The sequence below is a fragment of the Lactuca virosa genome, chromosome 5, assembly GCF_052849685.1.
Source record: "Lactuca virosa cultivar CGN04683 chromosome 5, Lactuca_virosa_CGN04683_v6, whole genome shotgun sequence".
Taxonomy (NCBI): domain Eukaryota; kingdom Viridiplantae; phylum Streptophyta; class Magnoliopsida; order Asterales; family Asteraceae; genus Lactuca; species Lactuca virosa.
Genome location: NC_136430.1, coordinates 195,458,236 through 195,602,414, shown reverse-complemented (window position 1 = coordinate 195,602,414; position 144,179 = coordinate 195,458,236).

The following is a 144,179-nucleotide window of genomic DNA, read 5'->3' as shown; positions in this document are numbered from 1 at the left end:
TCGCGTAGATATGATGGCTGGATTCCATCCCCACGACAACTTGTACTTCCCTAACCAAGGTAATGGAGGAGGGTTTGAAGCAGAGCCAGAAAATGATCACCCAATCCTTGTGGATGATCACCAGGCTGAAGGCTTTGCAGATGGTTCTGAATCCGAGCCTGAAGTTGAGAACCTACCCCCGATGGCTCCTGTCCCAAATTCTAACCCTCGTCCGGCTTTTCAAGGCCCGACACCTCCATGGGTAGAAAGCTTGGAAACATGGAGCCAAGAGCAGGACCAGCCCATGCCATTCAATGGAGACCAAAGCTTTTATGACCTGAGTGAAGGAGGCTTAGCAGACAGAGTCTTACCAATCCTGGTCCGTAGAGTGGCTCGAAACGAGATTCAGGGCAGAACAGCTCTCCATCGAATCACGAAAGTTGTCACCAATACGAGAATGCATACCATCCGCACCATTCATTTGGAAGATGCTCGTGAGAGGTCTAGAGGAGACCATGAGACCCTGCAGCAAGAGCTAGCTGAAACTCGAGCTGAAGTCATAGAGCTCCGAGTACGCCAGAGGGTGTACGAAAGGTACCTACTTGATATGGAGCGTCAGCTGGCTGAACTGAGGGTTCACCCAAGGGATAACCATCACTAATAGGAGATATTCTACCTTTCTTTCCTTGGTTGAAAGAATAGTCTTCCTAACTAGGCTCTAAGTACAACTTTTCTAGGTAACTAACTCTGTACTGTAAGTACTTTCTAGTTAGACTAATATGCCGTCAAAACTTTTACTACTTCGGATATGATGTAAGACCTACTTCAAGGTCATTTTTCCCAAATGTATTACATCTTAAATATCACTGATATTGACAGTCGGCTAAATTCTGTACCAATCCTTGTTCAAATACTTTCGTTTTGCTATCGTTAGGATCCTATATAAACACTCACTCCGTCAAATTATTGAGCTATGGTGAATTAGCTCAAGGATTCCTTCCAATTCTTGTCGAAGGTTGGATAACAATTGTTTTACAACCATTCTATGAACTTACTTCTACACTTTACTAGGACTGCATCATAGGGATGTAGGTCAAACCCTCGAGAACTTACTCCTACTCTTTGAATGAATGGTAGAAATACATCTAGTTTCAACCATAATCACCCACGAACACTTAAAGAACCGTTCACTGTAGAAATGGCTAATGGAAAGATGGAGAGCACTAGCAGTATATTCATAGGGTGTACCCTAACACTGGATAGCCATTCATTTTCGATCGACCTCATGCCGGTCTCAATAAAAATTTCGACATCATTATCGGTATGGATTGGTTGAGTCTTCATCGTGCCGACATCATGTGTTACGAAAAGGCAGTTCGCCTTAATCTGGCGTCTGGCGAAACTCTAGTAGTTTATGGCGACAAACCCGACACGAACCTTCGTATCATTTCGAGCATTCAAGCTCAGAAATTCTTGCGAAAGGAATGTCGCGCATTCCTTGCTCATGTGGTCGATGTGAGCCAAGAAACGAAAAAAATTCAGAACATTCCAGTAGTATGCGACTTTCCCGACATCTTTCCAGAAGAACTCCCAGGATTACCTCCGCAACGTCAAGTCGAGTTCAGAATCGACTTAGTTCCGGGGGCTACCCCCGTAGCCAAATCGCCCTATCGTCTAGCACCTGCAGAGATGCAAGAACTATCCTGTCAACTTAACGAACTGCTCAGCAAGGGCTTTATAAGACCAAGCTTCTCACCCTGGGGAGCTCCAGTCTTGTTTGTCAAGAAGAAAGACGGATCGTTTCGTATGTGCATCGACCACAGGGAACTCAACAAGCTTACCATTAAAAATCGTTATCCTCTACCCCGCATTGACGATTTATTTGATCAACTTCAAGGAGCCAACTACTTCTCGAAGATAGATCTACGATCCGGGTATCACCAACTACGAGTGTTAGAGGAGGATGTTCCCAAGACAGCCTTCCGAACTCGTTATGGACACTACGAGTTTGTAGTGATGCCATTCGGATTAACAAACGCGCCCGCAATATTCATGGATTTAATGAATAGGGTGTGTCGTCCTTACTTGGATCAGTTCGTCATTGTCTTCATCGATGACATACTCATCTACTCTCGAAGTAAGGAGGAACATAGTCAACACCTACGAAGAGTCTTAGAAACATTACGATCGGAGAAGCTCTATGCGAAGTTCTCTAAGTGCGACTTTTGGATTCGAAGAGTCGAATTCTTGGGCCACGTAGTTAGTGAAGAGGGAATTCACGTGGACCATTCCAAAATCAAGGCCATTGAGAACTGGTCAGCACCGAAGACACCTACAGAAATTCGTCAATTTCTAGGTATCGCTGGCTACTATCGCAGGTTCATTCAGGACTTCTCCCAAATTACGAAACCTCTTACCACTCTGACCCAGAAGGGTGTAGCCTTTGACTGGGAAGAGAAGCAGGAGAGAGCATGCCAAACGCTCAAGCGAGCCTTGTGCACCGCACCAATACTCTCCCTCCCCGAGGGGATAGAAGACTTCGTTGTCTATTGCGATGCTTCAAATCAAGGGCTCGGCTGTGTTTTGATGCAACGAGGTAAGGTCATCGCCTACGCCTCGAGACAGCTGAAGACACATGAAGTCAACTACACCACCCACGATCTTGAGCTAGGAGCAGTTGTGTTTGCTCTGAAGATCTGGAGACACTACCTGTATGGTACAAAAAGCACTATCTTTACAGACCACAAAAGCCTACAACATATATTCAAACAGAAGGAGCTCAACATGAGACAACGATGGTGGGTCGAGCTACTCAGTGGTTACGAATGTGAAATTCGTTATCATCCGTGTAAAGCCAACGTAGTAGCTGACCCCTAAGTCGGAAAGAATACTCTGGTCGTAGAGTCAAATCTTTGACTCTAACTATCAATTCACACCTGTCCACGCAAATTAAGGAGGCTTAGCTCGACGCTTTGAAACCTGAAAATGTGGCGAGTGAATCCCAGAGAGGGATGGATAAGAACTTGGAAGTCAAAGGTGGCGGAGCCTTGTATCTCATGGATCGGATCTGGACACCAAAACACGGTGGTTTCAGAGACTTGGTCATGACCGAGGCGCACAACACTCGTTATTCCGTCCACCCAGGTTCAGATAAGATGTATCTGTATCTTAAAAAGCTATACTGGTGGCCTAACATGAAAGCAGAGATTGCTACCTTCGTGAGTAAATGCCTTACTTGCACCAAGGTCAAGGTCGAATACCAGAAACCCTCCGGTCTACTATAGCAGTCGGAGATACCGGAATGGAAGTGGGAGCGGATCACTATGGACTTCATAACCAAGTTGCCCAAGACAACGGGTGGACTTGATACCATATGGGTCATCGTCGACAGATTGACCAAGTCCGCACACTTCCTGCCTATCAAAGAAACAGACAAGATGGAGAAGCTTACAAGAACTTACATACGGGAGATTGGACGACTGCACGGTGTTCCCATATCCATTATCTCGGACAGAGATAGTAGATTCACTTCGAGGTTCTAGCAGTCGCTACAAAGTTCCCTAGGAACTAGGCTGGACATGAGTACAGCCTACCATCCACAGACCGACGGACAAAGTGAGAGGACTATCCAAACCTTGGAAGATATGTTACGAGCCTGTGTGATCGACTTTGGGAAGGCATGGGATACTCATTTACCCCTTGTCAAATTTTCCTACAACAACAGTTATCACACGAGCATAAAGGCTGCTCCATTCGAGGCCCACTATGGCCGAAAGTGCAGATCCCCTCTGTGCTGGGCTGAGGTGGGTGATACCCAGTTAGCTAAAGGACAAGTTCCTGACAGCACTCTCACAGCTCCGGAGATCATTCGGGAAACGACAGAGAAGATCGTTCAGATTCGTGAACGATTAAAATCCTCTAGAGACCGACAGAAAAGCTACGCAGATAAACGAAGGAAACCATTGGAATTCCAGGTGGGCGACCGTGTTCTATTGAAGGTCTCACCCTGGAAAGGCTTGATACGCTTCGGAAAGCGTGGAAAGCTAAATCCAAGATACATAGGGCCCTTCGAGATTCTCACTAGAATCGGCCTACAAACTTAACTTACCTCGTGAACTCAGTAACGTACATTCTACTTTCCACATCTCGAACTTGAAAAAGTGTCAGTCCGACGAGACTCTTATAATCCCACTCGACGAGATCGAGATCAACGAGAGCCTCAACTTCATGGAAGAACCTGTAGAGATCATGGACCGAGAGGTCAAGCAAACAAAGCAAATCCGTATCCCGATAGTGAAGATTCGCTGGAACGCCAAGCGAGGATCAGAATTGACTTGGGAAAGAGAGGATCAGATGAAACTGAAATATCCTCTTCTTTTTACTTAGTTATTTGTAACTACTTATTTGCTTAAACTCTAATTTCGGGACGAAATTCCTTCTAACAGGGGGATGATGTGACAACCCGAAATTTCTATCTCGATCAATGGATCAATTTAATCAAAGATAGACTCGTTTCGCTAGCTTTTAGCATTGTTTGGGGTCTATTTGAGTGTTCTAAACCCAGTACAATTAAGGTAGGAACCTAGAAATGGGATAACATGATGCATATCAAGCAAAATCGGGCCAAACACTCCAACACATGGAGTGTGCGGCCGCACACTTGAGTGTACGGCCACACACAGGTGTGTGCGGCCGCACACCCATCCCAACCACACACTCCCACCTATATATTCAACACTTAGCCATTTTGAACACTTTTTTCCACTTCTTCAAAGCTAGAACTCGTTTTCTCTCAAGTATCATCCAAAGTTTCACTTCAATCTTCAATCAAGTGAGTGATTCGTCCTTTGAATAGCTAATATATGACCTTAACTAGCCTTTCTCCTTGATTTGATCCATGAAAACACCTATTTGGTGTTAGATCACCAAGAACACCAAGAACACACACTAGTTTTGGACCTTAATCACCCTTTCAAGCCTCTATAACGCGTATACACTTATCATAACTTGTTATATGCTAAGAACACTTGATGATATACTAGAAAAACTCGATTTTATCATCTTCATAAAGGGTGTGCGGCTGCACACACCATGTGTAGCCGCACACACCCTTTTTAGGTCCAAAAATGGCAATAAACTCCATATAAGGCTAAGGCATGAAGTAAGAAACCTTTCTAGATGAGTCCTAAAGCCTTAAAATATGTTTTGGCACATTTCATAGGGAGTGTGTGGCCGCACACACATACTGGCCGCCCACCCTGGCCGCACACACATAAATGTTGTGCATTTTGACCATACACTCCCTTGTATAGCCATATAACCCTTATATACAATCATATATGGTTGTAACACTTAATTCTAAGTGTTTTTATGTCCCTAAGGCGTGTCCCTAACACTTTTAGTGGTTATATACATGGAATGTATTCATGTATGTGTAATTATATGTTAAATAGGATTCGTTTATGCTCAAGACTCCAATTGACACCCAACAATCCTATATCGATCTTTCATTTGAGTTACTCACTACAGGTGAGTTCATACCTTTTAATCAATCCTTTTAAATGATTTTAAATGCTTTCATGGGGGGGGGGAATACAAGTAGAAAACAGGAAGTTATAGAATCAATCACATGTGATTTATAACGGTGTTTTCAACCAACTGATTTTCACATACTTCAAAATGTGTTAAATGCAATGGTTTTCAATTATTTTATACTTTGTTATCAAATAAACTACTTTTGAATCGTTTTATAAACCAACATCAAGTCATTATTATTTATTGTTCAAAACTCTTAAATGTATTACAAAACCTCTTTCAACTTATTGATAAAAACCATATCTATACACTTATGTTTCATGTATATATGTATTGATATGAGGGCTTTCATTCTTTCTTCAGTTCCAACACTCTTGAGTAGCAAGGGTGTATACTTGGACATTCAATCTACATTCCAGTAAACTATTATAGGTATAGTTTAGGAGATACAAATTACCATTCCTAGTACAAGGAATTACACAAGAGTCAGTTCATTCATGAGTCTATACCAATATACTAAATACTATATACTATACAGAGAGAGAAGGAGATACTCTATATACTATACGGGACTGACCATCCTACACCTGGCTGCTAGCTACAGCGGGACCTATTCATCGACGGATGTTCTCGGTTGTACTGTTCGGCGAGTTTCCACGCCGTGATTATCCTAAGGCAAAAGGATACGATTTTAATGATTATATAATTTTCCCTATTACTTTTCTTTTGTGACACATTCACATAAACGATGAGGTAGACTATATTTTTATAATAATAGTTGTACATGGGAAAAACCTTCATTGATACAGAAATGCAAACCTTCAAAGCATTCGGGTCTTGGTAGAAGACTACCTTTTATACTAGTAGGAAATATGGGATTTTCTAGGGTTTTCACACTTATACTAAATGTTTCATTAAACATTTACAAGTCTTTCATAACAGCTTTACAAATCAATGACACTAAAATACTTATGAATTCACCAGCTTTATGCTGATCTGCGCTTTCAAAATAACTTGTATTCTCAGGTCACCAGTAGACAGGTACGATGACCAGGTTTTGAGAAGACGGAGCACAGAAAAGACTCGTCTTTTATTTTGATTACATATTGTGGTGTCTTATTACTATGAAAGAACACTCATCTATTAAAACTTTACTTTTAATGCAATTGATGATGTTGTTGCTTGTTTACTACTTTGCAATGTTATGATACTTTACATGACGTCCTCCACCCCTGAACATTTCCGCCGTTCTTGGTTTTTTGGTGTGACAGAAAAGACAGAGTCCGTCTTTCAAATAAGCTTCTGTCCAGATGATTGTAAAGTACAATTTGCAGCATGTACTTTCGATGATGCAGCACTCACATGGTGGAACAACCATGTAAATACAATGGGAATTGATACTGCAAATTCCATGAAATGGGAGGAGCTAAAAATGATGCTAGTGGAGGAGTATTGTCCTAGGGAGGAGATACATAAACTGGAACAAGAACTATGGACCTTAACCATGAAGGGTTCAGAGATAAAAGCTTATACCGCTAGATTTAATGATCTTGCAGTAATGTGTCCAGCACTTGTAACCCCTGAATATAAGAAGATTGAGCGATATATTTGGGGTTTAGCATCGCAAATTAAAGGCATGGTGATCGCATCAAAGCCTACGACTTATGACAGCACCAAAAGAATAGCTCATCAGCTAACCCTCACAGAGATCCAAGGAACAGAAGTGCTCTCAAAGGCTGAGTCTCCCAAATTTGGGACAAACAAGCGCAAGTTTAATAGGAAGAATCCCAAACAATCATCTGAGAAAATACAAGAAGTGGAAACCAATTATGCACCCACAACAGCAGTACCTACGCAACCAAAATCTTCATGGTGCAATCAGTGCAACCGTCATCATCCATGTGACTGTTTTGTCTGCACGATGTGCAAGAAAAAGGGGCATACTGCTAGTTACTGTAGGAGCACAAGACCTGCAACAGTGACTCAGGGAACAAATACTGGAGCAGGCCATGGTGAAGGAAGAAAGTGCTATGAGTGTGGGGAGATTGGACACATCAAGAAAGAATGTCCAAAGTTAAGGAGTCAAGGAGGCATAGGACGTGGCAGGGCGTTTGTGATCGGAAGCAGAGAGGCTATCCAGGACCCTTCGGTCGTATCTGGTACGTTTCTTATAAATAATTTATATGCTACTATACTCTTCGACTCTGGAGCAGATCGAAGTTTTATAACTCCGACGTTTAGAAAATTGTTAATTCATAAGTCTAGCAGATTAAAAGAAATTTATGAAGTAGAAATCGCTGATGGTCAAACTGAGAAAACACATGAAATCCTAGAAAACTGTCTGTTAACTCTTAATAACTACCTTTTTCACGTCAACCTCATGCCAATGCCTATCGCTATTTTTGATGTCATAATTGGCATGGATTGGTTATCTTCATACCGTGCCGAAATTCTATGTCATGAGAAAGCCATATGACTACCCTTACCAAACGGCGAAGCCCTGATTATCTATGGTGATAAATCTGGGAAGAACCTCAAAGTCATCTCTTGTACTAAGACCTAGAAATATCTACATAAGAAATGTAGCGCATTCTTAGCCCACATTGTAGATAGGAAGAGAAAGACAAAAGAAATCAAGGACATACCTCATGTATGTGATTTCCCTGACGTGTTTCCTGAAGATCTACCTGGAATACCTCCCGTCCGACGAGTCGAGTTTCGAATCGACTTAATTCCAGGAGCAGCACCAGTAGCGAAATCTCCCTATCGGTTAGCTCCATCTGACATGCAAGAATTGTCTAGCCAACTACAAGAACTTCTTGACAAAGGCTTTATCCGACCAAGTTTTTCACCTTGGGGAGGACCAATCTTGTTTGTCAAGAAGAAGGATGGATCCTTTCGAATGTGTATTGATTATCGGGAGCTGAACAAGCTAACGATCAAGAATCGTTATCCGCTTCCGAGAATTGATGATCTATTCGATCATCTGCAAGGATCCAGCTACTACTCAAAGATAGATCTCAGATCAGGATACCATCAACTCAGAGTACAAGAAGACGACATTCCAAAAACAGCATTTAGAACTCGTTATGGTCATTATGAGTTCTTAGTTATGTCTTTTGGATTGACCAATGCCCCAGCAGTGTTTATGGATCTCATGAATCGTGTTTGCAAACCCTACTTGGATAAATTTGTGATCGTATTTATTGATGATATATTGATATATTCACGAACCAAGGAAGAACATGGTCAACACCTGCAAATAATCTTGGAACTACTAAGAAAAGAAAAGTTGTACGCTAAATTCTCCAAATGTGAGTTTTGGATTAGAGAAGTACAATTTTTAGGTCATGTAGTTAGCAACGAAGGAATTTATGTTGACCCATCCAAAGTTGAAGCAATCAGGAATTGGGAAGCACCAAAGACGCCAACAGAGGTGCGTCAATTCCTAGGACTTGCTGGCTATTACCGTAGATTCATAGAGAATTTCTCCAAAATAGCCAAGCCACTTACAAAACTAACCCAGAAGGATACGAAGTTCAACTGGGAAGACAAACAAGAAGCTGCTTTTCAGAAACTGAAGCAAATGTTGTGTAGTGCACCAATCCTATCCCTTCCAGATGGAACAGAAGATTTCGTTGTATACTGCGACGCATCAAATCAATGATTGGGATGTGTGTTGATGCAAAGAGGAAAAGCTATCGCCTATGCATCACGACAACTTAAGGTGCATGAGAATAACTACACTACCCATGATCTTGAATTGGGAGCTGTAATTTTTGCACTAAAATTTTGGAGACATTACTTATACGGTACTAAGTGTACTATTTTTACCGACCACAAGTCTCCAGCACATCTTCAACCAAAAAGATCTTAATATGAGACAACGAAGATGGGTCGAATTGTTGAATGATTACGAATGTGAGATTCGTTATCATCCCGGAAAAGCAAATGTGGTAGCAGATGCCTTGCGCCGGAAAGAATATATTAAAACCCGACGGGTACGAGCATTAACTATAACTATCCATTCTAACTTTACCGCACAAATAAGAGAAGCTCAACTTGAGGCTCTAAAAGAAGAAAACATCAAGAACGAAGCTTTGCGAGGAATGAAAAAGCAACTTATACAAAGAGATGATGGAACGCGACACTTTATGAAAAGAATTTGGTTGCCTAAGTTCGGTGGAGTCAGGGACTTGGTCTTAGAAGAAGCCCACAAGTCCAGATATTCCGTACATCCAGGCTCTGACAAAATGTACTTAGATTTAAAGGTACATTATTGGTGGTCAAACATGAAGGCAGAAATTGCTATTATGTGACCAAATGTTTGACTTGTTCTAGAGTAAAGGCAGAACATCAAAAGCCTTCAGGTTTACTTCAACAACCGGAAATACCTGAATGGAAATGGGAGCAGATATCAAAGGACTTCATCACTAAGTTACCTAAAACTCCTAGTGGGTTCGACACTATTTGGGTAATAGTCGATAGGTTGACTAAGTCCGCCCATTTCTTACCAATTAAGGAGAAAGACAAGATGGAGAAGCTGAATAGAGTTTATCTTAAGGAAATTGTCAGATTGCATGGAGTTCCAAATTCTATTATTTCTGACCAAGATAGTAGATTCACTTCATGATTTTGGCAATCTCTACAAAAATCCTTAGGAACACGTCTAGATATGAGTACATCTTACCATCCACAGACTGATGGTGAGAGTGAGAGAACCATTCAGACTTTAGAAGATATGCTCCGAACCTATGTAATAGACTTTGGAAATACGTGGGATACTCATTTACCGTTAATTGAGTTTTCCTACAACAATAGTCATCACACCAGCATCAAGGCTGCACCGTTTGAGGCTCTTTATTGATGAAAATGTCGTTCCCCAGTATGTTGGGCAGAAGTTGGAGATACACAGATGGCCAGAGAAGATACAGGCGATACCTTACGTACTGGACCAGAAATAATCCACGAGACAACTGAAAAGATCGTGCAAATTAAGGATCGATTAAAGGCTGCGCGTGATCGTCAAAAGAGTTATGCTGACGTAAGACGTAAGCCTTTAGAATTACAAGTTGGAGATAAAGTAATGTTGAAGGACTCTCCTTGGAAAGGCGTAATTCGATTCGGAAAACGAGGAAAACTAAACCCACGGTATATAGGACCTTTTGAAATTCTAGCAAGAATTGGTTCTGTCGCATACCAACTTAAGTTGCCTCAAGAGCTAAGTAATGTGCACGATGTTTTTCACGTATCAAATCCCAAAAGATGTCTTTCTGATGACACTCTTCTTATACCTCTCGAAGAGATACAAGTCAATACGAAACTCAACTTTGTAGAAGAACCTGTTGAGATCATGGATCGAGAAGTCAAACGATTAAAGCAAAGTTGTATTCCCATAGTGAAAGTTCGATGGAACTCTTTACGAGGACCTGAATTTACTTGGGAACGTGAAGATCAGATGAAAGAAAAATACCCCCAACTGTTTGACAAAACCCCATCCATAAGATAAATTTCGGGACGAAATTATTCTAACGGGGGGAGAATGTAACACTAGTCAAAATAGGTCAATAGACAATCACATGTGATTATACCAATCATGTAATGTGATTCTGTTAAACTAGTAATGTGATAAGAGTGCTATGTAGTTCATGATAAATTCTAATACAAATATGAACTTTCTTTACGATACAACTCAAAATATACGTCCATACGATTCCAAAAATATAGAGAATGCCTGAATCTGACTTCGCAAGAAGAAGTTATGATAAACCGAACACTATAAATCTCTATAATAATAGGAATTTAAAATAGACTTAGAATTTGCTATTGGAGTCTAAAAGAGAGTTGTAGTACTTGTAAATACCTACGCGTGCATATAAAGAACGTCAAAAACGGAGTTCGTATGTGAAAGTTACGACCTTCCGAAGATTCAGCTGTCATAAACCCTAATTTGACTGAGTTCACGACGTGAGCAAAAAACTCACGAAGTGAGGAGTCATTTATCCAATCTCGGAATATAGAAGGTGTGTGACGAGGCTGCGAGGGGATAAGATCCAAACTCACGACGTGAGCAAAGATATCCCACGACGTGATGAATCACATGGCCACCTTCCGAAGCTAAGGATGCAAATAGCAAGTCTACGGGGATAAGATCTTAAGTCACGACGTGGGCCTTATAAAACCCACGACGTGGGGGTCCAAAATTCATACTATAAATAGCAGGTCCGACTTCAGCCATTCTTACACCTAAACTTCTTTCTCCTGTCTCCTTTGCTGAAGCCATTTTGCATCCCGAGCCCCGACGACCTTGTATGCTGACCGTTTCTGCTTAGATTACATAAAATCACGCTACTAGGGTGAGTTTCACGGCCCCACTTTCTAATATTTCGGGTGAAAACGCATGGTAAATATTATATATACGTTATTATTATGTCTATATGATAGTATATAGTTATATTAGCCAGGTATAGTTGTTCTAAATATAATATTTTGAATATATACAACTATTATCAACCTGTCGGCATGTTATTTTACTAATGAAGATCTTGAGTTATACTTAGGATTCTATATATATGTTGTGTGCGATATAGTTCCGAAGTTATATTCGGAAGTTCTATATGTTAAGTTATAAAGTATGTTGCTATTATTGGTTTTATGTCAAGATAAAACTGGATATGTTATATGTTGTTATTGTTAGTTTTATGTTAAGATAAAACTTAGTATTGTTATTGATAGTTTTATGTCAAGATAAAACTAGGAACATTATATGTTGTTATTATTGGTTTTAGGTCAAGATAAAACCTGGTTTTACTTCAAGATATAGCTGTTATACTGCCTAAATGTTATGAAGTTAGGAGTAATGTTTAAAATCATAGTCTAGTGACTTAGGGGTTTAGACATGAAAATGCTTTTGTTGTTAGAGCTATAGGAATCCGTCGAAGTCTAGATGAGTAATTGTATTGATCAACTAAGATTGGGGATCTTAGCGGAAATCCTCTGAACTGTAACCGTTAATCTCGTGTGAGCGAGGAAGTCGTGTATAATTAGTATACGGGTTGATCACCCCACTTGTGACTGTTAGCTACAGTCAACCAAAAGCGAGTGATGAACTATCCTTTTACTTGTTATTGTTCCGGCGTCGATGAAGCGTACGGTGTTGTTCTCATGGTAAATCATGAGTGTGTTTGTTTCTCATGGTAAATCATGAGTGTATTTTATCAGAGGTATTATGTGACAGCTGCGGTTACAGGCTCATGGTAGCAAATTGTTAGAAACATTATACTTTGTCGTATATAAGTATTAATGTTAAGTATACGTTCCCCCTACTTATACCTTAGGTTTAAGGAATGTTTAGGTATAACACTTAATTGATAAGTAAATTATTATACCTAATATACATACTAAATGTTGGAGAGTCAAAATGATACTTTCAAAACTATACTTTTGAACGTGGAAAATGTATTATTTTATGGAGTCAAAACCTGTGGACTCACCAACTTTATGTTGACGTATTTTAAAATGTATGTGTTTTCAGGAACTTGAAAAGCAGGTATGTATTCAAATAGAAGAAGTTTTACTATTACCTTTTTGTTCATTAAGAAGAATGTCATAGTCGGATATTATGTAATAGGTTTTAGAAAAACAATTATGTAACTTTCAATTATCAATAAAGGTACGTATTTTCTTAGTACTGTTCAATGTATGTTATATAACTGTGATACGAAGAATGACGTTACACAGCCCGGTGTTTCCGCCGATGGCTGGGGGTGTGACATTTATGTTTGCTATTGTGCTAGGTTTCAGGCGAATCCTCGTGAACCCGACATGACTGCTGTAAAGAACATATTTAGATATCTTAAACGAACAACCTCACTCGGAATTTGGTAACCTTCAAGCTTAGGGTTCTTTGTGAAAGCGTTCTCTGATGCTGATCTCGGAGGTTGTCGTCTTGATCGAAAGAGTACAACTGGAGGATGTCAATTTCTTGATGGCAAACTCGTCTGTTGCAATCTAAGAAGCAAACATGTGTCTCTTTATCAATTGTTGAAGCTGAATATATTGCAGCTGCCTCTTGTACCTCGCAGGTGATTTGGATTCAAAGTTACTTAAGGGACTATGGGATTAACATGAAACGAATCCCCTTATACTGCGATTCTAAAAGTGCAATTCGCAATTGCCACAACCCAATGCAGCATTCCAAGACTAAACACATTGCATTGAGGTATCACTTCATTAAAGATCACGTGGAAGATGGCAATGTTGAGATTCACTTTTTTGAGATCTATTGATCAACTGGCCGACATCCTGATGAACGCCTTACCAGAACAAACCTTTAATAGAATACTTCAAGGTTTAGAAATGATTGAAGCAGAATCAGTTCCAAACCACCTTCGCACTCGTAATATATTGGTTAAACTTCAAATTGGTCCGAACGTTCAGAGTGATTCAGAGTATACTCTTCACACTACGAATTGGTTTGAACGCTCGGAGCGACTCGCAGTCCACTGTTCATTCGGAGGTTCGGAACGTCATGTATCCTATGTATATTATGTTTTCTTAGGCTTTTGTACTTGTTTTTCATTTTTATTATTTTTGGTTTTTATTTCTTTTTCAGAAAATCAAAAACTCAAAAATATTTTCTTTATTTTTGTTTTTTTATTTCTTTTTCAGAAAAATATTAAAATATCAAAAATATTAGATAATTGAGCAGGATTGAAGGATCATATCATAATACACTCAATTACGACTGATGGGGCAGGTATATAATATTCTGAATCTATGCACTAGTTAAGTGTCCCTAGAAGCATGTTGTTGCATGTTGTCCGAAGCCTCTGAGACTCTATGTTTGAAGCCTTAATGAATCGATAATACCAACCGTTTCTTCCCAATCAGACTGGCAATTCACATAAGTCATTGAGCTACCTTACTCTTCTCATATTGAGTTAAGAGTAGACTGCTTGGTCATTCTTTCGCAGCAGAGGTACTTTTCTCTTCGGATGACCTCCTAAATTTCTCCATCATTTTCGTTTCCATGAATGTAACTCTTGAGACTCTCAGATATTACCACTGAGGTTTACGGTTACACAACTTCTGTGTTTATGATATTATATTCGTTATCACCACAATTTGAGTGAAACCCACAATCTAACACCAATTCCAGAATTGACGGTGAACAAATAACATTGTTCTAGATTTATCACCATTGAATTGATGAATATTCACCTTCGTGGTTTGTACCTTGAAATCTCTTTTTATTTTTGCGAGATCTTAATGAAATGTTCTAGACCTACGACGTTTCTTCCCATAAGATCCATTTTTTATTTTTCTTAAGATTTCTATATTATCCAGCCACTCAGAAAATTCCAAAGCATACTTGTTCTTATAGCTACACTTGTTAGACACGTACTTCATTCGGACTTATGTTGAGTTTCGGAGTTTGGATGAAGATGAAGCCACCTTTAAGCCTTATTGAAATGAAGCCTTTCACTGTTTCTCCACAAAAAAAATGATCGTAATTCAATGGGATACCACAAAGACACTTCCGAGTCTCTCTTGAATCGAAGGAAGAGATCGTTTCCCGGGATCCAACCGTTTCATGTCTTTATTGACATCACTAGAATCCCTTAGTTAACTTGCTTTATTTTTTTATCTTTGTGTAACACCCTGTTCTGAAAGTATCCGTTTATGGATTTCAGAGGCCAAGGCTAGGGGCATTTTGGTCTTTTATGGGTCTTATTTTTTATTCGAGAGGTTTTGGGCCGGGGTGTGTCACTAGAAGCGTAGGGCTTCTCGCCACCTTTTCGTGGATATAAAGTTCGTCGGAAGCGGACTTGGAATGAAGGAGTTATGACACTTTGAAGTTATTGGTAAAAATGGCCCCTAATGGAAATAAATGGCAAGGAGGGACCATGCATGCAAGGTGGTAAGCACGTGAGTACGCCCAGCGTAAGGCTGGGTTATGCCCAGCGTATAAGGTCATAAGGTCGCGAGTGTTTTTGGCGTACGCCCGGCGTACAGGATGTACACCCAGCGTACGTCCAGTGTCCAGAAACCCTAATTTTTACGGTGACCCACTATATAAAGAACATAATGGCTCAAACCCTAGCCTACTTATCTGTCCCCCAACCTCAGAGAAACCCTAGAACGCCTCATTTCTTCATCCTTGGGCGATTTTGGCTTCAAGAAGCTCATTTTGGTGGTGTAAGCTTGGAAGAGGAAAAGAAGAACTTGGCAAAGAAGAACTTGGGAAGTTGGAGCTCACAGATCTGGTATAGCATCATCATGTGGGACTTCTTGGAGGTATAAAGTTCATAACTTTACTTAAGAATGCTTAGATCTAGTGTAGTGTGGTTTTGGAGTCATTTTGGTCCCAAGAATGGACCGTTATGATGAAATCTCGTTTGTGAGCTTAGGGTTGCCACCCTCAGAGCCAAAATGGCCCCATAAGCAGTAAAGTCTCTATCTTGAATGTCTTAATGGGTTCATGCATGAGATCTAGACCTCTTTATGGAAGTGGAACATCATTTTTGGAGTTTGGGCTTGTTTGGGTCAAGTGAAGTCACCAATTCAGTGACTTTATAGTTGAAGACGTGGAAAAGGACTTGGATCTATGTTTGTAGCTTCTCGAATAGAGTATTAAGCACTTAATGGGAAAGTGACTTAACATGGGAAGTACATTAAGCGTACATGCAGGTACGCCCAACGTACACACCATTTGGCTAGTACGCTTAGCGTACGTAGGAGTATGCCCCGCGTACTCTGTCAGTTTGGGCTTCGTATTATTGGGCCTCGGATTAGGCCATACTTTGGACTTTAGGCCTTAGTGGGCTAGCAGAAGTCAGATGATGTGGGCCAAGAAGATGTTTGGGTTTAGGGTAAGGCTCATTAGAGGGATTAGGCCATTAGTGGGCCACTAGTGGGTTTGGGAAGATTACCTAGTATTGGGCCTTAGTTTTGGGCCTTGGATACGGACCAAATTAGACTACGGGTAGAATGGTCATTTTACCCTAAGAAGGATTATTGTATTGGACTAAGTGGTGTTTGGTATTGGTAGTCCGGGAAGCCGAAGGGTCAGCAGTTCGGGAATTTCCAGTCAGCACCCAGAGGAGTATCAGCAGGGTTCAGCAGTGCGAGGTGAGTTTCCTTCCAGTAGGAATGGGTCTACGACCACAATGCCGGCCCGTTTAGATGATAGTAGTTCCGGACATCGGTCCGATGCCGGGGTGGTCCCGAGAAGTAGTTATGTATGCTTGATGTCTTCGTGATTCATCCATGTTTATGATATGTGTTATATGTTCCGGACTTCGGCCCGATACCGGGCAAGCCCGATGCAGTATATGTGATTATGTTATATGTTCATGTTTATGTTATATTCAGTTTATTCCGGACTTCGGTCCGATGTCGGGCGGGGCCTGATGCAGTGGGCGGGGCCCAAGTTATTCCGGACTTCGGTCTGATGTCGGGCGGGGCCCGATGCAGTGGGCGGGGCCCAATTTATGTCGGACTTCGTTCCAATGTCGGGCGGGGCCTGATGCAGTGTGCAAGGCCCAGTATGTGGTTATGTATGTGGTATGTGGTAGGTTGGGGAACTCACTAAGCTTCGTGCTTACGGTTTTCAGTTTTGGTTTCAGGTATTTCCGGTAGCGGAGGGAAGAGCTCGAGATGATCGCATGGCACACACCAAGAAGTATTTAGCCTGGGATGTTTACTCTGATAAAATAAATATGTTTGAAATGATACTTGATTTCATATAAGGATTAATGTATGACTTGATTATGGTTGATTAATGATTTTAAAACGAAATTTTTGGTCATGATTTTTGGGATGTTACACTTTGGCACACTCTCGCACGAAGATCCTTGTGATTTTCCATAAGTCTGGTTCATAGTTCTAATGGTTACTTTCAGATTCGGAGTACAGGAAATGGCAATTGATTACGAAAGTTCATAACTGAAACGGCAAAACTTAAGCGATAAGATTCCACTTTTGGCGCGTGTTGATTTCAAACTGACACTGACATCACGCTGTCAGTTACGCCGCCTGACACACGCCTTTTCAGGCACTTTTTCAGAGCTAATGGAGCGCCAACCGCCAGTTTTCTCTCACCACTAATGACGTATAAAAGACAATTCAACGCTTCATTCTCACTTACTGCTTTCAAAGAATTTCTGCTTCTGGCGCTCAAAACCCTTTTCTATCTTAAGCAATGTTCATCTTCTTCTCCACCGATTCCAATGGCCGCTTCTTCCTATATCGATGAAAAAATGGCTCAATCAACATTGCTGAACATCAAGGCCAACCAAAACCTAATTCTTGATCTTGATCCTTCGAAGTATGATGCGTTTCTTCAGCCACTGATCGAATGTCTTCGCCACTCTCCATTGGCACCGACACTTACCATGGCTGAGAAAATTCCCTTGGTTCATCTGTCTAAGGACTATTCCACTGCAAGCTATCAAGAAGGGAAGCCATGATCACTTTTGAGATCGATAACCAGAAGACCCACATCACCAAGTCTAGGTTCAGTCGCCTGCTATGGTTTCCTCAAGGTCGTGACTTGATTGATCCAGAATCCATCCCTAATTCTACTATTCAGGAGATATTCTACTAGATGGGTTATAGGGAGTATTTGTAACATCCCGTTATTTTCTACTTTGTAAAAGTCTACAAAAGTCAAGTCAAGTCAAGTATACAAGGTTACACTATTTTACTAAGGCAATGATACAATTCAAAGCTAAACACGTATGTACAAATTACTCTACATTTCAAGTATACAAAACAAGGAACATACTATCAGTCATTTATTTCAGAATGACTGGGATTTCATTATTATACACGTAAACGTCAATATGATTTTTTGTGAAACAATGTTCAGTTACTTATTCATTTAAGCAATACTATTAATGTCCTGATATTATAACCAGAATCTCACGATAGCGAGTGAGACAAATGTGTATAGATCTATACGGGATTGGCAATCCCGCACTCAAACTGTTCGCTACAGTTGGGTTGGTATGCCTATGAGTGACAAATGTCGTTAACAGTTTCGGCGCCTACAAAGCGTCATTTCAGGCCATCTAGTCATAGCATGGTTATAATAACTCACAAAAAGATATGAACAACTACGATTAGTGTATAAATAATTAAACCAAATATTACGAATACAAAGTACTAGTTTTACAATGATACAAAATACAGTATTACATTACAACTTACAATTACAACTGGTGGAGCCAGGCACACTCACATTTACCGGGTTTTCAAAGAGTACAATTACAGAATTTGGAAAACATAAACAATACAGTAAACAATTTTCTTATAGTTTTATTGTGAAATAAAACTATGTTACACTATTTCGTAGTACAACAATACTTACACATAATGGTTTTATGGTATTAAAACTACTTTTCAGTTACATCAGAAAATATTGGATTTTCTGGAACAATAAATATAATTCTCTATTTCAAGGATCAGATAGAAAACTTGTAAACATAAATACTTATGCACTCACTCAACTTAAATGTTGATACTCTCTTTTTAAAACACTTGTATTCTCATGGAATCAATAGACAGGTACATCCCCGGGATTTTTGAGAAGACGGAGCAGTTTAGAGTCAGGTCTTCTATCTTTTGCTTTATATAACTTTTGGTGTCAATATACAATGATTGAAAACATATGTAAAAACTTATACATTATTAATGCAATGGTTGTTGTACTTTGATTACTATGATGCATGTGTTGTGATACTTAACATGACGCCATCCACCCCCGGCCGTTTCCGCCGCTCCGGTTTAGGGGTGTGACACAAGGGTATAGGCAATTCGGTATTTTATGGGTCTCGGGTCTTATTCGGAAGGTTTTAGGTTTTAGCGTGTATCTAGGAGCATAGGGCTTCCTGCCACCTTTTCATGGATATAAAGCTCGTCGGAAACGGACTTAGAATGAAGAATTTATAGCACTTTGAAGTTATTTGCATTATTGGTCCTTAATGGAGAAAGATGGAAAGAAAGGACCATGCATGCAAGGTGGTAGGCGTGAAAGTACGCCCAACGTAAGATGGGGGTACGCCTAGTGTAGAGAAGTAAGTGGACGTGGGTGTGGCAGGAGTACGCCCAGCATACGCTCAAAGTTCCTAAACCCTAATTTTAGGGCTAAGAACTATATAAAGAACATAATGCCCTAGATATCAGCCTCCCTCATCCTTACATAGCCACCACGAAACCCTAATCTTTCCTTGAGTGTTATTAGAGCTTAGGAGGCCATTAGAGAGCATTTTGGTGTTGTGAAGCCATTTCCAAGAAAGTGAATAGCATAGTAAAGTGGTGGATTAAAGGAGAAATAGTAGATCCGAGATTGTTGTGCAATTTCAGATCACCTTGAGGTATAAAGCCTTGAACTTTCCTCAAGTATGCTTAGATCTAGTGTAGTGTGGTTTTGGAGTCTTTTTGGTCCCAAGAATAGAGCCTTATGGTTTAAATCTGATTCCTAGCCTAAGAGTTGCCACTCTTAGTGCTAAGTGAGTCCCTAAGGCAGAAAGTTGCCATCTTGGATGTCTTATTGGGTTTATGCATGAGTTAAGATCACTTTTATGAGAATAGAATGCCATTTTGGAGTTTGGGCTTATTATGGGTCATTTAAAGTCACCAAGTCAATGACTTTATTGATTAAGACGCTGAAGAGGACTTGGATCTGTGTTTATAGCCGTTGGAATAGAGTATTAAGTGCTTAATAAGAAAAGTGACTTAACAGAGAAGTACGATGAGCGTACATGCAGGTACGCGCAACATACACACCATGCAGCTTGTACGCTTAGCGTACAAAGGAGTACGCCCCGCGTACTCATCAGATATGGGCTTAACGTGTTTTGGGCCTCGGATTGGGCCATGCATTGGATTTTGGTTCTTTGGGCTTTAGTAGGCCATCAAAAGTCAGATAATTTAGACCAAGAATATGTTTGGGCTTAGATTAAGGCCTATTAGAGGGATTGGGCCCAAACTAGCAAATTGGGCCATTATCGGGCCACTAATGGGCTTGGGAAGCCTACCTAGTGTTGGGTTTTTTTATATATTATGGTTTTGGGCCTTAGATATTGACCAAGTTAGACTAGGGGTAAAATGGTCATTTTACCCTAAGGAAAATTATTTGTTTTTGACTAAGTATTATTGTGAAATTAATAGCTTGGGGAGTCGAGATATCAGCAGTTCGGGGATCTGCCAGCTAGTAGTGAGGGGTTATTCGCAGGATTCTACAGTCAGCTTGTGATGTGAGTTTTCTCCAGTAGGAACGCGTCGAAGGTACCAATGTCGGTCCGTTTATGCATGGTAGTTTATACCAGATTTAGATCTGATGTCGGGGTTAGCCCGATGTAGTTTATATGTTCTGGATTTCGGTCTGATGTCGGGCGAGGCCCGAGGAAGGTTTATATGTATGTTTCCAAACTGCGGTTCGATGTCGGGTGATACCTGAGGAAGGAATGCATGTTTAGTTATACTTGTTGTCTTTATGATACTTGTATGTGCCTGGTAAGGAGATGAGTGTGGGTGGGGTCCCGTATCCTATCACTAGCTGAGTGTGGACGGGGTTCCATATCTCATTAGTAGCAGAGTAGGGGTGGGGCCCAAGATAGGCGGGGCCATGAGACTAGCAGTTATAGTGTTGTGTTTGCTTGTTATGTAATATCTTGATTATGATTATATGTTTGTTTATGCATAGTGAGCGGGGCCCAGAGATAGGCAGGGCCTGGTAGAAACAGCCTGATGTCGGATTCATCCGACGCCGGGCGGGGCCCGCGGTAGCGGGCTAGGCCCATTGTTTGCAGTATGTGATTATGTGTATGGTATGTGGTAGTTTGGGGAGGCTCACTAAGCTTCGTGCTTACAGTTTTCAATTTTGGTTTCAGGTACTTCCACTAGCAAGGGAAGGGCTCGGGATGACTGCATGGCACACATCACAGTTTTCAACCTGGGATGTTTTAGACTTTGATATTTGACGCATAGTATTGATACAGTATTTTGATATGATGTTTGAGATACTTGACTTATGATTTTATTATGTTGTTTGATGAATTATGGTTTTTTCTTAAATGATTTAAAACGAACTTTTTGGACCGTATTTTGAGGACGTTACAAGAAGCCTCTTCCATGTGAACGGGTTAGCACCTTCTCAGGCCGAAGAAATGTTTGGCGATGCCCATGCAAGATCGAAGCAAAAGAAGCTCACTCTAGGGGTCATGTAACTGTGGTAGAAGGCGCATCAAATCAGCAGCCATGGCAGCCCTCTTCATGCCTAACCTGCTAATAAAACTCACATCTCTAGTAGCAGCTCCCACAAGAAGCTTCACCCCACTGACGGTCGCCCAACATCAGTAGGGAATAAACCTATATGAAGCTTCCTACCATCACAGGAAGGCCAATATAACTCAGTTTTCTTGATATTCAGCTCAAGCCCCAATCTTGGGCCTGCCACCCTAATGATGTCCAATATTGTGGCCACATCCTCTGAATCTCCAATGACGATCCCATCATCAAGGTACCAAGCATGAAGAAGAAGCTTGTAATTGTCTCTAATTTGATGTATAAGTGTGTGCAGTACAAGAGCAAAAAGAAGTGGTCCCAAAGGGTCGCCTTGCTGGACCCCAGTAGTGGTCCAAATATGCTTATCTCCCAAACACAACCTTGCTGCATGTCCATATAAGAATTCGACCCATAAGGAAATGGAAGGGCACCTCATCCTGACCTCATGAAGTAAGGCATATCTATCCACTAAATTGAAGGCATTCGAGAAATTCATAGTAAGCATTGCAAGAGATCCATCATCATGACGTGCACTCAACACCCTATTGATACTATGAAGTACAGCTTCAACGCCACCCGACACACCTACTCCAAATTGAAAGTCATCAAGGTATTGTGCCATTTATTTACCAACTCCTTTCATAGAAACCTTTGAGATAAAATGCCTCCATATAGTGCCCACAACAATAGGACGGATTCGATTGTCAGGTTTTAGGAGCAGATTAAGAGGTGCAAATGCTACAAATTCTGCCAGACATGATGTACATCTTCCCCCTAGCCATAGATTAACCACTACGGTGATGGCATGTAACAGACCTGTGGCTATAGCAGACCCCTCCCCACATAGAGCATCCAAAATGTGTTGAGCTCTGAAAGTCAAACATCAAAACTCAAAATTTGATATTCCAAGAGATTATATGTGTACTGGAGTCGAAGCTTTGAAGCTCTTTGTTAATGGTTCGATGTTGATTCAATTTTGAGAGAAGAGTGATAGATGACAAGGGTTGGAAGTTTTTGACATGGATTTGATATCAAGCTGTGAATAGTCAAAATGTTGTTTGAATAGTCAAAAATCCAAGTGCTTGGTAACGAAAGTAAGGCTGCGGAATCGAAAGCTGGAATTTTGAGTCGAAATCAAAGGATGGAGTTGTGGAGTCGAAATTCAATGGCTCTTGGTGTCTAAAGTGATTATGCTCGAGCCAAAATTGGTTAAGAAGAGGTCGAGTCGAAATTGGATTTTAGGGCGTGTTAACGAAAGTTAAGTTTCGAATCGAAAGCTGGAATTAGGCAAGTCGAAAGTGATGGTTTCGACTTATGTTGCCTGACTTTGCATACTGAATTGAAATTAGGGAAGATAACAAAAGTTTCAAATTTAGTCCTAGAATTTTGACACTTTTTACCCAAAAAGCAGAAATATTCATTTTGAAGATTTACTTTGGGATTTTCAAGAAGTGGTCATTTTTGCAAGTATTTTTTCGCAACATGAACAATTGTGTTCATTTTCGAGGCAAAGGCGGTGTGGGAAGTGAAGAATTTGAAAATTTGTGATATTTTTTGGATTTTCTCGGATTTGTGCAAAACATTTATGCCATGTGTCAAGGGAGAGGATTGTATTGCATTTTCCACATTGGGTGCTTTCTCATTCCCATATGGGTTTTGTAATCATATTTCGATTATAAAAAGGGTGAGAGATTTAAATATGAGATTTCGAATATTTTGGATTTTTCATATTAGGCGAATTTGAAGACCGATGTGACCTTGAAAAGAGAAAGTTATGAAGTAATTCGAATTGGAAATTATGAAGTGATTTGCGTTTTTCCCGGTTTCATGAAGGGTTTGGACATAATGAAGATTTTTGGGATGTATTTTTATGCTCAAAGTTGGGTAATTGATTTGTGGAGATTTAGATACTCTAAATTACCTTTTGATGCTCGGATTGTCATGTCTCACATTCTAGAACCCGAATTGGGAAATCATTGAAGACTTGATGATTTGATGCTCACTTCTACATGTGTCACGCTTGAGGATTCTTTTGTGAATTTCTCTTTTTGGAGATTGAAGCCAACTAATCAATTCCTAACTTTGAGGGAAGAATGTTAGGGTGCAAAGTTATACATGGATTGAATTTGTAATGGTTTGACTTGAGAATACCCACTTGCACATGTGTGATTGGAGCCTTGTGACATAAGATATATATATATATATATATATATATATATATATATATATATATATATATATATATATATATATATATATATATATATATAGAGAGAGAGAGAGAGAGACTTGTTAGCGCCTCTATATATAGTGGGTTGCATACCGGTAGTAGAGTGTGCTTGAGAAATGTAGTTCATTATGATTAGTAATTGGAATATTTATATAGAATGAGATCTAGATCCCTTTTTGTAACTCATTACTATGATCAAATACATCTTTTAACACCCAAATCACAATGTTCATTGTGTTCTTACAATTCCGCATGTCAAATCAATTGTTCATAACACTACAAACCCGATCACGTATAATATTCTTGTGATAAATAAGTTTATCAAATCTCGGGTAACAAGTATGACCAAGGTTGTAGAACTCGCTACTCGGTACTTGCCCGCCCGACTGCCGAGTAGCGAGTACTCGAGAGTACTCGAGGAGTACTCGGATTCAGTAATTCATGTAGAAATATTTTTAGTAAAATTATATATGTCAAAATTATAAGTTAAAATCATAATTTGATTGAAATATATAACAAAAGTAGATACATGTGAATACATAAAAACTAAAATACACATAATTGTCTCACTTCGTGAATAATTATTGAAAATCTAAGATATATATGTAGTAATAATCACACGTGTGTGTGTGTGTGTGTTAAATAATAAATCATTAAGTCTATTATACATATTAATCTTGAAATTCTTGATTTTTTTCTCTTTTTATGACAATTCCTTTTGACTGAGTTTGACCAAGTTGGCCGACTTTGACTTTGTTAACCGAGTAGGCCCGAATAAGATCGAGTAATACCGAGTAGGCCCGAGTTAGAGAGATGTTGACCGAGTTTGGGCAAGGTTGACCAATTTTTTACCGAGCTTGACTTAATTCGATTTTTTTTGCCGAGTTCACGTAACTCACCTCGGTGGAGGGCCGATTCCGCGTACTCGGCTGAGTAGGTCGAGTTTTGCAACACTGAGTATGATTAATAATAAATTAACTCAATTAAAACAAACAATAAAATTTTTAGGGTGGGGGAGTTGGTTTAATTATAACTTAAACTGCTAACTCGAACTCGACGAACATAATAAATAACTGGATGTGAGGAGAATGATTTTAAAATCAATTTCACTTAGGTTACAAATCCCTTTTTCCTACGGTGATTAGTTAATATAAAGAGATTACCGATAGATAAAACGATTAGCAATTATGTTCCGGTTACTAATACAAAAGGCTAGCATGTACTTATTTCTAATTTTACGACGTTTTAAAACAAGATATCGCATATTTCTCGACGATAACTTAATTTCTTGGGTGTTCGAACGACAACCTACAATTTCCTACTCTAATGTTAAAGTTATGTATATAAACATCACCAACATTGTGATGGAAACATGTTGGCCATGAAACCTTCTTCAATAACTCTAGTCCCCTCTTCAACAACCATCATCATTTATTTTAATCATGTATGGGTTGTTTGCTATCAAACGATATGGTTCAACATAAACGAAAAAAGTATAATGGGAAAAAGGTACATTTCGTTCAAGGCAAGTTTCTACCGGTCATATTTGAGTCCTTCACATGCCTTCATCTCTCTAATATCCATACATTTTTATAAGGGGCCACATTATTCAACTTTTCATGGGCTTTCGATTCAACTTGAGTATATAGTTTATCTACCTCATATTCAACTTATGGGACATATTAGTGTATCATATATGATATTATAATTAATCTATTATTCTTTTAACAATGTATGGAGACTAGTTTTACTAGTAGTGCACTATTGTTGGATCATTTTAGCATGTATTGTATTTATATTCCGACTAATGAGAATCACAAATCACAAAAAACAGCTACCCATGTAATCAGTTCCAAGATTAAAGTTGTTTACATAATATGTGGACATTTACTTTGAAAATTAGAATTGGTATAGATTTGGCAGCGACAATGAATATGAATTCCCGCTTTGTGTTGGAGGCGAAATTAATCCTACAATCGTTTTCTCAAACCCACCTTCGCTCTTTACTTGTTTAGATGAATTCAAATCACTTCCGAAATATGATATGATACACACTCATGAACCTTAAAATGGTTTTGAAAACTTTGAAATTTTCAGGGAATTATTTGGCCGGTTGTTTAATTTTTTTTTTAAATAATTACATTATTGATCTTTTTAGATTAATAGTTCAATTTAGCCTACAAATGCATATAAAATTTAAATGGGTCACAATTATTTTATACTAGGTTATAACCCATGAAACCACAGTTATAAAATTAATTAAACTTTCATAGTGAAAAATTTAAAATTATTATTTAATTGTTTTAAATAAATTATTAATTAAGAGATATTTTTTTAGTTAAAAAAATTAATTAAACATTCATAGTAAAAAACTAAAAATTATAAATTAATTGTTTTAAATAAATTATTAATTAAGAAATATTTTTTAGTTATATAAAGTTATAATCGTTGATTCAAATAAGTGAAATTATATCACCTTATAATCTGTATTAATTTTATTTTATTTTTATTTTAATGTTATTAATATAATGTAATTAGAGTGGGAAATTAAAATTTTGAAATTTGAAATGGAAAATCAATAAGTTGACAAGTGGCATGACATTAATTAGGATAACTAATAGGGTGACACATGGCAAAAGAACTATTCTTTTCTTAGTATAGGAAGATTATATATATAATGTAATGCCTAGACACAAATGGAAATAATATAATAATAATAATTTTTTAAAATACATGCAAGGTGGGTCATGGGTCGTACCCCAACATGCACACTACCAACAATATCAAAGAACCAACCCTTAGCCCTAGACCCAACCACAAATAACATATCTATCCGCTTGATCAATTGTGGTGGTACATACAAGTCGGGAAATGGGTAGTACCAAACATGCACCCTACCAACAAGATCAAAGAACCAACACACAACCATAGACCTAACTACATACAACATATCTATTCACTCGATCGATTGTGGTGTATGGAGTGCATGGATACATACAAGGTGGGACATGGGTCGTACCCAAGATACATCCTACCAACAAGATCAAAGGACCGACCTACAACCCTAGACCCAACCACATACAACATATCTAGCTACATGATCAGTTATGGTGGTACATGCAAGGTGGGTCATGGGTCGTACCCGACAAGCAACCTACGAACAAGATCAAAGAACCAAACCACAACCCTAGAATCAACCACATACAACAAATATGTCAACTCGATAGATTATAATGGACGGAGTGGATGCATGCAAGGTAGGTCGTGGGTCATACACAACATGCACCCTACCAATTATCAAAGAACTACACCACAATCCTAGACCCAACCACATACAACATATATATCCACTCGATCAATTGTGGTGTATGGAGTGGATACATGCTAGGTGGGTCATGGGTTGTACCCAACATGTACCCTACCAATTATGAAAGAACCATCCCAAAACCCTAGATGAAACCACATACAACATATCTATCCACTCGATCAATTGTGGTGTGTGGAGTGGACACATGCAAGGTGGGTCGTGGGTCGTACCCAACATGCACCCTACCAACAAGATTAAAGAACCAACCCACAACCCTAGATCCAACCACATGCAACATATATATCCACTCGATTAATTGTGGATATATATGTTGTAAGGAATTCGAAAAACTAGGTATAAACTGTCAATTTTTCAAATTCTGCAGGAACTCGTTGCGACAAATCAGCTTCAAATGCGAAACTTTACCCCAAATGCGAAACTGGGCATAAAATGTCAATTCGCATAAGCTTCAGGGACCAATTCGAAACTTCTCCTTACTTCACAGAAAAGTACCCTCAATTCGAAAGTGATTGAATTCTGCCGAAACACTGAAACTATAAGGACTCGAATGCAAAATGTTGTGTTCTTCCCTAAACTGTTTCCAATACACGAACAAACCGGTCGAAAGAAGAAACATCAGTCTCAACTCAAAACCAATATCAATCATACCATCGAAAGCAATTTCGACTCCAACCTAAATCGCGTTCGACTTTGAAATTTATCTCTCAAAGCTGCGTCGACTAGAACGACTTATATACACCAGTCATAGTCGAATTCAACTATAGCAAATGTGTTCGACTCCAAGAACACCAATCAAACTCAATTTCGATTCCTATCAACTGCATTCGACCACAAACCCCAAGATATGAAACTCGACTATGCGACTTTCAACCAACATCTTTCGAAATCCTCAATCTCGATTTGAACCAGGTACATCAACATCAGTCGAAGTGTATTCGACTATTAACCCAATTCGATTCCTGACCCATCTGATTTAGACTCCAAATACATTCGATCATTAACCACATTTCCAAAATTCGTTTGACTCTAAGCGATACCATCTAAATCAGTTTCAATTTTGACTCGGACTTAACAATGAACACTATCAAAATGGAGTTCGACTTTAAGCATTAGCGACTCAAACCAAGTTTGACTCCAATTGATGTATCACAATCGACTATCAAACAATCATTATTGAAGTTATGTTGACTCGATTCAAACTTCATTAACTATCATTGATCTCAAACCTGTAACTTTTCGTTCTTCTCTTGATAACAAACTCAAATTCCTTAATCAACTTTGAGCTTTCGTTACATATCGATTTCAAACAATCGCTTTCAATCGATTCCAAATCCAAAATCAAATATGTTCAGCTCCAAAATCATACGTTACACATTCGACTCCAAAATCATACAGATCGAACTTACGTTTCCACATCCAAATAGCTTTCGATTTCAAATCCAAAACACATTCGACTTAGTAATTGAAATCTTTCCCAAATGCTTACCTCGAATTGAAATCACAAAACACCAATATCAGTGGAAATTGATTTTGATTTCAAGCACATGTGTTCGAATCCAAACAATACCGTCAAAAACATATCAAAACTTTTGAAGTCAATCTTCTATTGGATTCACAGAAATTGAATTCAAACATATAAAAATCCAATTTCATTGACTGAAGCGAGAATGAGGATACGAGATAAAGGAATAGATGACAAATGGATTTTGAATTGGGCTCAACCTAATGAAAATTATTTAACAATCGAATGGATTTTTGGGCATACAATGAATGGATCATTGAACAGTAAATCGACTTGGTTTTGGGCTCTAGTTTCGGATCAATGAACAATAGTGCTCAAAACAAATGAATTTTAATGTTTGCTTTGGGCTTGATCAAAAACAAAGTATCAATCTTAACATGAATTTTTCGGAATCTATTTGAGAATTTGAGAAATCTTGTTGATAATCCTTTTTTTCATTTGCAATACTCGAATCAATCATGGAAGATCTTGGTTCTTTGGTTGGAACAAGAAAATATCCAAAATTCACATTGTACCACCCGTGATGCATGTTGTACAATCCGTGAAATTTCTTTTTATTTTTCCAAGATATAACTTCATCTTCATAACGAACTTGAGAATTTTCAACAATTTTGGGTTTGGAATTCGAATCCATAACCGAATTTGATAACTTTTGCTTTGGAACCCAAACTTTCTTCATTGATTTCGGTTTCAAGATGGCATTTGAATAATTTTGTTTAGAAACTCAAATGTTCTTGTTTTTGATATTCTTCTTCTTCTTCTTCTTCTTCTTCTTCTTCTTCTTCTTCATCTCTTATGATCTTGAAGTTTTGAATTCAAGAACAACCTCATTCTTGATAACTTCAACTTTGAAATTTTGAATCAAATCTTTTGGAGCTTGATACATTTGAACTTTTTGGATTGAAAGCTTCCTATATGGCACCATTCCATCAAACGAATCACAAGAACTCAAGCAATCACTGGTTTGAACTACAATTGAATGAAAAACTTTTACAACTTCATGAAAATCGCATTAAATTCCCTTTTTTTGAACTTCAAGAACATCGTGAACTTCTTCAAGAACTGTAACAACCGGTAAAACAGCTCAACAATTTGTCGGTCAACCGTCGTTCACATCAGGGGCGGAACACAAGCATGAGAACCAGTGGGGCCGGGCCGAAACTAAAAACTTCACATATAAACAAGTTTAATTTGAAATCGGTTCTCCATAGCATGATTAGTCGTAGCGGTAGTTGCATCCAAAACAACTGACGATGATTGTTCGGAATATTATGAAAAGCTTGCATATTTTTTTAGAAAACGGTCAATACATGGTTTTTTCTAATTGATATACACTAAATAACATAATTAACTAACAAGTAACCATTAACAAAGAACCAAATGATAGAATAATTAACAATTGTATATTTCAAATTGATTATTTTTAATTTATTGTAATTCTTTTACAATAATGATAATTATATTTTAATGAAAATATAAAATTAATTAATACTTAATAAATATAATAAAAGATAATATATACATCTTTAACAAACTAAATTATCCTAATTTCAAATTAATTTTTTGTAAGATTTATGCTATAATGTTTAGCAATATAATAATATATAAAATTACAAAACAATAAAAAAAAAGTTTTGTTGCAAGCTTTTAATACTGTAAACAAGTACCTACAGCCTAGCTTTATATGTCTTTCAACTTTTTAATATAATATATTACATGTAATAGAGAAAGAAAGACAAATAAATTAGAGATAGAAAGAAAGAAAAACTTACACATCTTCGGAGGATGAGGATTTTGGAGTGGGAAGACAAAATAAGAAAAAACAAAGGTCGGCAAAAGTCTGGTGTGTAGAGTGTAACATCCCATTTATTGATTAAATAAGTAGATAAAGATCTATAAATGGATTATACTTCTGAATTAAATAATATTGAACGGGGTGTTGGTGTTGGGGAGCAAATTGATTTAATTATGGATTTTGAGGGTTAAAGTGTAATTTCCGAGCCACCTTGTAAATATTACTAGAGGTGGGGGCTGGTTGGTAATTGTTTGGACTTGTATTGTTATGAATTAATAAAGATATGGGGTTGATTGGTAAATATGGCACCTAAGTTGAAAATGTTTTGAGGAGGAGGGACCAAATGTGGAGAATTGGCACAAAGTTTGAAATGAGATATGGGGCTAACCCGTATCCCTTCCCCACGTCATGTTCTATTGAAATAACCCTAAATCTAATAGCTGAAGTCGTCGCCACCATCACGTAAACTCTCTTCAGCCGCCACCGTGAGAAGCTCCAGGACCGCCGCTGCTGCCTCGCCGTTAAAGCGCCGATGAGCACCACCTCATTGCTGCTGCCGGAGACGTATGGAGCCCGAGGAGTCACCAAGACCGACAGCTACAGTCGTGTTCGTCCCTGCGCGGGTCCGGCGCGACCTGAAGGCTCTCGGTAAGACTGCCAAACACGCATCTTCTTTCTTCTTCTTCGTTTCTTCTGATTGGACGTAGTGGGACGCTACAGCCTGCCGCCGGTGACCTATTGGCCACCGTTTCTGCCCATTCCGGTTATGGCAGCCGCCTGTGAGGTGGCTGAGCAAGTGTATGATCAATTATTTTGGCTATTCTCGGTGTTTGAGGTGTTATTTGCGAAGTAATGGACCAGAAAATCCACCACCACCACCTCAAGGTGGTGGCTGCCACCCAATTCCATTTCTCTGTCGCCCTATGCCGCCACCACCCACCATGGGAGGTGGCTGTGTGCTCGTATATTTTATTTCTGAGGTTGTTAATGCACTTTTTGGACAGGAACCATCACCACCACCATTGTAAATGGTGGCTACCTCCGCCTGCCGCCATGGGCCACCGCCAATCACCACTACCCGAGGTGGCAGTAGGTGGTGTTGACCTAGTGGAACCCTAATTAGCCCAATTGCTTAATATTGGACTGGGTTGGTTCATGATTGGGCTAGAATCCTAATTAGGGTTTAGAAAACCCTAATTTTAGGTTTGTTGGTGTGGGCCTATTGGAACCCGCATTTGGACTAGTGGACTAAAGTTATGACTCATATCGATTCCGTTGTATGATGGCTTAGTGGAAAATGGACTTAGTGGGTTAAGTCCTTAATGGGTTAAGTGAGAAACACTTAACCCTAATCATCATTTTATGTGAAAACCCTAATTTTTTCTTGGGCCTTATGTTGGGCCTTCCTATTGGGCTTTTGTGTTTGGGCCATTGATGGGCCATCCAAGAGCAGTCATGTGGACTAGAATATTTAGATGGGCTTTAGGTTAAGGCCCATATGAGGGTTTGGGCCCAATTTGGAAACTTGGACCATGGTTGGGCCTTGGTGGGCCCAATGGACTTGAGTTATTTATGGACCAGATTGATGGACCATGTTTAGACATAATATATGAAGGTTGGTCTTAGATCCTAATGGGGTTATTTGTGGGTTTGGCTTAGTGATAGAAGCTGAAGGGTAGCAGCAACATTTATAGGATCTGTTCGCCATCTGAGGTGAGTCTTCTCACTATACTTTACCTAGAGTGGTAATTATGTGTGACCAGAGGGTTTTATGTGCTTGCCTGAGTTATGCATTTTATGTGTGATATGTGCTGTATTATATTGTGTGATATTTAGACCGGACCGGAGGGTCCAACGAACTGTGCTATATTATGACGGCACCGGAGGGTCCAACGAACTATAAGACCGGAAGGTCCTCACTTAGACCGGACCGGAGGGTCCAACGAGTAGTGTGACCGGAGGGTTCTTACCCAGACCGGACCAGAGGGTCCTACCGAGTTGTAGCCTCGAGTGGCTAATATGTGTATGTGGTATTTTGGGGAACTCACTAAGCATTCGTGCTTACCGTGTAATGTGTTATGTGTTTCAGGTACCTCAGAGGATCGCGGGAAGGCATCGGCATGATTGTACACATACTGTTGAGATGGAGTTTGGTCATGGATCCTGGATTTGATTCAATGTTTTGAAAACTTTGTTAAACTGATATTTGGTGTTTTGATAATATGACATGTGTTTTATGAGATTAATGAAAAATTTGGTTGAAAATTTTTGTTGTTACAAGTTGGTATCAGAGCCTTGGTTTGAGGGATTCAGATGCACCTTCGGGTATGTCTGGACTCAAATTGAGGATTTGAGAAAGATTTTCAAAAACAATGATTTTTTTAAAAACGAGCAAGACTTCTAAGAGAAAAAAAACGAGAAAGAGCAGTGTGTACAATCAGCCAGAGCCCGAACGGTGATTTCCCAAAATACCCTTGCTTAATTGTGTTATGAGCTAGTATTGTGATATTAGTGATGCATGCTAAAAGATAGGCTAGGTATTTCATATATTAGGGCTAGAGTTGCCTGGATTGTGGTGCCTTAACCTAGGAGTTGTTGTTATCTATGATATGCTTTGAGTATGCGCGGGATAAGAGTATCCAGCAGGAATATTTAGAGGGAGTTTTGAGTAGAGGAGTAATCTACGAAAGATACCTAGACGAGCATTAGAGGAGACTACTGAGAGAGTAGTTAGATATATGCGTGGGGTTGAGTTGCTTGAGTTCGGTGACACCTTTGAGGGTGTATAGAGCAAGTGGAGTTGTAACCTAGAGTGGTTTTACGTGTCAATGGAGATTATTCGATGCCCGAATGTTGCTTGTTATGTGCTATGTGGGACTCTTGATGATGGGAGCCAGCTACAAAGTGAATATGACGATATTCAGGAGGTAGATAGCTGGCATCATAAGGAGTTCTTCAGCAGATGATGGCAGAGAAGTGTGAGAACCTAGGAAGAGTCTAGGGAGTGACCTTTGTCAGAGGAGTATGTTGATAGAGGAAGAGTATTCGCAGGAGAGTGATCAGGTATGACGCGATTGGTGATTGTGGAGGTTGAGCAGCTACTTAGGAAATCTGGGATGATCCATGTGGAAAGTATGGGTAGATGTGGCAGGTAGTATGGGCCCATACTACTGAAAGCAGAGGACCCATACTCGATACAAGGAAAATTCCAGAGGTTCTAAGTAGCAGATTGAGGGGTGATCACATGGTTCGAGTACCATGGTTCGTGGTGGTTAGTGTTTCTGTTTTTACCAGTTATCCTGTTGTGTTTGAGTAGTCTGAGATCAGATATGGGAGGTTGCGGGGCCAGAGGGCCATGCTGGTTGACTTTAATGGAGTATGCTCTGGATGGGCAAATCTGAGTTTAGATCTCGAGGGTTTTGACTGGTGAGGTGCCAGTTGGAGTCGCAAGACTCAAATAAGGGTGGAGATTATGCATCGTGGAGGATTACAGCTTGAGTTGAGTGGTCGGGCGATATCCTGTGATGTCAAGTTCTATATTAAGGATTATATTCTTCCTGTTTCCCATTTTGGAAAGAATGGGTGAGTGAGTTTCTGATGTTAGAGATTAGAAGAAGACCCCGTGGGGCACTAAGTAGATGCAATATTGGCACCAAGAGTATTTTGTTGTATGAGAGCGTTGGGTTACATTCTTATGCCGGGAATGAGTTATCAGTGGGGAATGTGACAGCGAGGGCTCGAGTATGCCTTGTTTGAGTTTGGTACGTCGTATATCAACAACTGTTGCAGGGAAACGAGAGGAGTATATTGAGTTGTCGGCTTTCGTGGCTATGCAATAGATCGACAGTGGGAGTGACGTCTCCCGTGCTATGTCGAATCTTGCAGTGGGGTGATGATTGAGGATTCTGAGAATGAAGTATGTGATAGTCTAATATTCCAGGAAATGAGATAGTGTTATTCTAGGACCGTCGAATTAAGTGCATGTGCAGTCGAATGAGGTTCTGGGAGAATGGAGGCAGTCACATGGGGAGGATTCTGAGGTTTACATATGGGGTTCGGGGTACTTGGCGTTATTTGGTCATTTTCCGGAAAGTCAGCGAGTGCTGTGTGGTACGTCCCCTGAGTTGGGAATGATACATCTGGAGAACCAGTCTGTAGTGTGGTTGATCGGGTATGACATTAGGCGATGATTCGAACCCTAAGCGGGGGAGAACGTGGTATTTTGTTGGGAGGGTCATCACTCTGTTCAATTTGGGGTTAGAGGATTGGGTGTCAGGAACCTGCGGTACGGTTATATGAGACTTGGGTTTAGTGGTGGATGAGGCAAGGCGCAGAGCGAGATTATGCATATTGTACGTGTCCAGGAAAGAACGAGTGTATCCACGGTGAGTAGCCGTTGGTCAGGGATCTTATTGTGGTCAGGGACTCTTCAGGGTTGCAATGGTTGAGTTCGAGGCGGTTGGTTCGTCGAGGTCCAGTTTCGATTGTTGAGATTTGATAGTTTGATGTATAGATTGTATCTATACTCCGAGAGGAGCTGCAATTGATTTGTCAATTAGTTTCAGAGTCGATATGAGTAGTTTCCTATGGGTTTTGATCAGTAAGAGGATGGGGTTTCGGATGATCGTCAACGTGATCTCAGTCATTGATGATTTCTCCGTGTTTCAATTTGTGAGTGGAGTATTTTGAGGTTATGAGTCGTGCGAGAAGAAGATCGATGGTCGTAGCATGACATTATGAGATTCTGTGATGGTTTATCGCGGCATCCGAGTATGATGCCGTGAGTGGAAGGTCAGGGGTTGAGGCAAGCGAGCGTGAGATTCGGTGATGGTGTATCGGGGTATCCGAGTATGATGCCCTAAATTGTTGGGTTATTTTGAGACTCGAGTTTATGATATGATAAGTGGAGTATCGAATAGCTATTGTTCCAGTGGGAACCCATCAACTAATTGTCATCGGTCGGGGGTGGTTCAAGAATTTGAATTGTATCGAGAGAAAGTACGTTGTTGCGACAACTGTCGTCGGGAATGGGTGGGTGCACCTGTCCCCGATGGATCGCGGAGCATGAGTTCAATGAGCGCTATATGGTGATGGCTTAATAATAAGATTGTGGGGTGGTAAGAGAGTGGAAGGATCCAGGTGAGAGTAATCACTTTGTAATATCAGGGAAAAACCATGGGGAGAGCCCATGGCGAGTGAGAGAGTGATGTAAGTCTGCGGGGAGCCGTAGCATTCACGAGTGAATGAGTAAGTGATGTAAGCCTGCAGGGAGCCGTAGTATTCATGAGTGAATGAGTAAGTGATGTAAGTCTACAGGGAGTCGTAGCATTCACGGGTAAGTGAGTAAGTGATGTCAACCTGCGGGGAGCTGTAGTATTCACAAGCCAGTGTGAGAGTATCGTAAGACTACGGGAACCCGTAGTATTCCCTGGTTGGAGCAGGACATAGAGGAGTTGTTAGGCTTGGGTAGCCCTGCCAGCTGAGACTTTGGGAGCCTGGTGGTCAAACCAGGGGCGAGACTGGGGTCTCCATGATGGTTGGGATCCATTATACCTCGAGTTAGGAAGAGGTTGTCGTAATTCGGAAGGAATTGGAGAGTAATGTACGTGTAGATTCGCGGATCATGGGTAGTGAGTTGAGTATCTGATTGGATATGAGTGATTCCAATTCTGCAGTTGAACCAGACTCTCGAGTTTGAGTTTGGCCCTATCTGTGTAAAGGATAAATGAGTTGAGATTTCAGATTCCTGATGGATTTCTTTTGAGAGGTTAAGGTTCCCATATGATGTTCTAGACTTGGGAGGGCCAGTTCCTTTGGCTTAAGAAGGACCGCAACACATATAAGGTTAGTGAGTGTTATACGACAGAGGTCGGAATGATGTGTGACTACAAATCGGATGTAATATAGCTTGGATTAAAGCGAACTTAGTAGTTTCATGTACATATGGTTGGTTGAGATAACTTTGTTGGATTGAACGGCCGGAGTTATGCACGGGCTTGTGGCCATGCCGTTCAAGTCGGCAGGCATGTAAGAGAGGGTGAGGAATGATTTCGAGGACGAAATCTAATTTAAGTGGGGGAGAATTGTAACATCCCGTTTATTGATTAAATAAGTAGATAAAGATTTATAAATGGATTATAGTTCTGAATTAAATAATATTGAACAGGGTGTTGGTGTTGGGGAGCAAATTGATTTAATTATGGATTTTGAGGGTTAAAGTGTAATTTCCGGTCCACCTTGTAAATATTACTAGAGGTGGAGGCTGGTTGGTAATTGTTTGGACTTGTATTGTTATGAATTAATAAAGATAGGGGCTGATTGGTAAATATGGCACCTAAATTGAAAATGTTTTGAGGAGGAGGGACCAAATTTGGAGAATTGGCACAAAGTTTGAAATGAGATATGGGGCTAACCCGTATCCCTTCCCCACGTCATGTTCTATTGAAATAACCCTAAATCTAATAGCTGAAGTCGCCGCCACCATCACGTAAACTCTCTTCAGCCGCCACCATGAGAAGCTCCAGGACCGCCGCTGCTGCCTTACTGTTAAAGCGTTGTGGAGCACCACCTCCTTGCTACTGCCGGAGACGTAAGGGAGCCCGAGGAGTCACCAAGACCGGCGGCTACAGTCGCGTTCGTCGTTGCGCGGGTCCGGCGTGACCTGAAGGCTCTCGGTAAGACTGCCAACCACGCATCTTCTTTCTTCTTCTTCGTTTCTTCTGATTGGACGTAGTGGGACGCTACAGCCTGCCGCCGGTGACCTATTGGCCACCATTTCTGCCCATTCCGGTTATGGCAGCCGCCTGTGAGGTGGCTGAGCAAGTGTATGATCGATTATTTTGGCTATTCTCGGTGTTTGAGGTGTTATTTGCGAAGTAATGGACCAGAAAATCCACCACCACCACCTGAAGGTGGTGGCTGCCACCCAATTCCATTTCTCTGTCGCCCTATGCCGCCACCAGCCACCATGGGAGGTTGGTGTGTGCGCGTATATTTTATGTCTGAGGTTGTTAATGCACTTTTTGTACAGGAACCATCACCACCACCATTGGAAATGGTAGCTGCGGCCGCCTGCCGCCATGGGTCGCTGCCAATCACCACTACCCAAGGTGGCAGTGGGTGGTGTTGACCTAGTGGAACCCTAATTAGCCCAATTGCTTAATATTGTACTGGGTTGGTTCATGATTGGGCTAGAAATCCTAATTAGGGTTTAGAAAACCCTAATTTTGGGTTTGTTAGTGTGGGCCTATTGGGACCCACGTTTGGACTAGTGGACTAAAGTTATGACTCATGCCGATTCCATTGTATGATGGCTTAGTGGAAAATGGACTTAGTGGGTTAAGTCCTTAATGGGTTAAGTGAGAAACACTTAACCCTAATCATCATTTTATGTGAAAACCCTAATTTTTTCTTGGGCCTTGTGTTGGGCCTTCCTATTGGGCTTTTGTGTTTGGGCCATTGATGGGCCATCCAAGAGCAGTCATGTGGACTAGAATATTTAGATGGGCTTTAGGGTAAGGCCCATATGAGGGTTTGGGCCCAATTTGGAAACTTGAACCATGGTTGGGCCTTGGTGGGCCCAATGGACTTGAGTTATTTATGGACCAGGTTGATGGACCATGTTTAGACATAATATGTGAAGGTTGGTCTTAGATCCTAATGGGGTTATTTGTGGGTTTGGCTTAGTGATAGAAGTCGAAGGGTAGCAGCAGCATTTATAGGATCTGTTCGCCATCTGAGGTGAGTCTTCTCATTATACTTTACCTACAGTGGTAATTATGTGTGACCAGAGGGTTTTATGTGCTTGCATGAGTTATGCATTTTATGTGTGATATGTGTTGTGTATTATTTGTTTGATATTTAGACCAGACCGGAGGGTCTAACGAACTGTGCTATATTATGACCGGACCGGAGGGTCCAACGAACTATAAGACCGGAAGGTCCTCACTTAGACCGGACCGGAGGGTCCAACGAGTAGTGTGACCGGAGGGTTCTTACCCAGACCGGACCAGAGGGTCCAACAAGCCATGAGACTAGAGGGTTCCACTGAGACACATCGGACCAGAGGGCCCTACCGAGTTGTAGCCTCGAGTGGCTAATATGTGTATGTGGTATTTTGGGGAACTCTCTAAGCATTCGTGTTTACCGTGTAATGTGTTATGTGTTTCAGGTACCTCAGAGGATCGCGGGAAGGCACCGGCATGATTGTACACACACTGTTGAGATGAAGTTAGGTCATGGATCCTGGATTTGATTCAATGTTGTGAAAACTTTGTTAAACTGATATTTGGTGTTTTGATAATATGACATGTGTTTTATGAGATTTAAAAATGAAAAATTTGGTTGAAATTTTATGTTGTTACATAGAGGAAGCACCAAATAACGACAGTTGGAGAAGCAAACAGTGAAGAGGAAGCAACAGCAAACGGTAAACAACAGTCGATCGGTGAACGTCAGAGAGAAGACTAGAGAGACAAAGACATCTGTATTCTGTAGTTTCCGAGGTGACCAGTTTTTTTTTCCGGTGAACAGATCTTTTTTGAAGCAGTAATCTCTAGTTTATGGTTTGTTTTTTGTTAAAGACTGGTTTAGAAAATTGTAAACTACAACACGTTTTTTAGGATTTTATAGATTTTAGTTTCCAAATCAGTTGGTATCCTAATATATGATTAATTTTGATTCTTTTCAGTAATTTTCGGTCATTTTGTTAATAACTTATCTAGTTTCCTAATTTTATGAACTACCTTTTGATTTTCTTGTTTTGTTATTTTGTTTATAAAGAATGAACGAGGGGCGGCAGAAAAATACTGTAAATATAAAAACCAATCCTTTACATAAAATCTAGGTATTATAAGTTCAAAAATCAGGGAGGCCATGGCCCCTTGGCCCTATAAAGGATCCGCCACTGGTGCACATTATTATAATTAGACCTATTATGCGATACATCAATGTTTATTTAGCAAAGCTAAGTGGTATTATACTTAATTGCCAAAAAAAATCTATTTTGAACTCAAAGACTTATGTTTTTCATTCGGCTTCATTTTAATTATTAATCTATTATAATGAGGAACCGGTGATATGAAAACCATAAAATTATATCAGATTGAACATGAAACCTTAAATAAATGATTTCGACATGGTTTCTAGTATTAGTAATGCATTCCGGGAATAATATATAACCCAATCCGGTTGGTATGGATTTTAACGATTAAAATACCCCTATATTTTTAAAAATGTGTGCAACTATATACAATTGTGTATGGAACATAGGTTCTGAACAATTATAAAAGTTTTGCTATCGTTTTCGTAAAATGTATTATATATGTGTGTGTGTCAAATGAACAACAAATTTTAATCATAGTGTATATATGTTAGATAATATTATAACACTTCAACAACACTAATATATACATGCCTTGTATATGTATCAAATATGACTTGAAAGATCAAGACTTAATAAATTAGTAACTTTGACACTTTCTAACATATGGATTTAGATATATATATATATATATATATATATATATATATATATATATATATATATATATATATATATATATATATATATATATATATATATATATATATAAATTGCTTCTTAAATTCTTTAACAAATACACATATGGTTACAAATATAATAAAACAACTAATACATACGAAATCTTGTAGAAACAACCTAGCACTTTTGTGTCCAACTTTTAACCCCTACATATCTCCATTATCGTCCAGCCTCACCTCATATACATTACTCACATAAACAAACATGCACCCATGAATGAACAATGCATCTACTCTCTAGACCAAATTGCAAGATTTCTTGTACTCTTTGAAATCTCCCAAACCTAGCATACAAAATATAGGGGTACACATGAATTCAGTCCAAAAACACCCACAAACTCATATATTCTACATTATACAAAAAAATACACAATCAATCAACCACACTTATACTACACATGTAAGATATCTAAATGATTATTGCTTTGTACCTTCAAATCTCTCAAAACATCATATGGGTACAACTAGATCATATAAAAATCTGAGGAGTTATAACTTCTAAGAATGCAATCAATCATCCAAATCTTCATCCCATTCCTCACCCTCTCAATCTCGATCTCCCTTTTTCCCTCTTTTGTTTTCCTTTTTTTTCTGTCCAGAAGCTACCAAGGTGCTCCACCGGAGGTGAAGCTATTTCCGGCGAGACCTATCAAGGAGTGCAATTTCTTCTTTGGTGTATAGTCCAAAATTTGAGTTCTATCAAATGTTGTTCGAGGTGGAGAGTTGTTGGTAGTCAGCTCAAGTAGTCTATCTAGTGAGCTTGAGTCAGCCCAGCCCAGTAACTTAAGTTTCTGGCCCAATGTTAAAAAGCGAATCCTTATTTGTTATGTAATTCTCAGTGAAGAGTGATAGGGTTAGAGTGTGTGAGAAGAACATTACGTATTGCAGAGGGAAAAGTGAGGTGAATTGCTTAACCTAATAGAAAAGACTCTCTCTTCTGGTGTGGATGTAGGCAAATTTGCTGAACCATGTAAATCTCTTGTTTCTTTCTCTATTCACTTTCATTGCTTGGTTGTTGTCATTGTTTGATTTTGGGTCCAAATGGCAAAAACAGGAATCTAAGTTACACAAGGTTAGTTTTTGTTTTTCTTTTTATTTCTGCATTGTTTTTGCTGGAACAAAACACACCATGATAGAAAAGAAGGAACTCACCATGTGGATAAGTGATATATTTGGTTGCAGGTCATCGTAACATTTGGAAAGTATGAAAACTGCCTTGTTTCGCTGTCTTTCATAGCAAGATATGGGGGTGATCATATTTTATTAGATACCATTCACACCATGCATGCATTGTTAAAGCAGAAGGTTGATGAAGCTGTAAAATCAAAATGATCTACTAATCTATGAATCATTTGCTGAAATTACTGATATACGACCAAGAATTCAATACAGTTGCAGCGGTTTGGGGATTGGTTGGTACAAGTAATTTCAGCTTCTCGGTAATTAGAGCTTTTGTTGGTCTCCTATGTGCTACCCCAAATCTATATTTTGATAATTATTTGTTTATATAAAACTTATTTTTAACAGATGGGAAATGGTATTATTTGGGCTACGTGAAGGACTCTTACAAGCTATCACCCTCTTACATCATATTCGTTTTTAACACTACAAAAATTATGGAATGCAGACAACCATTGATAAAACATGAAACTGTGTTGGCTGCAAAATGTCACTGAATATGTTGATGTATATCTTAGACTTAAGTTTAAAATAACAAATTTGTAGGAACTTTGTGCAAGAATTAATATGTACAGGAAAATTATTTTACCTCAATAACTAATAATCTTTATTAGCTACTTCATATTGACAGAGATAATCGACATATACATATACACATACAACCAACCGACAAAATCCTTCTGAACAATGAAACTACCAAAACATTCTTCAAGATTGGCAATTACGGATGACTAGCCTAACTAAAAAAATTAATAGCCATAATTACTCATGTATAATGTATAACTAACAGAATAACTACCTTTTTAAAGGACCAAATTAACCTTAAGTCATGCTTACATTTCAACATATGTTTTGCTCTTAAAAAAAAACATATCAGAAAAGTGCCCAGGCTACAAAATGTCACTTAAAGTGTTTAGAGTGGCATATTGTAGCTTTGTACATTGTAATGTTTTAAATTATGACAAATAATAGTGCAGGTTGAACATTGCTTTGACGCTTTAGCTTTTGCAAAATGCAACCTAATGTTGAAACAATAAGTAAAATTACATATATACCCTTATGTTTGGTTATTTTTTATAGTAAATTACACGATTGATCCCTATGGTTTGGGGTAATTTGCACGTTTGGTCCCTAACTTATTTTTTTTAACTCAGCAGGTCCCTACTGTTTGTATTTGTTACGCGCATGGTCTCTGTCTTACCTAAAAATACTATTTTTCCCTCGATTTTTTTAATTTATTTAAATAAACACACCCCCAACCCTACTTCCACCTCACCTTACCTTACCTTTCCTATTACCTTACCTTACCTATCCCATCTTATTTAAATAAATTAAAAAATCAAGGGAAAAATAGTCTTTTTAGGTATGACAGGGACCATGCGTGCAACAAAAACAAACTTTAGGGACATTCCGAGTTAAAAAAATAAGTTAGGGATCAAACGTGTAAATTACCCCAAGCCATAGGGACCATTCGTGTAATTTACTCTATTTTTATGAAAATTAATGTAAAATCTCTTTTGTTTGCCTTGAACAATAGGTGTCTTTGAACAATAGGTGTCTCAGAAGGCCATGGCAGAGACCGGTTAGATTAAGCTTTTTGGTGAAGACCCAACTTTGGTTGAGACTAAGTTTGGCCGAGACATCTTTATAGAGGTAGCAAGCATTTATATAAAGAAGAATGATATCAATTATACTTGAATTCTTCTCAAAACTATTATATTCTAAATTTGTTTAATTTTTTTGACTGATATTCGTATGTATTTGGGTTGAGTGAATATATAAGTGAAAATTTGTTTTTCTTTGTATTTCAACATGCATCATTGTGACCCACACAAAGCGCGGACATCCTTCTAGTTCTTATTATGGATCAACCATCATTTCCGAAAAACGATACTATTTTATTTTAGCGGCTCCTGACAAATACAAAATGCATAATAACACAATGTATGTTGCCCAGGTGGGCAGAACCCACGACAATCTGAATCCCCTTCACATCCGCGCTCCTTGATAGCTGTGCTTCGAGCTCTTCCGGCATGAGTGACACTTGTTTTCGTCGATTTATCAACTATGACTCCTAGTGCTGCAATAATACACAAAAACTAATATTATGAGCTATTTTGCATTCTTCATAAATTTAGGAAACTTGCAATGAGCATAATCACACAAGTGAAAAGAGGAGAATAACCGCAAGTATTAAGCACTAATATAGTCAATAAAACAAATTTGATACAACTTTCGTCATTGACACCTTGAATTTAGTTCGGTAACTAATCACGTACTATGCACCGATATTGTCAAGAAAGTAGACTATGAAGGAAAAGAATGGATTTTTGAATCATTTATAGGATGTTTGCTTAGAATAATTTTAGAACGTGAATTGTTCCCAAACTAACTAGCCGTATACATCCAGTAACCATCGTTTTTGTTTTCTAGTGAATCATCATTTTTATGTGAAAGAATTCTCACCCACAAATTGACAGCACTATTCTTATGCATGGGCCATGATGTGCGTGGTACAACCCTCAATAATAAGATCTTAGTTTTTAAAATATGAAATATTGTTGTGGCATTTCCATTTCCAATTGAACTCTCAAAGTACTTGTTAAGATTTAAATATTTATTATTTTTGTTATATAAATATCTAATAATATATTTAACAAAATCCTATCGTCAAAACCTTTATAATAGGTATCTTTTCAAAAAAAAAAAATTAATTTAAGTAATTAATTCTCATCATTATCGTATGCTATAAAGTCGTCTATTATATACGTTAATTCTTTTTCACGTATATATCATATTCTTGAAATCTAACATTAGTTTATATTAAGGTTTTAATAAATAAAAAAACAATACATCATTATTTGGCCGCAATATTATTATATTAACCATTAAAGTTGTATTAAATATACCCTATTCTATTTTATACATTTAATTAAGTAGATTACTTAATAAAAACCAAAATATAATAATGATTACGTCTTTAAATATAGGAGGTGATTTTTCAATTTAAAAATTTAACACATTCACATAAAATGCATGTTTCACTAATGTGTATGATACATAGAGGATGTTGTAAAATAGACAAAATTTGTAGAGTATTTTTAACTTTAATTTCTATTTGTGTGAACCAATGTTTAAAAAACTAATTTTTTAGTTGAACCAGTTTAATCGGTTTGACACGTGTGCAAACCGGTTTCGATACTTTTAATCATTTTTTCTCTTTTTCCTACACAAACGTATATAAAAATATCAAGAATTTGACGTCCACAAGTTCATACATTAAAAATATACGTATAAAAATAATTTGTAGATTAATTCAAATACACTAAAAAAACATATAACCAAAATTTTTATATAAATCCATCTATATTAAAAAATAAATATAATACCGAAACAAAATATAGTTTTAGATGCATACAAACACATCAAAAAACTTCACAACATTATCATGTGTTTTTTATTCGTAGAAATCTAAATTGATGTGAAAAAGATGACAATCGTTTTTGTTTTCTAGTATTATCATTTTTATGTGAAAGGATTCCTACCCACAAATTGACAGCACTATTCTTATGCACGGGCCATGATGTGCGTGGTACAACCCTCAACAATAAGATCTTAGTTTTTAAAATATGAAATAATTTTGTGGCATTTCCATTTCCAAGTGAACTCTCAAAGTACTTGTTAAGATTTTAAATATTTATAATTTTTGTTATATAAATATTTTACTAATAATATATTTAACAAAATCCTATCGTCAAAACCTTTATAATAGGTATCTTTCCAAAAGTTTTTTTAAAATTAATTAAATAATTAATTATCATCGTTATCGTATGCTATAAAGTCGTCTATTATATAGGTTAATTCCTTTTTAAGTATATATCATATTTTTGAAATCTAACATTAGTTTATATTATACGGTTTTAATAGATAAAAGAACAATACACCATTATTTGGCCACAATATTACCATATTAATCATTAAAGTTGTATTAAATATACCCTATTCTATTTTATACATTTAATTACATAGATTACTTAATCAAAAACCAAAAAATAATAATGATTACGTCTTTAAATATAGGAGGTGATTTTTGCATTTAAAATTTTAATTCATCCACATAAAATGCATGTTTCACTAATTTGTATGATAGATAGAGGATGTTGTAAAATAGACAAAATTTGTAGAGTAATTTTTAGTTTAATTTCTATTTGTGTGAACCAATGTTTAAAAAACCAATTTTTTAGTTGAACATGTTTAATCGGTTTGACCCGTGTGCAAACCGGTTTCTATATTTTTAATCATTTTTTCTCTTTTTCCTACACAAAGGTATATAGAAATATCAAGAATTTGACGTCCACAAGTTCATACATTAAAAATATACGTATAAAAATAAGTTGTAGATTAATTCAAATACATTAAAAAAACATATAACCAAAAATTTTATATAAATCCATGTATATTAAAAAAATAAATATAATACCGAAACAAAATATAGTTTTAGATGCATACAAACATATCAAAAAACTTTACAACAATATCATGTGTTTTTATTCGGAGAAATCTAAATTGATGTGAAAAAGATGATCATCGTTTTTGTTTTCTAGTGAATCATCATATTAATTATTAAAGTTTTATTAAATATAGCCTATTCTATTTTATACATTTAATTAAATAGATTACTTAATCGAAAACCGAAAAATAATAATGATTACGTCTTTAAATATAGGAAGTGATTTTTCCATTTAAAAATTTAATTGATCCACATAAAATGCATGTTTCACTAATTTGTATGATAGATAGAGGATGTTGTAAAATAGACAAAATTTGTGGAGTAATTTTTAGCTTAATTTCTATTTGTGTGAACCAATTTTGAAAAAACCAATTTTTTAGTTGAACCTGTTTAATCGGTTTGACACGTGTGCAAACCGGGTTCTATACTTTTAATCATTTTTTCTCTTTTTCCTACACAAACATATATAAAAATATCAAGAATTTGACGTCCACAAGTTCATACATTAAAAATATACGTATAAAAATAAGTTGTAGATTAATTCAAATAAAGTAAAAAAAACATATAACCAAAAATTTTATATAAATCCATGTATATTAAAAAAATAAATATAATACCGAAACAAAATATAGTTTTAGATGCATAGAAACACATCTAAAACTTCACAACATTATCATGTGTTTTTATTCGGAGAAATCTAAATTGATGTGAAAAAGATGACCATCGTTTTTGTTTTTCTAGCGAATCGTCATTTTTATATGAAAGGATTCATACCCATAAATAGACAGCACTATTCTTATGCTTGGGCCATGATGTGCGTGGTACAACCCTCAACAACAAGATCTTAGTTTTTAAAATATGAAATATTGTTGTGGCATTTTCATTTCCAATTGAACTCTCAAAATACTTGTTAAGACTTTAAATATTTAGTATTTTTGTTATATAAATATTTTACTATTAATATATTTAACAAAATCCTATCGTCAAAACCTTTATAATAGGTATCTTTCCAAAAGTTTTTTTAAAATTAATTAAGTAATTAATTCTCATCGTTATCATATGCTATAAAGTCGTCTATTATATACGTTAACACTACAAGAAAATTACCCTTTTACGACGCGCAAAACACGACGCTCATTGATTTATGTTACGCAAAAGAGAGTGACATTAAAAAAGTGTCATCTTTTCAAAAAATTTAAGGATTTAGGGCGCGCATTATTGCGTGCCCTTAAATTAGTGTCTAATGTAAAAAACTTATAAACACGGAGGGCACTTTATGTAAAATGTGTGTCATCTCAATAAATGTCGACTTATATTTTTAATGAAAGGCGCGCGTCTCTTGTTACAATAATCAAGGTTACTACTAAAATATCCTAACACTCAGTGTTCATCAGTCACTTCACTCTCTACAATCGATCGACTCTGAGACCTCGACTCGCCTCCCCTTGCAGACAACATCTCCTCCGACGACGTTAGGTTACTTCTCCTCCGGTTGATTTCGCCTCGCCGACGACCTTGGGCTCAACGGACATCATTGGAGACTGCTCAAATTTACGTGCCCTAGGTCCGATTAAGGTGTTCCTGTTGAAACGATTTAGGCAAAGTGAACTTCCCGGTTGGCGAGAGATCCAAGTAACAGAAGAGAAAGAGCAGAAGAAAGTCGACACAAGGGGAAGAAGCGTCTGGTAGCCATGAATCTGATGCTAAATTGAACACATTCAAGGGTTTCTAACCTACTGAAGCTTCTCAAGTTGAACACAAGGTAAATCTCAAGCTTCTCAAGTTGTATGTAATGTTTTTATCCCCTTCTTTCATCTTGCGAACATTTGGTCTGCTTTTTATCCCAAACTTTCACCTTGTCCTCAAGGTGAAGAAAGGATTGGCTAACCGTGTAAGTATAATGTCAGTGGCCCGAGAAAAGAGACGAAAAATCCCTTCAACTTCTCTTTATCAAACTCCCTTGTGAGATGTTTCTCTTCAGGTTCATCAAACTTTGGCTCTTCTTTGGTGCTTAAAACAAGAGTCTTCCCCTCAAGTTCTTTCAACTGTCCAACATCATCTCTAAGCAATCCAACGAGGTTAGTCTTGTTTACTTGGCCAGATTTATCCATTTCGTTCATGTAAAGCCCTACATCCATAGCCTCAAGTTGCTCATTTCTTTCAACTGATTTCACCTTCCGTTTGTTGACCTTCTTTTCTCTACTTCCAGTTTCATCAACAACCTTCTCAATCCTTAAGGCTCCATCCCAAGTAATCGCATAGGGTTTCTCTTCTATGGTGTCACCCAAATCCTTCACTTCATCCATCAACAAATTAATTCTTACAAGCTCACTTGTTTCCCTCTTCATCACTTGGGAATATTTCTTAGCAGTCAACCTTGTGGATCTGCCTGTGTTGTAAGCTCTGTGTACAGTAGTAGTCATCCTTGTTGCAGTGTCTTGGTGAGTTGATTTAGTCACCAAAGTCACAAAATCTTCACCCTCAATTTTGAGACTCAGCCTTCCTCTAAATCCATTTAAAACAAGAGCCTAAGATATTTCTGTGAGTATGAGTTTCCAAGCATCGCTATCTATTTTGGGGGAATCTGATGGGAACGATCTTTCTGTGAGTATGAGTTTCCAAGCAGTCAACCTTATGGCTGATGGACAAGTTACAAAGGTTGATTCTATAAAAGTGCAGAGTGAGAACGATCTTTTTGGCTACGATAGTTACACGTACTTAACTTGGGATGATTTTGAAGCAGTTCTTACAATGGATGAGCTGACTGGTGCTGTTATTGTGTCTTATATGATGTAAGTGCAAGAAATTTAATTTAAATAACATTGTGTCTTAAAACAAATTTTTTTAATGAATTTAGTGTTTGTATGATAACAGGGTGTTGTTTAACAAAATGAAGTATGGCTCCCCAGAAAGAGATCATGGAATTTGCTTTGTGAACCCGACATTAATCTCGCCAAGTACGCGTAAACGGAAATCTAAGAATATTGACGATGCAAACAGAGGTTTAGCAGATCGGTTGTCTAAAAGAAAGGGCAATGACATCATCTTTATGCCCTATAATCCCGGGTTTGATTTTGACATTTTATTTTGAAAATGACTGCAATTATGTTATTTGACTTAATTTTGTTTGTGGCTTTTGTAGAAGACATTGGGTATTGGGTGTACTAGACATGAAATCGGATAATTGCTATTATCTTGATTCCTTGAGTTCTGGCAATTTCAATATGCAGTTGAAGCAAATTGTTGATTCGTAAGTAATATAAATTATCAAAACATTTGATGTGAATACAATAAACACCTATTTATTAATATTTTTTATAGGGAAATGGTTATGTACGCTACACAGAGTGGATCCAACAAAAGGGTTAAACTAAATTGAGTTAATGTTACGGTCAGCACTTAATTCCTTATTGAAATTGTAGTTTTAACTTTATTTTTTGGATCAATTGCAATGATCATTTTATATGTAATTGTGTAGTGTCCAGTTCAGCCCGGAGTTACCGAATGTGGCTACTACACGCTAAGGTTCATGAAGGAGATAGTGGAAGAAGGAATTGAAGTGTTGGTCAAAGACTATGTAAGGATATAGCATTCTACTTTCATTACTATAATTTAATAGGAAAGGAATTGAAAAAGGATCATTTTATGGCATCCTACTCCCATAATTATAATTGAAATATTAGGTTACATGCAAAAATAAAATGTGCTTTCATTCATTTGAAAGTACAACGCTCTATTAAGAAATAATAATTTACATTTTATGCTTATTTGTTAAATATACCAACTTACTGTTACAGAATATGTTAATATGCTATTTTTTATTAATAAAAACAATATGCAAATTTTTTCACAGATCGAGGATGGCAAAGTTGATTACACAACTGATGATATCGATGAGATACGTGAAAATGGCCAGAGAGTTTGTTACAGGCTTCATTTATCGATGATATGTATGGTCTTTTGACAATGTATCCGCAAAACAATGTTATGGTTAACAATGAAATGCTAGGTATGGTCTTTTGACATGTTGTGTAATGCTAGGCAGTCTTTTGACACGCATGTACATGTTTTTGCTAACTTTTAGTAATGTTACTTAAGGTAACGTGACATGTAGTGTAACTTAGGTAATTCGACATATATGTAATGTTGTTAGGTAAGTTGTTTGACGTTTAGATGAAAATTAATGTTCTGGTATATATATTTGTCTTTTATTATGTGTATTCACGTTGTAAATGTGTGTCGTAAATGCACGTCGTAAAGGTGTATAGTAACTGGCAGCTGGAATTTATGACATGCAAATGTGTGTCATCTTCGTTTATGACAGTAGATTTAATGATACACATTGCGAGTCGTAAAGGCGCGTCGTAAAGTTACGACACGCAATGGCATGTCGTCTACCTTTATGACATGGGCTTCCTTGATACACTTTGCGTGTCATAAACATGCGCGTCGTAAGGTTAGTACACGCAAATGCGTGTCATCTTTCTTTATGACATGGCCTTCCTTGATACGCATTGCGCGTCATAACTGCGCGTCGTAAACAGACGACGCGCAAAAACGCGCCGTCTCTCGTTATGACAGGGCCTTCTTGACTCGCATTTGCGCGTCGTCTGAGCGTTTTACGACACGCATTTGCGCGTCGTCTGAGCGTTTTACAACACGCATTGCGCGTCGTAAAAGGCTGTTTTTCTAGTAGTGTAAGTGTTTTTTAAGTATATATCATATTCTTGAAATCTAACATTAGTTTATATTAAGCTTTTAATAAATAAAAAACAATACACCATTATTTGGCCGCAATATTATCATGTTAATCATTAAAGTTGTATTAAAAATACTTTATTCTATTTTATTCATTTAATTAAATAGATTACTTAATAAAAAATCAAGAAATCATAATGATTACGTCTTTAAATATAAGAGGTGATTTTTCCATTTAAAAATTTAATTCATCCACATAAAATGCATGTTTCACTAATTTGTATGATAGATAGATGATGTTGTAAAATAGACAAAATTTGTATAGTAATTTTTAGTTTAATTTCTATTTGTGTGAACCAATGTTTAAAAAACCAATTTTTTAGTTGAACCTGTTTAATCGGCTTCACACGTGTGCAAATCGGTTTCTATACTTTTAATCATTTTTTCTCTTTTTCCTACACAAACGTATAAAAAAATATAAAGAATTTGACGTCCACAAGTTCATACATTATAAATATACATATAAAAATAATTATAGATTAATTCAAATACACTAAAAAAACATATAACCAAATTTTTTATATAAATCCATGTATATTAAAAAAATAAATATAATACTGAAACAAAATATAGTTTTAGATGCATACAAACGCATCTAAAAACTTCACAATATTATCATGTGTTTTTATTTGGCGAAATCTAAATTGATGTGAAATAGATGATCATCGTTTTTGTTTTCTAATGAATCATCATTTTTATGTGAAAGGATTCCTAACCACAAATTGACACCATTATTCTTATGCATGGGCCATGAGATGTGTGGTACAACCCTCAACAAAAATATCTTAGTTTTTAAAATATGAAATATTGTTGTGGGATTTCCATTTCCAATTTAACTCTCAAAGTACTTGTTTAGATTTTAAATATTTATTATTTTTGTTATATAAATATTTTACTAATAATATATTTAATAAAATCCTGTCGTCAAAACCTTTATAATAGATATATTTCCAAAAGTTTTTTTAAATTAATTAAGTAATTAACTGTCATCGTTATCGTATGCTATAAAGTCGTCTATTATATACGTTAATTCTTTTTAAGTATATATCATATTCTTGAAATCTAACATTAGTTTGTATTAAGGTTTTAATAAAAAAAAAACAATACACCATTTATGTCCCCAATATTATCATATTAATCATTAAAATTGTATTAAATATACCCTATTTTATTTTATACATTTAACTAAATAGATTACTTAATCAAAAACCAAAAAATAATAATGATTACGTCTTTATTTAAATATAGGAGGTGATTTTTCCATTTAAAAAATTTAATTCATGCACATAAAATGCATGTTTCACTAATTTGTATGATAGATAGAGGATGTTGTAAAATAGACAAAATTTGTAGAGTAATTTTTAGTTTAATTTCTATTTGTATGAACCAATGTTTAAAAAACCTATTTTTTAGTTGAACCTGTTTAATCGGTTTGACACGTGTGCAAACCGGTTTCTATACTTTTAATCATTTTTTATCTTTTTCCTACCCAAACGTATATAAAAATATCAAGAATTTGACGTCCACAAGTTCATACATTAAAAATATACATATAAAAATAAGTTGTAGATTAATTCAAATACACTAAAAAAACATATAACCAAAAATTTTATATAAATCCATGTATATTTAAAAAAAATAAATATAATACAGAAACAAAATATAGTTTTATATGCATAGAAACGTATAAAAAAACTTCACATCATTATCATGTGTTTTTATTCGAAGAAATCTAAATTGATGTGAAAAAGATGACCAAAATTTATAATGGAAAGTGTTTCATTTCTATGTGTTTTTATTCAATTTATCATATTCAATGATTCGTGTCTAGGCTTATATACAAGGCTACCTCCATGGCCGGATCCATCATATATTGGTATATACATTAAATGGATAAGTTGTGGGGACATAGTATGCAACAGCATCTGGAGTGTCACTAATAACTTTGCATGGAACCCACGCCATAGATGAAAGTCACCCACGTCTTGCTTGCATGTTACTCCTTCCACTTCTTTTACATTTTATTTAATTATTTGTTTAATATATTTTGCATTGAAAGAGTAGACTAGTTAATTTACGGTTAGCCATGTTTTCCACTTCCTAGTTTTTAGACTTTTGCATTGTTATATATTTGGATGTATTTTCATTGTTTTGGGGATGAGAAGAATTATCAATAAAGTATCTATGTTTGTGTTTCTTATTTTTTTTGGAGATTAGCCATCTGAAATTGGCCTTATCTTGGAGATTGACCATCTCGAATCAGTTTATATCAATGGGTGCTTTCATTCCCGACCTTGCAATGCCTCCCCACCACCATTCTCCATCAGAAGATCAGTCTTTTGCCTCCTTGGCCGATCAATTGGCTCAACTTGTTGTTATAACTATCGCCAACAACAACCGCCTCAATGCGATCATTTCCAAGCTAACCAAGACTACTGAAATCCTCACTACCACATTGATCAAAAGCACAAATATGGGGGCTATCATGTCACAACCACTGCCACCGACATCCCCATCACAACCGTTGATGCTAACAACACCGACATCTCCACCATTAACACTATCGTCAACCCCACCTTCACCAATCCAATCGAAGATACAACCGCCGTCGCCCCCATCACCAAAGGAACCACTCCCACAACCGCCATTGACAACTACTTATGAACATATCCGACATGTCAAACTATTTTTTTGTCTGTTCGACCAATGCTTTCTCACCCTCCTTACTCTCAACAATTGCTTGTTGGACCTCGAGGACGAGGTCAATTTTAAGGGCGGAGGAATTGATATGTGTCTAGGCTTATACACAAGGCCACCTCCATGGCCGGATCCATCATATATTGGTATATACATTAAATGGATAAGTTGTGGTGACATAGTATGCAACAGTTTCTGGAGTGTCACTAATAACTTTGCATGGAACCCACGCCTTAGATGAAAGTCACCCACGTTTTGCTTGCATGTTACTGCTTCCACTTCCTTTGCATTTTATTTAATTATTTGTTTAATGTATTTTGCATTGAAAGAGTAGACTAGTTAATTTACGGTTAGCCATGTTTTCCACTTCCTAGTTTTTAGACTTTTGCATTGTTATATATTTGGATGTATTTTCATTGTTTTGGGGGATGAGAAGAATTATCAGTAAAGTATCTATGTTTGTGTTTCTTATTTCTTTGGGAGATTAGCCATCTTAAATTGGTCTTATCTTGGAGATTGACCATCTCGAATCGGTTTATATCATTCAACTAGATTTTTGGAAAAACCAATCGGTTCCTTCCGTTTCAAAAGTAAGTATAAAATCAATGCTAGTTAACTCTTTACCCTGTTTTTGGTCCAACCGATTCGACCGGCCGTTTCAAACCAATTTTTAATCGTTGGTGTGGAGCACCAAAACTATAGATATGCTTTGAGTTAACTTTGTCTGTGTGAACGTCTAAATGTCCTTACTTTAACAGTAACGCCTCGTTCCCGACTTTAGCAAAGAAAAAAAAAAAGAGAAAATAAAGTAGGAGAGAAAAGAAGAGAAAGGAAAGAAAAATAAATTTGTCTTTCGTGTTCCCGAGTCGGAGAGAAGTGAAAGAAAAGTTAAATATTTTGTTATTTCTCTCCAAATCCGTCCAAATCGGAAAGAAAGTTAGGAGAGAAAGTGATCATCTCATTTCATTCCACTTCCTTCCACTTCCCTCCTTTAATGAAACTAAGAAACACTAATTTATTTTACTTTTCTCTCACTTCCATCCATTTCATTTCTTTTCTCTCGTTAAGTTGAACTTGGGAACGGGGTGTAAAGAACCATTTGTATGTTACCCACCGCCAGGGTACTAAGTTTTTACAATAGGCAGCCCTAAATACCTAGATTTTTTTTTGTAGAACGACAACATTGAGCATTAAAATCTAGCAAAAATTAGAAAAAAAGTACATTTATGGATTATAAAAGACCGATTTTTCATCCAATCAACCAATTAACTTTGAACTTAGAAAATCTAGAGCTAATCCATGTGAAAGATTGAGGTTTAATAGAATCCCAAATCACCGCCTTAAAGGGTTTATCTTTCACAAACAATAGTCTATTTTGGAAAGATCAAATCGTCCAAAATAGTAATAACAACCGCATCCAAAAATTTAAATATTGAGAAGTTATTTATTGTTTTTTAGAACGTTAAAAAATCTGAGAATTGGAATTTAGATTTATTTTCTAAAAATTGCTTAATTGCCAATTAAAATGTTCCGATTCTAATAAGTTTGATACGTCCATTACCATCATTTAGTTTCAATGGAGGCACATTTTTATTGTAAATTTGATCCCCTTCCCTATATTTTTTCTAACAAAAAACGAGGGCCTTAATTATTAAAAACTATCAAATATTTTTTTTACACAACAAGAAATAAAGGTATTAGGGGCCACAGTATTAGAGACGACAAGGGTATTAGCGGCGACACATGACAACACACGTTTTTGTCGTCGCTAAAAGCCCCCGTCGCCACTAAAGGGTCGTCTCTAATAGTCTAGATCGTCGATCCGTGTGACTTCGCCTAGATTCAATCGCGGTCGTTCCTTTTTGATGTGATCCAACGGGCAGGGTTACTCTGTATCAAAGCAATAGCGGCGACGCCAATAGAAACGTCGTCGTCGTCGCTACTAGTCACCAAAAAAAAAGACGCGAGATCTGTTCCCTCCATCTAGTCGCCGCAATTATCGCATTGTCGCCGCAATACTGTCACCGCTAAAGGGTTTGTCCCCTTTACCCCTGAATCGTGTCTCGGAACAGGTGACAACAAACAAAACCCCTCACCTCTCCATCGGCGATTTCCGGCGAAGACAACGAGGAAAACAATGATGGGGAAGACAAAGACGAAGACACATAATATTTCTTGTTTTATGTTATGGATGATGTTATTTTGGATTTATTAGATAGTTTATGGATTATATATTAGATGTTTATTTGGGATTTATTAGATATGTAATATGGTATGTTTGATGTTTTATGTAATGTGGTATGTATTTATTTATGTATTTTTATTAAATCTGCATTTTATAATATATATAAACTAATATCATAAAAAAAATTGTTTTTCTCAAAAAAAAATAAAAAAAAATAGCAGCGACACCTTTAGAGCACTACAAGAAAAAAGACCATTTTACGACGCGCAAACCACGACACTCATTGATTTATGCTACGCAAAAGAGAGTGACATTAAAAAAGTGTCATCTCTTCAAAAAATTTAAGGATTTAGGTCACGCATTATTGTGTGCCCTTAAATTAGCGTCTCATGTAAAAAAACTAAAAACACGGAGGGCACTTTATCTAAAATGTGCGTCCTCTCTCAGTGTCGCTTTATGTTTTTACTCAAAAGGGCGTTTCTTAAAAGTGTGAAACGAAATTCTCTTAAAATTCTAAAATTTTTAAATGCCCCGCTTCAGATCTCCCTTCGTTCTCTTCTTCCCTTCTCTCTGCAAACCCTAATCACGATATCATCTCTGCTATACACCTCGACAATTCATATAACCATTCTACAATTTTTTTTCTTAAAAACTCGTGTTCATTCCTAAAGATCACAAAATGGCGACCAGCAACTATACGTATATTGTTAGCCCAATACTTTTGTATGTTTTTTACGGCGACTGCAAGGTTCGAGGCATGAACTTCAATCGATTTGCTGTGGGTTAGCTCGACACCCTTGATTCGTCCGGTTGTGCCGCATGAGTAAAGTATCCTTGCCCTATCGGACTGCTATACATCTCCGCTTCAAGATATCCCATCTCAATGAAAGCGATTCAGGCCTCACTCCTCTCTCATAGCGATTTAGGGTTTTTTGGTACAAGTTATCGACTAAGACACCGATGAATTCTCTCAAGTGTATTTATTTTCTCTTATTCAACGACTTCACAATGATGTAACACTACAAAGGAGCAGCATTTGGGGAGCTAGATCGTCATGTTTTTTCAATTGCAGATTCTGATTTTAGGTCATCTCCTCTCCTCACCTCTTCTTTTTCTTTTCTATTCTACTTCTACATATATAATTCTTGTACAGAGGATTAACATTCTTCCATTCTTAAATATTTATAAAATCGGTATTATTTGAAGTTCAGTGATTATGGTCTAGTTAGTACTTCACATTTTCTACTTGGCACTTGTATTTGTTTCCTTACCCTTTTTCATGTTAATTTAGACTAACCTCTGCCTATTTCATCTTTGTAGAGTGATTGATGATAAGGTTAGGCTGACAAAATGTATGAATTATTCTTACGCATGATGTGTATATTTTGTTTGTCTATGAGTATGACGAAAGTGCTCTGATTATAAGTACTTCAAGCCCTAATTGATGAGTTCAGCCCGACATTTTTCTCACAAACATACAGAAGCTGATTTTAAAAAGTTCATGTGATTTGGGAAAAAAGAACATTCTCAGTTGTTCAAGAAAGAGCTACACTTTATTTATGTAGGATTGTAAGCTATTGAACTATAAAACTCATATATGTCTCTTAATTACTGACTATGATACATATTGACAATTACAGAGGTATTGACTATGCTGTTGCTAACAATGAAATCTCTGGAAGAGCTCCAGATCTTCCCTATTTGATAAAACAGGTTACCTTTTTTTTTCTTCCACTATTGTTGATAAGTGATAACTTCTCTTTAAGTGTTCATAATTGAATATGCTTCCAGAAACAAATTCTGATGACACTACTATGTGATTAGGTATGTCAGCGGAAATATGAATCACAATTGCAAGCAACTGTTATGGTGCTAATGATCTCTGTAAAGGTACTAATGTTATACAAATACAATCAAGTGTATAATTTTCACTTTTTGTTATTGCAGTAATCATGTTTCTTTCTTTTTTATTTGTATATTGATAGAGTGCATGTACTAGTGGTTGGTTCAATGAGAAAGAGCAGGAAGAACTTAACCTTCTCTCAGAAGAGGCTTGTGAATTTTTTTAGGCTTGTGAATGTTGAAGATATGAATTCCAATATGAAGAACAAGGAGGCTTGTGAATTGTTTTAGTCAAGAGGATAAAGATTTAGCAGGATGGAGTGTTCTTGATGTTGGAACAGGCAATTGGGCTACTTCTTCAAGAGCTTGCTAAACAGGGGTATAATATTATACATAATAACACTTATTCCTCCTTTTGGTATGATGATAATTGATAAATCATTCTTTATTACTTTTGATGTTGGTGTAAATAGGTTCTCTTATCTTATTTCGAGTTTGGTCGATTATACCGTTGGTTGACATTCATGGGAGTTTTCTGCATAAAACCCTAAAATGAAAAGAAAAACTTGAAAATAATATTTGGTTAACATTTTTGTTTTCTGTGTATGATTAAATCTGTTTCACAAAAACATTTTTACCTTTTCTTATAAAATTAATATCAATAATAAGTTGAATATCGGTAAACGGTGTAATCTATTCTCAATTTTGTATTTTGTAATAAATTAAGTTAATATAAAATTATTACTGGAAGAGCCAGTGGATAAGACAAAACATTGGGGCGATTTAGAGGAAGAAGAGGAGGAAGAGGAAGAAGAGGAAGTGGAAGAGCAATATGAGGAAGAGGATTTGGAAGATGGCATTCAGTCAGTTGATAGCCTTTCAAGGTCTTATTTTCTGTTTCTTTTCTAACCACCTTTTTATTATCATTATTATTATAATAATAAAATGTGTTTAAAAAACTGATTCATTTTTTCTTTTTTATTTCTCCTCAGTACCCCATATACTACCCCATATACTGGTGTTGAAACTCCAGATGTTATTGACCTCCGCAAACAGCAAAGGAAGGAACCCGAGAAACCTCTGTATCAGGTAGCTTTTTCTTTTCATGATTACATTTATATATATATATTTTTAATACAAATGTTTTTATATATATTTAAATAATATATCCAGTGGTTTTACTTTTATCATTTATGTTGTTTGATTTTGTAAAGGTGCTGGAGGAAAAAGAAGAGAAGATAGCCCCCAGAACTTTGCTTGGAACTACACATACGTATGCAATCTACTTCTTTCCTTTTTTTACTTCAATAATCAATATAATGCATTTATATGTTCAAAGGTAATTTTTGGAAGAGTTTCAAAGGGGCTGCACAAATTCTTGAGAAGGGTGGATATTCCCTTTTTACCCCTCATTATATCACATGGTATTGTCCTCAGGCATTCACGATTAGTAAACAATGTAAATCACAGTGTATAAATCATGGAAGGTATTGTGCACCTGAACAGGATTTTAGCACAGGGTATGAAGGAAAAGATTTGGTTATTGAAAATTTGAGACAATTGTGTGTGTTCAAAGTGGCAAATGAGAGTGGAAAGGCGTGGATTTGGTGGGATTATGTTACAAATTTTCAAATAAGGTGTCCCATGAAAGAGAAGAAGTATAATAAGGAGTGTGTTGATGAGGTCATCAAATCCCTAGGTAAAGTATCTGTTCAGGGTTTAGGGTTTAAGGTTTATTCATAGTAATATTTTTTTTTTTTTTTTGTGAATGTGTAGGACTTGATTTGGGAAAGATTGAGAAGTGTATGGGAGACCCTAATGCGGATTCTGACAATATTGTCCTTAAAGAAGAACAAGATGCTCAAGTATGTTTTTTATATTTTTTTTTAATATATAGTTTTAGACATTAATATAATGTTTTTTTGAGCATTGATTGGTTTTGGGAATATAATTAATGGACAACTATGGAATTTTCAGATCGGGAAGGGGTCAAGAGGTGATGTAACCATATTGCCCACACTTGTGGTTAATAATAGACAATACCGAGGTTAGATTTTACATTTATTGATGGAATGGAATGGAATAGAATGAAGGAATAGAATCAACCATTCCATTCGTTACATTACTCAATCTTTGTTCACAGGAAAGTTAGAAAAAGGTGTTGTTTTGAAGGCCATTTGCTCTGGTTTTGAAGAAACAACCGAGCCTGCTGTTTGTCTTAGTGATGGTAAAACCCTAAATCTATAATCTTCATTTTTATTTTATTTTTTTTAAAAAGTTATTCAAGAATTCTTATTTACTAAAAAAAAATTAAAAATTGGAAGGTGTGGAAACAAACGAGTGCTTGGAGAATAATGGTGGTTGTTGGCATGATAAAGCCGCCAATTTCACTGCATGCAAGGTACCTTTTTTTTATATCTCATAGCTCAAAATTTTATAAAACTCTGCTTATATTTTTTTATAAATTTTATACAGGATACATTTCGTGGGAGAGTTTGTGAGTGTCCTTTAGTTGATGGAGTACAATTCAAAGGAGATGGGTATACCTCATGTGCAGGTATGATGATGAGGTGGGTATTGGCAACAACTCCCTTTGTCTCCTATAGTTTGTCAGATCACACCCTTTAATTGTACATAATTCACTATTGCCTTAAAATTGCAGAAGTTGGTTGAAGGATACTTGCTTAGAGCTGCTCAAAGAAACTCGGATTTTTTTAGGGACATCTACAGATTAGTGGTCAGCCACGTGTCAAGGTATTCTTTTATCTATTAAGATGTTATCTAACATTCTTAATACTTCACACAAGTTCTTAATATTTGCTAGTTTTCTGCTTTCATGCCTTTATGGCATGGAAGTGCAAAATGGAGATGAAAAATGAAAAAGAGCCTGAGTTCATACTTCATTGAGATCATCATCATGTTTAAAGGTTAAACACTTATTGTCCCCATTAAGTAAAAAGGGTGACAGATCCATTGTGTATCCCGTAACATATATGTTGCTATTGTGACATGCTGAACAGCTTTGAGCAATTTTATTTTCATGGTGAGGATTTGCTCAGTCTTGATTTCTTGTTTTCTGCATAGTTTGTGAATCTATGTTGTTGTAAAATTATAACCTCTGGTTTTTTTAATCTTTGCAGAGTGTAAAAAGCTTGCAATTGTTCACTTTTCCCTCATTTGACCACTCACATTTGGCACAAGTATTTGCAACTAACATTCCTTGTTTGATTCTTCTATTAATTATATCTTTTTAGTTTGTAGAAGGTGTCCCTTGATACACAATGTAGTATTAGGTTATATAGTTAGGGAAAACCTCTTAATAACAATGTATAATTAGATCCCCTTAATATCAATGTATTACAATTTTTTGACATGATGTTATTGGATGAAATTGATTGTTTTGATTGGTTTACATATTTTTGTATTATTCGTAAATGAGTATTGTAAAGATGCGTCGTAAATGCATATCGCAAATGGTTACTAAAGTTTATGACACGCAAATGCGTGTCATCTTCATTTATGACAGGGGCTTCCTTGATACGCATTGTGTGTCATAAACACGTGCGTCGTAAGGTTACGACACGCAAATGCGTGTCGTCTTCCTTTATGACAGGGCCTTCCTTGATACGCATTGCATGTCATAACTGCGCGTCGTAAATGTGTGTCGTAAATGCGTGTCGTAAATGCGCGTCGTAAATAGACGACGCGCAAAAGCGTGTCGTCTGTCATTATGACAGGGCCTTCCTTGACACGCATTTGCGCGTTGTCTGAGAGTTTTACGACACACATTGCGCGTCGTAAAAGGCTGTTTTTCTAGTAGTGGAGACGACCTGTACTAGTTGCGACGACACATAACTCCCGGAAGCTTTGCCGGAAAAACTCTGTCCGGTGGCCGAAATATCAATACAGACGATGTTGAAGACTGATTCAAAGTCAGTGAAATAAAGTGAAATAAGTGCTCTCGTGTCTGTCTTCATAACTGTTGAAGTCTTTCATATTTCCTGCTTTTACTTAAGTCTTTTCATGTTTCCAACATTTACTTTTTCAGTTGTAAGTTCTGCTATATATAGCAGCCTTCTGTTCTTTGTTTAACATAGAACAATACACGAGAGCTTTTCTTCATTTTTGCATTGTTCATTTGTTTTGAACCAACATTGTGGTATCAGAGCTTAGGTTGCATTCCTAAGTCTCTCTGGTTTGTTTTGATGGCACAGAACCTCAACACTATTAGCATGTCTCACCCTCAAATTCCAATCTTTAAGGGAGACTCCTACGAGTTTTGGAGTACCAAAATGAAGACTTTGTTCAAGTCAAAAGATTTGTGGGATCTTGTTGAAAATGGGTATGCAGAAGCAAGCACAGATGAGACACGTCAAAAAGAAAATCAAAAGAAAGATGCAAAATCCTTGTTTTTCATCCAACAAGCTGTTGATGAAACAATCTTTCCCAGAATTGATGCAGCAGTCACATCACGAGATGCCTGGAACATTCTCAAAACTGGATATCAAGGATCAGCAAAGGTGATCACAGTTAAACTCCAGTCCCTAAGAAGGCAGTTCGAGACCTTAAACATGAAACCAAGTGAAACCGTTCAAGAGTACCTGGCAAAAGCATCTTCGATTGTGATTCAGATGCGTGCTTATGGAGATAAAATCTCTGATGAAGTTGTTGTTGCAAAAGTACTGAGGAGTCTACCTTCTAAATTCGACCATGTTGTGGCGGCTATTGAAGAGTCAAAGGATCTTGCAACATTTTCCTTTGATGAACCGATGGGCTCACTACAAGCACATGAAGCAAGAATCAATAGATCTCAGACTCAAGATGGAGAACGTGCATTTCAGATCCAAGGAGAACAAGGTAGATATTCCTTTGGTCGAGGAAGAGGCAGAGCATCATCTCGTGGTCGTGGTCGAGGGAGATCACAAGGGTCACTAGTTCAATGTGATCATTGTAAGAAGTTTGGTCATTAAGAAGAAGATTGTTAGACAAAGCAAAACCAAGCAAAGTACACTAAAGAGGAATTTGAAGAGAAGGAAGATTACTTGTTCATGACCCACATTCATCCGGTTGATGTCACAAAAGAGATATGGTATATAGATAGTGCATGCTCTAATCATATAACAGGTGTACGTGACAAGTTCAAAAGCCTGAACAAGACAGGAAAATCACGTGTTCGTCTCGGCAATGATCAACCAGTTGCGATAGAAGGAATAGGAGGTGTGACGGTTTGCATCGAAGGAAAGGATAAACTCATCAATGATGTTCATTTTGCACCAGGTCTGGCCCACAATCTGATAAGTGTAGGCCAGTTAATTGAAAATGGATTGAAGGTAGAATTTGAGAATGATGCTTGTGTGGTAAAGAAACAAAATGGTGAAGTTCTATTATACTAAAAACTGACTGGAAATAGGATGTTTCCAGTAGATTTTTCACGAAAAGAAGGATATATGATGATGAGTAGCAAGGATGATGAGTCAAGATTATGGCACTATCGATATGGTCATTTATATGTAAAAGGTCTACAACTATTAACAAGCAAACAGATGGTGAACGGGCTGCCAACCATAAAAGATTCCACCCATGTGTGTGAAGGGTGTGTCTTAGGTAAGCAAACACGAAGATCCTTTTCGAAGGGGCAAGCAAGACGAGCAACAGAAAAACTGGAGATAGTATGTGCAGATATTTGTGGTCCAATGTGGACAGAATCACACTCAGGGAGTAAGTACTTCTTGCATTTTATTGATGATTTCACTCGTATGTGTTGGGTCTACTTCATCAAAGCAAAATCTGAAGCTTTCGAGCACTTCAAACGATTCAAAGCCCTTGTCGAAAAACAAGGAAACGCTGTAATCAAGATTTTAAGAACTGATAGAGGCGGTGAATTCATGTCAAAGGAATTCACTACATTATGTGAGGAAGAAGGAATAAGAAGAGAATTGACAGCTCCTTACACACCTGAGCAAAACGGAATCACAGAGAGGAAGAATAGGACTATTGTGGAGATGGCTCGATCAATGCTAAAAACAAGTAAGTTGTCTGACTCATTTTGGGCAGAAGCTGTAGCCACAGCTGTGTATCTCCTCAATCTATCACCCACCAAAGCAGTATGGAATAAAACACCTTTCGAAGCCTGGTATGAGTTCAAGCCCACTGTTGATCATTTGCGTGTTTTTGGCTGTTTATGCTATGCATTGGTCACCAAAAATAGGCACAAGCTAGAAGAGAAGTCCAAGAAATACATCTTTGTGGGCTATTGTACAATTTTAAAGGCCTACAGGTTATTTGATCCTATAAATAAGAATATTGTTATCAGTCGTGATGTGATTTTTGAAAAATATTCAAGTTATGTGGATACATCTGTTCACACAAACTTAATGCCACAGCCAAATTCATTTGAAAATGTAGAAGTTGAAGTGCATGATCATCCAATCAATACACCCATGTCTCCTCTATCAAGTTCGACACCGAGCTTCACTCACGGTGAATCATCTTCTGCTACACCCGTGAGGACCACATCTGGCTCTTCTGATGTGTCGTCTCCAAAACCTCCACCACTCAGATATAGGAACTTGAACGGCATTTATGATAGCACTCTAGCCCTGTTCGCTGGTGATCAGTCTCAGCAGATGTGACACTTCAACATGATAACTGGAAGAAAGCAATGGAGGAAGAAATTATGGCGATCGAAAAGAACGAAACATGGGATCTGGTGGAACCTCAAACTGGTAAGCATCCAATTCCTTTGAAATGGGTTTTAAAAAAAAAGTTCAATGCCGATTGTAGTCTCCAAAAGCATAAAGCAAGATTAGTTGCTCGTGGTTTTCGACAAGAACAGGGTGTAGATTTCAATGAAACATTCTCACCAGTGGCAAGAATTGAGACAATAAGGTTAATTCTTGCATTAGCTGCACAACAACAATAGGAAGTTTACCAGTTTGATGCTAAGTTGGAATTCTTAAGCGGGGACCTCAAAGAAGAAGTTTTTGTTCAACAACCAGAAGGATTTATTGTTCCTGGGCAAGAAGGGAAGATATATAGGTTGAAGAAGGCATTGTATGGGCTTAAACAAGCTCCGCGTGCATGGTATAGCAAGATTGACAAATTCTTTCGCTTCAACGGTTTTCAGAAAAGTCCAAGTGAACCTACCATGTATTTTAAGAAGCAAGGTGATGCAGGGATCATGTTAGTCAATCTCTATGTTGATGACATGATCTACACAGGGTCGTCTAAAGAGCTCATTTATCAATTTAAAATGGAGATGATGAAGACGTTTGAAATGACAGACCTTGGAAAGCTACATTATTTTCTTGGGATCGAAATAAAGCAAACAAACACCGGTATTTTTATTGCTCAAGAAAAATATGAATCGGACATGCTAAAGGGTCTCAACATGGAGAATATTGAACCAGTCACAACTCCTATGAACACTAATGAAAAGCTAACGTGTGAAGATGGCACGGGAATGACAGATCCTCAAAATTACAGGAGCATAGTTGGGAGGTTAATCTACCTCATTCACACAAGACCAGACATACGTTTTGTACTGGGAGTAGTTTCAAGATTCATGCACAAACCCACAAAACAACACTATGGAGCTGTCAAAAGAATTATTCGTTACTTAGCTGGTACCAAGCACTATGGTATCTGGTATTTGAACTCTAAAAGGTTTGTGCTAAAAGGATACAATGACAGTGATTGGGCAGGATCACAAGAAGACAGGTAAAGTACAATAGGGAATTGCGTCAGTACTGGGTCTGGAATAATTTCATGGCAGTCAAAAAAGCAAGCAACGGTAGCTTTATCATCAAATGAGGTGGAATATGTGGCGGTCATAATTACCGTGTGTCAAGCTGTGTGGATACGAAGACTTATGGGCGATCTTATGCAAGAACAAAGGGAACCAACTTTGATTTACTGTGACAGTCAATCAACAGTTGCCATGACAAGAAACCCATTTATGCATGGTCGTACCAAGCATATTGAAATTAAGCATCACTGCATTCGAGACTTGGTGGCAGCAGGTGTAATATGGGTGGAGTTCTGTCCTACTGAAGAACAATTGGCCGACATGTTCATTAAGGCTCTTCCGCCTGCACGTTTTCAGCGTCTCTGAGCTTATATTGGCATTGGAAGCTTTGAAACAAAGGGGGGTGTTGAAGACTGATTCAAGTCAGTGACATAAAGTGAAATAAGTGCTCTCGTGTCTGTCTTCATAACTGTTGAAGTCTTTCATATTTCCTGCTTTTACTTAAGTCTTTTGATGTTTCCAGCATTTACTTTTTCAGTTGTAAGTTCTGCTATATATAGCAGCCTTCTGTTCTTTGTTTAACATAGAACAATACACGAGAGCTTTTCTTCATTTTTGCATTGTTCATTTGTTTTGAACCAACAGACGACGTCAATAGCGACGCCACAGGAGTATTAGAGACGACGTGTATTAGAGACGACAGTATTTGCGACGACAAACGAGTATTAGCTACGAGTTAATTGCAACGACCCTTTAAAGACGACATGTCGCCGCTAAAGGATACAGTTTTTGTTGTGTTATTATCTTAAGGTCAGGACAAAAACGTAACAAAATTTATCCTAATTGTTTTAATTTGGACAAGTCAAAGCTGTTGATCAGTTTTTAATATGTATAGTCACTTTGTGCAAGAATTAATATGTAGAGGAAAATTACTTTAACTCAAGAACTAATAATCTTTATTAAGTACTTAAGTTTGACAGAGATAATCAACATATACATATACACACACAACCAACCGACAAAATCTTTCTGAACATTGCAACTGCCAATACATTCTTCAAGATTGGCAATTACGGATGACTAGCCTAACTAAACAAATTAATAGCCATAATTACTAATGTATAACTAACAAAATAACTACCTTTCCAAACGACCAAATTAACCTTAAGTCAAGCTTACATTTCAACATACTTTCTGTTCTTAAAAAATCATATGAAAAAAATGCCAAGGCTACAAAATCTCACTTAAAGTGTTTAGAGTGGCATATTGTAGCTATGTACACCGTGATGTTTTAAATTATGACAAAGAATAATGCAGGTTGAACATTGCTTCGATGGTTTAGCTTTTGCAAAATGCAACATGATTGTGACACAATAAGTAAAATTACTTATATACCCTTATGTTTGGTTATTTTTTATGAAAATTAACGTGAAATCTCTTTTTTTTGCTTGGAACAATTCGTTTTTCAAAAGGCGGTGGCAGAGACCATTCAGATTAAGCTTTTTGGCGAAGACCAACTTTGGCTGAGACATCTCTTTATAAGAGGTAGCAAGCATTTGTATAAAGAAGAATGATATCAATTATAATTGAATCCTTCTTCAAACTATTATATTCTTAATTTGTTTAATTTGTTTGACTGATATTCATCAGTATATGGGTTGAGTGAATATATAAGTGAAAATTTGTTTTTCTATGTATTTCTACATGCATCATTATGACCCACACAAAGCGCGGACATCCTTCTAATTCTTATTATGGATTAACCATCATTTCCGACAAATCATACTATATTATTTTATCGGCTCCTGACAAATACAAAATCCATGATAACACAATGTATGTTGCCCAGGTGGGCAGAACCCACGACAATCTGAATCCCCTTCACATCTGCGCTCCTTGATAGCTGTGCTTCTAGCTCTTCCGGTATGAGTGACACTTGTTGAGAGAAAAACTTTGAGACACACTTGAACAAACGTTAGAACAAGTATATTGCGGAATAGTTAATCTCGAAGGATCTAAAAGCTCAACAATAATATTTAGAGTTAGATAGTTAGAAAGTTAGTTGCGGAAAAGTAAAGAAATGAAATGACAACGATTGTTATATCAAGAATACACATAAGTTGATTCATAACAAGGAATGCATTCAAACCAAGTTAATAAGTGATATCAAACTTAGTGATTAAGTCACAAGAGACTTGCTCCGAAGAGAGATTGTAATCAGTTATATTCTAGTAAGATTTGTGAGTAAGAAGAGATGAGTAATTAGATAGAGAGATAGAAAAGATAACTTCATAGATGTGTATTCAGAATAATAGATCCGTTACTCTCACCTTTTTTGGAATAATGAGAATGAGCTCTATTTATAGAGACTCAAGAGGTTACATTGAATCACTCTCTAAGAGTAGCCATGCAAGGCATACTGGACAATAGAGAGAATTACAGTAAGATAAATCAAACTAAGTAACAAAAGAGTGATTGCGGTTGGCTTTGATGACTTCGGATGCTGAAGAGGGAGCTTGACTGCGGTAGCTGAAGTTCAAGAGGGTCACTTTTATCATGATTCAAAAATTTCCCCCTAAGTGACCTCTTTAACTTTTGTTCAACTATCAAGTTTAAGAAACTTGATCAGGATCCACCAAAACTTCCTGATGTTTTCCAACCAAGTAATTCTCCTTAAAATCTCGAACTTGACTTCGGCAGTTGTATGCTTTGATCTTTCAACTGCGGTTCGGCAGATTTCAAATTGCTTCCTGGTGAGACGATTCATGGCAGTCATAGGAATAAAGTATTTGACTTTATCGGTCTTCCTTTTGAAAATGACTCCGAGTTCAGGGAAGTTGGTTGCACCTAAGGATCTTTCTTGATAATCTTCGGTAGGCATCGGTGCAGGATCGAGTGGTGGTAGATCAAACTTCTTGGAAATGGTGGGGTAAATGTCTGCGTCAGTTTTAGCAAAATCACAGACAGTCTCCTTCAAAAACGTACTAGCTCTTTCAAGAGCTATCTTCATCTTCGGGTGTTTCTCCGACTTGTTCTGGAACACGTTGGCTATGAGAAAGATTTCTTCAGGATTCATGCAGGGGAAGTCAGCTTGGGTGCGTACATAGTCGTGTTCCCTTCTAGTGAGAGTGTAGTAGATGAAGTCAGCCTTCATGAACTTCCGAGGCTTGTAGTTTTTTACTGCAGATGGTCTGTCGTTAGACTGGATTTTCTCAATGGGAGAGGAATGTTTAGCATAAAAGTGGTTAAGTCTCTCGAATTCCATTGGCAGTCTTTTATGGTTTGGAAGGCTGCGGTCAAATGGCTCAAACACTGTGAAGTATTTAGCATTTGGGGAGATTGGAACATCCCAGTAGCCATCCGAGGGGGGTTTAGCATATGTGAGGTATGGCTTGTAGTCATCGTCCAGCAGTCTGCGGTGAGGATTCATCCAGGAGTTTATCAAGGATTCATCCATGATAGTGTCAAAACCGCATTCTCTCCATATAAGCTCAGCAAGTTTAGCTGCTTTCCAATCTTTTTTCCTTTGGGTAGTGGCAGGGGAGTCGTTTGAGCTTGGAGAGGACATGTAATCCACCAGATTTTTGAAGTGAGGAGGGGTCTCTGGTTTCTCAGGAGTGATCTCCTTTTGAGGTGGAGTGTTATGAGGTGGAGTATGATGAGATGGTTGCGGTGAGGGTTGTGGTGTGGGTTGTGGTGTAGGAATTTTTTCTATAATGATGGGGGGGGCTTTGATGTTGGGAGAGGCTTTTGGAGTGATGATATTCTTCTTATTCACTTCCCCCTCTTGAGGAATGCAACCCAGGAGCTTCCTCAAGCCATTTTCGAAGGCCATAAACTTTGGCAAAAACATCCTGAAATTGGGATTTAAGGGCATCTGCCAACTGTTGATTATTGGGGATGGTGGAGTTGAAGAGCAGCCTCTGAATTTCCTTGGTGAGTTGAAGGATTTCTGGGCCATGGAAGTTGGTTGACAGGGATCTTTGCAGGCGGTTGATTGTAGCTTGAAGGACTGAGATAGTGGACTCATATGCAGTGTGAGTCTCAGCTATCAGCTTTTGATATTGGGTAGCTTGATCTGCAATGGCTGCTTGTAGATCTTTCTTGATTGCGGTCACCTCAGAGATGAGGCGTTCCGCAGCAGCCATGAAGTCCTTGTGATTTGCTTGTCGATTGTTGTCAAGGGACCGGATTCCCATTTCAACTTTGAGGGAGATGCGCTCAGCAGCCAATCTTTCACGAGTTTCCAAGCGTTCGATTCTTTCGATCAATGACTGCAGTCCTGGTGTGTCATCTGGTTGCGGTTGAGTTGGCTTGACCGCAGCGAGAATTTGATCGACCTTTGCTTGCAGGCTCAAAAATTCCTTTCTTGTGACAACATTCTTCTTCTTTTTCTTCTTCTCTTTGGGCTTAGAAGTTGAATGGTGAGAGCCACTGGATTCTTCTTCTTCATCGAACATCATAAGATCATCATCAGAAGGAGAGGGTTTGTTTACCTCTTGTAGATCAACATCATCACGACCGAAGGTGGGAGCGGAGCTGACTTCTATTGCGGTTCCTTCGTCTTGTGAGTCTTGAACAGTGGGAGTTGGAATTGGATTTGGAGTTGGAGTTGGAGTTACTTTGGAGGGGCCTGCACCTTCAGCAGTGGATTGAGCTTTAAGGATTGTCTCAGCCATCTCTGTCATCCAGTCTTGAACTTTCAGTATGGTGGCTACGGTATTGGCATTGTTAATTGCATCTGCCCAATACTTAGCCACAGTTTGGATTTCTTGTTCCTTTTGCTGCTGTTGCTTGGTTTGTTGATCTTTTCGTGCTTGGAATGCCCTACGGAAAGCGGCATACTTCTGGATGTCGGCTTCAGATACCGGAGTGTAGTTCAACCATGAGTCATTAGAGTTATCACCGTCAAATCCTTGGTATCGCACCGAAGTGTCGTTCGGGTCCACGGATCCTTGCATATTTGTGCTCACCGTGCCTAAACCACCTGTTACAGATGTAAACAGAGTAGGATTTCCTGAGCTTCCTCAGTCTCCTTGACCCGTAGTCAAGTTTGGCCTCGGCTCAGTTCCGGCAAGGGCGGAAGAAGTACCCTGCGGTTGGGAAGGTGTTTGAAGTGTATGGGTGACATTCAAGAGGATGGAGTTCAACTCCTCAGGGGAAAAGAAATGCAGTCGGGAAGCCCTGGAGACCTTAGGGCGAGAACCAGTGATATCCTCTTGGGATTGAACTGGGGGGGGGGGTGTCTCCACTAGGTGATGAAACATACTCACTTTCTGAGCTTGAGTGGTATTCGATGGTGGTGTTGAATGGGTCTGCGGCCACCCCAAGGACTACCGGAGCCTTTTGAGAGGCTGAGGTATCAGTCCGGTCATGCATATGGCCAGTGGGATTGGTTTTTCTTTTCTTAAGGATGGCAATTGGTTGCACATCCTCATCAGAGTCACTGTCATGTGTGGTTGCTATAGGTTTGGTTTTGCGTTTCTTGGAGGGTGCGGTTGGTTTGGGAGCATCTTTCTTTGGGGTTCTTTGTTTCTTGGAGACATTGTGGGGGCCTTGACGGGTTGAGGCCAGTTTCTTTCTTCTTTGAGAAAGATTTGAGAGAGTAGTAGAGGAAGGGACTGCGGTACTTCCAGGGGTAATGATTGTGGATGGGGTCTGAAGAGGCAGGGTAGGAAGGTATAGGGCAATACCTTCCGTAGCCTCAATATGATCTGAGACATCAGCAGTCTCAAGACCAAGAGTGTTGAGAATATGGGTTGGAAGTCTTCTAATGGGTCCAAAAACAGATTGATCAGATGAAGGATTGTACCTTTTAAGATCCTTGGTGACAAAGAAGTCGATGTTGTTGCCCATGCTTATTCCTGCGTCCGCATGGAGGTCTGAAATGCAGAGGGACCAAAATCTTGCAAACGTAAGCTCGGTAGGGTTTTCCCTTGGGCTCTCCTTGGGAATGTATTGTAGAAAATCATCCCATAGAATCTGACTGTAGTTCACGTCGTGGCCAGTGAAAATACTCCATACTAACTCCAGGAGTTTGAGTCCCATGTTATCCGTGCCTCCGATTCTGCCGGATAGACTGCGGATGACAAAATGGCAAACGAATTGCCAGACCGCAGGCAGTTGGTTTTTCTTAAATTCTCTAATGCCTTTGATTTTCTTCTGATATCCCATTTGGTAAAGTGCAGAAGTGATGTCTGCCATTGATGGAGAAAAGATCTTGATTGAAGGATGAACAAGAAGGTTAATGGCAGAAAGAAACTTTTCTTTAGACAGAATTACTAAAGAATCGTTAACTAGGTTTAGATGCACTTCTTGTGGGTTCTCGAGTGGGCGATAGGCTGAAAAGGCACATTTGAAGAGGGTTGAGAGGGGAACAACGTCTATAAACGAATCGAATGGACCAAACAGGGGATGATTGTTCAAGAACTTGATCATCAGCTTGATCGGAGCATTGTAAGATGAATGGTCTTCGAATATAGCCCTGAAATTGCTTGATGCTATCGTGGGAGTGGGTTGTCTTGAAGCAGAGTGTGAACCAGTAGGGTTCACTGATCCAGAAGCTTTGGATTGTTTCTTGGATACACCGGATTTCACCATTGTAGTAGTTTGAGAAAAAGTGAAGAAAACAGAGTGTAGTAATGGAGAAAGGATTCAATGTTCAGAGAGCGTAAACTGTTCTTGGGGAAGAAGAAAGGTTTTTATAGGGGTTTATGGAAGCGGGAAACGTTTTTTTACCCTAGGTGAAAAGGATAAGGTAAAAAAAATATTTGGGGATCCTTGTGATTTGGGAGGTGAAATCTCAGCCACATATTTTGAAACGGTTTAAATTTTTGAGATTTTACCAAAAAAAGGGTTTGCATTTAATGAAAAGTCAGACGTACATCATCACGTCTGGTGATCGTGTGGTGAGGGGAAAAGAAGTTGTAACGGATGGGACGTGCTGGGTAAGAGGAGAAGACAGATTAAGGATTTGTTTATGGAAAAACGTTCTTTTTGTCATCATACCTAAAATAGGTCTGACACAAGGTTTATTCAAAAAGATGAAGAGACAGTTTCTTCAAGGAATGTTTTTATTTAATGCATTATTTAATGAAGGATCATTAAATAGCACACCATGATTCAAATATTAATGAAACAGTTATTAAAGTGATTGCGGATGGAAACTGCATTGCGGATGGATCCTTTGCTATTGCGGATGGATCCGTCATTGCGGATGGGTAGATGTATGACTGCAGTAGAAGAGCTGAGGAAAGCACTTGTATAATAAGTTAGTAATAACAAACAATAAAGACCAGTGAAGGATAAATATGATATATGGTTGCGGTACATAGACTACGGTACACAGGATATACCAAAACCATTTATCATAAGTAACTTTCAGTTAGGACCGCAACAGAGACCAAGTATGGTCTGCGGTACCTATCAATTCAAGAAGAATTGAGGGTCCGGATTCATCATTCCTAACATTTGTAAGAAAGTGTTGAGCTTTGTAGAGTCAAGTGCCTTTGTGAACACATCAGCAATCTCTTCATGAGTATGGACAGAGATGAGTTCAATGTTACCTTTCAGGATGTGGTCTTTGATGAAGTGATACCGTAGTTCAATATGCTTGGTCTTGGAGTGCTGAATAGGATTATGAGAAATCGCTATAGCACTTTCAGAGTCACAGTAAATTGGTATCCGCAACATTCTGTATCCGTAGTCCATAAGTTGTGTCTTCATCCATAGGACTTGTGAACAACAGCTGGCTGGGGCCACATATTCAGCTTCTGCGGTAGACAGAGATACACAACTTTGTTTCCTTGATGACCAGCTGACGAGTCTTCCACCCAGAAATTAACATCCATATGAGGTGCTTTTTCGATCTAGTCTGCATCCGGTGTGATCCGCATCTGTGAATGCTTGAAGGCTGAAATCATTGCCTGCGGGGTACCATAATCCAAGAGACTTGCTTCCTTTCAGGTACCGTAGAATTTGTTTGGCTGCGGTCATATGTGACACTTTTGGATCAGCGTGATACCTTGCGCATACACCTGTGGCAAAGACAATGTCTGGCCTGCTTGCTGTGAGGTACATCAACGAGCCTATGATACCTCTATAAGTCTTGTGATCCATAGATTCACCTGAGGGATCAGCAGAGATCTTATATCCGAAGGCCATGGGGACCTTAGCCGAAGAATAGTTGTCCATAGAATATTTCTTTAACAGTTCAGTGGCGTATTTCTCCTGATGAATGAATATCCCTTGTGGAACTTGTTTCACTTGAAGTCCTAGAAAGAAGTTAATCTCTCTATTCATGCTCATTTTGAACTTGTTGGTCATGAGCTTAGCAAATTCATCCACCATTCCTTGATCAGTCGATCCGAAGATGATATCATCCACATATATTTGTACAAGCATAAGGTGGTCACCATTTGCTTTTCTAAATAAAGTGGGATAAATCACTCCTCTTTTGTATCCGGACGAGACAAGAAATTCAGAGAGAGTCTTGTACCACGCTCTTGGGGCTTGCTTCAGACCGTAGACTGCTTTTTCAAGTTTGTAGCAGTGGTATGGGAATTCAATACTTTCAAAGCCTGGAGGTTGCTGAAGATAAACCTCTTCTTTTAATTCCCCATTGAGAAATGCACTCTTAACGTCCATTTGGTGTACCTTTAAGTTCTTGTGGGCTGCGTATGCTAAGAAGATTCGGATGGCTTCCATTCGTGCCACCGGAGCATACGTTTCATCATAGTCAACACCTTCAAGTTGACTGTAGCCCTTTGCAACTAACCTTGCCTTGTTTCTGACTACCGCACTAGATTCATCCAGCTTGTTTTTGAATACCCATCTAGTACCAACAATGGTGTGACCATGTGGCTTTGGGATGAGCTCCCACACTTTGTTTCTTTTGAATTCTTCAAGCTCTTCTTGCATTGCGGATATCCAATCAGGTTCTAGTAATGCTTCTTTGATCGTTCGAGGCTCGACTGAGGACATAAATGCTGCGTAGTGGGACAATGATCAGATAAGTCCTTGGAAGATCGAGTATGGATACCTGCGGATGGGTTGCCAATAATTTGACCTGGTGGGTGGTCCTTCGTCCATACGTGTAGACGGGGTTGCAGATGATCAGCAGCTATGGTAGAGGGAATGTCTTCAATGTCAGAAGATTCTGCAGTTGGAGATGGCAGTTCCCCCTGGATTTGAGAACATCCTGCGGAATCATCTTGGTTTGTTGGAACGAGAATGGAATTTTCTTGAGCAGTCGGAAGAGGTTCCCCCTGGATTGCTGATGGGAGTTCCTCTGGAACCTGAGAAGGTTCCCCCTGGACTGCGGATGGAAGAGTGATAATCCTAGAGTCTGTTCTTGTGTCAATGTTCTCTATGTTTTCATCATTCGAGTCGGAAGAAACGTTGGATGGTAATGATTCTCTACGGATGGGAACTTGAGCTATATCAAGTACTGGAACCTCGATGGTTGTTGCTTGATCCGGAGTAGAGCTTTCCCCCTCAACCGGCAAGGTGGAAGTATTGAGAGATGCTACTTCAGATAGTGAAGGACCAGATACAACAACATGTTGTTGTTGAGCTTCTTGAGAGACAACGACTTCGGATAACTTGGCTGTTTCTACAGGGTCGAAGAGATCGTCATAATTGACTTCAACAAGATTTAATGGACCCGAAGAGGCAGGAATATCACTTTCCAGGATTGCAGTGGTTTCAGTGGATGGAGGGGTGTTGCGGATGTGATAGTCATCAAATTTCACATCGAAGCTTTCAATGATCAACCTTCTGTGTCTAATGAGAACGCGATAAGCAACCTTGTTAGTGAAGTAGCCAAGGAAGATGCCTTTATCAGACTTCGGTGCAAACTTGTTAAGCTGATCTCTATTGTTGATCACAAAGCATCTACACCCAAAGATATGAAAGAAGCGAACATTTGGCTTGCGGTTGTTAAGGCCCTCATACAGTGTTTTATTGAGGCGTTTGCACACAATGCTTCGGTTTTGCACAAAGCATGTGGTTGCTACAGCTTCAGCCCAGAAGTAGAGAGGAAGGTGTGCGAAGTTGAGCATGGATCTGGCTGCTTCTACTAGAGTGCGGTTCCTTCTCTCTACTACTCTATTTTGTTGTGGTGTGTAGGGAGCTGAGAAGTTGTGAGTGATGCCCTTGGACACCAAGAAACTGTTGAGGAGATGGTTAGTAAACTCGGTTCCATTATCACTGCGGATACGTCTTACTGGCAGCTTGATCTGAAGTTCTATTTCCTTGATGAAGTTGATGAGAATCTGTGGTGTTTCTGACTTGAGTCTGACGAAGAAAACCCATGTGAAGCGTGTGAAGTCATCTACTATAACCAGTATCTATTTCTTGTGATGGAGACTGGCTACGGTTGATGGACCGTAGAGATCAATGTGAAGGAGCTCTAGTGGTTCAGAAATTGAAGAGTCAATCACCATGGGGTGACTTGCTTTGGATTGCTTCCCACATTCACATGCAGGACAGAGAGTATCATTGCTGAACTTGAGAATAGGGAGTCCTCTGACTAGTTCTCCAGTGACCAAATTGTTGATGTATCTGAAGTTGAGATGAGCTAGCTTGCGGTGCCATAGCCAGCTGACTTCGGACACAGCTTTGGATAGGAAACATAACTGTGGTTTGCCTATGATCAGAGAGACATCCAGAGGATACATAGTACCTTCGGATTGAGACTTGATCAAACATGTGTTCCTATCACTTGTCATTACATAGCAAAATTGATCATCAAATTCAACTCGATGGCCTGCCTTACATAGTTGGCCAACACTGATGAGATTTTGTTTAAGGCTTTCTACATAAGCAACCTTTTGAATAGAGAAATTCCCCGTAGTGAGAACATCGTAACCTCGGATGATTCCATTCGCATTGTTGCCGAATGTAACATTTCCACCGTTGTAAATTGGCCTGAAATCCCGAAGGTATTCTAACCTTCTGGTCATGTGCAAGGAGCAGGCATTGTCGATTAACCATTCTTCTTCTTGTTCCTCCTTGCACAAAGCCTGTTCGACGATGCTTAGAGTTCCATCCTTTGCCATGTAGCAGTAGTTTTTCTCCAGCTTTGTAGACCCATCATCATCCGCAGTTGCCAACATGCAGATTTTCCCTTTTCCTTTGACACTGCTGATGGCTTCATCTTCGTCTCCGGATGACCAAACTTGATGGTCTTTTTTGACATGGGCTACGTATGCCCTTGCCTTTTCCTTATCTTCCAACTCTTGAGCCATTCTAAGGTAGAATGCTCTGTCTTTTACTACATTGGCCTTACAATCTCTTGGAAAGTGATTCTCTTGGTTGCATTTGTGACAAATCACAACATCGGTCTTGTCTTCAGAGGTAGTACCGGAGTCAGTGGTTTGAGTGGAATGCGGTGCTTCCTTCGGTTGAGTATTTTGAGATTGCGGTGGTGGATGAGAACTTTTGGGATATCGAGGATGGTTATTCTGCGGGTTGAAGCTATGATTGAATGGAGGTTTGTTGAACTATTGATTCTTGCGGAAGGAGGGAGGTCGTAGACGGTTGAACTGTTGGCTAACCAGCGCAATAGCCTTCTGAAATTATTCTTCATCGTCATACTCTGAGTCAGCTTCGTATGACTGCGGTGGAGTGTCATACGAGGAAGAGTAAGATTGATTATGTGGAGCTTGTGCTATGAGAGCAAGTGGTCCTCCGAAGTCAGCGCAGTCTTTGAGTACGGTGGATTCTTGTGCTTGCAGTTCTCCATAGAGCTTGTAGTGTGACAAAGAGTGAATCTTTCTATCGCCTTGGACTATCATCTTAGCCGTAGTCCAATGTCTTCCCAAACCATTAAGAAACTGAAGATTTGTTTCATGGTTACTGCGGATGGTGCCCGCATTGGATAACTTGGTGACTATCAGGTTGAACCTTTTGAAGGAGTCTTCCAAGCTTTCGCCAGTATGAGCTTTGAAGTTGTTGAACTCATTGAGTGTGGTAGTAATCTTCTTGTCTTGTGCTTGTTCTGAGCCTTCGTACAAATTCTTGAGAACTTCCCAGATCTCTTTTGCTGATTTGCAATTTATGATAATATCAAAGTTGTCAGGAGCAACTCCACAGGAGATTTCATAAAAAGCAACAACATCATTTTCCATTTTATCGAGATCATCCTTGGTGGGACGGTTCATGACTGGTTGACCTCCTCCTAGTCTGGTTGTAGCGTCGTTAGTTTGGACTGGTGTAAGGACTGGGACATGTGGTCCTTCTTCTACGGATCGCCATACATCTCTACCAAGTCTCCTTAAGTATCTTTCCATTCTTTGGGACCAGTGATGATATTTATTTGCTACCAGTATTGGGGCTCGATTAGAACCACCAACACTGTTGGAAACATTCAGAGATAACGATTGTGCCATATTTTTTGAAGTTTTTTTATTTTAAGAAATGAGCTTCAGTGGTATAGAAGGCCCTTTGAAAATCAGAGTTCCGTTTTTCAAAAAGCAACAACTATGGCTCTGATATCAATTGTTGAGAGAAAAACTTTGAGACACACTTGAACAAACGTTAGAACAAGTATATATTGCGGAATAGTTAATCTCGAAGGATCTAAAAGCTCAACAATAATATTTAGAGTTAGATAGTTAGAAAGTTAGTTGCGGAAAAGTATTTATTATTTTTGTTATATAAATTTTTTAAGTATTTATTATTTTTAAGTATTTATTATTTTTGTTATATAAATTTTTTACTAATATTTATCTAACAAAATCTTATCGTCAAAACCTTTATAATAGGTATCTTTCCAAAAGTTTTTTAAAAATGAAGTAATTCATTCTCATTGTTATCGTATACTATAAAGTCGTCTTATTTTATACGTTAATTCTTTTTTAAGTATATATCATATTCTTGAAATCTAACAATAGTTTTTTTGAAATCTAACATTAGTTTATATAAAGGTTTCTACTATAATAAATAAAGAACTTTTTTGCCACATGTCATGCTCTCATTATTTTTCCATATGTCATTTTGTGTTATTTTAAACTAGTTGTGAGACCCGTATATTATACGGGTTGATTAAAACAAAATGCTAAGTACGAACGATTAAATAGTAAATTTATTTGAGTTCGAAATTTGAAATAAGTGAAAATTATGAGAAAAAAACATGCAAAAAATAAATAAATTTTAATTATGAGTTTAGTTATCAGACTCGTGTACTAAACTGGTTAATTATAGAAAAATGGTAAACACAAAAGTTTAAATTGTAAATTTATTTGAAGTTGAATTTGAAATTTAAAATTTAAAATTTGTAATTAATAGTCATTATGGTAGGGTTAATTTATGGAAACTAAATTAATGATATATTTGAAATGAAAATTGAAATAAATGACAAGTGGAAAATAAATATATCTTAAATTTATGACAAAATGACATGTGGCCAAGTGCATGAGAAAAGGACATGTGGCAAAATCATTCTCATTTATTAGGGTAGATTAGTGTTTTTTCCACATGTCATTTTATGGTTTTTTCTATTTTATTGAATTTCACATAATATTTAAATGTAATAATTACAAGAAATGTAATAATAAATGAATATCAATTTCATTAATTGACTTTCCTTCTAATTTTAAAATTAAAGTCTTATTAGTTTGCTTTATTTATTTATCTAAAGTATTTGTTTGAATTTAAAAGAGAAAAAAAAATTTAATTTTAATAATTCAATATTTTTTTTATTTTTCTTATAAATTCAAACTTCTCAAATATTTAGAATTTCATATTTAATTTTTCTTTTAAATGAACCCATGTAATACATGGGTCTTACACCTAGTTAATAAATAAATAAAAAACAATACATCATTATTTGGCCGCAATATTATTTAATTAATCTTTACAGTTGTATTAAATATACCCTATTCTATTTTATACATTTAATTAAATAGATTACTTAATCAAAAACCCAAAAATAATAATGATTGCATCTTTAAATATAAGAGGTGATATTTCCACTTAAAAATTTAATTAATCCACATAAAATGTATGTTTCACTAATTTGTATGATAGATATGAGGATGTTGTAAAATAGACAAAATTTGTAGAGTAGGTTTTAATTTAATTCCTATTTGTGTGAACCAATGTTTTAAAAACCAACTTTTTAGTTGAACCGGTTTAATCGGTTTGACCCTGTGCAAACTAGTTTCTATACTTTTAATCACTTTTCTCTTTTCCTACGAACCATACATACAAATATTAAGGATTTGACGTCCACAAGTTCATACAATAAAAAAACATTTAAAAATAAGTTGTAGATTAATTCAAATACATTAAAAAACACATAATCGTCGGGAATTAGGAGCAATTGCTTAATCTTCATGACGGAAGCATCCATGGATTCTGAGGTCGGAGATGATTCATTGATTAACCGTTCTCAATCTCAAGATAAGGGATTTTGGGGGAACGATCGACATGCAAGGCGTGAGAAAAGATGGTGGGTGAGAACGAGGGAGGGATTGGGGAGAATAATCTGATGGTTGCTTAAACTAAAGAATAAAACACTTTTTCTACCGAAATTACCCCTTTTATTATTCGTAAGAGACCTGTTATGCCACTAAATTTAGTAATATTTACAAATTATGTCACCGATCATCTAAGCCATCCAAACAGTTGATCCAAGGTTCCTCTTTTAGTTCTCAGGTTCTCGGGAAAATTTGAATTCTCAAATGATCCTCATATATATAACCACCAACCAGCCGGCTACTGTTCACGGCTACCCTTTTTTTGTCATAAAGTCGGCTTCTAGTCTTCAGCTTTCTCAGCCGCTTTTGTTTCCGGGTATTTCTATAATGTTCTTCAATCAGAGTCACTGATCGAGACTACTTCACCAACCACTACGCTACTTGAAGTTTCTTGACGTTTCATCCTGTTTACTATAAACCCTTCTTCTTCGGTTTATGTCATACTCATCTCGGCGACATCGCCTTCGCCACAACTTCCGCGAACAACAGCCACCTCTAACGTCGCCCTTAGCTAGTGTCCCTCTTAGTAAGTTTATGTTATGATTATCTTGTCATGATTATCTGGAATCCAATCGAAGTTGAATATTTCCCCTTTTCAAATCTTTTTCTTTCTCCTAATCTCACCATAAGAAACCCTAATTGATCCCTTCGACCAGGCGTCTCAACCCTAAGCTCAGCTTCACCATCATCGTCACCCTTTTCAAAGGCAAATCCAAAGTTGTAAAAGAAGAAGACGGTGATTTGTTGTGCGCTAAGAAATTGGAGATATCGAGTGATTCCGAATTTAAATCAATCTATTTGTACTTTCTTTATATTCCTTCAAACCAGATCTATTTTATCGTTAGTAGACAGGTACCCTCTCCGGTGTTGAGAAGACGGAGCATTACGTCTTATCTTTTGTAATAATGTAAATCATGAAATGTTTTGAATATAATGTAAACTTTATATTATTAATACGATGGTTGTTGTTACTTTGATTACTATGATGCATGTGTTGTGATACTTAACATGAAGTCATCCACCCCCAGACGTTTCCGCCGTTCCGGTTTAGGGGTGTCACAGATTGGTATCAGAGCATTGTTTACAGTGAACTAAGTATATCAACCTATAAAAGATATACAACTATAAATACAATGGGGCCGAAGTGCTCTGACTAAAAGTATACTTTTAAAATATAACAATATTTTTTTTTGTTAATAAAAGTATACATACATGCATATATATATATATATATATATATATATATATATATATATATATATATATATATATATATTAGAACAAGTATCACAAGAAGAACAAAATAAAAGTATTTAGATGTTGGACACTACAGTCAAACCTAAACAGTTATGTAATCATATCTGAGATAAATATAGCCTGATCAACTATATTTATTTGAGATACGACCAACATGTGTTTGGGAGTGATAGTTGTGTTGCAGCAAGTCTAAAACTTACCAACCCCATATACAAAGAAATGCTAGAACAAAACATAACGTTAAAATACTATAGGAGTATTTTAAGTACAATAGCTAACTCATGTGAAAACTAAAAGACCTTTAGTAATAAGGCTATAATTACCGAGTGTATACATTAAGGTTATATATAACTGAGATTTTATTGACTTAGAATTGGTGATTTTCACTCTACTTCCTGTTCCTTGTTTGGTTGTCGTTTTAGAGTAGGATCACTTATTTGAAGGTCTATTTGATCGGGATTATATATAATCTGTATACACTAAGTGATTATAGAAAAACCCGGTAAGGATCATTTTCGTAAAACTTTATTTTTAATAAAAATGTTTTATTAATCTCATAGATTCTTTAGACACTTACATTATCGCACAACCGACACACCTAGACATCGCGAACAGCAAACAGAGGAATCTAGGCAGAACCAAGAGAGGGTTCACAAAGAGGATTCCAAGAGAGGATCGGACGAAGAGAAAGACACTAGAAAGATCGTTAACAAACCTTACCCTATTAAGAACAAACTAGAGAGCACCGTATGCATGACACCAATAAATAAGAAATGGATATAACCTAGTGAGTCGGTGATTACACTACTCACACTATGTGTTAAATTTATAACATCTTTCATCAGAACTAGTAACTATAAATCAGGTCACGAAATTTCAGTGAGGGTAGTCACTATTGAAAATTCATAAGTTTATTTTACATAGACTCCTATTATGAATTGCTTACAAAACACTTTCGGAGCATGATACACTCAAACTACAATAACCTAGTTCGTATGTCATTCAATTTATAACCACTACCGATATCTTACCAACCTATCATCTTTAAACTTTATTACAGAAAGATGTCGCCTCGTAGATACATCAGGCGTAATAACAACACGACAACAAATCCAGCACCACCACCTCCATAATATGACCCCGCTATGTTCCAGGCTGCGGTGATTGTCGCCGTAATAGCCGTCATGTCTCAGATCCACGGAAGTAATGACAATGGGGTGGGAAGCGGTATTTTTAACTTTAATCACGGAAATAGCCACGGACACCATAGGGAGTGTACATATAAAGACTTCATGAATTTCAAACTAAAGTCCTTTAGTGGAAATGGAGGAATCATTGGTCTAGTGCAATGGTTCGTGAAAACAGAATCAATTTTCGAAATTTACATGTGCCCAGAAGGGAGCAAACTCAAGTTTGCTACCTGCACTTTCTCCGATAGGGCCCTGACGTGGTGGAATGGCCATGTCAAATCACTGACCCTTACAGTGGCAAATTTAATGGGCTGGGAAAGCCTAAAAACAATGATGCTAGAGGAGTACTGCCCTAGGGGCGAAGTATAAAAACTGGAACAAGAGCTGTGGGAGCTTACTGTTGGGTTTTGAGCATTCTAACACTCCTAAGGTGTACATGCAACCCTAGAAACCTTGCATCTATGTTTTACTATGATACATGCAAAATTGATTTTCCAAGGTTCTTAACTTATCTAGCATACCATGGGAACTTTTAAACATACATGCTAGAAGAAGAACATACATTTTATAGTTTGGATTCCTTGAGAACCTTGTGAGTCTAGCACCTCAAGTGTGATGCCTCAAATGTCTCACACAACACCAAATACACTTGGAATAATCTTGAGAGAAATAGAACACCAAATAAAAGGACTACCTATATAAGCATGAAGTTTAGCTACTTCAAGAAGTTAGGACTTGGCTTTGATATGTTTATTGAAGGATGGGACACAAGCTAGTAAAATATAGTGTCAAGTTAGAACTTATGAAAATATAAACTGTTGTGTGTATTATCTTCATGTATTCACTATGAATAGAAATGGTTCAATCATTAGTGACACCCTGATATTCAAATATTTGGAATGAATAATATACTAATTTGAAATTCAATCGTCATGACATTTCATTTATGCATCAGTTTGTTGTTGTCACGTTTTTGTTTTAAGTTAATCAAGATTACACTTAAATGGGGGAGGTTTGTTGGTGATTTTGTATCATCAATGTGTATTTAAGTGTAATAGATTGACTTGTTGACCAAAATTCAATCTTGATGGATATTAAACAAGTAAGGAAGGTGCGGAGTGCACACTTGTTTAAATTTATTCAAGATTCAAAGTAGACTGTCATTTAGGGGCGAAGCCCCTAAACGAACGAGGGTCCGGGGGCAGCGCCCCTGGGAGCGGGGTCCAAGGGGCGGCAGCCCCTGGCGGGGACCAAGGGGCAGAGCCCCTGGCTGGGGTCGAAGAAAACCGCCTTGACAGTTTTCAGACAAATGAACTACTTAATCTTTTTGGTCATCATTTTTCTGGGTACAGCAACAATCACGAAATTCATAACATCCATATTTTCAGTTCTTGCTCCTAATTCTGAGTCTTATCCGATTAAAGATTGGGAGTACCACCCAAATACTTTAATCTGAAAGTGAAACCACAATTCTCAGAATTTCCAAGCCTTTTTTCTATACCCCAATTTCTTACACAAGTCAAAGCTGCTGATCAGTTTTTAATATGTATAGGCACTTTGTGCAAGAATTAATATGTAGAGTAAAATTACTTTAACTCAAGAACTAATAATCTTTATCAACTACATAGATAATCAACATATATATACGCACACAACCAACCGACAAAATCTTTCTGAACATTGCAACTACCAATACATTCTTCAAGATTGGCAATTACGGATGACTAGCCTAACTAAAAAAATTAATAGCCGTAATTACTAAAGTATAACTAATAGAATAACTACATTTTGAAACGACCAAATTAACCTTAAGTCAAGCTTACATTTCAACATATGTTAACATATCAAAAAAGTGCCAAGGCTACAAAATGTCACTTAAAGTGTTTAGAGTGGCATATTGTAGCTATGTAGGCGGTAATGTTTTAAATTATGATAAAGAATAGTGCAGGCAAAACATTGCTTCGATGGTTTAGCTTTTGCAAAATGCAACTTGACACAATAAGTAAAATTACTTATATACCCTTACGTTTGGTTATTTTTTATGAAAATTAATGTGAAATCTCTTTTGTTTGCCTTGAACAATCGGTGTTTCAGAAGGCCATGGCAGAGACGGGTTAGATTAAGCTTTTTGGTGAAGACCTAATTTTGGTTGAGACTAAGTTTGGCTGACACATCTCTTAATAGAGGTAGCAAACATTTGTACCTAATTTTGGCGGGTTCTTTAATTTTTTTTTTAAAAATAGTTACATTATTGATCCTTTTAGATTAATAGTTCAATTTAGCCTACAAATGCATATACAATTTAAATGAATCACAATTATTTTATACTAGCTTATAACCCATTAAACCACGGTTACAAAATTAATTAAACTGTCATAGTGAAAAACTTAAAATTATTAATTAATTATTTTAAATAAATAATTAATTAAGAGATATTTTTAGTTAAAAAATTAATTAAACTTTTATAGTAAAAAACTCAAAATTATAAATTAAATATTTTAAATAAATTATTAATTAAGAAATACTTTTTAGTTATATAAAGTTATAATCGTTGATTCAAATAAGTGAAATTATATCACCTTATAATCTATATTAATTTTATTTTATTTTTATTATAATGTTATTAATATAATGTAATTAGAGTGGGAAATTTAAAATTTGAATTTGAAATGGAAAATCAATAAGTTGACAAGTGGCATGACATTAATTAGGATAACTAATAGGTTGACATGTGGCAAAATAAATATTCTTTTATTAGTATACGAAGATTATATATAATGTAATGCCTAGACACAAACGAAAATAATGTAATAATAATAATTTTTTAAAATACATGCAAGGTGGGTCATGGGTTGTACCCCAACATGCACACTACCAATAATATCAAAGATCCAACCCTTAGCCCTAGACCCAACCACAAATAACATATCTATCCGCTCGATCAATTGTGGTGGTACATACAAGTCGGGAAATGGGTCGTACCAAACATGCACCCTACCAACAAGATCAAAGAACCAACACACAATCATAGACCTAACCACATACAACATATTTATCCACTCGATCAATTATGGTGTATGGAGTGCATGGATACATGCAAGGTGGGTCATGGGTCGTATGTGACATCCCCAAATTCACGGCCAGAAAAGACCGGTTTAAATTATGCTTTTGAAATAATTTCAGAGTAATCATTTGATTAAAGGTGTTGCGGAATTTGTTCCCAGAAAAACATAATAAATATGTTATCAAATCATTTCTGAAGAAATGTATTTTATTCACTTAAACCATTGGGATGTCATTGTCAATACAAAAACATAAGCATAAACAAAACTTACATTCATTTACACTAGTGATCTACTTCTCTTTTAATCTCTCAGTATAAAGCAACTTCGTATCGATACCTGTGATACAAATAAACTGAGTGGGTCAGGCTTGGGAGCCTGGTGAGCATATAGGGTTTTCAACCCACAATAAATAATAAACTTATTAAGTTCTCAATCAACAATAAATTTATTAATTCCATCAACAAAAATAACCCTAATTACCCATTCCCTTTATCCTCACTTTACGTCCCTAAAACAACTATCATAAGGGACCTAGCCTAAGGATTATCACTAGGGGTGACAACATTGCTTTGGGGGTTCCTCAGCAAGTTATGTCAAATAAAACAAACATCGGGGTGACAACATTGCTTTCCCTCAGCAAGTTATGTCAAACAAGACATTCTAACATAAAACAACCAATAAGGTGACAACATTGCTTTCCTTCAACAATTTATGTCAAATAGGCACGAAGTCACATCGTCGCCATGTGCTAGTCCATAGCTCTTATTCATCGACGGTATTTCCCACGGGAGTTCCCCCCCCCCCCGCAATACATGTCAATGGGTTTTCCATACAGCTGATGAACATACTAAGGGGTTTTCCCCAGCCTTACTTGCCCTAAAGGCACTCATGAGGGGAATAGAGTACATCGAATGAACACTTAAGTCCATTAACACCTACAGGTTACGAGCCTGCTAGTGTTCCACAAACCATCAAAACAGTCCATGGTTGTCATCCATACTCTGCTGAATGACGGGGGTTTTAGAGTACAGCGAATGAACACTTAAGTCCATTAACACCTACAGGTTACGAGCCTGCTAGTGTTCCACAGACCATCAAAACAGTCCATGGTTGTCATCCATACTCTGCTGAATGACGGGGGTCAACGTTGGGTAAGGGCTTTTCTCATATTGCACCACTCACACCAACATCTGGGTAAAAGCTTTTCCCATATTTCACCACTCACTTTCAACTCATGATCTATATCACTGATCATCTCATCTATCCAACTCACCTTTCATCACACACCCAATATTTAACTCATGATCTATATCACTAACTCATGAAGCTAGTCCGATCACTTCATAAAAGAACAAAGACTCCAAAGCTCTTCCAAATAAAATTATAGGGAAAATACTGATAAAGTACTCTCGTACGCTCCCGTGCCCCGACACGTAATAGTGTCAAAAGGAAGAACTAATGGATGAACACATAGTTCAAAAATACCTAATGAACATATAGTTCAAACATACATACCGATTACAAGTCTACTAACGTTCCACTAGGCTATCTAAAATAGTCTGTGGCCGTTGTCTATACTCTGCTAGATGACTAGATCATCTTAAACATCGATACCTCTCATCACTTTTATTTCATCACACATCATCTAATTAATCTACCCATGTTTTACCCAACATATTTGTAGATAAAAATATATATACAGTTTAAAACTTGTATAAAACATCAATTCAACAGTCACCTCAAAATAAACAATTAATATATTTACACATAGCACGTATTTTAAGGTAAATACTTCATATATATGTGTAAGGTGAAAGTGACTATACACTCACCTGATTTAATGAAAATCGGGCAGCAATTCGTTTCCTAAAACGATCGTTTCTAATAAAACCGGGAGTTTTATTGAGAAACCGGACTCTTCGAAAGGTCGGGCTTCAAAACCGAAAAGATAAATTTTCCGGGCCTTCGGGCACTCCGAGATGTGTTCCGAGCATTGGAATTGATCTCGGGGCATCGGGGGAGGTCAAAATAACCAAAATATTGAAAAAGGGGTGAAAAATGCCCAATTTCCAAAACTACCCGGGCAATCTCGCATGACCCTTCTATTTATAGGGTGAGATCCGAAGTCGGCCGAGAGAAAGGCGGTGCCAGCGAGGGTTCGGACGCGACACGCGTCGCACATGCGAAGGCAGCAGGTGGCAGCAGCAGCGAAGGCCACGCGGCTCATACGAAGCTCGGACACGCGTTGCTCCGCGGTTGGTCCAGCGCCTCGGATACAAGGAGTCATTGCACACGCGTCAGACGTGCAAGGGCCGAGCCTTCGGTCGAATTAGGAAGCGACACGCGTGTTGCGCACGGGCTATGCATGCGAGGATCACGTGGCCAGCACCATTCCTTGCGAATTTTCTCGAAAATTGTGCCCATTCTTGTAAAATCCATAACTTTTTCATACGGGCTCCGTTTTTGACGTTCTTTATATGCACGCGTAGGTAAAATTACGCTCTACAACTTTCGTTTAGACTTCGTTGGCTAATTTTGACTTTAATTTTTAAATTATTATTTTTAACAGATCGGGAGAGGAAATCCGTTAAAAATTCATAACTTCTTCTTCCGACGTCCGTTTTCGTCAGACTTTTTACCTTTGTGCTATAAATGACGAGACCTTCAATTCTCGTTTAGGTCGTGTCGGCTAAAAATCGCTCGATCTAAAAGTCGAGTTTTTAGCTGTCTACTACTAAGCTGAAACTTCGAAAAATCATAACTTGCTCATACGAAGTCAGATTTGGGCGTTCTTTTTATATCTACTCTTGGTTTAACGAACACTACGAGTTTCGTTTAGATCACTAAGGCTAAAAAGTAGTTTATCAAAAACTCACTTTTTATGACATTCGGCACCGTGCCGGTTTATCGTGAAACTTCGACAGGTCATAACTTGTTCGTTATAACTCGGATTTCGGTATTCTTTATATATCCGTAATCCTTGTCACGCCCATTACAAGTTTCTTAATAGATATCGGCTTTATCTAAAATTTAATTTTTGACGCTCATTTTTATTCTTAATTAATTAAACCCTAATAATTAAGCATAAAACACATAATTCACATAAAATTCACATAATTCCTTTTCATTTCTTCTAAATGAGTTACAAAGGTTAACCTAGACCATTATGTCAATATTAATGCCTAGCCTCGAAACACGGGCGTTACAACTCTCTCCCCCTTAGAATGATTCCGTCCCCGGAATCACACATCAGCAAACAAATACGGGTAGCGACTCCTCATGTCACTCTCCGTTTCCCAGGTGAGATTTGGCCCATTCGTATGTTTCCAACGCACAAGCACTAAATCGACCATTTTCATATCACAACTTCCTAGTCTTACGGTTAACGATTGCCTCAGGTTCTTTAATCAACCTCTTGTTTTCATCCAACCTTAACTCAGAAATGGGAATTATGTCGGGCACATCTCCCGTAAATTTTCTCAAATAACACACATAAAAGGTGTTATGAATACCCTCCAGTTCTTCCGGTAATTCTAGCTTGTAAGCTTGATTCCCGATCCTCTGAAGAACTTTAAATGGTCCAATAAACCTTGGACTCAACTTTCCCTTCTTACCAAATCTTATAAGTCCCTTCCACGGTGAGACTTTAAGTAAAACCGAATCTCCAACTTCGAATGATATCGGTTGTCTTTTATTGTCAGCATAGCTCTTTTGAGCAGCTAACCTCCTTTCCCTAATCACTTTCAACTTTTCAGCAGTCTGATGGACTATTTCAAGTCCCATAAACTGCTTTTCCCCAGCTTCCAGTCAACATGACGACGTTCAAAACTTTTCCCCATACAAAGCGTGATAAGGTGCCATCTTGAGGCTTGAGTGGAAACTATTACCCTAGAAAAATTCTACTAAAGGTAAATGTTCATCCCAGTTACCTTGGAATTCCAGGGTACATGTTCTCAGCATATCCTCCAATGTTTGAATTGTTTATTCGCTCTTACCATCGGTTTGTGGATGGTAAGCTGTATTCAAACACAACTTGGTACCCAATTCCGCTTATAGACTCCTCCAAAACCTTGAGGTAAAACGGCTGTCACGATCGGATACAATCGTTAACGGAACACCGTAAAGCCTCACATTTTCCTTCACATAAGAATTCGCAAGTTTATCCATAGACCATTTCTCGTTGGCTACTATGAAATGCCCACTCTTAGTGAAGCGATCAACGACCACCCAAATCATGTCGTGACCGTTCCTTGTTCTGGGCAGTTTAGTCACAAAATTCATAGTGATATCTTCCCATTTACCCATGGGTACAGGTAAAGGATCTAAACTCCCATATGGTTTCTGATGTTGTGCCTTAACCCTAGCACAAGTTACACACTCAGCCACATACTTAGCAACATTGAGCTTCACCATCGGCCACCAGTAATAGGGTTTTAGATCCCTATACATTTTCGCACTGCCGGGATGAATCGAGTACATGGTTTTGTGAGCTTCTTCCATCAGAAGACCTCTTACTCCTCCCATCTTTAAGGCGAATACTACCACTACCAACTCCAGATCACGAGTGGGGTAGTTCTTTTCATGCTCCTTCAATTGCCTCAATGCATACACTATCACTTTATCCCTTTGGATCAGAACACAACCTAACCCAACTTCTTTAACAACGAACGCGATACTTCTATTGATCGCTTTGATCAGCCTTTACTTCAATTTGGCTTAAGTCAACTGCTACATCGAACTTGGTTCTCTGAACCACATAACAAACTCATCGTAGTCGGACTGAATTCGATATGACCACTAGGGTCGGAATAACAATCATCTTCTTAGTCATTACCGAAACGATGGTAACGACATACTAGAATAAGATGGAATCAATTACGAGTTCCTTGGTAACCTTGTGACTTTCCCTGATCCAAGTGTGAGTCCTGTCCTTCCAGTAGTATAGATCTCTACTACTATTCACACCTACTCATACTCGTCCCAAGTACTGTCTCGCAGTCCCCAAATCCTAAAATCACAAAACAATTTAACACATACGAATGTGTCCAATTAATTATAGAATTTTCCTAGACTCTACTAGGACTTCTTCCATGCGTATCTTCAGTCATCAATTCTACTTCAACTTGGTTGGTGATGGAAATTCCAGACGATGGAACAACTTCAAGAAATTCACCAACCATTCATCATCCTACCAATCGGAGGTGTACTTCAGACGTACCATACTCCTCTAAACGTTTCATTATTTTATCAAACATATTCTAAGACAAGATACCACTCTTACGATATCTTCTGATAGGTATCATTCACTATCATAAGCTTTTCATTTCCTCCATCTACTCAATTCTCTACGAGTCTTCACCATAACGTTTTGTACACCCAAGCAGACGTTCGGTGTACCAGGCGAGAATTTAAGATAGGAAAGCTTTATTTACGATAAACGTATAAATATCCTTATCACTTCGAAACGTTTACATGTTAGTTCTAATCTCGTAATCATATGCTTAGAATCCTACACACATAAGGTTTCCAGATCCGGTCGGCAGCAGACCATAGATCCGAACAAATAATAGCATCATTATAGCTATAACACAAAACATTTAGCACATAAAACATTTTAGGCATCTTTCCTAAAATAAACTTGTGCTCGTGCCTAAATTATGGTAGACACTCATCTCACAATCATCACTTAGCATTCTAAGTTTAAGTCTAGAAATCCTACAATTTCTTAGTTCGCTTAAACTAATGCTCTGATACCAACTGTGACATCCCCAAATTCACGGCCAGAAAAGACCGGTTTAATTTATGCTTTTGAAATAATTTCAGAGTAATCATTTGATTAAAGGTGTTGCGGAATTTGTTCCCAGAAAAACATAATAAATATGTTATCAAATCATTTCTGAAGAAATGTATTTTATTCACTTAAACCATTGGGATGTCATTGTCAACACAAAAACATAAGCATAAACAAAACTTACATTCATTTACACTAGTGATCTACTTCTCTTTTAATCTCTCAGTGTAAAGCAACTTCGTATCGATACCTGTGATACAAATAAACTGAGTGGGTCAGGCTTGGGAGCCTGGTGAGCATATAGGGTTTTCAACCCACAATAAATAATAAACTTATTAAGTTCTCAATCAACAATAAATTTATTAATTCCATCAACAAAAATAACCCTAATTACCCATTCCCTTTATCCTCACTTTACGTCCCTAAAACAACTATCATAAGGGACCTAGCCTAAGGATTATCACTAGGGGTGACAACATTGCTTTGGGGGTTCCTCAGCAAGTTATGTCAAATAAAACAAACATCGGGGTGACAACATTGCTTTCCCTCAGCAAGTTATGTCAAACAAGACATTCTAACATAAAACAACCAATAAGGTGACAACATTGCTTTCCTTCAACAATTTATGTCAAATAGGCACGAAGTCACATCGTCGCCATGTGCTAGTCCATAGCTCTTATTCATCGACGGTATTTCCCACGGGAGTTCCCCCCCCCCCCCCCCCGCAATACATGTCAATGGGTTTTCCATACAGCTGATGAACATACTAAGGGGTTTTCCCCAGCCTTACTTGCCCTAAAGGCACTCATGAGGGGAATAGAGTACATCGAATGAACACTTAAGTCCATTAACACCTACAGGTTACGAGCCTGCTAGTGTTCCACAAACCATCAAAACAGTCCATGGTTGTCATCCATACTCTGCTGAATGACGGGGGTTTTAGAGTACATCGAATGAACACTTAAGTCCATTAACACCTACAGGTTACGAGTCTGCTAGTGTTCCACAGACCATCAAAACAGTCCATGGTTGTCATCCATACTCTGCTGAATGACGGGGGTCAACGTTGGGTAAGGGCTTTTCTCATATTGCACCACTCACACCAACATCTGGGTAAAAGCTTTTCCCATATTTCACCACTCACTTTCAACTCATGATCTATTTCACTGATCATCTCATCTATCCAACTCACCTTTCATCACACACCCAATATTTAACTCATGATCTATATCACTAACTCATGAAGCTAGTCCGATCACTTCATAAAAGAACAAAGACTCCAAAGCTCTTCCAAATAAAAGTATAGGGAAAATACTGATAAAGTACTCTCGTACGCTCCCGTGCCCCGACACGTAATAGTGTCAAAAGGAAGAACTAATGGATGAACACATAGTTCAAAAATACCTAATGAACATATAGTTCAAACATACGTACCGATTACAAGTCTACTAACGTTCCACTAGGCTATCTAAAATAGTCTGTGGCCGTTGTCTATACTCTGCTAGATGACTAGATCATCTTCAACATCGATACCTCTCATCACTTTTATTTCATCACACATCATCTAATTAATCTACCCATGTTTTACCCAACATATTTGTAGATAAAAAATATATATACAGTTTAAAACTTGTATAAAACATCAATTCAACAGTCACCTCAAAATAAACAATTAATATATTTACACATAGCACGTATTTTAAGGTAAATACTTCATATATATGTGTAAGGTGAAAGTGACTATACACTCACCTGATTTAATGAAAATCGGGCAGCAATTCGTTTCCTAAAACGATCGTTTCTAATAAAACCGGGAGTTTTATTGAGAAACCGGGCTCTTCGAAAGGTCGGGCTTCAAAACCGAAAAGATAAATTTTCTGGGCCTTCGGGCACTCCGGGATGTGTTCCGGGCATTGGAATTGATCTCGGGGCATCGGGGGAGGTCAAAATAACCAAAATATTGAAAAAGGGGTGAAAAATGCCCAATTTCCAAAACTACCTGGGAAATCTCGCATGACCCTTCTATTTATAGGGTGAGATCCGAAGTCGGCCGAGAGAAAGGCGGTGCCAGCGAGGGTTCGGACGCGACACGCATCGCACATGCGAAGGCAGCAGGTGGCAGCAGCAGCGAAGGCCACGCGGCTCATGCGAAGCTCGGACACGCGTTGCTCCGCGGTTGGTCCAGCGCCTCGGATACGAGGAGTCATTGCACATGCGTCGGACGTGCAAGGGCCGAGCCTTCGGTCGAATCAGGAAGCGACACGCGTGTTGCGCACGGGCTATGCATGCGAGGATCACGTGGCCAGCACCATTCCTTGCGAATTTTCTCGAAAATTGTGCCCATTCTTGTAAAATCCATAACTTTCTCATACGGGCTCCGTTTTTGACGTTCTTTATATGCACGCGTAGGTAAAATTACGCTCTACAACTTTCGTTTAGACTTCGTTGGTTAATTTTGACTTTAATTTTTAAATTATTATTTTTAACAGACCGGGACAGGAAATCCGTTAAAAATTCATAACTTCTTCACCCGACGTCCGTTTTCGTCAGACTTTTTACCGTTGTGCTATAAATGACGAGACCTTCGATTCTCGTTTAGTCGTGTCGGCTAAAAATCGCTCGATCTAAAATTCGAGTTTTTAGCTGTCTACTACTAAGCTGAAACTTCGAAAAATCATAACTTGCTCATACGAAGTCAGATTTGGGCGTTCTTTTTATATCTACTCTCGGTTTAACGAACACTACGAGTTTTGTTTAGATCACTAAGGCTAAAAAGTAGTTTATCAAAAACTCACTTTTTACGACATTCGGCACCGTGCCGGTTTATCGTGAAACTTCGACAGGTCATAACTTCTTCGTTATAACTCGGATTTCGGTATTCTTTATATATCCGTAATCCTTGTCACGCCCACTACAAGTTTCTTAATAGATATCGGCTTTATCTAAAATTTAATTTTTGACGCTCATTTTTATTCTTAATTAATTAAACCCTAATAATTAAGCATAAAACACATAATTCACATAAAATTCACATAATTCCTTTTCATTTCTTCTAAATGAGTTACAAAGGTTAACCTAGACCATTATGTCAATATTAATGCCTAGCCTAGAAACACGGGCGTTACATCGTACCCAACATGCATCCTACCAACAAGATCAAAGGACCGACCTACAACCCTAGACCCAACCACATACAACATATCTAGCTACTTGATAAGTTATGGTGGTACATGCAAGGTGGGTCATGGGTCGTACCCGAGAAGCAACCTACTAACAAGATCAAAGAACCAAACCACAACCCTAGAATCAACCACATACAACATATATGTCCAATCGATAAATTATGATGGACGGAGTGGATACATGCAAGGTAAGTCGTGGGTCATACACAACATGCACCCTACCAATTATCAAAGAACTAGACCACAATCCTAGACCCAACCACATACAACATATATATCCACTCGATGAATTGTGGTGTATGGAGTGGATACATGCTAGGTGGGTCATGGGTTGTACCCAACATGCACCCTATTAATTATCAAAGAACCATCCCACAACCCTAGATGAAACCACATACAACATATCTATCTACTCGATCAATTGTGGTGTGTGGAGTGGACACATGTAAGGTGGACCGTGGGTCGTACCCAAGATGCACCCTACCAACAAGATCAAAAAACCAACCCACAACCCTAGACCCAACCACATACAACATATATATCCACTCGATCAATTGTAGATATATATGTTGCAAGAAATTTGAAAACAGGGTAAAAACTGTCAATTTCGCAAATTCTATAGGGACTTGTTGCGACAAATCAGCTTCAAATGCGAAACTTTACCCCAAATGCGAAATTGGGCATAAAGTGTCAATTCGCATAAGCTTCAGGGACCAATTCGAAACTTCTCCTTACTTCACGGAAAAGTACCCTCAATTCGAAAGTGGTTAAATTCTGCCGAAATTCTGAAACTATAAGGACTCGAATGCAAAATGTTGTCATCTTCCCTAAAGCGTTTCCACTTTCCAATACACGAACAAAACGGTCGACAAAAGAAACATCAGTCTCAACTCAAAACCAATATCAATCATACCATCGAAAGCAATTTCGACTCCAACCCAAATCGCGTTCGACTTTGAAATTTATCTCTCAAAGCTTCATCGACTTGAACGACTTATATACACCAGTCATAGTCGAATTCAACTATAGCAAATGTGTTATCAAACTCAATTTCGATTCCTATCAATTGCATTCGACCACAAACCCCAAGATATGAAACTCGACTATGCGACTTTCAACCAACATCTTTCGAAATCCTCAATCTCAATTTGAACCAGGTACATCAACATCAGTCGAAGTGTATTCGACTATTAACCCAATTCGATTCCTGACCCATCTGATTTCGACTCCAAATACATTCGATCATTAACCACATTTCCAAAATTCGTTTGACTCTAAGCGATACCATCTAAATCAGTTTCAATTTTGACTCGGACTTAACAATGAACACTATCAAAATGGAGTTCGAATTTAAGCATTATCGACTCAAACCAAGTTTGACTCCAATTGATGTATCACAATCGATTATCAAACAATCATTATTGAAGTTATGTTGACTCGATTCAAACTTCATTAACTATCATTAATCTCAAACCTGTAACTTTTCGTTCTTCTCTTGATAACAAACTCGAATTCCTCAATCAACTTTGAGCTTTCGTTACAGATCGATTTCAAACAATCGCTTTCAATCGATTCCAAATCCAAAATCAAATATGTTCAGCTCCAAAATCATACGTTACACATTCGACTCCAAAATCATACAGATCAAACTTACGTTTCCACATCCAAATAGCTTTCGATTTCAAATCCAAAACACATTCGACTTAGTAATTGAAATCTTTCCCACATGCTTGACTCGAATTGAAATCACAAAACACCAATATCAGTGGAAATTGATTTTGATTTCAAGCACATGTGTTCGAATCCAAACAATACCGTCAAAAACATATCAAAACTTTTGAAGTCAATCTTCTATTCGATTCACAGAAATTGAATTCAAACATATAAAAATCCAATTTCATTGACTGAAGCGAGAATGAGGATACGAGATAAAGGAATAGATGACAAATGGATTCCGAATTGGGCTCAACTTGATGAAAATTATATGACAATCGAATGGATTTTTGGGCTAACAATGAATGGATCATTGAACAGTAAATCAACTTGGTTTTGGGCTCTAGTTTCGGAGCAATGAACAGTAGTGCACAAAACAAATGAATTTTAATGTTTGCTTTCGGCTTGTGATAAAAAACAAAGTATCAATCTTAACATGAATTTTTCAGAATCTATTTGAGAATTTGAGAAATCTTGTTGATAATCCTTTTTTCCATTTGCAATACTCGAATCAATCATGGAAGATCTTGGTTCTTTGGTTGGAATAAGAAAATCTCCAAAATTCACATTGTACCACCCGTGATGCACGTTATACAATCCGTGAAATTTCTTTTTATTTTTCCAAGATATAACTTCATCTTCATAACGAACTTGAGAATTTTCAACAATTTTGGGTTTGGAATTCGAATCCATAACCGAATTTGATAACTTTTGCATTGGAACCCAAACTTTCTTCATTGATTTCGGTTTCAAGATGGCATTTGAATAATTTTGTTTAGAAACTCAAATGTTCTTGTTTTTGATATTCTTCTTCTGCTTCTTCTTCATCTTTTATGATCTTGAAGTTTTGAATTCAAGAACAATCTCATTCTTGATAACTTCAACTTTGAAATTTTGAATCAAATCTTTTGGAGTTTGATACATTTGAACTTTTTGGATTGAAAGCTTCCTATATGGCACCATTCCATCAAACGAATCACAATGTCACACCCCCAAACCAAGGATGGCGGAAACGTCCGGGGGTGGAGGACTTCATGTATAGTATCACAACAACGAGTATAATAGTGCTCAAATTAAATACAACCATCATAAATATAATTGAAAAGTTTACACCATAGTATATGTTTACATGTTTCAAAATCAATTACATTATGATGACAAAATGAATTGTTTGACGATTTAACGTCCCATCCTCAAGATGTTGTTGATTTCCTGTTTCACTGATTTCCTGAGAATACAAGTAGTTTTGAAAAAGTGTCAACAATTAAGTTGGTGAGTTCATAAGAGTTTTATTTGAGAAAGAAGCCGTTTTCCTTGTAAAAGCGATAGAGTATGATTCCAGAAAATCCAATATTTTCTTTATTAAGTGTGAAATGAAAGCTCCTATGTTATGCAATAATGTACCCTAGAAAGACCCGTAGATTCCTTCTATAATCACCGAGTGTATATAAGTTATATAAAATTTTAGTTAAATAAACCATTGAATATAATGGGTCTGCCCTAGGTCCACAACCAAATAAGGAACAGGAAGTAAGGCGGACCCACCAATTCTAAGTCGACTGTGACTAGATTCTTATATAACTCTAGCATATACACTTAGCAATTATAGCTGAAGTCTAACAATTCTAGATGAAATGTAGTGTTAATAGAAATGTGATTCCAAAGAAAATCCAATATTTTCCTTATAAAAGTCATGTAGTCCTAAATCGCAGGACCGGGAGTATGAGTGTGTTTTATACTTATAACGTGTTTGTAGTTTTAAATAGATAAAACCCCTTTTCAAAGTAGAATTTTCCCTGTAAACTTGAAATATTGTTAACTCGCTATGTGAGTCGTTATAACCATACTACGACCGGATGACCTGCTGCGACGTTCTTCAGACGTCGGAATGTTAATGATATTTGTCACCCCCGATCGGCCGATCGGACTTATGCAAGTAGCATGGGTGTGGGTTGTCAACCCCAATATAGATCTATACACAATTATCACACTCTCCCTACAAGAGACGCTGGTTATAACTAATTCAGGAATTTTTAACCAGTACTCAAAGAGTACAATGAAGACGTGTCTCATAATTTACGTTAACTAGTTTACATATAGTTTGAGTATTAAACCCCTTCCATGGTGGAAGTGAAATCACCTTTTATGAAAATACATTAGTGATATGAATCCATAAACTATTACTATTAAGTAGTATATGAAAAACCCATGTGTTTTGAGAGTAAAACCTTTTCCATGTAGTATGCTTTTATCGAAAATTCATAAACTATACTTAATGTAGTTTATTATATGTGTTCGAAATGAATGGAGGAAAAACCTTAACATGATTGACTAATTTCTGTTTAGGATGGTAAACTAACAAGAATGCATCCAAACATTTAGAAATTTATTGTTATGCACTTTGCTCAGCATACTACAAAGTGTTGTTAATATTGTAAGCTATGTAACTAGTTTTTAACCTTTCTACATTGTTTTAAAAATATCATAGAAAAATCATACAAAGTCGAAAACTGAATCTGTAAACTCTGAGAGTTCATAAAATGTGTCTAGTTTATTCATAATTTTTATTATAATTTTTAGAAGTCTTTAATTTTTGTGAAAACGTTCATATTCACAGACTGGTCCGAATTCGTTTCTAAAATGATAGACAGTTTTGTAAAAATCACCATAAATTGTAGAAAAATCGTATGGAGATGTGCAAGTAGTAATTTTAAAGGCATGAACCTGAAATATTTGGATATTAAACATTTTTGAAAGATATTAAGTTTAAGATGGTCAAATCAGTCCGTGAATAAGACTCAACTTTTCTGATGAAAGTTGTTGTTTGAATTTAGTTAAGTTTTTGGTATTTTAACTTGTATTCCCCCCCCCCCCCTACCTAAAACTTGAAGAAAACATGAAAATGTAGGGGTATGAACTCACCTTGAGTACTTTCAATAGATGGATGATGAAGAAAAGAAGTGTTCAACTCAAGAACACTTGGGAGATGCTTGAAGATTCGAAGATCTAACAACAAATATGATGATATTTGTGTAAGGAACCCTTGATTTGAGTGAAGAAGTGTAAGGAAAAAAAGTGAGGGATGAAATATCTTACCAAAGGTGGATGAGAAGCCTTAGAACTCCTGGAGAATTCGAGATTTTGGAGAGAAGAGTGAGAGAGAGATGGGTTTGATTCTTTTTGAGAAAGAGTGAATAATGTGGGAAGTGAAGTGAAGATTTCCATCCCTTTGATCTGATAATGGGCTGGTGAAATAGTGTGAAAGGACAACTAATTGACTAAGTATGGAGGAATAGTGACTGAGTATGGCCCTGGAGTGGGTGTGGTGGGTTGCTTGTGTCATAACTCAAAGGTAAAGTCAACACTCCACCTCAAAATCTCACCCACTAGATTTTATTCTTGAATAAAGATTTCCCTAAAAATGTGTTTAAATTATGAATATATAGTGTTTTATATGTCAAAATATGAGTTTGGGTGAAAGTCCCACGTTAAAATAATCAAAAACGGGCTTAAAACGAAGTCGTGGTCGAAAACCGGGTGAAAAATGGAAATCTGCGAAGCTTCTCGGATTGGGCCGAAGGTTCGGTCCCTACTGCCATGGACCGAAGGCGAGATGACCCGAAGGCGAAAGTGGGTTCGGTCTGAAGTGACTTGACCCGAAGGCGAAATGGAGCGAAAGGGAGGCTTCAGTTTCGGTTCAGCAGGGTTCGGGTTCGGTTCAGCAGTTCGGATCAACAGAGTTCGATCCCTTATGATCTCGGTCCTTAGCAGCTTCGGTCCCTATAGGGAGGCTTCGGTTCTAAAGGCTGATTTTTTTCCATCATTACTCCGTTTTAAGTGGTTTTTGACCCGGTTAAGGGTCGGGATGACCCGAATGATTTTAAAAAGTTAAAAGATATTTTGAGAGAGATTTGGGAGAGATTTTTGATATAGAGAGATAGAGTGAAAGAGATTGAGAGAGATTTCGTTTGCGACCTTTTTGAGTGTTTGGCTTCGCAACTCAAGGTTCGTAAATCCCGTTAAGCCATGTTTAAGGGTCTTACACACCCCCGAAGGGTATGCAATAGTGTTTTATCGTTCTGTTACCTCACTTATCTTGTTTAGGGTTTAAGAATTTCAATCATCCGAACTTTCCAAGTGATAACTTTTTGTTAAAATAGCGAGTTGTACAGTAGCTAACATATTGCAAACCCTAATATACTAGGGTTAGATGAGTTGACCGGTTTGACTTATTGACTTTATTTGACTTTGACTAGCCTGAAAATTGACGGTTGTCACACACAAGAACTCAAGCAATCATTGGTTTGAACTCCAATTGAATGAAAAACTTTTACAACTTCATAAAAATCGCATTAAATTCCCTTTTTTTGAACTTCAAGAACATCGTGAACTTCTTCAAGAACTGTAACAACCGGTAAAATAGCTCAACGATTTGTCGGTCAACCGTCGTGCACATCAGGGGCGGAACACAAGCATGAGAACCAGTGGGGCCGGGCCGAAACTAAAACTTCACATATAAACAAGTTTAATTTGAGATCAGTTCTCCATAGCATGATTAGTCGTAGCGGTAGTTGCATCCAAAACAACTGACGATGATTGTTCGGAATATTGTGAAAAGCTTGCATATTTTTTTAGAAAACGGTCAATACTTGGTTTTTTCTAATTGATATACACTAAATAACATAATTAACTAACAAGTAACCATTAACAAAGAACCAGATGAAAGAATAATTAACAATTGTATATTTCAAATTGATTATTTTTAATTTATTGTAATTCTTTTACAAAAATGATAATTATATTTTGATGAAACTATAAAATTAATTAATACTTAATAAATATAATAAAGGATAATATATACATCTTTAACAAACTAAATTATCCTAATTTCAAATTAATTTTTCGTAAGATTTATGCTATAATGTTTAGCAATATAATAATATATAAAATTACAAAACAATAAAAAAAAGTTTTGTTGCAGGCTTTTAATACTGTAAACAAGTACCTACAGCTTTATATGTCTTTCAACTTTTTAATATAATATATTACATGTAATAGAGAAAGAAAGACAAATAAATTAGAGATAGAAAGAAAGAAAAACTTACACATCTTCGGAGGATGAGGATTTTGGAGTGGGAAGACAAAATAAGAAAAAACAGAGGTCGGCAAAAGTCTGATGTGTAGAGTGTAACATCCCATTTATTGATTAAATAAGTAGATAAAGATTTATAAATGGATTATAGTTCTGAATTAAATAATATTAAACGGGGTGTTGGTGTTGGGGAGCAAATTGATTTAATTATGGATTTTGAGGGTTAAAATGTAATTTCAGGGCCACCTTGTAAATATTACTAGAGGTGGGGGCTGGTTGGTAATTGTTTGGACTTGTATTGTTATGAATTAATAAAGATAGGGGGTTGATTGGTAAATATGACACCTAAGTTGAAAATGTTTTGAGGAGGAGGGACCAATTTTGGAGAATTGGCACAAAGTTTGAAATGAGATACGGGGGTAACCCGTATCCCTTCCCCACGTCCTGTTCTATTGAAATAACCCTAAATCTAATAGCTGAAGTCGCCGCCACCATCACGTAAACTCTCTTCAGCCGCCACCGTGAGAAGCTCTAAGACCGCCGTTGCTGCCTCACCGTTGAAGCGCCGATGAGCACCACCTCCTTGCTGCTGCCGGAGACGTAAGGGAGCCCAAGGAGTCACCAAGACCGGCGGCTACAGTCGCGTTCGTCGCTGCACGGGTCCGGCGTGACCTGAAGGCTCTCGGTAAGACTGCCAACCACGCATCTTCTTTCTTCTTCTTCGTTTCTTCTGATTGGACGTAGTGGGGCACTACAGCCTACCGCCGGTGACCTATTGGCCACCGTTTCTGCCCATTCCGGTTATGGCAGCCGCCTGTGAGGTGGCTGAGCAAGTGTATGATCGATTATTTTGGCTATTCTCGGTGTTTGAGGTGTTATTTGCGAAGTAATGGACCAGAAAATCCACCACCACCACCTCAAGGTGGTGGCTGCCACCCAATTCCATTTCTCTGCCGCCCTATGCCGCCACCACCCACCATGGGAGGTGGCTGTGTGCGCGTATATTTTATGTCTGAGGTTGTTTATGTACTTTTTGGACAGGAACCATCACCACCACCATTGGAAATGGTGGCTGCCGCCGCCTGCCGTCATGGGCCGCCGCCAATCACCACTACCCGAGGTGGCAGTGGGTGGTGTTGACCTAGTGGAACCCTAATTAGCCCAATTGCTTAATATTGGACTGGGTTGGTTCATGATTGGGCTAGAATCCTAATTAGGGTTTAGAAAACCCTAATTTTGGGTTTGTTGGTGTGGGCCTATTAGGACCCGCGTTTGGACTAGTGGACTAAAGTTATGACTCATGCTGATTCCGTTGTATGATGGCTTAGTGGAAAATGGACTTAGTGGGTTAAGTCCTTAATGGGTTAAGTGAGAAACACTTAACCCTAATCATCATTTTATGTGAAAACCCTAATTTTTACTTGGGCCTTGTGTTGGGCCTTCTTATTGGGCTTTTGTGTTTGGGCCATTGATGGTCCATCCAAGAGCAGTCATGTGGATTAGAATATTTAGATGGGCTTTAGGGTAAGGCCTATATGAGGGTTTGGGCCCAATTTGAAAACTTAGACCATGGTTGGGCCTTGGTGGGCCCAATGGACTTGAGTTATTTATGGACCATGTTTAGACATAATATGTGAAGGTTGGTCTTAGATCCTAATGGGGTTATTTGTGGGTTTGGCTTAGTGATAGAAGCCGAAGGGTAGCAGCAGCATTTATAGGATCTGTTCGCCATCTGAGGTGAGTCTTCTCACTATACATTACCTAGAGTGGTAATTATGTGTGACCAGAGGGTTTTATGTGCTTGCCTGAGTTATGCATTTTATGTGTGATATGTGTTGTGTATTATATTGTGTGATATTTAGACCGGACCGGAGGGTCCAATGAACTGTGCTATATTATGACCGGACCGGAGGGTCCAACGAACTATAAGACCGGAAGGTCCTCACTTAGAACGAACTATAAGACCGGAAGGTCCTCACTTATACAAATATGGTAAACACAAAGGTTTAAATTGTAAATTTATTTGAAGTTGAATTTGAAATTTAAAATTTAAAATTTGAAATTAATAGTCATTACGGTAGGTTTAATTTATGGAAACTTTGGAAACTAAAATTGAAATGACAAGTGGAAAATAAATATATCTCAAAATTATGATGAAATGACATGTGACAAAATCATTCTAATTTATTAGGGTAGATTAGTGTTTTTTCCACATGTCATTTTATGGTTTTTTCTATTTTATTGAACTTCACATAATATTTAAATGTAATAATTACAAGAAATGTAATAATAAATGCATATCAATTTCATTAATTGACTTTCCTTCTAATTTTAAAATTAAAGTCTTATTAGTTTGTTTTATTTATTTATCTAATGTAACGTCTGTTTTTCTAGGCTAGACATTAATATTGACATAATAGTCTAGGTTAACCTTTGTAACTCATTTTGAAGAAATGAAAATGAATTATGTGTATATTATGTGAAAATTATGTGTTTTATGCTTAATTATTAGAGTTTAATTAATTAAGAATAAAAATGAGCGTTGAAAATAAATATTAGATAAAGCCGATATCTATTAAGAAAGTTGTTGTTGTCGTGACAAGGATTACGTATATATGAAGAATACCGAAATCCGAGTTATAACGAAGAAGTTATGACCTGTCGAAGTTTCGCGACAAAACCGGCACGGTGCCGAATGACGTAAAAAGTGAGTTTTTGATAAACTACTTTTTAGCCTTAGTGATCTAAACAAAAGTCGTAGTGTTCGTTAAACCGAGAGTATGTATAAAAATAACGTCCAAATCTGACTTCGTATGAGGAAGTTATGATTTTTCTAAGTTTCAGCTTAGCAGTAGACAGCTAAAAACTCGAATTTTAGATCGGGTGATTTTTAGCCAACACAACCTAAACGAGAATCGAAGGTCTCGTCAATAGTAGTACAACGGTAAAAAGACAGACGAAAACGGACGTCGGATGAAGAAGTTATGAATTTTGAACGGATTTCCTGTCCCGTTAAAAATAATAATATTAAAATTAAAGTCAAAATTAGCCGACGAAGTCTAAACGAAAGTTGTAGAGCGTAATTTTACCTATGCGTGCATATAAAGAACGTCAAAAACGGAGCCCGTATGCGAAAGTTATGGATTTTAGAAGTTTTGGCACAAAAATTGAGAATAATTGCGAAATCCGAGAAAAATCGCATGGCCTGAGTTCAGCCACGTCACCTTCGCTCCATGCGGGCCCCGTTTCCGATCCATGACTCATCCGAAGCTGGCTCCGCCACGTGTTGCACACCTGTCGCTGTTTGATTGGACTGAAGCTGAAGCCTATCCCCATCCGACGCGCAGCTGCTTCCGACGTCGCGCTGTAGGTCCGAACTCGGATGCGTGGCCTCGCATGCGAGACGTGTCCGACGCGTGCCTTCCTCCGGATCCGACCACCTGGCCTTTGCTCCTGCTGCTACGTACCTTCGCTGCTGACTCACCCTTCTCGGCCGACCTTCGGACGTCGCCTATAAATACAAGGCTTGCGAGATTACCCGGGTAAAATTAGATTTTTGCCATTTTTCACCCCTTTTTCAATATTTTTACTATTTTGACTTCCCCCGAAGCCCCGGGATTATTTCCAACACCCGAAACACGCCTCGAAGTACCCGAAGACCCGGAAAATTTTATCTTTTCGGTTTTGAAGCCCAACCCTCGCAGAGCCCGGTTTCTCAATAAAACTCTCGGTTTTATTAGAAACGATCGTTTTAGGAAACGAAGTGCTGCCCGATTATCATTAAATCAGGTGAGTGTATAGTCACTTTCATCTTACAAATAGATATGAAGTATTTTATATAAAATACGTGCTATGTGTATATATGTTGTTTGTTTATTTGAGATGGATGTTGAATGAATGTTTTATACATGTTTAAAATGATTTAAAATGTATATATATTTTATCTTCAAATATGTTGGGTAAAACATGGGTAGATAAAGATGAGGGATAAAAGTACGGTATAGATGTACGTTAGTAGCTATGAATTTAGTACAATATAGATGTACGTTGGTAGCTATGGATTTAGTACGTTGGCAGCTATGGACTTAGTGTCTGTTGTATAAACCTTGGCGACGATGTGACTTTGTGCCTATTTGACATAAATTGCTGAGGGAAAGCAATGTTGTCTTCCCGATGTTTGCCTTATTTGACATAAATTGCGGAGGAAAGCAATGTTGTCACCCTATGGGTTGTTTTATTTGACATAAATTGCTGAGGAAAGCAGTGTTGTCACCCTATTGGTTGTCTTGTTTGACATAAATTGCTGAGGAAAGCAATGTTGTCACCTTATTGGTTGTTTTATGTCAGGTTGTCTTATTTGACATAAATTGCTGAGGAAAGCAATGTTGTCACCCTATTGGTTGTTTTGTTTGACATAAATTACTGATGAAAGCAATGTTGTCACCCCATTGGTCGCCTTATTTGACATAAATTGCTGAGGAAAGCTGTGTTGTCACCCGATGGTTGCCTTATTTGACATAAATTGCTGAGGAAGCCCCGAAGCAATGTTGTCCCCTTAATGAAAATCCTTAGACTAGGTCCCTTGTGATAGTTGTTTTAGGGACGTAAAGTGAGGATAACGGGAATGGGTAATTAGGGTTATTTTTGGTTGATAAAATTAATAAATTTATTGTTGATTGATGAACTTAATAAGTTTAATATTTATTGTGGGTTGAAAACCCTATATGCTCACCAGGCTACCAAGCCTGACCCACTCAGCTTTTTATATTACAGGTAGTAGACCTCGAGCATAATCGGATAATGATGAGAGATTTTTGGATTATAGGCCAGTAGTTGTAATTAACTGTTGTAAGGCTTATAATGTCTTGTTTATGCTTTTGATCTGTATCGGAACATGACATCCCGAGGTTTTGAAATAAAATGAAAATATATATTTCTTAAAGAAAGGTTTTGATAAACTTTTATCATGTTTTGTTTTGGGAACAAATTCCGCAACATCTATTAAAAAGGATTACTCTGATTTTATTTTTAAAAGCATAAACGAAATCGGTCTCTTCTGGTCGTAAAATTGGGGATGTCACATCTAAAGTATTTGTTTGAATTTAAAAGAGAAAAAAAAACATTTTAATTTTAATAATTCAATATTTTTTTATTATTCTTTTAAATTTAAACTTCTCAAATGTTTAGAATTTTATATATGATTTTTCTTTTAAATGAACTCATGTAATACATGGGTCTTACACCTAACTAATAAATAAATAAATAACAATACACCATTATTTGGCCGCAATATTATTTAATTAATCTTTAGAGTTGTATTAAATATACCCTATTCTATTTTATACATTCAATTAAATAGATTACTTAATCAAAAACCCAAAAATAATAATGATTACATCTTTAAACATAAGAGGTGATATTTCCACTTAAAAATTCAATTAATCCACATAAAAGGTATGTTTCACTAATTTGTATGATAGATATGAGGATGTTGTAAAATAGACAAAATTTGTAGAGTAGGTTTTAATTTAATTCCTATTTGTGTGAACCAATGTTTTAAAAACCAACTTTTCAGTTGAACCGGTTTAATCGGTTTGACCCCGTGCAAATTAGTTTCTATACTTTTAATCATTTTTCTCTTTTCCTACGAACACATACATACAAATATTAAGGATTTGACGTCCACAAGTTCATACAATAAAAAAACATTTAAAAATAAGTTGTAGATTAATTCAAATACATTAAAAAAACACATAATCGTCGGGAATTAGGAGCAATATCTTAATCGTCATGACGGAAGCATCCATGGATTCTGAGGTCGGAGATGATTCATTGATTAACCGTTCTCAGTCTCAAGATAAGGGATTTTGGGGGAACGATCGACATGCAAGGCGTGAGAAAAGATGGTGGGTGAGAACGAGGGAGGGATTGGGGAGAATAATCTGATGGTTGCTTGAACTAAAGAATAGAACACTTTTTCTACCGAAATTACCCCTTTTATTATTCGTAAGAAACCTGTTATGCCACTGAATTTAGTAATATTTACAAATTATGCCACCGATCATCTAATCCATCCAAACAATTGATCCAATGTTCCTCTTTTAGTTCTCAGGTTCTCGGGAAAAATTGAATTCTCAAATGATCCTTCATATCATATATATAACCACCAACCAGCCGGCTACTGTTCACGGCTACCCCTTTTTTCTCATAAAGTCGGCTTCTAGTCTTCGGCTTTCTCAGCCGCTTTTGTTTCCGGGTATTTCTACAATGTTCTTCAATCGGAGTCACCGATCGAGACAACTTCACCAACCACTACACTACTTGAAGTTTCTTGACGTTTCATCCTGATTACTATAAACCCTTCTTCTTTGATTTCTGTCATACTCATCTCGGCGACATCGCCTTCGCCACAGCTTCCGCGAACAACAGCCACCTCTAACGCCGCCCTTAGCTAGTGTCCCTCTTAGTAAGTTTATGTTATGATTATCTTGTTATGATTATCTGGAATCCAATCGAAGTTGAATATTTCCCCTTTTCAAATCTTTTTCTTTCTCCTAATCTCACCATAAGAAACCCTAATTGATCCCTTCGACCAGGCATCTCAACCCTAAGCTCAGCTTCGGCATCACCGTCACCATTTTCAAAGGCAAATCCAAAGTTATAAAAGAAGAAGACGATGATTTCTTGTGCGCTAAGAAATTAGAGATTTCGAGTGATTCCAAATTTAAATCATTCTATTTGTACTTTCTTTATATTCCTTCAAACCAGGTCTATTTTATCATTTTCCTGTAGGAGACTACTTCATCATTATCTCTCGTGTATAATCTTTATATTCGAAGCCCTAGCTCAGGTTTCTTTTCAAGATTTTATTCTCTTTCTGTACGTATTTGAGCTCTTTTTTAATCTAAGTTGGATTCAAACTTCAATATATATATATATATATATATATATATATATATATATATATATATATATATATATATATATATATATATATATAGGCTTAGGTTATTTTGTTTTTACTAAGTATTGTGTGCCAGAATGCACAGATCTGGACCAACGGATGAAATTAATCAATGAACATGATTTGAGAGTGTATGATATTACAATGGGGTATTATGTACCATATAATCACACAATTTTTAGCAAAAGGGTATTTTGGGCAATTAACTACATTTATAAAAGGAAATTTTTTGGATTTTTAGGGATGATTAATTCTCCTAATTTAAAAAAATCTGAATTTGTTAATTAATTCAATTTCAATTTTTACCGATTTTATTCTGTCAGAATATTTTTTGTTAGAATGATGCTCTTTCAAAATTTTATTCTAATAGAATATTATTTTGTTACAATGATGCTCTTTCAGAATTTTATTCTAATAGAATATCATTGAAGAAAAACAAAATTCTTGAATCAGATGTTGAAAAATAACAAACATTCTAATATATTCTTATACATCCGAACTTAAATACAAATTCATACATATTCTTACAGACTAAAATCCTTATACATTTTAATATAATTATACATATTCTAAAAGAATATCAAGGTCTTCAACGCCTTTTTCCAGTCATTCCTATCACAAATACAACAAAAACTAATAATTGTTAAAAACATGTTACTTGCAATTAACAATCACTTAATATATTCTGGTAGAATACATAGAATATGACAGAATACATATAATACATTCTGGCAGAATACATCGATTTTATTCTGGTAGAATACATTCTGATAGAATACATAGAATACATTCAAAAGTATTGTATTTACTGCTAATATAATTTTAGATTTCAAATATACAATAATGAGGGACAATAAAAATTAGAATTCAAAATCACAAATTGAACCAAAATAATACACAGACAAATTAATTATCTTTTTAAACAATTAAATAAAACATGTGTTGCTAGTAATTCTGACAGAATGCATACCACAAGGTTAAATTCTTTAAATTCTCTTTCAGGCATTTCAACAAACACTTCTTAGACATTATCATCAAACAAGCCAAAAACCATATTTGATTTACTTGCAATAGTTTACCTATAAACATAATTTCTAGCAACATGTTTGATTTAGAATGCATACCACAAGGTTCAAAGAGTAAATTAATTTGTGTTGATGAAAAATAAAAAGGCACAAAAAACCTAGAATTGTATTCCATAACCGAAAGAAAAAAAATATATGTCAGACCCAATAAAGCATAGAAACGTGGTTTTCATATAAGATTTGAAAACATTATTTTGTAAGAAAGAAGAGCATCCACATAAGAGAAATTGAAACTCATCAACTTGAACACATGAATAAAGAATGTTACTTACATTATAAGGCCCTGATACAAGAGATGGAACCATACGAACTTACATCTTCTTCTATGCTTCCTTCTAACTGAAAGTGACTCATTAAGCAAGAAAGAACCAATTTTGGAATAAGTAAATGAAGTTCACTGAGACATATTAACAAACAGTTGGTGTGTAAATTGGAATATTTTCAATTCCACCAACAGGGATGCCATTGTTTATGATATTCTTCTATATCTTCGAACCTAAAATCAAGAACCGGGAATTTAGAGAAAAATCGAACCATATAAAAATCTCAGCTGATTGGAATCGAGAATTGACAATTTATGGGGCTATCCTTGTCACTCTACTTTCTTCCAAATACCCACAATAAACATGATACCTGAATAAAGAAGATAACATGATACCTGAGATGCCGTTTATGGTTCGTGGAGGGAAAACGAAGCAGAAGAGCTGTTGCAAAAAAGGAGCGGACCTCTCTTCTCGCTGGTTGTCTTCTAGAACTCCAACAGGTAGGAGACAAAATAAGAAACAGGGACATACTAGACTTACCAAATGAGTAATCTGCCTTAGACCTTCCGACCTTTCTTCTCTCCGGTTATCTTCTAGAACTCCGACAGGTAGCTCCGGCGAGTTTCCTGATCTCGCCCTCTCTTCTGGCTGGTTGCTAAAGAAGGCTGCAAAAAATAAAGAGATGTGCTAGGGTTGGAACGGAACAATATGCACGCCTATAAACGAGAACACAAATGACTATGTCAAATATATTACTTTATTTCCTTAATTGCAAGATTTAAATTAAATGATTTCCTTAATTAAAAGTACAAAATGTCCAAATACCCTTTAATGATTTATTTAATGATTTATTATTTCTTGGATTCTCATTGGTGCATTTAGGTACACAATACTTGCTAAAAACATTTGAACCTAGCTCTCTCTCTCTCTCTCTCTCTCTATATATATATATATATATATATATATATATATATATATATATATATATATATATATATATATATATATATATATATATATATATATATATATATATATATATATTACCCAGTTTGTTTGCTTGTGTTTAATCCTTCAACACATTTGTTATCGCCATTATTGAATTCTTTTTTAGTTAAGGGAATATTTCAATCTTGTCACATTTTAACATTAAAAATTAACCTTTTTGCATAAGAGTTGATGCTCATACTGTAGTTCTCGCTAAAACCCTCAATAAAATCATCATCTGAGCAGATGCTAAAGACAAGAAATTGTGTAGGTTTGTGCTCTTTAAAATTGTTCATGAACTTGGTATACCTGGTGACGACACTCCGGGTGATGAGTTTACTCCACTAGGTCACATTCCACACAGGCTTCATCAAATAGAAAGTAAGGAGAATGTGCCAACACTAAAGAGGAAATTTGAGGTGATCCTATTTCTGGGAAAGTTCTCTGGATATATATACAAGAGGCAAGTAATCCAAACACCATACTTTTACCATTCGACTCGACTTTGTTGTTTTTCTTTAATATGGATCATAAACTTAGTTATGATCCATTTTTTCTGGCTTATAGGAATATCTCATAATTAAACTCGATGTCAACGAGCTTTCATATGAAGAATATATCACAAATAAATTTTCATTTGTTCGCTTATCAAGCATGTCAAGTTGTTTCCGGTTCATAACCATCTCTCTCTGTCACACACACAAACACACATACACAAGGTTGGTAGTCAGCTCAAGTGGTGTATCTACTAAGTTTGAGACAGCTCTAGTGAGCTTAGGACAACTCTAGTAAGCTTGAGTCAGCCCAACTTAGTGACTTAAGTTTCTGGCTCAGCCGTTTTGGCCCAAAGTTAAAAGCCCATCCTTATTTGTTACGTACTTCTCAGTGAAGAGTGGTAGGGTTAGATTGTATGAGAAGAACTTCAATGTCTTGTTTCTTTCTCTATTTACTTTCATTGCTTGGTTGTTGTCATTGTTTGATTTTGGGTCTAAAGGGAAAAAACGGGAATCTAAGTTACACACGGTTAGTTTTTATTTTTCGTTTTATTTATGTATTGTTTTTTATAAAACAACAATTCGTATTAGAGCTTAATATCAAATTCGGGCGGTAGAGCTCAGATTTGAGGTATTTAGGTAGTATTTTGCGTTCTACACATAATGTGTTTGATAAAAGTCCTGAGAGAGGCAGATTCTGAAACAAGCGGGTAAATGACATAAACTGGCGAAACGGTTAAAGTTGGGAAGTACAAATGATGAACCAATGAATCAAGTATTGAATTAATCAGAGTATGAATTCAAGTAAGAATGCGAGATTGAACACCGGATGTAAATATGATCTTATTTCCGCTTGATTTACGCTTTCGAATGTTTACAGAGAAAATAGACAGGTCTGTAAAAACTCTTATCTAACTCTAGTAAAATATCCCCATTTATTGGGAACAGAAAGCGTACAAAAAATATACTAAGGCCTAGACATTTAAGCTTAGAATGAAAGCGCCCTAGTAAAATATATTACAAAATATTCGAAGAGTTCAAAATACATTTCGACTAATTACAACAATTCGACCCTTACAATCTCCCCCTTTGTAATCATAGTCGAAGTCTTCAATTCGTAAGAATCGTGATAGAATACAGTAACACTCTTCGAATCTCCGTGTACCAGGAGATAATCTTCTTCAGCTCTTTCTTATCTCCTTCATTGTTTTTCTTGCAATGATTCATACGAACAATCAAGTTCGTATATTGAGATGTTGAATATCTCTCCACTTTGCTTGCTTGGAATAAGAACCGTTTAGCTTTTCCAGCTTTGCCTTTTCCTGCGAATACCATTCCAAAAGGCTTCAAGCAGATTTCACCATCAGCATATTTTTTTAATTCTACTTGAGTCTTCGTTGGAGCCATTGGAGCTTTAATTTCCATTCCTTTGGCAGTAGCTAATTCAACATCTGTTAGTGCCAAGCACTCATAATAGTTTTCGATAAAAATCTTGATGTGAGCTGCTCCAAGCTTGAATTCATCGGGTTTTGTGTTTTGAAGGTATGAAAATGATTTGTCTTTCAAAAGTAATGCAACTTGTATAAGATCATACAAGTTCATTAATGGAAAATCTGCAACAGTGAATTCGCAAATATTTCCATTTGCCCTGGCAACCACATACTTGAAATTTTGGACTGTGTTTTCGAATATCACATCCTTTTTCATACTGATCACTTTCTTGATTTTAACCAGTGACCACACTTCCTCAGGGGCTTTTGCAAGAACAGCATGAAAACGAATTTTCATGTGTGTACCTTCATCTTTTTCTTTAAAATTTCCTTCAGCCTTGAACTGAGGCATGATGAACATCATTTCGTTTATCGGAAAATCCAGCTGGCTTGTATCAGTATTCGTAACCAAATAACTCTGTTTTGGCTTCTTCTCAAACAAATACATGTGATTATACGCTACCTTGGCCTCGATTGTTTCATAATTGTAGTGTTTGGCAGGATCACCTTTATCCATTTCCTTCGGATCACCAGCACGCTGAACCATAATGCTTTGAATCATCCTGAGTTTTTCAATTTCAGCTTCAGCTGCAGCCTTCTTTTCTTCTTTCGATTTTTCCACTACAATCGATTTCCCTTTATCTTTCATGGCTGGATTGTCAATTGCCTCTTTTGGTTTCGAACCACTTTCACCAGTCTCTGTAGATTTACCAATTACAATTCCTTTCGAAAAAGGTCTTGTTATAGGTAGCGTTGTAACAACTATTGAAGTAACCATCCCAGCAGACACAATAACTGGCTTAGTTGTTGGGATCTTCGAAGAAAATACTTTTCCTACAACTTTCGCATCTTCACCACTAGTCTTCGACTCACTAGTTTTTCTTTCTCCCCCTTGCACCCCTGTGAAAACAGGCGGGGCATGCGTTGTTGGAAGAAGACTTGATATGCGAAAGAGTGGAGCAAGTTGTTTGTTGAGAATGGCTTCGAATTGGATAAACTTCTGTGATAAAAATTCAGGAGTGATTAAGGAAGAAGAAACCGGCCTGTCAGAAATTTCTTTTAACTCCTTGAACAAAGTTATCACTTCCTCAAAGCTTGTTCTTTCGGATGTTGAAAGTTGAGTAAGTTGCGGACTCAAATTTTCATACAATTTAACAAATCTTGTGACTGCATCACAAATTATATCAACCTTTTGATTCAAGGATGCATAATCTTGTTGAACAGTAGCAACTTCTTTTTGCATGTCTTCACGAAGTTCGTGAATCTGCAAATTTACATCCTCCCTGACCTTCTTCACTTCTTGCACAAAAAGAACATGCCTTTCCTTTGTGACATTCTTCAAATTTTTCACATCACTGGTAAACATTGAAGTTTGAGATTTGATCCGAAGTTCATTATTTTGATCATTATAATCAACCTTCTCCAAAATTCGAGATTCAGAATCAGTAATCATGCCAGAGACTTTGCTCACAACTCTGGCTTCGAGCATTTTCAACAGTGAATCAACCTCCAAAGTAGAAACAGATGAATCAATTGTAATCAGCTTGAGATTGAATTATCGAATTCAACTTCTGATTCAAAATTTTAAACTGCTTCATGGTCATCAGCATATGATCTGGAAACTGTTCTTCTTCTTCATGAAATTCCAATTCTTCAAAGGTACCTCCAAACCCTTCTGTATCAGTTTCTGTCTCCATAAAAATGGGTTCTTGAACATTCGAAGTTGGTTTGGGTGTATCAATGGATTGAGAAGAAAAAATTGAAGTGAATGGTTGATTGATAATGTGTTCGAATGTAGGAGAATCAGTGGTTGAAGTAGTTGGAATTGTGGATTGTGACAAAGAAACAATGCTTTCAAATGGAGCAGAAGTAGATTTACCTTGATCTTCATTCTTCGCATCTCCATCACCCATATTGACATTTGCATCCGTATCAGATACGTGTGCAGGGATGCCTGAAGTTCGTACCTCCTCAGAAACGGATTTGGTAACCGAATCTTCGGGTGGTATGATGATTGTCTGCTCAGGATTTATCTTTGGGGTTTCTGGAATTCGTTCCTCATCATCTTCTGTTGACTCAGTAGAAATTACAAGTTTTCGAGTCTTCTTCTTCTTCTTTGATAACTGTTTTGCCATATCCTCAGCCCTTCGTTTCTTAGACACCGGAGAAACAGGTATTGGCACTTCTCTAATCAAAACACCTTGATGAGTGATTTGAGGTTTTCGAATCACTTTATGGATAGGAGACTTGCGTTTATGGATTGACTTCATTTTGATTCTTCGAAACATACCAGTCTTCGAAGGAATGACTACATTCTCTTGTGTTTCTTCAATAATGGGCTCAATCACTTGAGTTTCATCAACAGATACCTCAACTGTTTCAGGCTTTTTCTTGGGAGATTTCGAAGATTTGATCTCTGTCTCTGGCTTTTTCGTCTTCTTGGATTTCTTATTATCTCTTCCCAATAATATGCCAGTTTCAATTGTAGAATCAATAGTCTTCAAATATGCCACCAAAACAGAATTCGAAGGATCAACTCTTTTAAGCATTGCATCAGGAATATGAGCAACTGATGGAAAAACTTCCGCACTATCTGTGACATCCTTCAGATAGTGGTACGATTGGAAAATGGCTCTTTCTTCATCATTGGGAACCAAAATCCCTTCCTTTTCATAAAAGTATTGCAAAATTAGGCTCCAGTACCTTGCACACGAAATACCATGAATAGCATTCGTATGTTCTACACCCTTTTGGATTCCTTCCATAATTGTGTAGAATAATCCACTTGAAGATCATAGTAGATTCCAGCAACCATTGCATAAACTTCCATTCTTCCTTTATCAAGACCAACTGTTCTCCCAGTTAAACATCGTAGAAAGATTCCAAATAAGAAATTCCATAGTCGTGGAAGACTAGATTTCTTAAAATCACTTATTTTGGACAATGGAGGCTGATATCCCATCTCATTAAACATGTTAACGATTTGGGGGAATGTGAAAGCAACATATGGAGGTGTATTCGGAATATCAAGAATTTGACAGAAGAGTTTCTTGGATAGCCTGACCTTTTTTTCGTTCACCAGATGAAAAGTAATCGTATCAGAAGCCTTGTTGTATGTAGCAGTAGATCGTGCTTGAGACAGCCATGACATTGGAACAGAAAATGAACTGAACATCGCCTTTGACAACACAGAGTTCTTCAAAGCAACGATGAGCATCTTCAGTTCTTTCGGATATTGAGAAACATCACCCTCCAAGTGATAGTTTGTTGGTTGAATCTTCATTATTGGTAATGAAGAGGCATCTTCAGTGGTATGAGAATCAACATGAGCAGAAGTCGCCATTGTTAGGGTTTGAAGATTTTGATGATCAGAGAATTTTGGGTAATTTTGCTTTTTGATCGCGTAAACGAATAATGAACCCTTGAATCCCCTTTTATATGTAACCCTGAAGTTTGAATTTGAAGCGGGATAGGTATTTAATGATATCCGAGGTGACACCTTGAAAATCGGACCATTATTGCGTAAAAGTAGCCATACGTCAAAAAGTAGCTGTCACATCGCCTTGAAAAATGGACAGAATACCATACGTCATTTATAAACAGCCTGTCTTGTAATCCCCAAGAATATTGTAACTGTCAGAACCCTTCGAATGGAAGCAAGGCTCTTTCACTTTTAGGATGAAAAGCGAAGTCATATGCCAGATATTCGAAATCATCAGCCTGAGTTGGTATTACTCAGAACCTCAAGGATTTCGTGAGTGCAGTGTTCCAAAGAATGTAGACGAGAAACAAAGATTAGAAAATTTTGGGATATTGTGATGTCAAACAATTGACACAAAAGCAGATGAAATCCCGGGCAAAGATTACTTCATTAATCATTAAGAGAAATGATCAATAGCTTATGTGGTTTCCCGTGAATTACAATCGAATACTTGTTGATAAGTATCAAAGGGCTTCTTTTATAATGCTTTGTGGGTAGGGAAAAATAAAATTTCGTTACATATCAACCTAAACATAAGGTGATAAATTGTAACAGAAATTACTTGTTTAACCAGTGTAGTCATTGACAAGTATGTTTTGAAAAATTTTAAGTGACTTGGATTTTCAAATGAAACTCACACGGAAATCATATTCATGAAAAAAATTTGTTCTGGATCTTGTTGGGTAACAAACATCATGGGTTTCGAATGTTTGATCAAGACCACTTATTCGAAATGAATATGATTTGGAGTTTCGAATTTTGGTACTGAAACAAAAGTTTCATGAAAATCTGGAACATTGTTCCCCGTCAATGCCTTAAAAGTGTAGTAAAAATGGGGTTTCACTTTCATCACGGTCTCATGATGTCAGATCATAAACACAGATTTTTGACATGTCTAAGTCTCGATGGGTTTGATCAGAGACCTCTCGGACATATGTCTTCGTGTGTGATCGTGTAAGAACTTTATGGATGAAAAAGATTGATGTAAGACACGAAAAGTACCTCTGTTATGTGTGGACCAAACAGTAAACTCTTAACTCATTTTGAGAAGAGTCGGGTAGCTCAGAGACTAATGTGAATATAAGCCTGATTGGGAAGAAATTTTCGTATGAAAAATTTCATTAAGGCTTTCGTACACACACATTGAGTCAATTGAGGCTTTTGGACAACATGCAGCAGCATGCTTCTGGGGACAACTTAACTAGTTCAAATGATGAAAAATTTATCGATTCATACGAAAGAATGTACCTGACCCTAGAACTGCAAGCATAATCCATTTTGTGTCTTCAAGATTGTTTGTAACAAAATACTAAAAAGAAATAAGAATCAAAATATTTTTGTTGTTTTGAATTTTCGAAAATAAAGACAGAACAAACGAAAATCTTTTTGGATTTTTGAATTTTCGAAAATTAAATGACAAAACAAACGAAAATCTTTTTGGATTTTTGAATTTTCGAAAATTAAATGATAAAACAAACGAAAATCTTTTTGGATTTTTGAATTTTCGAAGGGGTCGAAGCGTTGACTATGAACAGTAACCTCTGAATCAACCCTTAAAATAAGTGACAAATTTACGAATTCGAAGGGGTGGAAGTGTTGACTATGAACATTAACCTCTGAATCAACCCTTAAAATAAGTGACAAATTTATGAATTCGAAGGGGTCGAAGCGTTGACTATGAACAGTAACCTCTGAATGCTGACGGATATTGCTTTGTCTTTCATTCAGCGCCTGTGAATCAGTCCTTATCATGCATCATTCTTCTTTTTCGCATGGAACAGAATTTCCATCGATCATTCCAAGTCCCTCTATAATTCTCACAAGGGAATTTTCATCTAAAGGTTTCGTGAAAATATCAGCTAACTGATCAGTTGTTTTCACGAAATATACTTCAATATTCCCATCCTCCACGTGATCCTTGATGAAATGATAACGAAGTGCTATATGTTTACTCTTCGAATGCTGCACAGGATTATGACAAATTCTTATTGCACTTTGAGAATCACAATATAATGGAATCTTTTTCATATTAATTGCATAATCACGCAATTGACTTTGAATCCATATAATTTGTGCAGTGCAAGCAACAGCAGCCACATATTCTGCTTCAGCTGTTGATATTGAGACACATGTTTGCTTTTTCGACTGCCAGCTCACCAATTTGCCATCGAGAAATTGACATCCACCACTTGTGCTTTTTCGATCAAGATTACAACCACCCAGGTCTGCATCCGAATATGTTTGTACAAAGAACCCAGTGTTCGAAGGATACCACAATCTTAACGAAATTGTTCCTTTAAGATAACGAAATATATTCTTCACAGCAGTGAGATGTGGTTCTCGTGGATTTGACTGATACCTAGCACAATTACACACAGAAAACATGATATCAGGTCTACTTGCTGTAAGATAAAGTAATGAACCAATCATGCTCCTGTAAAGAGTTAGGTCAACTGCAGGTTTATCTAACGAAGGTGTCAACTTTATGCCAGTTGCCATTGGAACTCGTAACTTCGTGCTATTCGTCAATCCAAACTTTTCCGACAGATTCTTCGTATATTTTTCTTGATTAATAAAAATTCCTTCTCTGTTTTGACGAATATTCAAACCAAGAAAATTATTGATTTTTCCCATCATGCTCATTTCGAACTTACTTTTCATCAAATCTTTGAATTCTCTAGATAAAGCTGGGTCAGTTGAGCCAAAAATAATATCATCAACATAAATTTGAACAAGCATTAGATGATTCCCAACTTTCTTTCGAAATAATGTGGGATCAACAGATCCTTGTTTAAATTTAGATTGTTTCAAAAATGAAGTAAGAGTTGCATACCATGCTCGTGGTGCTTGTTTCAAACCATACACTGCCTTATCTAAAATATAAACATGATTTGGAAATTATTTGTTAATAAAACCTGGGGGCTGTTCCACGTAAACAGTTTCTTCAAGCTCTGCATTTAGAAATGCACACTTCACGTCCATTTGATAAACATCAAAATCTTTGTGAGCTGCATAAGCCAGAAATATACGAACCGCCTCGAGTCTTGCGACAGGGGCAAAAGTTTCTTCATAGTCGATTCCTTCTTGTTGTGAATATCCTTTAACAACAAGTCTGGCTTTGTTTCGAACAATATTTCCATCTTTGTCGGTTTTATTTTTGAAAATCCATTTTAACCTGACAATCGAAACATTTTCAGGTTTAGGAATTAATCTTCAAACCTTGTTTCGTTCAAATTCAGACAATTCAGATTGCATTGCAACAACCCAATCTGAGTGTTCCATTGCAATCTTAACTGTTTTTGGTTCAATTTTAGAGATGAAAACATTAAACATGCAAAATTCTTGATGAGTATTCAATACCTCATTCTTTGCACGAATTTGAGCTCTTGTTAAAACTTCCTCTTGTGGATTCCCAATTACTTGATCCTTTGGATGATCTCTTCTCCACTTTTCCATTGGCGGATATGCTGGATCAAATTCTAAAGGTGCATCTTCGTATATATCTTCATTCTCTGAACCTCCAATCGAACAAACATCATCAAAATCATTATTATTCTCAATGTTTTCTAAATGCTCTCCCTCAACATTATGCTCCCCCTCAACATCAGCATTCATTCTTTCATTCTCGCCCTCGAAAGAATGCTCTCCCTCAACTATAGTATTCGAATCCAATTGCTCCCCCTCCACTGGATTATTTTGCATACTTTCGCCTTTCTCTGGAGAGATGATTATCATTTGCTTTTATTTCAGCATCAACTGCATGATCTGAAATTCCAAAAATTAAATCATAATCAATATCTAATGTTTGTGAGGATTCAGATTCATCTTGTATGTCTTTCAGAATAGGATGATTTTCAAACTGTGAGGAAGCTTGTTTAATATAGTAATCATCAAATGTAATATTAAAAGTTTCTTCAAATTTTCGTGTTCATTTGTTCAACACACGATATGTGACTGAATTATGCGAATATCCCAAGAAAATCCCTTCGTCTGCTTTAGCTTGAAATTTCGTAAGATTATCCTTGAGATTCATAATGAAGCATCTGCATCCGAAAACATGAAAAAATTTGACGTTAGGTTTTCGATTGTTGAGAATTTCATATGGAGTTATATTAAAACGACGATGAATGTAAGATCTGTTTTGAGTGAAACACGCGGTGGATACTGCTTCAGCCCAAAGGTATTGTGGAAGATTCACATATGCTAACATAGTCCTTGCCGCTTCGCATAGAGACCTATTTCTTCGTTCAACAACACCATTTTGTTGTGTTGTGTATGGAGATGAAAAGTTATGCGAAATTCCTTTGTTCACCAAAAATGAATCAAGAACATTGTTCTTAAATTCAGTTCCATGATCACTCTTAATTTTTCGAACAGTTTTCTTCAATGTTGTTTCCATCTTTTTGATAAAGTCAATCATGATTTGTGCAACTTCAGATTTAAGCCTGAGAAAATAAACCCACGTAAATCTGGAAAAATCATCAACAATCACTAAAATGTACCTTTTCTTGTTGAGAGTTGAAACAGTGGAAGGACCACACAAATTAATATGTAAGAGTTCCAAAGGTGCAACTATTTTCGAATCAATCGTAATTGGATGACCTTGTTTATGTTGCTTGCCAACTTCACAAGTTGCACATAAAGAATCATTGTCAAATTTAAGTATAGGTAAACCTCTTACCAAATCTTGTACCACAAGTTTATTGATGTTTCGAAAATTGAGATGAGAAAGTCTTCGATGCCAAAGCTAACTTAAGTCTGATGTTGCTTTCGAAAGAAGACATATAGCAGGTTTCCCTACTATCAGATTGATGTCCAAAGTGAACATGTCACCTTTCCTTTTGGATTTCAGTAACACCTCTTTTGTGTTGACATTCGAAATAATACTTCATTCTTCATTAAAAAGAACTTCATTGCCAGTGCCCACAACAAGTTGAGAAACACTTATCAAGTTATGTTGAAGACCTTCAACATACGCCACACGATTCACTGTGAATTGTCCATTCGTGATCTTCCCATATCCTTTGACTTGACATTTTTTATTGTTCCCAAACTTCACTACTCCAGCATTTTTGAGACTTCGAAAATCACGTAAATTCTCCTTCTTCCCAGTCATGCGACGAGAGCAACCACTATCGATGTACCACTTGTTATCATATTGCTCGTCACATAGTACCTACATTCAATGGAAAAATTTAGGTACCCAAGGCTTTTTGGGTCCTTGGAAATTAGATTTCAATTTCGAATGCAATGAAGAACTTTTAACCCAATCACAAACTTTTGTTTTGAGACTATCAATTAAGTTTACATCTTCATTTAAAGGAACCGAAACATAAGTTTTTGATGGTTTCGAATGTTCACTGACATTACCCTTTGAATTCTGAGTTTGTGAATGAACATTCTTTGCTTTTATTACTGGTTTCCAAGCTTTGACTGAAATGTTCGAATCCTTAGAAGATGAACTGCCATTCGATGAAGTATTCACATACTTCTCATATGCTTCATGAATTTGCTCCATTGAAAATATATTCGATTGACACATCTTTCCTTTGCCTTCAAGCCAATGATCAATGTTCTTCTGTGAAGTCATTCCTTTTTCTCGTGAAATTTTCATAGTTTCTTTCTTCGTTTGATTTGGAAAATTTGGCTTTTTAGGAACAAAATCAACTTTTGGATTTGTTATAAAATATTTAGCATATGATGTATCAACTGTTGATTTAAAATGTTGACGTTGAAAGAATTTTTGATTTGGATTTGAGTTATTTGAAAATTTTCTTGGAATATTAGTTTCTGAAACTTTCGAAAACCTTGGTTGTTTATTCACTTCATACTTTGAATGATGTGATTGAGATGAATGTTGAGTTTTTGTTGAAAAAGATGAATTTTTAGCTTTGAAAACATTTTTGGGTGATTATGATTCAGACACCTTTTGAGACTCAACATTTTGCCAAAATATTTTCTTTCTTGCTTGTCTTTTTGAAATGTTGTTTTCCTTCGAAAATTTGTCAATTTGATCTTTGAATTCCTTGGAGTTTAATTTGACAACTTTTTCACATTCCTTTTCAACTTGTTTTGAATTCTCTTTTTCAATTTTTGATTTTTCAACCCATTTTCTTTGTGGTTTTTGACGTTGGAAAACATACGAATTCTTTGTTAAGTTGTTTTCAACTGTGCTTTGATTTGCGAAAAAACCTTCATCAGTTGTTTTTGAATTATCCTCTTCAACTAACTTCTTTAATTCTGGTTTAATTTTCTCAACATTTCCAGTAGTTACGAAAACTTGATTTGGAAAAATGACATCATCTGTACACTTGAAATTTGGATAAACCACTATATTCGTTTCAAGATAGTGTTCACCTTTTTCATTCATCACTTTTTCGAACTTTTGTGTATCACCATACACCTGATCAACCACTATTCGTGGATTTTCTTCTTCCTTTAAAGATTTCTTTTCTTTCGAAATTTTCTCTTCATCTTCATCATCGCTATCATCAGTTTGACTGTCTTTGAGATCCACCAAGTTCATATCACTAACTTTCGAAGTTGAGGGTATATCGGTTTCATTTTCAACCATCAAATCCTTAACTTTTTCTTTCCCTTTAGATGTTGATGCAACATTAATAACAGACAACTGAGAACAATCAACATCTTCAAGTTCACTAATTTCACTAATATTGTCAGAATTATCTTCAATATCAGCAAAATTAGATTGAGAATCAGATGTTGAATTCTCAGTCTTTTTCAAAATTTAAATTTGTTCAGAGTTAGTCAAAGTATCATTCACGATGTTAACTAATTCTTTTGCATCAAGACATTCATCAATTTTGACAATTCCATATTTATATCTATCATCAGGAACTTTGTCAAAATCAACTATTATTTGCTCATAATCATACGAAATATTATCTACCTTAGCTCTTTCGAATGCTAGAAAAGGTAGTAATTTTCTATGTTGCTCTTTACTTATGACACTTGAATGATGTAAATCAGTTAATTTGCCATAAAGTCTTTTCGCAGTATTACAGTAAATGTTTCTTTGTGCTAGCAAAAGTTTGACTTCACTCGTTAAAGTATCTCTATCACACATAATGTTTGTAATTTATAATTCCAAACATTCAAGTTTGATTATTTTCAAGTCTAATCTCTTTTTGGTCTCTAACAACTCCATGGACAATTTGTTGGCCTCATTACTACCAGACACAACAATTGAATCAAAATAAGTAACCGTCTCATCAAAAGATATTAGTTCAGAATCATAACCATGAGTAGGAATATTAAAAGATTCGAGAACTTTACGTACCTTTGTTGTCATTGGAGATTTGTCTGCCTCTTTGGATACGAAGCATCATCCTTTCAGTTCGAATTCCTCATCATCTCAGTCCTCCTCCATTTTCGCATACAACGCTCCATGTGTCAGATTTCGCATTTCTTCATCGTCTGATCCAGATGACCAGATTTGATAAGTTCCATCTTCATCCTCATGTTCACCCTTTGCAACTAATGACAAACTCTTAGCTTTCGCACGAACCTCTTCCAGCTTCTCTACATAATACGCCTCATCCTTGACTTTATTCTTCCTCTCATCCTTCTTTCGAAGCATACAATCATTTGCAAGATGATTCGCACCGTTGCAATAATGACAATCTATTCCAGCATCACCTTTCAACTTTTTCTCAATCTTTCCTTCAGACATTTTCGAATCTTTCTTTTCAACTTTCTTTTTCTCCTCATCAGCAATTTTACTCACAACACTTCCTTTTCCCTCAGCAAGCTTAGTTTTCGGATTGAACGGCTTTTTGAAAAACTTCTTAACACGATTATTCGAGTAAAAAGTTATTTCCTCATCATCCGAATTCATGATGAATCCTTCTTCTTCCTCAGAATCACCATTTTCAGCTTCTTTCTCAGATATCTTTGATACCAGTGCCATTGGACCTCCCAAATTCAGCTTCGTTTCTTCAGCAATTTCATTTACCTCAATTTCGTGTGTTTTCAACTGATTGTACAAATCATTGAGAGTTGATGTATCAAAACTTTGCTGATTCTTCACCATCATACTTACGCTTCTCCATTCTTTTCGAAGACCCATCACAAATATGAGATTGAATTCCATTGAAGTCTTCGTAATTCCATAGCGATTACAACGATAGATTAACTCGTTCAGTCGATCATAGTAGACTTCGATTGGTTCACCTTCTTTTTGTCTGAAATCTTTCAGCTCAACTAAACACTGTTTGACTGAATTGATTTTCGTCTTCTCACTTCCTTGAAACTTATCTTTCAGATTGTTCCAGACCTCCTTTGCAGTTGTACGACTCCTAATGTAATTGTACACAACTAGAGGTAAAGCACCTCACAGTTCCCTCAAACACCTTTTCTCCAGTTTCTTTAGACGATCAGATTGATTATCAACACCAGAATTTGTTGTAGAAGATCTGATTGGTTGAACATTCACTGGAACATTGACATTTCCAATGATACATGTCCATAATTCTTCATCAAGACCATTCAGATAATCCTGCATACGATCAGCCCACTGATCATAGTATTCAGGGATTAGCATTGGAATTTTGGTTGATGAATCTAACAGATGAGAAAACTAGGTCATCGAATTGAGATTGAAACTCGCCATTGTTGTACGGAAGTTGATTTTGAGAAGTTTGAAAGGATTTGAGAATTTGAAAACAAACCAGATGAATCAAATCGAATTGATGAGAATAACACTCGATTCAACAATTCAAATGCAGAATCGAATCACAGACTAAGATCTAGACAATTTTTCACTTTCAAAAAGTGCGGAAACTTTTGAATCAAAAAGTTGATTCAAAAACGTTTTGAACAACGTGAAAATCAGATCAGAGATATGATTCCTGCTCTGATACCAACTGATGAACCAATGAATCGAGTATTGAATTAATCAGAGTATGAATTCAAGTAAGAATGCGAGATTGAACACCGGATGTAAATATGATCTTGTTTCAGCTTGATTTACGCTTTCGAATGTTTACAGAGAAAATAGACAGGTCTGTAAAAACTCTTATCTAACTCTAGTAAAATATCCCTATTTATAGGGAACAGAAAGCGTACAAAAAATATACTAAGGCATAGACATTTAAGCTTAGAATGAAAGCGCCCTAGTAAAATATATTACAAAATATTCGAAGAGTTCAAAATACATTTCGACTAATTAAAACAATTCGACCCTTACAACAAATTAGAGAAGTTTAATGGGATGAATGGTTTTTCTTATTGGAGGATGCAAATGAAAATTTTACTAATCTCATTGAAGTTACATAAGGCTTTGGCGGGTAAGATAATGAAGCACAAAGATATGTCCGATGAGGATAAGGAGGAGTTAGATCTTAAAGCACGACCATTGATCATTTTATGCCTTGAAAGAGATGTTGCTTTCTTGGTAGGTAATGAGAAATCGGCAACTGCGGTGTGGAAAAAGTTGGAGGCAACTTTCATGACGAAAACTCTAACAAGCAAGATCTATTTGAAGTCCAAGTTGTTTACTTGCAAAACGGAAGAAGGTTCCTTAATCCGGTAACACATCACTAAATTTGATAGATGTATATCATATTTAAACGACATTGATGTGAATATAGAAGATAAGGATCCAACACTTTTACTATTTCTTTCGTTTCCAAAGTCTTATGAGAATCTTATATAAACATTGATGCTTGTGGGTGACATTCTTACGATAGATGAGACTATAACGTCAATTCTAGCGGATGATCTTTGAAATACTACAACTTGTGACATTGTTGCTGATACTGGTAACAAAGACCAGGCACAAGGACTGTTTGAAAGAGGTAAAATTAATGAGAGAGGAAAAAGCATGGGAGGAAAGTCTAGATCTAAATTTAGACCTCTTGTAGAAAGGCGGTGTTTCAAGTGTAACGAACTTGTGCATTACAAAGCAAATAGTCCTAACAATAGAGTAGGATGGAACAAAGACAAGAACAACAACAACAAAGGAAATGCACAAGTGAAGCAAGAAGCTAGTTACGCCTCAGTAGAAGGAAGCAACGATGATTGTTACTTTGTCACTTCTGATGATGAAATCTATGGTAAATGGATTCTTGATTCAGGTTGCTCTTACCATATGTACCCAAATAAGAAGTGGGTTACTAACTGTAAAAGCATATATGGTGCTAATGGGAAATAACCATTCCTACAAAATGGTTGAGCTTGGTTCTATTATAATCAAAATGCATGATGGAGTGGTCAAAAATTTGTTGGATGTGAGACATGTTCCTGAGTTACGAAAGAATCTCATCTATGTACACACTGGACTCCGATGGGTGTAAGACAGTTACATGGGAAGGATTAAAGAAGGTTGTTTGTGGTTCTTTGGTTGTAATGAAAGATATTCGTCAAGGAAACCTTTATGTTCTTTCGGGTACAACGGTGATAGATGGTGCAGCAGTTGGAACAAATGGTAGTGGTGGTAACCCATGTGAAAGCACTCGGTTAAGGCATAGACGGCTTGGGCATATGTCTGAAAAGGCTCTTGATATGGTTGGTAAAGAAGGTTTGTTGAATAATTTGAAGAAGCCTTGCATGGATTTTTCTGAGCATTATGTGTATGGTACAACACACCGGTTCAGTTCAAGTCCAGCAAACATAAAAGCAGACAAATTTTTGACTATGTGCATACAGATGTTTGGGGTCCTTCTTCAGTCATTTCCAAGGGATGTTCCAAATACTTTGTCACTTATGTGGATTATCATTATAGGTATGTATGGATTTATTTTCTAAAACACAAGAATGCGGTATTTGACGCGTTCAAGAAATGGAACGTAATGGTTGAGAATAGAACATGCAAGAAACTGAAGACACTCTGATCTAATAACGACACTAAGTATACAAAAGGTGCCTTCAAGGAAGTCTATGATCATGAAGGAATTGCTAGAAATTAGACAGTCAGGGAAACACCACAGCATAATGGGGTTGCAAAGAGACAAAATTGCACATTGCGAGAAAGATCAATGTATATGCGATCATATGCTGGTTTGGACAGAGAATGGTGGGCAGAGTCGGTTACTATATTATTAATCGATCTCCTCATGTGTCTCTAAATGGAGATGTACCCTATAGGGTATCGTCAGGGGAACATGCAGATTATGACAAACTCAGAATCTTCGGGTGCACTACTTATTATCATGTTAGTGAAGGAAAGCTTGAAGCAAGAGCCATGAAGGCAATTTACTTGGGATATGCATCAGGTATGAAAGGCTATCGTCTTTGGTGTTTGAAATATTGCAAGTTTATAATTAGCATAGATGTTACTTTTGATGAGAACTCCAATGTAGCTTCTTCGAAAGCTATGGTCCCAAATAGTCATCATATTTTATTAGATACCATTCACACCATGCATGCATTGTTAAAGCAGAAGGTTGATGAAGCTGTAAAATCAAAATGATCTACTAATCTATGAATCATGTGTTGAAATTATTGATATACGACCAAGAATTCATTACAGTTGCAGCGGTTTGGGGATTGGTTGGTACAAGTAATTTCAGCTTCTCGGTAATTACTAGAGCTTTTGTTGGTCTCCTATGTGCTACCCCAAATCTATATTATGATAATTATTTGTTTATATAAAACTTATTTTTAACAGATGGAAAATTGTATTATTTGGTTTTGTGGGTGGTGGGTCTGCTGATTCAGCTGGTATTTAGTAAGAGAGAGGCTACGTGAAGTATGCCCATTGTGCATCCTGCCAATGCCCGAAATGTACTACTACTAGCCAGAGTTTCATGGAAAGGCCTCGTACATGGTATCACCCTCTTACATCCTATTCGTCTTTAACACTACAAAAATTATGGAATGCAGAAAACCATTGATAAAACATGAAACTGTGCTGGCTACACAATGTCACTGAATATGTTGATATTGGTAGCTTGATAGCCATGTATATCGTTAGACTTAAGTTTAAAATAACAAATTTGCAGGAACTTTGTGCAAGAATTAATATGCATAGGAAAATTATTTTAACTCAAGAACTAATAATCTTTATTAACTACTTAATTTTGATAGAGATAATCCACATATATACATATACACATACAACCAACCGACAAAACCCTTCTGAACATTGCAACTACGAATACATTCTTCAAGATTGGCAATTACGGATGACTAGCCTAACTAAAAAATTAATAGCCATAATTACTCATGTATAACTAACAGAATAACTACCTTTTGAAATGACCCAATTAACCTTAATTCAAGCTTACATTTCAACATATGTTTTGCTCTTAAAAAATAACATGTCAAAAAAGTGCCCAGGCTAAAAAATGTCACTTAAAGTGTTTAGAGTGGCATATTGTAGCTATGTACGTTGTAATGTTTTAAATTATGACAAATAATATATAGTACAGGCTGAACATTGCTTCGATGGTTTAGCTTTTGCAAAATGCAACCTGATTCTGAAACAATAAGTAAAATTACATATATACCCTTATGTTTGGTTATTTTTTATGAAAATTAGTGTGAAATCTCTTTTGTTTGCTTGGAATAATAGGTGATTCTGATAGCGGTGGCAGAGACCGGTCAGATTAAGCGTTTTTGTGAAGATCGAAGTTTGGCTGAGACACCTCTTTATAAGTATAAACGTGGCAAGCATTTGTATAAAGAAGAATCATATCAATTTTAATTAAATTCTTCTTAAAATCTATTATATTCTTAATTTGTTTGACTGATATTCATCTGTATCTGGGTTGAGTGAATATATAAGTGAAAATTTGTTTTTTTTTTTTTTGTATTTCTACACGCATCATTCTTATTATGCATCAACCATCATTTCCGACACACCATACTATATTATTTTATCGGTTCCTGACAAATATAAAATGCGTGATAACACAATGTATGAAACTGAACTATTTACACCTAATACAGTTTTGAAAACTAAAATGTTTAAGTTGACCAAAACAGTCTGTGAATGGAGTTGAACGTTTCTGATGAACGCTGTTAAATAAGTTTAGTTGTGTTCTTGGTGTTTTAACTTGTATTCCCCCCCTTAAAACTTAAGAAAAACATGAAAAGATAGGGGTATGAACTCACCTTGAGTGATTTCAGAAGATGGATGATGAAGAAGAGAAGTGTTCAACTCAAGAACACTTAGAAGATGCTTGGTGATTCGAAGATCTAACAACAAATATGACGATATTTGTGTAAGGAACTCATGATTTGAGTGGAGAAGTGTAAGGAAATCAAGTGTGGGAAGAGATTTACTTACCAAGAGTGGAAGAAAGCTTGATGATCAGCCTTGGAAGTCTCGAAATTTAGAGTGAAGAGTTGAGAGAAAAGTGTTTGATCTTTTGGTGGAAATGAGAGAAAATGAGTGAAGTGAGGAGAGAGGGTGTGTTTTCCAGCACTTAGGACGTGGGGAAGGCTGGAAAATGATGGAAAAGTACATTGACATGACATAGGTATGGTGGAAGGAGTGTGGCTAGTCATGGAGTGGGTATGGGTGGTTGCTTGTGTCATAAACTAAAGAAAAGTCAACACTCCACCTCTTGTACTTCACCCACTCTTCTTGGATAAGATTTATCCCCAAAAACGTGATTAATTAATAAATATGGGGCCTTATATGTTAAAATAAAGTTTTGGGTGAAAATCCCGCGTTAAAATAATTAAAAACGGGCCTAAAATGCAAAACTAATCGAAAACCGGGAAGAAATGGCCTACCTGCGAGACCTCTCGGTTCTGGGCCGAGGTTCGGTCCCAATGCTGCTGGGCCCGAAGGCGAAGTGGAGCGAAAGAGGTAAGAAGCGAAGGTCCGTGCGAGGTTCGGTGTCGGCTGCGCAGGCTCGCTCCTCGGACAGAAGATCAAGTCCTCTCGGACCGAAGGTCAAGCCCTCTCGGGCCGAAGGTGGGAAGGGGAGAGTCTCGGTTCAGCATGATCAGGGGACCGAAATAGACCGAGCGCTCGGTCCATTTCGGTTGAGAGGGTTTCGGTTCTCAGGAGGTTCGGCTCTAAGAGGTTCGGCTCCTAAGAGGTTCGGCTCCTAAGAGGAGTTTCGGTTCCTAAGAGGAGTTTCGGCTCCTTAAGGCTGTTTTTCGCGTAGACTTCCGTTTTCGAGCTGTTTTCATCAAATTCGAGGATCGGGATGCCTCAAATGATTATGAAAAGTTGAGAGAGATTTTGACAGAGATTTGGGAGAGATTTGTCGTACTTGGAGAGATTTGGCATACTTAGAGAGATTTGGGAGAGATTTGACGTTCTTGGAGAGATTTCTCATACGGAGAGAGATTTGGGAGAGATTTTACATTCTTGGAGAGATTTCTGATACAGAGAGAGATTTGGGAGAGATTTCACATTCTTGGAGAGATTTCTCATACAAAGAGAGATTTGGGTGAGATTCCACATACTTGGAGAGATTTGGGAGAGATTTGACATTCTTGGAGAGATTTCTCATACAAAGAGAGATTTGGGAGAGATTCCACATACTTGGAGAGATTTGGGAGAGATTTCACATTCTTGGAGAGATTTGTCTTACTTAGAGAGTTATGGGAGAGTTAGAGTGAAAGAGATTGGGAGAGACTTCTTTTATGACCTTTTTGAGTGTTTGGCTTTGTAACGCAAGGTTTGTGAACCTCGTTAAGTCTTGTTATGATTGTTATATGCCCCCGAGGGTTAAGGAATAATGTTTTATCGAGTAGTTTCATCACTTGCCCTGATTAGGGTTTAGAATTTCCGAACACGTGAAAACTCTAAGTGATACTTTGCATTAAGATTGCGAGTTGTTCAATAAGAAATATAATGGAAACCCTAATATACAAGGGTTAGATGAGTTGACCGGTTTGACTCGTTGACTTCAGTTGACTTTGACTTGGCCAAAAATTGACGGTTGTCACAGTTTTGTAAACTTCCAAAACTTTTCATTTCTTATAACTTATGAATTAATTGAGTAATAAAAATGAAGACTCTTCATTTTTATAACTCTTGTGTTCTTTTAATGGCTTTAATAAAAGTGAGACTTTTGGTTTTCCATAACTTGAGGACAAGTTATGGACTCCATTAAAACACATTATGATCATGAATTAAACTACCATGAAGGTTACAAACAATTCCTATGATCATCTAATCTTCATAAGTTCAAGAACATGAATATGAACACTTTCAAGAATCAAAAATTACACTTAAAAACTTGTAATTTTGATAATTGCCATTGTAAATGGATTAGCATAAACATTACACCATCTAAAACAAGTTTTAAAACACCAAAACAGTTTAGGGTAATGTTTCTAGTCCATTTCCAGCAACAAATGTCGAAATTCTGAAAACTGCAGCCTCTACTCGTCGAGTGCAAGAACAAACTCGACGAGTAACTTGCATTTGTTCATGGACTCGTCGAGTCCCCCCATGGACTCGGCGAGTTCATACGAGCAGAAAACAGAAAAACGATTTTTTTCAAGCAGTTTGCACAAAAAACAACAAACAAGCCTAGTCTCTGATACCACTGATGGGTTTTGAGCATTCTAACACTTCCTAAGTGTACATGCAACCCTAATAACCTTGGATCTATGTTTGTCTAATTATCATGCAAAGTTGAATTCCAAGGTTATATTCCTATCTAGCATACATGGGGAACATTTTTAACTTGAATGAAAGATAGAATAACTTACCTTGTTGTTGATTATGATCCTTGAAACCTTGTGAGCCTAGCACCCCAAGTGTGATGCCTCAAATGCTTCACACAACACCAAATGCAAAGGAGTAAACTTTGAGAGAATCTTACACTTGCAAAATCGGCTCTAGCCCTCTTGTTTCTTAGTGTCACCGATTTTGGGGAGAACACATTTGTTTATATAGTGTGTTGCATTAGGTAAACCCTAATGTAACATGACTCTTCATTTCATGATCCATGTGTTAACTCCATGGAGCATCCTATGGGTGGAACCCAACATGATAATCCATGGAGCCTCTTAGCCCACTATATAAGATATGGAAGATTTACATAATCTACCCATATATTTAATTCGTTATCTTTTGATCACTTAATTAATTCTAAATTAATTCCTGATCAAACTAATTAAATAATATTATTAATATATTAGAACTTATAATATATTAATAAACCATAAGTGTTATTTCTCTCATTTTAGTTTATCCAATTGCATGGTGCCATGCAACCCAAATGGACCATGCCGGGTCGGGTCAAGTACATAGCAGAAATAGTTATGGACTTAGACACCTTATCCAACACATGGCTTATGGCTTAAGGCTCAAGGTTTAAGGCTTAGGGCTCATGCCTTATGGTTTATGGTTTATGAATTATAAATTGGTGCTTTGGGTTCAAGGCTTATGGTTTATGGCTTAGGGCGTAGTGGTTATAGGTCAAGGCTTAGGGCACATTGCTTATGGTTTATGGCTTATATGACTTATGATTTATGATTCAAGGCTTAGGGTTTAAGGCATATGGCTTTTGGTTTAGGGATTATGTCTTATGACTCAGCGTTTGATATGTAGGACTAACGGATAAGGACTTCTAGCTCATGACTACACCTGTACCATCACCTTTATATCTACACCCATACCCCTAAACATATATACTTGTACACTTATTTCTACAAACTCATAACTTATTATGTATGACTTAGGGATTTAGAGTTATGTGTTAAGGTTTATGACATAGGTTTTATGGCTTAAGGCTCAAATTTAATCTATTTTTCCATTATTGTCCATATTTTTTTTTGGCATCCGAAATGTATAATCACAAAAAAAACATCCTTGTGTATCATAATATTGCATTGATCTCAAAAAACTGTCACACACACACATACACACACACACACACACATATATATATATATATATATATATACATATATATATATATATATATATATATATATATATATATATATATATATATATATTAAACAACATTATTCAAATGAAAATTTCAATTTCGCAAAAAAAAGATTTTATTTTGAATTTCACTTTTACGTACCCCAAATTTAAACTCCCTCCCAAATATTAATTCATTTTATCTTTATCTTCTATTAATTGTTTTTTTTCAGTGTCTTCCCAAATATTAAGTCTAGGGCTCCATTCTCTCATATCTGTTTCTCCGCTTAAGAATCCCTCAAATTCAGCTTTTGCACTACGATCTTCGCCGCCGGCCATGCGTTGTCGACTCTGAAGTGTATTTTCCTAAAAGGCGTTCCGTCTATTTCTTTAGTTCCCGATTGGTCTTTGAATGAGTTTATTTTGGCCGCTGAACGAGATTTTATAGCTTTTCCCTCCTAATTTCTTGTTTGATCGGCGCACGAGGTGACTATCTAGGATCCACCGATAGAGTTAGGTTGTCTATCACCATAACCATGAGAGCTACTCGCTCTATCGGCGAGTTCTCGTCCGACCGATGGGAGGTGGGTCCATCGATTTGGTGTTCCGCATTCAAGGTTGTTGGTATGAATTCACAATTCCCCTTCAATCCTTCATCACACATTTAACCCTAGATCTTCGGATTCTATAACTATTAGGGTTCAATTGACCGAGAAGCGTCATTTAACTCTTCATTTTTCCTGATTTTAGGTTGATTTATGTTTGGAATTTTGTTAATTTTCGAATTAGGTTCAACTTTCCTCTTGCCGAGACTTTTGCGTCCCTCCCTTCAGGTTCGTCGCCACCCTCTAATTTGAACCGCCTCCGTCGCCGGCTTCCCCTCTACCTCCGATAACTTCTCCATTCACGCGTCCGCGTCCTCCAACTTCTGCAGGTAAGGTTTCCATTTCCTTTTCATCTGAAAATCGCGTTCTAGATGCGTAAATGTAGTTCTTCTAGAACTGTTTGAGGCTGAAATCGAGTTCCAGATGTGTATATGTAGTTTTTTTTGTCTTTTCTTTTTCCTCTGAAAATCGAGTCCTTGGTCTATGGTAATCCATTGGTCTAAGTAAAATATTTCTTTAACTTTGACCAAAAAAACATTCAAAATCCATATCAGATCACAAAGTTATTTATTCCATTCATCATGTTTTTGTTTATTTTCTTTGAAGTCAAGATTCAAGATCTGGGGGTAATACTTCATATCATAGATAAAGTTGACTCTTTAAACTATGTTTGACTATCCGGATCAACTTCTTGATGTACTCAAAACCACCGGATATTTGGAAAGTTAGAAACAAGGCTTTCTTTAAGGGCAAAAATGGAATTTGTGATGTTGTGTTTGATCACGTAAGGATGCGGTAGCTTTTAATTAGATTAGTAGTAGGTGTAGTAATATAAAATTGAGTGGAATGCTTGTTTAATTAGCTCCTTTGTGTAGAGCTCTACCTCCTTTGTACGTAGTTTTGTGCCCAGCCAACATGTGGCTTGGTTATTTCTGTTTTCTAAAAAAAAGAAAACAATATCACATTATAATTGCAGGGTGTTCTAGACAATGGGATGGATGTGGCAGTAAAGAGACTATCAAAATCATCTGGACAAGGTTCACAAGAGTTCATAAATAAAGCCATTTTAATGCCAAAGCTTCAACATCGAATTCTTGTGAGGCTTTTAGGGTTTTGCCTCGATTCGGACGAAAAATTACTCATCTATGAATACGTATCCAACAAAAGCCTCGAATACTTTCTCTTCAATAAGCCAAAACACCAAATCTGATTTATTTTTAACCTTTTTTGTATGAATTTGTTACAATCTCCGATGTTTTTTTAATACAGATCCAAACAGACATGGGCAGTTAGATTGGCCGAAACGATATAAAATCATAGGGGAGGGATTACTAGAGGAATTCTTTATTTACATGAAGATTCAAGATTAAAAATCACTCATCGTGATCTGAAGGTTAGCAATATTTTGCTCGATTTTGATATGAACCCTACGATTTTTGACTATATGTGTGATCCCTTCAACCTTATTGTAGATTCCAACATTGAAGTTTTTGTATGAGTCAATCCTTCATTTACACTACCACTGGCGGCGAACTATTGCAGAAAGAAGATTAGATGAAAGTAAAATATTATACCAGAGAATAAAATGAGAATACCTTGCTTTTTCTTGCATCTAGCTCAAATTAGAGGCCTAATGAAAGAAATATCAATATAATTTCATTTAGTTGTCTAACATAACATCTTATTTTCATTTCTTATTCCTATTTTTTTAAATTTTTTTATTAAACCCTTATACTTTGAAAGTATGATGTTATTGTGGATAAAACTTTATCGGTAATTAAAACTCAAAAGTAAAGTATATTGCTATTATTTGTACATTCCCCTAAGTGAGTTGTTTGATTGTGAACCAGGCACCATAGTTAAAGTATCATCAACCAACAATGAAGTTGCCCATGATCCTTATGGAAGGAAAGCTAAACATATCACCAACCTACAATGAAGTTTCCTGGGATCGGGATCCGTAAAACTGGAGAATTCACATTAGTTGAGGATGTATATAAAAGTTTTGTTCCATGGCCAAAATACCTTGTGCAAACCGAGTCAAAGCTTTGTTTAATTATGTTCACTACTTTGTGCATTACACTTTATTTTCTTCATAAAATAGTATACTAAGTTTTTGATGAACTCATTTTTTTGTTTCAATGTTGTTATAGGTACCAGAAATTATATCACATCAAGAACATCAACATCAAAACTTAAAGAAAAGAAAACCAACTTACATATAATCTGATGCTCTTCTCAAGAAGACAAGGAGCAATACAAATAAGATGAATGCCTAGTTATGTTTAGGTTTTGGTTTATGATGTGTTTGACTTTTTTACCATTATTTAAATTCTTGAAATTAGGACAATTTTTTTTTGGTATTTTAATTAGGAATTTAATGTATGGATTTGGATTTCAATTATTACTAATATCAAATTATGAATTTTGCTTTGTTTCATATTGTTGGGTTTGGTTACTTTAATTTAAAATTTTTAGATGTGTCTACAATGTAGAAAAAGTAACAATAAATATTAAATTAAAGTGGCTTTAATATAAATTTGGTCATGTTTTATAGGTTTTCAATGTCTCTAAAATTATACAATGGTTACTTTACATCATTTTTTAACGTGTGGCTAAATGGTTAACAATAGCCATAATATACAAGAATTATGAGTCTACAGTTGTTTTAAAATGATGTTTATTCTAAAGTTTTTGTGACTAAGTTAAACAATAACAACATAAAAAACAATTTATGTGGCAAATAAATACCATAATTGATTGTTGTTGAGACTAAATACTAGCAAATCATCACTTACATCATTAATTATATATGTCCATTTACCGAACATGGACATGTTCACCGTAATTATATGTGTCTAAAATATACCCAATAGTCTTGATACGATACCGAATGGTACTTAATTTTAACAAAATATGTGTCTTTATAATACTTATGATTGTATTTCACTTAATTGTGTGTCTCTATACGATAGGCTATAGTCACAAAAATTGATTATTGTTTGTGACTAATTATTAGCAATTTGCCACTTATGGAATTAATTACATGTGACCATTTAGCAAACATGGTCATGCTCACCGGAATTACATGTTTACAAAAGATACACAATAGTCTTAATAAAATGTAAACTGTGTGACAATATAAAAGAAAACAATTATACTAAAACATCATGAATGTCGAAAGTTGGTGATATACAGTCACCACATTTACTAAATAAATGTGTCTACTGACGATTTAACGCTACAATATTGGATATTTAAGGAACAAAATTTCATACACATTTGCCACACTTTTATAATACGGCCACATGTTTTCATATCATACGGACACTACATTTTAAAGTGACCATAAGACCCATACGATGGCGTCACCTTCCGTCACACTTTCAGTGAAAAAATAAAATGTCACTATACGCATATGGTCACACTTTTTTGGTGTGACTGTAAGTCATTTTTCTTGTAGTGGAATTCTTTTTTAGTTAAGGGAATATTTCAATCTTGTCACATTTTAACATTAAAAAGTAACCTTTTTTCATAGGAGTTGATGCTGATGTTGTAGCTCTCGCTAAAACCCTCAATAAAATCATCATCCTAGCAGATGCTAAAGACAAGAAATTGTGTAGGTTTGTGTTCTTTAAAATTGTTCATAAACTTGGTATACGTGGTGACGACACTCCGGATGATGAGTTTACTCCACTATGTCGCATTCCACACCAGGCTTCATCAAATAGAAAGTAAGGAGAACGTACCAACACTAAACAGGAAATTTGAGGTGATCCTATTTCTGGGAAAATTCTCTAGATATATATACAAGAGGCAACTAATCCAAACACCATACTTTTACCATTCCACTCCACTTTTTCGTTTTTCTTTAATGTGAATAATAAACTTAGTTATGATCCATTTTCTCAGTCTTATAGGAATATCTCATAATTAAACTTGATGCCAACGAGCTTTCATATGAAGAATATATTATGAATGAGTTTTCATTTGTTCGCTTATCAAGCATGTCAAGTTGTTTCCGGTTCATAACCATCTCTCTCTATCACACGCACTAACACACATACACAAGGTTGGTAGTCAGCTCAAGTGGTCTATCTACTGAGCTTGAGACAGCTCTAGTGAGCTTAGGACAACTCTAGTAAGCTTGAGTCAGCCCAACCTAGTGACTTAAGTTTCTGGCTCAGCTGTTTTGTCCCAAAGTTAAAAGCCCATCCTTATTTGTTACGTACTTCTCAGTGAAGAGAGGTAGGGTTAGATTGTATGAGAAGAACTTCACGTATTGTAAAGGGAAAAGTGAGGTGAATTGCTTAACCTAATACAAAAGACGCTCTCTTCTGGTGTGGATGTAGGCAAATTTGTTGAACCATGTCAATGTATTGTTTCTTTCTCTATTTACTTTCATTGCTTGGTTGTTGTCATTGTTTGATTTTGGGTCTAAAGGGAAAAAATGGGAATCTAAGTTACACAGGGTTAGTTGTTGTTTTTCTTTTTATTTATGTATTGTTTTTTATAGAACAGCAATTAGTATTAGAGCTTAATATCAAATTCGGGCGGTAGAGCTCAGATTTGAGGTATTTAGGTGGTATTTTGTGTTCTACACATAAGGTGTTTGATAAAAGTCATGAGAGAGGCAGATTCTGAAACAAACGGGTAAATGACATAAACTGGCGAAACGGTTAAAGTTGGGAAGTACAAATTAGAGAAGTTTAATGGGATGAATGTTTTTTCTTATTGGAGGATGCAAATGAAAAATTTACTAATCTCATTGAAGTTACATAAGGCTTTGGCGGGTAAGATAATGAAGCACAAAGATATGTCTGATGAGGATTAGGAGGAGTTAGATCTTGAAGCACGGTCATTGATCATTTTATGCGTTGATAGAGATGTTGCTTTCTTGGTAGGTAATGAGAAATCGGCAAATGCAATGTGGAAAAAGTTAGAGGCAACTTTCATGACGAAAACTCTAACAAGCAAGATCTATTTGAAGTCCAAGTTGTTTACTTGCAAAACGGATAAAGGTTCCTCAATCCGGTAACACATCACTAAATTTGATAGATGTATATCATATTAAAATGACATTGATGTGAATGTAGAAGATGAGGATCAAGCACTTTTACTACTTCTTTCGTTGCCAAAGTCTTATGAGAATCTTATATAAACATTGAAGCTTGTGGGTGACATTCTTACGATAGATGAGACTATAACGTCAATTCTAGCGGATGATCTTCGAAATACTACAACTTGTGACATGGTTGCTGATACCAGTAACAAAGACCAGGCACAAGGACTGTTTGAAAGAGGTAGAATTAATGAGAGAGGAAAATGCATGGGAGGAAAGTCTAGATCTAAATTTAGACCTCTTGTAGAAAGGCGGTGTTTCATGTGTAACGAACTTGGGCATTACAAAGAAAATAGTCCTAACAAGAGAGTAGGATGGAACAAAGACAAGAACAACAACAACAACAAAGGAAATGCACAAGTGAAGCAAGAAGCTAGTTACGCCTCAGGAGAAGGAAGCAACGATGACTGTTACTTTGTCACTTATGATGAAGAAATCTATGGTAAATGGATTCTTGATTCAGGTTGCTCATACCATATGTACCAAAATAAGAAGTGGGTTACCAACTGTAAAAGCATATATGGTGCTAATGGGAAATAACCATTCCTACAAAATGGTTGAGCTTGGTTCTATTATAATCAAAATGCATGTTGGAGTGGTCAAAAATTTGTTGGATGTGAGACATGTTCCAGAGTTACGAATGAATCTCATCTCTGAATGTATACTGGACTCCGATGGGTGTAAGACAGTTACATGGGAAGGATTAAAGAAGGTCGTTTGTGGTTCTTTGGTTGTAATGAAAGGTTTTCGTCAAGGAAACCTTTATGTTCTTTTGGGTACAACAGTGATAGATGGTGCAGTAGTTGGAACAAATGGTAGTGGCGGTAACCCATGTGAAAGCACTCGGTTGGTAAAGAAGGTTTGTTGAAAATTTTGAAGAAGCCTTGCATGGATTTTTCTGAGCATTATGTTTATGGTAAAGCACACCGGGTTTGGTTCAAGTCAAGAAAACATAAAAGCAGATGAATTTTAGACTATGCGCATACAGATGTTTGGGGTCCTTCTTCAGTCATTTCCAAGGGATGTTCCAAATACTTTGTCACTTATGTGGATTATCATTCTAGGTATGTATGGATTTATTTTCTAAAACACAAGAATGAGGTATTTGACGCGTTCAAGAAATGGAACGTAATGGTTGAGAACAGAACATGCAAGAAACTGAAGACACTCTGATCTAATAACGACACTAAGTATACAAAAGGTGCCTTCAAGGAAGTCTATGATCATGAAGGAATTGCTAGAAATTAGACAGTCAGGGAAACACCACAGCATAATGGGGTTGCAAAGAGACAAAATTGCACATTGCGAGAGAGATCAATGTATATGTGATCATATGCTGGTTTGGGCAGAGAATGGTGGGCAGAGTCGGTTACTATATTATCAATCGATCTCCTCATGTGTCTCTAAATGGAGATGTACCCTATAGGGTATCGTCAGGGGAACATGCAGATTATGACAAACTCATAATCTTCGGGTGCACAACTTATTATCATGTTAGTGAGGGAAAGCTTGAAGCAAGAGCCATGAAGGCAATTTTCTTGGGATATGCATCAGGTGTGAAAGGCTATAGTCTTTGGTGTTTGAAATATTGCAAGTTTATAATAAGCATAGATGTTTCTTTTGATGAGAACTCCAATGTAGCTTCTTCGAAAGCTATGGTCCCAAATAGTGATCATATTTTATTAGATACCATTCACACCATGCATGCATTCTTAAAGCAGAAGGTTGATGAAGCTGTAAAATCAAAATGATCTACTAATCTATGAATCCTTTGCTAAAATTCGTGATATACGACAAAGAATTCAATACAGTTGCAGCGGTTTGGGGATTGGTTGGTACAAGTAATTTCAGCTTCTCGGTAATTATTAGAGATTTTGTTATGTGCTACCCCAAATCTATATTTTGATAATTATTTGTTTATATATAACTTATTTTTAACATATGGGAAATTGTATTATTTTGTTTTGTGGGTGGTGGGTCTGCGGAATCAGCTGGTATTTAGTAAGAGAGAGGCTACGTGAAGTATGCCCATTGTGCATCCTGCCAATGCCCGAAATGTACTACTACTAGCCAGAGTTTCATGGAAAGGCCTCGTACATGGTATCACCCTCTTACATCATATTCGTCTTTAACACTACAAAAATTATGGAATGCAGAAAACCATTGATAAAACATGAAACTGTGATGGCTACACAATGTCACTGAATATGTAGATATTGGTAGCTTGATAGCCATGTATATCGTTAGACTTAAGTTTAAAATAACAAATTTGCAGGAACTTTGTGCAAGAATTAATATGTATAGGAAAATTATTTTAACTCAAGAACTAATAATCTTTATTAACTACTTAATTTTGACAGAGATAATCCACACATATACATATACACATACAACCAACCGACAAAAATCTTCTGAACATTGCAACTACGAATACATTCTTCAAGATTGGCAATTACGGATGACTAGCCTAACTAAAAAAATTAATAGCCATAATTACTCATGTATAACTAACAGAATGACTACCTTTTGAAATGACCAAATTAACCTTAATTCAAGCTTACATTTCAACATATGTTTTGCTCTTAAAAAATAACATATCAAAAAAGTGTCCAGGCTAAAAAATGTCACTTAAAGTGCTTAGAGTGGCATATTGTAGCTATGTACGTTGTAATGTTTTAAATTATGACAAAGAATATATAGTACAGGCTGAACATTGCTTCGATGGTTTAGCTTTTGCAAAATGCAACCTGATTCTGAAACAATAAGTAAAATTACATATATACCCTTATGTTTGGTTATTTTTTATGAAAATTAGTGTGAAATCTCTTTTGTTTGCTTGGAACAATAGGTGATTCTGATGGCGGTGGCAGAGACCGGTCAGATTAAGCTTTTTTGTGAAGATCGAAGTTTGGCTGAGACACTTCTTTATAAGTATAAACGTAGCAAGCCTTTGTATAAAGAAGAATCATATCAATTATAATTGAATTCTTCTTAAAATCTATTATATTATTAATTTGTTTAATTTGTTTGACTGATATTCATCTGTGAGTGAATATATAAGTGAAAATTTGTTTGGTTTTTTTTTTTTTTTTTTTTTTGTATTTCTACACGCATCATTCTTATTATGCATCAACCATCATTTCCGACAAACCATACTATATTATTTTATCGGTTCCTGACAAATACAAAATGCGTGATAACACAATGTATGTTGCCCAGGTGGGCAGAACCCACGACAATCTGAATCCCCTTCACATCCGCGATACTTGATAGCTGTGCGTCGAGCTCTTCCATCATGAATGACACTTGTTTTCGCCGATTTATCAACCATGACTCCTAGTGCTGCAATAATACACAAAAACTAATATTATTAACTATTTTGCATTCTTCATAAGTTAAGGAAACTTGCAATGAGCATAATAACAAGAGTGAAAAGAGGAGATTAACCGCAAGTATTAAGCACTAATATGGTCAAGAAAACAAATTTGAGCACAACTGTTGTCATTGACTCCTTGAATTTGGTTGGGTAACTAATCACGTACTAAGCACCGATATTGTCAAGAAAGTAGACTATGAAGGAAAACAATGGATTTTTGAATCATTTATAGGATGTTTGTGTAGAATATTTTTAGAATATGAATTGTTCCCAACCTAACTAGTCGTATACATCCAGTAACCATCGTTTTTGTTTTCTAGTGAATCATCATTTTTATGTGAAAGGATTCCTTCCTATAAAATGACAGCACTGATTCTTATGCATGGGTCAAGAAGTGCGTGGGACAATCCTCAACAATAAGATCTTTGTTTTTAAAATATGAAATGTTGTTGGGGCATTTCCAATTGAATTCTCAAAATACTTGTTAACATTTTAAGTATTTATTATTTTTGTTATATAAATTTTTTACTAATATTTATCTAACAAAATCTTATCGTCAAAACCTTCATAATAGGTATCTTTCCAAAAGTTTTTTAAAAATGAAGTAATTCATTATCATTGTTATCGTATACTATAAAGTCGTCCTATTTTATACGTTAATTCTTTTTTAAGTATATATCATATTCTTGAAATCTAACAATAGTTTTTTTTGAAATCTAACATTAGTTTTATATAAAGGTTTCTACTATAATAAATAATGAACTTTTTTGCCACATGTCATGCTCTCATTATTTTGCCATATGTCATTTTGTGTTATTTTAAACTAGTTGTGAAACTCGTATATTATACGGGTTGATTAAAACAAAATGCTAAGTACGAACGATTAAATAGTAAATTTATTTGAATTTGAAATTTGAAATAAGTGAAAATTATGAGAAAAAAACATGCAAACAATAAATTAATTAAAATTATGAGTTTAGTTATCAGACTCGTGTACTAAACTGGTTAATTATAACAAAATGGTAAACACAAAGGTTTAAATTGTAAATTTATTTGAAGTTGAATTTGAAATTTAAAATTTAAAATTTGAAATTAATAGTCATTATGGTAGGTTTAATTTATGGAACCTAAATTAATGATATATTGGAAACGAAAATTCAAATAAATGACAAGTGGAAAATAAATATATCTCAAAATTATGACAAATGACATGTGGCCAAGTGCATGAGAGAAGGACATGTGGCAAAATCATTCTCATTTATTAGGGTAGATTAGTGTTTTTTCCACATGTCATTTTATGGTTTTTTCTATTTTATTGAATTTCACATAATATTTAAATGTAATAATTACAAGAAATGTAATAATAAATGCATATCAATTTCATTAATTGACTTTCCTTCTAATTTTAGCATAAAAGTCTTATTAGTTTGCTTTATTTATTTATCTAAAGTATTTGTTTGAATTTAAAAGAGAAAAAAAAACATTTTAATTTTAATAATTCAATATTTTTTTTATTTTTCTTATAAATTCAAACTTCTCAAATGTTTATAATTTTATATTTGATTTTTCTTTTTTATGAACTCATGTAATACATGGGTCTTACACCTAGTTAATAAATAAATAAAAAACAATACACCATTATATGGCCGCAATATTATTTAATTAATCTTTACAGTTGTATTAAATATACCCTATTCTATTTTATACATTTAATTGAATAGATTACTTAATCAAAAACCCAAAAATAATAATGATTACATCTTTAAATATAAGAGGTGATATTTCCACTTAAAATTTTAATTAATCCACATAAAAGGTATGTTTCACTAATTTGTATGATAGAAATTAATCCACATAAAAGGTATGTTTCACTAATTTGTATGATAGATATGAGGATGTTGTAAAATAGACAAAATTTGTATAGTAAGTTTTAATTTAATTCTTATTTGTGTGAACCAATGTTTTAAAAACCAACTTTTCAGTTGAACGGTTTTAATCGGTTTGACCCCGTGCAAACTAGTTTCTATACTTTTAATCATTTTTCTCTTTTCCTACGAACACATACATACAAATATTAAGGATTTGACGTCCACAAGTTCATACAATAAAAAAAACATTTAAAAATAAGTTGTAGATTAACTCAAATACATTAAAAAAAACACATAATCGTCGGGAATGAGGAGCAATAGCTTAATCGTCATGACGGAAGCATCCATGGATTCTGAGGTCGGAGATGATTCATTGATTAACCGTTCTCAATCTCAAGATAAGGGATTTTGGGGGAACGATCGACATGCAAGGCGTGAGAAAATATGGTGGGTGAGAACGAGGGAGGGATTGGGGAGAATAATCTGATGGTTGCTTGAACTAAATAATAGAATACTTTTTCTACCGAAATTACCCCTTTTATTATTCGTAAGAAACCTGTTACGCCACTGAATTTAGTAATATTTACAAATTATGCCACCGATCATCTAAGTCATCCAAACAGTTGATCCAATGTTCCTCTTTTAGTTCTGAGGTTTTCGGGAAAATTTGAATTCTCAAATTATCCTACATATCATATAT